At 37.7% G+C, this 138,058-nt stretch overlaps 7 protein-coding genes across 22 annotated transcripts in view; 3 read left to right on the top strand and 4 right to left on the bottom strand.

The window, feature by feature from the left end:
- The window catches only part of LOC112458584 (rhophilin-2), a 28,666-nt gene extending 18,686 nt beyond the window's left edge, over nucleotides 1-9,980 (top strand). For 2 of the 3 annotated variants that reach the window (XM_025022293.1, XM_025022294.1), the window contains exons 2-12: nucleotides 2,935-3,050; nucleotides 3,402-3,533; nucleotides 3,617-3,692; nucleotides 6,285-6,362; nucleotides 6,627-7,010; nucleotides 7,162-7,260; nucleotides 7,352-7,622; nucleotides 7,782-7,976; nucleotides 8,098-8,327; nucleotides 8,459-8,611; nucleotides 8,885-9,979. In XM_025022293.1, the coding sequence (XP_024878061.1) occupies nucleotides 2,935-3,050; nucleotides 3,402-3,533; nucleotides 3,617-3,692; nucleotides 6,285-6,362; nucleotides 6,627-7,010; nucleotides 7,162-7,260; nucleotides 7,352-7,622; nucleotides 7,782-7,976; nucleotides 8,098-8,327; nucleotides 8,459-8,611; nucleotides 8,885-9,088 (1,938 nt within the window). In that variant the 3' untranslated portion in view covers nucleotides 9,089-9,979. Of the gene's footprint in view, nucleotides 1-1,780; nucleotides 2,068-2,934; nucleotides 3,051-3,401; nucleotides 3,534-3,616; nucleotides 3,693-6,284; nucleotides 6,363-6,626; nucleotides 7,011-7,161; nucleotides 7,261-7,351; nucleotides 7,623-7,781; nucleotides 7,977-8,097; nucleotides 8,328-8,458; nucleotides 8,612-8,884 lie in introns of those variants that run through there. The other variant, XM_025022292.1, reaches the window with a different exon arrangement.
- Nucleotides 3,705-6,271, bottom strand: LOC112458586 (protein tilB). The gene is made up of 4 exons (XM_025022295.1): nucleotides 5,729-6,271; nucleotides 5,175-5,442; nucleotides 4,437-4,759; nucleotides 3,705-4,177 (listed from the first exon to the last, which is right to left on the bottom strand). Exons 1-4 carry the CDS (start codon nucleotides 6,055-6,057, stop codon nucleotides 3,760-3,762), a joined length of 1,338 nt encoding a protein of 445 aa, XP_024878063.1. The 5' UTR covers nucleotides 6,058-6,271; the 3' UTR covers nucleotides 3,705-3,759.
- A 5,735-nt stretch (nucleotides 9,981-15,715) lies between the features above and the next one.
- LOC112458591 (clavesin-1) lies at nucleotides 15,716-21,619 on the top strand. Of its 3 annotated transcripts, none has more exons than XM_025022306.1 (5): nucleotides 15,716-16,025; nucleotides 18,659-19,058; nucleotides 19,427-19,737; nucleotides 19,829-19,922; nucleotides 20,000-21,619. In XM_025022306.1, exons 2-5 carry the CDS (start codon nucleotides 18,662-18,664, stop codon nucleotides 20,146-20,148), a joined length of 951 nt encoding a protein of 316 aa, XP_024878074.1. In that variant the 5' UTR covers nucleotides 15,716-16,025; nucleotides 18,659-18,661; the 3' UTR covers nucleotides 20,149-21,619. The 3 variants fall into 3 exon arrangements, with proteins under 3 accessions (XP_024878074.1, XP_024878075.1, XP_024878073.1); XM_025022307.1 differs by lacking the exon at nucleotides 15,716-16,025 and adding an exon at nucleotides 16,039-17,059; XM_025022305.1 differs by lacking the exon at nucleotides 15,716-16,025 and having other exon boundaries at nucleotides 18,362-19,058.
- A 99-nt stretch (nucleotides 21,620-21,718) lies between these two features.
- LOC112458593 (methylmalonic aciduria and homocystinuria type D homolog, mitochondrial-like) lies at nucleotides 21,719-24,007 on the bottom strand. Of its 3 annotated transcripts, none has more exons than XM_025022310.1 (5): nucleotides 23,989-24,007; nucleotides 23,600-23,738; nucleotides 22,588-22,997; nucleotides 22,250-22,466; nucleotides 21,719-22,107 (listed from the first exon to the last, which is right to left on the bottom strand). In XM_025022310.1, the coding sequence occupies exons 2-5, from the start codon at nucleotides 23,736-23,738 to the stop codon at nucleotides 22,031-22,033; spliced, it is 843 nt and encodes a 280-aa protein (XP_024878078.1). In that variant the 5' UTR covers nucleotides 23,989-24,007; the 3' UTR covers nucleotides 21,719-22,030. The 3 variants fall into 3 exon arrangements, with proteins under 3 accessions (XP_024878078.1, XP_024878076.1, XP_024878077.1); XM_025022308.1 differs by lacking the exon at nucleotides 23,989-24,007 and adding an exon at nucleotides 23,853-23,971; XM_025022309.1 differs by lacking the exon at nucleotides 23,989-24,007 and adding an exon at nucleotides 23,824-23,971.
- Nucleotides 24,008-33,520: 9,513 nt separating this feature from the next.
- LOC112458607 lies at nucleotides 33,521-66,137 on the bottom strand. Of its 4 annotated transcripts, XM_025022342.1 has the most exons (11): nucleotides 66,034-66,137; nucleotides 64,984-65,283; nucleotides 62,816-63,339; nucleotides 61,805-62,130; nucleotides 60,720-60,785; nucleotides 57,038-57,239; nucleotides 55,384-55,635; nucleotides 51,629-51,852; nucleotides 50,540-50,631; nucleotides 44,453-44,645; nucleotides 33,521-41,596 (listed from the first exon to the last, which is right to left on the bottom strand). In XM_025022342.1, the coding sequence occupies exons 2-11, from the start codon at nucleotides 65,053-65,055 to the stop codon at nucleotides 41,271-41,273; spliced, it is 2,277 nt and encodes a 758-aa protein (XP_024878110.1). In that variant the 5' UTR covers nucleotides 65,056-65,283; nucleotides 66,034-66,137; the 3' UTR covers nucleotides 33,521-41,270. The 4 variants fall into 4 exon arrangements, with proteins under 4 accessions (XP_024878110.1, XP_024878111.1, XP_024878108.1 ...); XM_025022343.1 differs by lacking the exon at nucleotides 60,720-60,785 and having other exon boundaries at nucleotides 51,629-51,831; XM_025022340.1 differs by lacking the exon at nucleotides 66,034-66,137 and having other exon boundaries at nucleotides 51,629-51,831; nucleotides 64,984-65,152.
- Nucleotides 66,138-87,663: 21,526 nt separating this feature from the next.
- On the bottom strand, nucleotides 87,664-106,984 carry LOC112458581. 2 transcript variants are annotated; one of them, XM_025022288.1, is made up of 13 exons: nucleotides 106,422-106,984; nucleotides 99,298-99,398; nucleotides 95,194-95,323; nucleotides 95,012-95,085; nucleotides 94,645-94,902; nucleotides 93,733-93,835; nucleotides 93,178-93,308; nucleotides 92,851-93,094; nucleotides 92,701-92,768; nucleotides 92,526-92,600; nucleotides 92,138-92,392; nucleotides 91,803-92,042; nucleotides 87,664-91,417 (listed from the first exon to the last, which is right to left on the bottom strand). In XM_025022288.1, exons 2-13 carry the CDS (start codon nucleotides 99,395-99,397, stop codon nucleotides 91,290-91,292), a joined length of 1,806 nt encoding a protein of 601 aa, XP_024878056.1. In that variant the 5' UTR covers nucleotide 99,398; nucleotides 106,422-106,984; the 3' UTR covers nucleotides 87,664-91,289. The 2 variants fall into 2 exon arrangements, with proteins under 2 accessions (XP_024878056.1, XP_024878057.1); XM_025022289.1 differs by lacking the exon at nucleotides 106,422-106,984 and adding an exon at nucleotides 101,454-101,909.
- Nucleotides 106,985-109,664: 2,680 nt separating this feature from the next.
- On the top strand, nucleotides 109,665-120,063 carry LOC112458595 (phospholipase D3-like). 6 transcript variants are annotated; one of them, XM_025022314.1, is made up of 12 exons: nucleotides 109,665-110,064; nucleotides 114,240-114,539; nucleotides 115,916-116,152; nucleotides 116,749-116,870; nucleotides 117,286-117,628; nucleotides 117,698-117,832; nucleotides 118,052-118,243; nucleotides 118,351-118,479; nucleotides 118,568-118,707; nucleotides 118,871-119,036; nucleotides 119,115-119,256; nucleotides 119,446-120,063. In XM_025022314.1, the coding sequence occupies exons 2-12, from the start codon at nucleotides 114,411-114,413 to the stop codon at nucleotides 119,640-119,642; spliced, it is 1,932 nt and encodes a 643-aa protein (XP_024878082.1). In that variant the 5' UTR covers nucleotides 109,665-110,064; nucleotides 114,240-114,410; the 3' UTR covers nucleotides 119,643-120,063. The 6 variants fall into 6 exon arrangements, with proteins under 6 accessions (XP_024878082.1, XP_024878084.1, XP_024878086.1 ...); XM_025022313.1 differs by lacking the exon at nucleotides 109,665-110,064 and adding an exon at nucleotides 111,242-111,976; XM_025022315.1 differs by lacking the exon at nucleotides 109,665-110,064 and adding an exon at nucleotides 111,243-111,976 and having other exon boundaries at nucleotides 115,982-116,152.
- Nucleotides 120,064-138,058: the final 17,995 nt, after the last annotated feature.

The raw sequence follows: 138,058 nt of genomic DNA on the forward strand, positions 1-138,058 counted from the left end.
TCTTTGAGAACGGCAGAAATAATTTTTTCACAGCATGGATTGATACGTCCTTACGTATACACGCATTACGTAAGGAAGAACTCGCGTAACCGCGAGAATTCTAGTATATACGTTCGGTGACGCGCGATGTTATAATGACGTTACGATTCCGGTTGTACAAAATTCATCGTAACAGGAAACTGTAGCAGAGGCGAGCGGCGGAATGCGTAGGGGGACGCGCCTTTCGAATTTTATATTGCTCGGTTTGCACGAACGACAGCTACGGATAACCCATCGTTACCTACGAGTCGCGCTTATCGCATTAATGAGACGGTTTATTAAGTAGAGTGGAACGGAATTACGGTAACGTGAACACCTAGTCCGCCGTTACGTCTAAAATAAAGGCTAACCGCATAAACCCCATAAGACTGCTTTTTATCTCTTTCTTCATTTCTTTTTTTTCGTGGTTTATTTAATTATCAATATTTTTTTAGCAGTCATCTTCTTCGTAATCGAGGATGTGGCTGCGAGAAAGAAATCCATTTTTCTCTTTTAATTGATAACCATTTGGTTTGTTTTGGGTGACAAACGAGACCATAAGTTTTTGTCGAAAATTTGAAATCACATCTTGAAATTACATCCTACGTTCTCGATAAAATGACCTTCGTTAATGTAAAAGCTCCTTTCTTTTTTTAGAAGATAAAAAGGGAATGCGCGTCTCGCAATCTCGTTACATTGTACATTTCCTTAGAAGCCGGTTTGTGAGACGATAAGACACGACTAGATCTCGTTGAACATCATCGGCCGTGCTGTATCGCTCGGCAACGCGCATCGGCTTTCGCGTTTATTGAAATTATCGCGACGCGATAGCCTTCCAACATTTGCGGTAAGCCGCAATAACAGCATTTTTGCGGTGAAAGCAAATATTATGCGTCCATTTTACTTAAATAAGAATTAAAGGAATAACAAGCAAATCTGCATATTTTTTAAAGTTAAATTGATTTACGTAACATGAATATAAACGATATAACGCACAAAACGTGAACCTAATCGTTGCCTTATTAATATCTCATAAAGTTTGTAAATAGGTGTGTCTGGGCATTCTTAAGTCGCTTGTAAATCATTAAGACTTTTACGACTAATCTTTTACGCAATGATTAAGTTCTGCAAGATGATAAGTGCAGGCTAGATTGCGAGGATTTTGAAAAAATTGTGTTTATCTGACATTCTTGGATATATAGCGTGCCTTTCTCTCTCTTTTTTCATTAATTGAGTATTGTTCTTCCGTTTCTTTAATGAAAAATAACTGAATTGTTGTTCCTTTATTTTAATTCTCTTTCAGCATTAAAGAAATATATGTTAATAAAACTAAAGCTTCCGGTAAAAAAAATTATGTTAGAATAACAACTTGACATCAATCCGGAAATCGCATTTTGTTGTTACATCAGTGCAGGTTCCATGAATTATTTAATTACTATATACTTAATTCTTTGTTGGCAATAATGCCGTGCTTTAAATCTGCAGGGAAAAGATCAGTTTTGAATTTGCGAAAAGAGACTATTTTAGGGTATACATAGATAATTGATAATAAACGTTATATGAAACATTCCGCACAATAAAGCATTGGATTCTATCTACGCGCTAATTCAAAGTTTTTAATCGCAGCTTCTATAATTTACAAGTCATTACTACATTAGAGATTTTTTTTTTTATATCACATTCTTCATATCCTATTCTTACGTAAAAATAAAGAAAGGAAAAGAGAGAGAGAGAGAGAGAAGGATGATCGGCCGTTAGAAAATCGTAATCCGCGCGGAGAACAGTCTCAGTTCCGATGGTACGATCGAGATCGTTGCCCATGCATTCGCGATCATGCTAAAGTGGGTGCATTACTGCCCGTTGCCGAGGGATCGCGCGATCGCTCCCTCGGACGCGAGGATGATCGTTTCGAGCGAGACTACGAGGGAGGAGGAGGAGGACAGAAGGGCGTTCGACAGAAGAAAAGACGGCGTTGACACGGTGCGAAGTGCGCGAAACGCGAAAACCGCCACGCCGGACGCTATCATGAGGAGATGCTTCCGGTTTGGGGTAAGGAGCAAAGGAAGTCCGAACTTGACAGTCGGCTGCACGGTCGGCGATCGCGAGGTCGTCGCGGCTTCTTCCGATGTGTAGTAATTCGCGCGCGATAACCGCGACCGTGTCTTCTTTTTGCTTCTTTTCTTGTACTTTGATACTTCTTAGCGTATAATTACATCTATCAGCGTTTTTTCCCGATTCATCACGTTTCATTTTTTACATTGTTTCACAATCAGTTAGAACATAGCAAAAAACTACCTATAAACTTTTGCGTGCACTAATTTTAAAATAAAATGTAATAACTTGCGCATTAGCGATGCGCAATAATAATCAGCTTTATGGTAATACTATTTAATTAGTACGATATATTTACTTTGCTTCGAATTACCTTGATATCAAAAAGATATTAAATGTTACCTTAATTATTATCGCAGTGTTGTATAACCATAGAGGTAATTAACTTTAATAAATATACCTTAATATCATTGTATCCGATAATATTGGATACTTTCTTCTTAAGACGTAAAATATTAAAACATATTAATTAGAATTATTTATACGTAAGAAAGTATCAATTCTCTCAACAGTCATCATCGAAAAGAAAATCTTTCGAGAAGATTGGGTGGAATTTGCATTGCAATTTGAGAAAGGGACATATATAAGAAACATGTATAAGAAAATCGTTTTATCGCCTTGTTTCCACTCATATTATCCGCTATGATCCGAAAAGACGATAGATAATCGCCGGCCAGAGTTAGTTGATCAACATGGCTAGCGGAACTGGTCTTTATCTTTGCGGCAATCCTTGCGGATTATATGATTACGAGCCATACATGATACGTCGGAGGCATCGCTAACTATGCGTTTCATGGTTCGCAGGGTTCGGATCCGAGGGTAGCGACCTGCAGAGGAAAGCTGCAGAACAAGCGAAGTAAGCTCAACCAGGAGATCAACAAGGAGCTGCGGCTACGAGCGGGCGCTGAGAATCTCTTTAAGTAAGCGTTCACACGCCACGGCGCACTTACACATCAATATATAATAAATAATATTTAAATATAATTATTAAGCTGATTACAGCTAGTTATTTTTATAAATTACCATGAAATTCGTGTAGAATTTTGTATCTTTTCTGGTATAATTGCTTTAAGATCGTTTAAAACGATAATTTTTTTATTCTGCGATCTATATAATTATTTACAAACACTACTGCAAAACTGAAAGTCCTAAGTGATCATGGTCTATGATCGAAAATAAATGTAATATACAAAAAAATTTTGTACAATTAATAATACATTTTATAAGTAATATATTTGCATTTGTCTTAATTCTTATTAATTATGTTACAGGGCGACGACCAACAGAAAATTAAAGGAGACCGTCGCCTTGGAGCTAAGCTTCGTCAACTCGAACTTACAGCTGCTGAAGGAACAGCTCGCCGAGTTGAATAGCTCGGTGGAGCTGTATCAGAATGTCGATGGGTAAATTCGGCGAGAATTATTAAATTTTACTGATATAAGTGGCAAAAACGTACGGTATTGCATCGAACGGTATTTTCTTTCAGTGATGAGCCCGTTATGCCGATGATACCATTGGGACTCAAGGAGACCAAAGATATTGACTTTCGGGATCCGTTCAAGGTAAGTCCCGAATCAACATAATGATCAATTTATGAGATCATCATCAGGTTTCGTAATTAGTTTGAGTTTATTCGAGAGGCGGTACGTCCGAATTGTTCTCGAAATTATCAAGATCCTTCTTTTCTTTCTTCTGGGTTTGTTTCGCGGAATTCTTAGTTATCTTCAGAAAATCGTGAATATCTGTGGCCGGGCCGATCTCGAGGAGGACTCGTTGGGAGGTCATCGGTGCCCGAACTGTAATTACCTTTGTTTCGCTTTCGTTGAATTTCTTCTTTCTCGTCGATTCGTTCTTTTTCACGATTGTTGTGCACGGAGTCAAACGGGCCATAGCGATCACTAAACTTCCGGTAGTCGTATTCCGTCGAACATTGCTTCTCTCAACCGATACCTCGCAGGGCAGGGTTAACTGCAGGATCTTTCCTTTTATAGTGACTCGCACGTAAGTCGGATTTACGTCGACGTCGATATAAGAAGTGTCCAAGTGTCTACGAATACGAAAAATAAGCGCAATAATGTGGGATATACTTTTAATAAATTTTGATAAATCTTCAAAATTTGCGATAGACAAAAATAACCGGTGTCGTTAAACAATGGATATATTAAAAATTGATTGTTTATTCTTGAAAAGTGTTTATAAGTTTTTTAAAATAAGTTCTTACAATGTGCCTTTTTACTCTTATAATTATTTACTGCTCGGATACAGTGTATGCTGCTATTTAGCACCACGTATTAATTAGTAATTACCTGTAAACGGATACTTCAAGAACAACAAAATCGGGATCATCTTCATCGTTTAATCTGAATGGTACCTTCGCTCGATTTATATTATATGCTCTTCCATCTGGAGCGAATAATTTCAGCGCACGTTTTGGATGAGTGGTCTTATCCGAAGTGCGATTCTTCATCTCTTGTTTCTTCATGAATCGCTCAGCAATGGCGACTCTGTCTTCCGGCGTATGATAACTAGGCTGTTTCCAGAAATGTTCGTCCTCTGACTCGTCATCCTGCTCTGTGCTTGTATTCTCGCTTCGCTCGTTCTTTGTATGTTTCACCTTTTCCTCAGTACTCTGAAAAAGATGTTAAACGTTCTTATTTGCATTTTTCATGCATAAATGATGTTCTGCTACGTAACTGTTTACGCGCTTAGCAAACTACGGACGATTTGAAAAACATTCACGCAGATACATGTATAGTTTATTTAATTAAGAAAAATATGTCAACATTATTTGTACATTTTGATTTTAAAAGCCTTTTGTAATTCAAATCAAATAGTTCTGAAAAATCTCACGTACAATTTAACATAAAATATGTTAATTTATGATCTTGTGGATTAAACGTTAATGGCATATTTCAATATAGTATTTAGATAATTATTGCCTTATTAAATAATTAATATTTAACGCGCTTTGCAATTTGCATACTAGCTCAGACATTGCATTACCGATATACTATCACTTATGTACATCGTCAAGAAAAATATACCATCTGCTTGAGTGTTTCTGTGGTTTCATGTGCATTGCGACGAACGCGTTGAGCTATCCTAGTCTTCTCATAATGCTTGTAGCTCTCGATAACGTCGTCTCGCGCTCGCGAATAGATCTGCAATGCCTTGATACGTTCCGATCTTTCAATCTCTTTCATATCGAGCTCTTGCAATTGCGGCAAAGTAGCCACAACGTATTGCCTGTAGTACTCGTAATCCGTGCACGGATTTCCCATTAGAATCAGATGCTCCAAATGTTCGTTGCACCTATGTGAAACATGCAATTGAGAGAGAATCAAAAGTGATTTATAATTCTATTGAAATTGTATAATAACGAAATGATGTCATATTGACGCACAATTGATCGAAGTTTGACGCTGATTGATTTTGATAGTTGAATCTTGACCAATTGACTTCATAAATTATATTTAACGTATTTTTTTGATATATTTTTTAACATGATGTAATTTTATTATAAAATAAAATAATTAGAAATTATGTATATAGTTTATATATAATATAATAATAATAATAAAATTATGAAGAAAAATACCTGAGATTTTTTACACTTTGTAAATTTCCGATAAAATTGATGGTGAGGTCTAACTTCTTTAAGCTCTCTAAGCCTTCCAGGTTTTCGATAACCTCGATATTATTGAGGGCCAGATTCAGATATTCCAGCCTCTTCAGCATACTCAGATTCTCTATCTTCGATATTAGATTGTGCTGCAACAGGAGGATCCTGAGATTCCTGCAGTGTCTGTCTATCAGCTGGATTTTATCAATATTTTCCTGGTGCAAAGCTATCTCTTCCAACGTTGATATTTCGCCCTCATTATGCTCCGAACGTTTCCGTATTAATTCGAGGGTGATTTTCACCATTTTTATCTTGCGTCAGCTTCTAACTTTAGCGAGAATTACGAGAGAAAAATCGCAAGTGTTGTGAGAAGAGATGCCAGCATGCATTAACCAAGAAAGCTTCGTAGTTCGTAGTTGCTATGAAGATATCGATTTAACATTGTTCGTCACGTATTGTGATTCCACGTGCTACGTGCACGTGTTACGAATTATTGATCGCCCTGCTTGAACGATCTTTTATTTACTTGTAGGACTTCATCTTGGAACACTATAGCGAGGATGGGGAAAACTACGAAGAAGCTATAGCTGACCTGATGGAAACCAGGCAGGTAAGCAAATAACGCGTATCTCTTTTCATAATAATTTCCATCAAATTAAAAAAGAAAACTGAGTCTATCTTTCTTATTTGTAATTTAGAAACTTTCTATTGAAGAACTTTGTGCAAATTGTCTGAACGTAATTTCTGGAATAAATTGAATCGTGTCATATAATTGTCAATAATTTGAATATTACTTCAAAATATAGAATTTAAGTTAGTGAATATAAAGGAAATAAATGTTATAAATAAATATTTTACTATTTTAAATCCGCAGGCTACGAGGACACCGACCAGAGATTCGGCGGGCATCGCGTTACTCCTGCGTTATTACAATCAGCTCTATTTCATAGAGAGGCGTTTCTTTCCGCCCGACAGAAGCCTTGGCATTTATTTCGAATGGTTCGATTCGTTGACAGGAGTACCGAGTTGCCAGCGAACGGTCGCCTTCGAGAAGGCGTCTATTCTCTTCAATGCTGGCGCACTTTATACGCAGTTGGCTGCCAAACAGGATCGTTTGACCGCTCGAGGACTCGACCAAGCGGTCGACGCTTTTCTCAGAGCGGCTGGCACCTTCCGATATATCCACGAGAACTTTACAAACGCACCAAGTATGGATCTGGGACCGGATATGCTTGAAATGCTGGTGCAATTAATGCTCGTAAGTTCTCGCTCTCGTCGCTCTTAATTTGGTATTTATCGTAGATGTTCAAATAAAGGACTATTCTATCTCGCAATTAATAATTCTTCAATATCATGTATCGCATATTTACTATTAACAATTAAATTTATTTCGCATTTCTATATGTTAGGCTCAGGCAAGGGAGTGCCTCTTCGAAAAGCTGGAGCTACAATCGAAGGATGGCAGAAACGTCGATGTTTGCTTAGATCTTGCTCAAGAGGCAGCACAGGTAAAAAAAATCTTTGTCACGATTCTTCTGCTGTCTTGCGATTATTAGTGTGATAAGTACAAGTGAATCATGAAGATAATTATTAATCCAGGTTGCGGCGATATACAATGATGTCCATGGATTGATATCGCGCGAGCCGGTTCGTGACTACGTCCCAGAGACGTGGATCTCGTTGATACTGGTGAAGCGCGAACACCATCTTGCCCTCGCTCACAAGCACCTCGCGGTCGGTCTGCTGGACAGACCGATCGCTGAGTTTCGTGTGGAAACGAGGCTCACATTGGAGCACATCCAAAAGAGCGACGGGAAAACTCAGTTGGACGCGACCGTTCCCAGAGATGACAATGAAAGGAAATTATTGGGTACGTTCACCCGCAAAACTTATTGTTTCATATAAGAGTTACTCTTACTTAATATATTAAATGTTATTTTTACATTTCTATATAACTTTTTTATTATTTATTTCTTTTTATTTATCTTGATCTATAAGAATGTATATGAATAGAATTTTTTTATTACAGGCAAGGCACATCTCAGAGAAGCTCTCGTTTTACACGACGAGAGTCAACGACTTCAGAGAATGTGCCGTGATCTGAAGGGTAAAAAAGCGCTAGCGAGGGTCCTGAAGAAAGCGCAAGAAGCGACGCTCGATAGCTACAATAGATTCGGTAGCGAGGATGATTTTCGAGAACTTTTGGATCCACCGGATATTATCGGTATGACATTTCGTCAAAAAGCATAAATTGAAACATGTCATAATTTTTGTCTCCTATATTTTGGTGCATATATAAATCATGATATTTTTTATTTTATTTTATTTTCTGTTTGCAAATGTAGCCTCCACGAAATTTCAACTTAGCATTACTCATCCGGATTTCGGGCAGCACGGGGTGGATGATCTTTTCAAGTCGTTGGGACCCGTAGCGATATTTTCCGCCAAACGACACTGGACCGCGCCGCGATTGGTGCAGCTTCAAAGAGGTCCTGACGGCGAAGGTTTCGGATTTAGCGTACGCGGCGACGCTCCGGTAATAATAGCCGCCGTCGATCACAATTCGCTAGCTGATGTAAGATAATCTAATGATCTCCGTCATCTGATGTATTCACAATTGTCTTTAATCTTCTTTTTTTATAATTATGTAACGTATTTACGCAATTATGACAACGAATAAAAACAGAGAACTATCTTTTATTCCAGGTGGGCGGGATGAAGGAAGGAGACTTTATAGTCGGTATCGGCGACAAGGACGTCAAGTGGGCGTCCCACGAGCAAGTCGTGCGGATGATAAAGCAATGCGGTGACTTTATAAATTTGAAGTTAGTCACCCCAATGGATAGGAATTATCTAAAGGTGAACGATAAAGTCTATAATAACTGATATCATTTCTAAAAAGCATATAACGCAATACGTCAATTAATAAGATAAGAAAAATACTTTGAAAAATATTTGTAGCAATACCATTGAGATTAAATAATTGAGATAAATTGGTTTTTAATAACGTTTTTCTGTTTGTTTATTTTCATATTCTCTTTTTTTTAAAGACGACAATTATAATTAAAATATTTTTTTGACGAATAATTTAAGCCAATGCGACGGTACGACGGTAAAAACTAATTCTTTTAGAAACCAGGGAAACCCAACAATCACCACGATAAAGGCAGTGTCTCGGCGAGCAGCTCTTCTGGAGTTTCTTCCGGCCAGCCAAGCCCGGCGGGATCCGTCACTACGGCGCACGTAGTCAGAAGGCTTCCATGGAATCCATTTAAAAAATCCGGCGTTCAACGCGAGAACCGAGATCTAACTTTCGATAACGTTATTCTTAGATGATTGCCGGATTAGAAATGGTCCAACTATCGTACGTTGTCGTACGAGCTTAGAATGTGCCGCGATGAGTTGCTCGACTCATGAAATAAAACTTGTAAAAATTGATTATTGATTGCCAAAATTGAATGTTATTTGGCAGAAATAACAATTCGCCATTTGAAAATTTTATACTAATATCGTTAAACACGATGAATATATTTTTGTAAATATATGACATGATCTTTGCAGTTAATTCGTTGCGCGAACAACGATCGAAAGTTTTTGTATACCGCTAAATATCGGACGCGTTTAGACTTTTTCTATTTATTTGCTAACAAAGTTCTGTTTTGGTAACTCATTATTATTATTGCTAAACAAATTATACCCCGATCTTCAATGAGTTTGTAATTACTTCAACATAGTTTTGATAAAATGAAAATTTATTACCGATATTTTTACGAATAGCAGTGCCAACGCAGGCGTACTTATAGTATAAGTTTAAGAAGATCGCCCATTATCGCGTATTTCGGTGGGCACACGATTTACGACTGATTTAAGCTATGTACGATTACACACTTTTTGTCATACCGTTTATACGAATTCGTTTACAACGGTGAACTGAATCGACGAAGGGATAAACGTATTGACAAATAGTCGTATAGCGACACGAGACGTAACGAGCTCCGCGATTGTCGCGCTTTGTACTTAAGCTTTCTTGTTAAATCGTTAAGCGAATTAATATAAATCGGATTTTTACGCGAGCGTACTCGCGCTCGTGTGCATCTGTACATTTATACATAGATATAGCATCGGTAGAGGCGTGTACACAGCTTTTTATTTTATATATATATATATAAATATATGTATATCCGTAAGAAATTATATCGCATTCCATCCAGAAACGATTTTTATTTTTACTTTCCCAAATGTCCGAGTTTCTGTTAATATCGCGTACAATTACAATTAAATACTTTTTATTAATATGGATTGTTGTAAGTCACGCGCAAGAACCTTCGTGAAAGCAAGATGTTAGATAAAGTAATTTATTAGTGGAGTTTTATAGCAATCAAGGGACACGCAAAGACACTATCAGTAAAACGTTTGGCGATTTTGCCTATCCTGAATGCTCGAACTAAACTTTGGACTATATTATTTTTACGATTTGCAAAGCTTAATCTTTTGAAATCAAAATATAGTTTTTTAAGGGTTTATCGCTATTCCTATCATTGTGTAAATAGTAATATGGATATATGGTAATATTAAATCATCGATCGACATTATTCCGAATATATTTCATCAATATATGTACAAAACTGTTTTACTGAGGTCGTTGTACTTTCGTTTCAATGAACGTCGTTGAAGCTTTTAGGGTCGCCGGAGAAAGTGCAGCGACTGAAACGTTCCTTGGAACGTGTTCTTAGTCGCTCAGACGACACGAAACTTTCAACGAATCTGTACGACGGCCACGTGTTCAATGATAATCGTACCAAAGCGCTCAAAATTCCTATTCGAGAATGTTTTACATCCTCATACATGTGTATGCCGTATGTAGATTCGCCATGTCGACAACCTTTTCGAGAGCATTTTTGCCGAGAAAAAAAAGACGTTATCGAAGTGACAGGGTGTTAAGCTGTTTCTCCTAATTTTGTTGAAGCTATATATATAATGTATAATCGTTCCATATTTTCAGCCGTTAATTATATTGCAGATGAAAAATTTCACCTTTGTCGACGTATGCCTAAAAATACGTATTGCGTGCCATGAATCTTTTCTCTTTACCCTATTTCTCGCACGATAGACACAATAAATTGTATATCCCGCGCCACTGAATTGATGAGCGCGCATTGACTTAAGAATCTACACATAATTGGCCTCGAAGTTTTTTATTAGTTACGGTCATGAAACAACCCCGCTGGGATTTCTACTTTCCCAGATTTTCGCCGACATTTATACCTCGAATGTTTAGTCAACTTTAAGAATTAAAAAGTCTTTTTTAAATCAGCACGCACAAGTCTCTCCAATTCTCTCGAAATAAGAAGTAAGTAATTTATTGGATTATGAAAAAGTTTAAGAATTAAAAACATTTTTTAACTCGAGATACAAAAGTCCAATAATTCCAAGTAGAACAATTATTTTTTTTTTTTGGAGCGCAAATAATATTGTCAGTAAAGAACACAATTTTTGCTGGTAGTAAAAGTTGTGGGATTTGTTAAGACACGAAATTGGATGATTCATGCTGCAGCGCTGAGTGCAGTTTTAATGACATTAATAACATATTAATCGCTACCGCACAATTTTCTCAGCGTACACATCGGTGACTGCGCAAAGCGGAGCGGACACCGAGGAAGATCGGCTTATCGAGGGCCCTAACATCGCAAAAATGCGGAGAGGAATAGAAAGGCGTATTCCTCGATATACATAAGCGCGCGCCGTGACTTTCACCGACGCGACGACGTCAAGAAACGTTCTTGTGCCAGCGATCGATTGCGCAATAATTTACGTAGCCGCGATAGCAAAGAAAGCATGCGGCAGATCCGGTTTTAACACATTCGCGGATTAATTTCGCGGAATGAAAGACGGAATGAAACGTCCGATTGTTCAATTTGGCTAACAAGTGAAACGCTCATCGCTTTCTGGACATCCCGTGTTTCCTTATGTACGTGCATATAGTAAAAAAAGAACTTTTATAGCCAGTGTCGCGGCTAAAATTCGTCTTTATGCAAAGGTTTAGTCATTGTTTTCATTTTTATTAACATCAGTATGTCAATCCCACACTTTTGTATGCCGGAATTGATAAGACAGCGTTTACTAAGCTTTTCATGTAACAAAATGTTTGATGACGTGTTTATTACATAAAAAAATTATGTGCTTCTGAAATATATTCTACAGTCGTAAAAACCATATAAATTGGTTGCAGAGAATAAAATTCAGCATTTTTTTTACCGAAATCTACAAACAATAATTTCGCAAAAAATAAAATAAGAAAAAATGTCGCATATAAAAGTAATTTATCGTGCTTGTAATCGAATGCAAGAGTAAAATAAGATTTCTTTTATTGCTTTAAAGAACTGGTTTAAAGTATCGAACGAAAAAATCATTATTTTTTGATGGTTAAAATTATATATAGGGAAACATTCCATTTTTCAAGGACAACATGTTATATAATATGTAAAACAACTAGATCCTGTGTCTAAAGATTAAAATACAATATTAAAATTTGTGTTTATTTTTGGAACATGTATCAGTTTTTTCAGTATAGATAAGTAGATCTCTTATGCTTAAAGTTCCGAGAAATCGTTAAATATTATAATAAGAATCTCACCCAGCATGTTCTTCTGCATTCTTTGTGATTTTATCCCGTTAAATGTTAAATGATTCGCTTGTCGCGCAAGCATGATCAATTTCGATGGCATCGCTGAACGTTGTTGCGAACGAAAAATGACCGTGATACCCATCGGAGCGCTCGGTGAACCTCATTCGAAAGAGCGGTGAAAGCAAAATGAAAGATTACGAGAAGAAAGTGAATCTCCCAACAGCGACGTGGTTGCGAAGGCGTTCGAGAACGGGCGAGCTTCTACGGTGCTTTTATGTCGAAGAAAGTAACATCGTTGCGATATTCTAATTCGTACCTTCGCAATTCGAGTTGACCGACGAAAATCTGTAAACAATAAATACGTTCGTAAAATTCCAGCAAAAGCTTCACTCTGCCTAACAATTAATTATTATGCGTAAATTAACATTTAAACTTTTTTCTTTTTAATGACCTAATTCTCTTTAAATTTTTACAGTATAAGAATATAAATAAAAATAAGATCTTCACACAATTTTACGTAATTTTAGTCTATTCATACTAATACTAATTATTTTGAAAATAACGTTCCCAAGGAGCGCCAATGCGCGTACAATTGCGCATTGGCTTCAAAACCACATTAATTGTGTGTTCAAAATGCGCGCATTCAAATGCGTAATTAATGCAAATTGAGCATTCAATTTATAAAAAACAGGTTTTATGAAATGAGTAGCTTCTGACTCTCCATTATGAAACATTTTATTTAAGTTTTTGAATTTTATATAAATTGAATTTTAAATAAATGACATTCTTTTCTTCTGTGATAGCTGGTACTGGAATATGCTCACAGCAATGCATAAAAGCTGGGCACGAAGAAAAATTCCAATATAGTACAGAGTTCACTAGTTGTTCGATTGGGCTCCTCGATCAATAAGCGTAGGTACACTTCTTGGTATGCGCTTCCATAATATGCATTAAATGCACATATAATGCGGGACAAATATCCGCATTTAATGGAAAGTTTAATGTACATTCAAAGCGCATTATACGCGCATTGGCGCTCCTTGGGTTGTGTACTATACACATGTGTAACTTTGGAAGAAAAGACGAAATATTTCAACTGTGGTCAGATGGACTCGAACCCGAGTCCTTGCATATCATGAGTAGTCTTGAAACCTTTGCCCCTAGACCCTAGACCACACTGCCTCCTCCCCCCCTCCCATCGGGCATCGTGCATCACTCATGTGTATTATGATATAAATTATTTTTAGAGACTAAAGTGTTCTCTGTGACTTTGATGAGCTTTGGTAGTTTAGATCCAAATAAAAGATATTTTTAATAATTTTTTAATGCACATTTTTTATGCAGAGGGATTTTCTTTGAAAAAGTTGATTTTTATGTTTTTCACCTAATGGTGAAAAACATAAATTATTTCTTATTATTTTGATAATTTAAAATAATAAAAAATATGCAAAAAGGTTTGAACCTTTAAACGCATTTTTATGTATACAAATTAAAAAAAAATGTTATATTTTTTTAAATATTACTACTTGTTTTTAAGAATTTTGAACTGTTTTTATAACTAAATTAAAACTAATTTAAAGATAAATTCAATTATATATAATAAAATTATTTTCTGAAAATGCGATTTTGAGAAATAAGCTATAAAGATTCTTATATGCATGCCATCCGTAGCTGTTTTATACACTCGCTATTTGACAACTTCTTCCTTTTCCTTCTCGCGAAATGAAGTATTTTAATATGTATATGTACTATAATGTTACGAACTTTATTTGAGTTCCTTACTAAATCACGATTATAAATGTAAATGATAATAAATATCAAATTGATTTTCATCTGTTATGTCTGACATTTCATGAATAATTTCAGACAAGTTGCTTAGCAAAAACGCGATAAAAACAGTTTTAAAATTATACTTGCGTTTAATAATAATTGCTATTTGATATGTCATAAGGAAAACATTGTTATAAAAGCCACGCGTATATATCATTTGCAACACAATAGTTTAGTGCCAAAGTTCAGTCTGTCCATAGTTGTTATTCACTGTGTCATAAGAAAATGCAGGCATCTTAAAAATTTGTATTGTTCTATTACTACTTATACTTTCGTAAAAAAGCATTTTGATCTTTTATAAAATTTGGCAAATATTTATATGACATTTTAATATTTTATAATATTTGTATATCAAATGGAATATTATTCTTCTTTATTCAAACAAAAGAAGCTACTGTCAAATTCAATTATTTTTATTAGTTAAAATCAAATATTATTATATATAAGAATTACTACAAATCTTTGATATATGTTTTATTTAGTAATAAAATATTATTTTTTAAACTATCATTATGTGTTTAAAAAATATACATATATAATATGTGCAATGTGCATATATAAATAAAGCTTCGTAAAAGAAACTTGTGTCCGCTTCCTCGAATTAAATATTTTTGGGAGAGCATAATCGTATTTGCAAACTATTTTATATTAGTTTACACTCATATAAATCTATACGTAAAAAAAATTGTTAAACGAGCATTCATATTATTTATTGCAATGCTCAACTCTATAAATACTGGTTATTAAAATTTTGATATTTAACCGACGTTTTGTATTCGATGAAGAAGTTTTGCATTATAATTACCTCACCATTATATAATTACCTCAGCATTATATGAGCGTTATAAAATATTGAAACTTTAATAGTTGACAGAGCTTATATTTAACAATGAACAACACTTGACTCAGCTTCAAAATATTATGTGGTAAATCACGGATACTTTTTGAGAAATGATAGTAATGACTGTTCTAAACAAGTTCCATAAACTTTTTCGAAAAAATTATTTTTATTCTATTTTTTTATTAGCAAGATAATAAATAAATTTTGAAATTTGGAGATAGCTTTTATCAATTACAACTTTACATTAATTGAAAAAAATATTAAGGAAGGCAATGTGTGGTGAAATACATTTCTAAATTCTAATCGTGATTTTAACATTTTATTTTTGTAAAAATATATTAATGAGTATAGCAAAGAAAAGTCGATTTCAATTTTGTTAGGCAATCATATAAATGGTTAATTATCGTTTTTTAATAAAATCAGAAATGCAGATCTTTCAGAGTTTTTAGTAACTGTCACACATATTATGTATTTTAGATATTTTGAAATTATTCACCTGTACTCGCGGCGGTACAAAATGCGAACATACTTCCCGATACTATCTCTCGCTCCTGAGAGACGGAGAGCGCCTACAAGATGTAGGTGAAGGTCCTGAGTGTCCGTCCACGTCGAGAGTTAGCACCACCACGACGATCCCTACTTAAATTGACCAGCCGGCCGAGCAACCGGGTTACTTTGGCGTGCACCGTCTAACAGTCGACATCTTACTCATTTCGGACCTGGTGACCGTGCGTTAAAATTTGCCGTCACATCTTCAACGTTCGCGAATAAATCCATTTTCCAAACCGGCTCACCAAGTGGAATCAAAATAGTGCGACGCCCACCGGCTATAAAAGTCTCAATCGGCTAGATGACTTCGACTTGAAAGAACTCAATTAAGCAACAATTGAAGCTCCCTGCAAGAAAGGCGAAGAAAGAAGAGGAACAGAGCGATCATCGCGGAAGGAGGAAACTGGAAACAGCAAATTGAATATCAAGTATTAATTATTAGTTTGCTAATAAGTGGACAGTTACTAATTAGAAAAACTTTTCGTAACATAAATTATGTGCAACTCTGAACGAACGCGATGACGAAATTAAAGGAAACAGGTTTTCAGAATTATGGAAATAATTAAATGAAAATGCAAAGACATGTTGGAACAAGTTTGTCTTCTGTAATAAATTAATCGAGAAGAAATAGTATTATTTAAGTGCGGATTGAACTTCGTACGGGGTGGAAAGGAAAACATCTGAAGGGAGAGAAAGCGTACATTTGAAAGCAAAAGACCGGATCTATGAAGTTGATGGTTTAATCGAAAGATCGAATTACGGCTTGTGTTAAAGCGCAATTTAGAGCTTCTTCTCGCGGATGGAGAATTAACTCTCGTTATATTCGTTGCAGAGAAGTGTTCGGCGAGCGCGAGTGGTAAAAGTGGATCAATGTAACCCGTCCATCAAGTTCGCGAGATAATATTCTCACGATAGGGCTGTCTCTCCCATCGGCAGTAAAAGAGACGCAGTAACGTTAGACAGAGTAACTCGTTAAACAATAATAACGCTTTAAATGACGTACAACCGTGTAACGCAAAATTGACGCAAAAACTGAAAATTTTCAAGGGAATTGGCAATTAAATCTGCATTGAAAATAACTCAGCAAACTATGCAAATTGCGCATATAATTACTTACTGTAAAAAAAAATCTCGTCAATGCCACGGGATCGCAAGACCGTTCTCTCATAGTGATGCTTTTGGATAGAAACGATATCGCGTTTATGCTATTGCGGCATTGCGCTTTAGGTGTCGTGATAGGATAGAAAGTCGGATTCGAGCGCTCGGTGAATATAGCACGTCGCGAAACGCGCGTGTTCTCGTTGTGTGCGCAGTGGAGGCCCCTTCGTTCACTTTACTTCCTCCCGATGTCTCACTTTCGTTTCGCGAATCGCTTTTAACCATCGCACACTCGCGGGGAATTATAATTGTCGCTGGCTAATAGCTTCCGGATGCGCTCAAGGACCCTTAAATTGTAAAAAAAGTAAAAGTCTTTATATTTTTTAAGAGGAATACTTCTGTTAGCATTCCTACATCGATTCAAAAGTTAACAAAGGTTCCTCTGTTTCTTTCTGCGAGATGTCTTATATAAGAAATTTAACTAACCGGAAGTTAGTTAAACATCTTATATAATATACAGCCTATATGCGCCATACAAGCTAAATAATAAAATAAGAAAATTTCTTCTCGGTGCAATTGATTTTAAAGTTGTGTGTGTGTATGTGTGTGTGTATTAAAATGATGTATTTGCTTCAAAATCACTTTGATTATGCAACAGTTGATATTATTGAAAGCTTATTTGTGTGGGTAACAATTTAAATTATTTTTCTTACTCGTTTCTACAATATAGAAAAATTGTTGAAGAATTTAAAATAAATCTTCTTTTGTTCATATTTTTTTGTACTGAAAGTTATACATGGCAAAATTTTCAGTAATAATTATACAGGGTGTATCCTAATAAATGGGACGCACTTCAAAAGTGGATAGAAAACAGTACTCAATATTTCCTGATGAATATTTCCCGACCTTGTCGATTTCACACATTCCATTGATTGACAACGTCACATTCCTTACTCACTTCAGTTTGTTCTCTTGTTAGAAGCACTTAATAATTCACTTAATAGAATGTATAAAATCAACAAAGTTGAGAAATATTCTGGAGATATTGAGCATTGTTTATAAACACAAACCACAAATATGACCATTTCGAGCACCTCCTATGAAGGTAAACAACTGTAAATTACTGGAGCACAAAACGGCTATAAATCGGAAACAACATCAAATAGGAATAAGAAAAACATATGTTTATATAAACTTTTTTCATTTTTTGTCTCCTATTGACTGCTGAAGTGCGCCCCACTTATTAGGATACACCCCTGTATTAAATATATTGTTTACGGGATTTAATTCATTCATGGCGTGTAAAACGTACATGTATTTTATCAGAATGTACTAAAGAGAAGAGAAAATATTATCATTTTAAATAAATCATGTTAATAAACGTAATGCTTTACATATCCTTGTTATGATGATTAACATAATTCTTTGTCTGACTACACGTCGTAATATCTGGATGCGCTACGCGACGCTTTCTCTTCATGCTCCATATCATATAAGCTGCTAGCGACCCGGAATAATTTTACCATGATTCCTATTTTGGTTTTCTCATCTTTTATTCATTATTTTTTTATCGTTTACATAACAAACGTTATTTTTTGTTGTATATTAATTCAATATGTAAAAATACAAATTATGTAGAAATATTTAATATTTATAAAAAATCGGTATACTAATTTCGCAAAAAAAAAAAAGCAAATTTTAAGTTATGATAATACGTGTGTGTTCGTATGTGATGCTCTTTTTTTATTTGATATTCGATTAAATATTCTAATATCAACTAGATCTAGAGCTTTAGATCTTCGATTTAATCAACTAGCTCGATCGATTTATTATACATATTCGTGAATTAAAATATATACATGCTACTTTTCGAGATGTAGAGAGTGCCGGGATAATGTTATTCAGTCGAGACGTGAGAGCCATCCAGTTGGGTTATCAAGTTCTAATTCCAATTATTTTTCAGACGATGGTGACAGAAGGACAGCAGAAGAAATATGACGAGTATAAGACTACTCTGGATGCAAACGCGTTGGAAACGGCCAGGCTGGAGTTACGCGAGGATGACAACACGAGGGAACAGGCGCTGGAGCAATTTCGCCATTGGATCGAGAAACATCCCGCGATCAAGAGGTGCAGGACCGACTCGTTGTTCCTGCTGAGATTTCTCAGGACGAAGAAGTTCAGCCTGCCGCTGGCGCAAGAGATGCTGGAACGTTATCTCACCATTAGGCAACTCTATTCTCACTGGTTCCAGAAGCTCGACATCGATGACCCAGAAATCGCGGCTATCATCGATGATGGCTATTTGGTACCAATGCTGAAGCGAGATCAGCACGGTCGAAAAGTGTTAATGTCGTGTGCAGGTATAACAATCCCAAGAGTATAAAAAATGAAGATTAATTTAAGACGTGATTAAAAACGACGTTCGATTAAACTGTCTCTCGTACACGCTAAACAGAGATAATCATTCTTTTCTACATTTAGCAAAGTCTTTAGGTAGCATTTGTCTACGATATTCATCGTTGATGTGAACACAGTAGTTTATTTTCACGTTTCCAATCGCTAGTATTTAATTCATTGTATTGTAAACCACTCGGCTCTGCCACAAAATTCTTAATTATTGGTGCTCGATATTATTATGGCCCACTATTTCTGCTCCTTAGTTTCAAGTAATTAGTCTCCATGCATATTATATGTATATTCACTCTACTTTATCTCTTCCGGTTTTAAGGGCGTTTCGACCCTAGCAAATACACATCGGCGCACATGGCCCGGGTCCACAGCATATTGGTAGAGGCCTTGATGGACGATGAGAAAAGTCAGGTCTACGGCTACACGTATCTCAATGATGAGGCGGGATTGACCATGAACCATTTCAGCACGTGGTCCTTCACGGACATTCGCAATGTGGTGAGGTGCATACAGAACAGCATGCCAGCACGTCACAAGGAGACGCATCTCATCAATATTCCCAGCAGCGTGGCGAAGATCCTCGAATTCGGGGTCTCTCTACTGAACGACAAACTTAGGTCCCGCGTCTTGGTAAATATATCGCCACGTGGCAAATTTCGTTATGATAAATACGGCTGCATGTAAATTTGCATGTCCGACAAATCGTTCGTGATGTTGGTAGATACACCGAAATATAGAGGAACTACATGCAGTGGTGGATCCGAAGATACTGCCAAAGGAATACGGCGGGGAAGTTCCGCTCTCGGAAATGATCGGTACGAGGATCTTCCTTTCACGTTCTCGAGTAGGTTTAAATTGTTTCGTTCCTTTAACGCGTTATCTCTCTTTTCAGACGAATTTAAAAAAGAGCTGAAAAAGAAGAAAGATGAGCTCAAGGCCCTCGACGACATGTACATTGAAATATCACCGAAAGAATATCAGGAAGCTAATGAAGAATTTGGCGGAATATCCGGTTCGTTCCGAAAGTTAGAGGTCGACTAAGAGCAATCTATCTCTACTATGATCTTACAATCTTACACTGCTAGCACCTCAATTAAACAGTTATTTCTGTATTATGTAATTACACGTCGTATTAACAATTGTTTTACCAAAAAGAAATATATTATTGTAACATAAAAATCGTGAGCACGTTAAACGCAATGTGTGAGCGATTTATAAACGCATAAACAATCTTAGTTAATTGATTTTGACTAGTTATTCCTAGCTGTTTCTCTCTAGATTCTGTTTGTAGTATAAACCATTGAAAAAAATCAATTCAATTAATTAAGGATAACATTAAGTAATGTTGTGGTACAATCAGGCCGGTATACGAAACAAAAGAATTTACTTTGATATTGATATATAATAATACCTCGAAGTGTGTGAATAGTACTCGTTATTTTGTACATAAGTTTTCTCTGTAAAGTTAGGATTCTGATGTAACGCATACGAGTTGATGCTCGTTCCGCCGGTGGTATCAAGTTACCTATGATCTATATGTCATTACCTTGAATACTTTAAGATAAATTGTGGCTTGACACGCTTTTAAGCATACTTTAAACGATCTATAATTTACGTCAGATTCAAAATGGAAATTTAACGCGTTTGCATGTAAAATTGCTTATCCTGCATAGGTGTGTTCTGATTCTTCAGGTTTTCTCAATTTTAATAACAGGATTGTAGAGATCGTCTAAAGTGAACTTTTTAGCGTTGCTTGCCTTTGCGATAAGACGTGTTACGAAATACGCATTCGCGAACCCGTCGTTATAATGAACAAGTTTTATATATTCGAAGTAGAAGACAAAGTTGTTAGGAAAATATATAAAGAGTTGAATGTGAAATTAGTAACTCATAAATGTTTGTTACATAACATTTGTTACGTGTGTTATACTATAGGTATCCCCCGCTTCTTGAAAGTTTGCTTTACGCAACTTCGTTTTTACGAAAGACCTACATCAGTATCCGTTTTCGCCAACCAAAAGAAATCCAAAGAGAACTTTCTTTTACAAAAAAAGTTTACCTTATAAATTAACGACAATTATTTTTTATGCCATTTCAGCTTACAAAAGATTTCATAGGAACGCTCTATTTTCGAATTGCGGGGAAAATCTGTATTGTCATGTTCAGTGAATGACGGAACTCTGCAGCTTTATAAAAGATTTTCCCGTGAATTCATAAAGCGTAATTACATATAATAATTATCTAGATATGTTTAGTTTATATAATAATAATTTACTTTATATAACGATAATCGTGTTGTGAATTGCTGCTTGAATCGCTTTTGCGTAATCTCGCGTGTTTAACATGCAAAATGTGACTATGTAATTTTGATTTTTTTTTCTAACATGTAGATTGATGATGTTTGCGGAAGATAGATCACACTTGTGCCGAATTTGTGATGAATACGCAAGCTTGAATATATTTTTTATGTTTGATGTTTATTAACTTGAAGGGAGAATAACGATATGTGATAAGAATAACAGTTTTATAAGCATTTTTGTCTTTTTATACCAATATTGCCTAAATAAAAAAATATTTTATCTATGACTGTCAAGAAAGGGTATTCTCCAGATAAGAGGTCTGAAATCTATAATTTATTTAATAACAACGTAATGTATATTGACTTTTCTTCACTAGATAAACATTTGTTAGTTTATGAGACTTAGAAGACATAAAGCGCACTCCGTCGGCATTTTATTGAGGATGTATCAATATATAGTCATCGTAATACGAAGTCAAATTTGGCGAGTCACGTTCGCCTTATAATCAAACACCTCAATTGGTCACAAATGCGACCAGAGACTTTTTAAAACTTCAATAATAGAAAACTGTTTATAATTGTCATATAAGTGAACTACACACTCTTCCTTGTATATACACATATTTATTGATCCTCGTTATCAACGTTTATTATTTGTTTTAAAAACTCTGTGCTTGCTGGCGCTGTAGTGTAAAGACTTCCTGAAATTGAGAAGAAACGCCGCAATGTATAAATCAGATATTATAAATGTCTTCGTATAAACAGATATTCGTATCTTGATTGTCGTAGATTGTTATCAATCGCGTACACATTACGTATGGTCATGCACAGTCGTATACGCACCAATAAAATTTTGTAGACTATTATCAGACACAATAATTCTGCAATTATTTCTCTGTTGTACTTTAAATCCTACGCAGCGAAATCGTTCGTCGGTCTCATATAGATTGGCGCCCTTCCGTGGACTTAAGTAGGGTTGTCCACTAAAGGGATTAATAAAGTCTGCCCAGTAACCGATCATTTTGAGCTTTGTACATATGTCGGAGGCTGCTAGAACAAACTAATGATCTAATAATGTAAAAATGTTAAAATATGTTTCCTCCGAGTATATATATTTAGATTTATGATACATATTTACTATACGTTTAGGGTTGCAAACAAGTCATGTTACAATAACTTACATATTTGGCAAGTTTCTCTGTTTCCGCTTCTTTACGCCATTTCATCGACTTGATATTTGCCTTCTGACTAATAGTTATAATAGTGAGGTGTGACATAGTCACGTCTAAGCATCCCGGGAATAGTTCCTCTATGCTTTTTCGCAGAAGAATAGGACATTCCTGTGCCACGCAGTCCAACGTCGGCCGTATGGCTCTCCAATTTTCTACATCATTTTGATACCTATCTTTATTGTTCAACGGTTCCATAAACTCCTCATCGTCGTACAACTTGACGATTTGAGTCTTAACTTGGGCAGTGGTTGTGGAATCTAACCAAGCGGGTCCTACGCTCCCAGGAAGATAGAATCTAAAGCCTCTTGGCGTTAACAACTCCCAGTTGGAGTTGACCCCCAAAACGCTGTTGTCAATATCTGCTTTTTTACAACATATTCAATAAATAATAAACGTAACTTAAGAAACGTACTTTCGATGGCTTGTATAAAATTAAAAATTTAATCAAAGCGCTTTTAAAGGTTTTGCAGTAGGTGTAAGACCTATTTATAAGCCTGTCTTTTGCAGCTACTGTTACACTTTTTACATTTCAAAAGAAATAGGCGTATAATTAGAGATGTTGGGCAGAAAAAAGAGTAAAGATGAAAAGAACAGAGTTAACCTACGAAGAACAAACTCTACAACAACAAGTAATGACAGCGAGAGGTTATGATCCAATAAATTAAGCTAGATATTTATTGCATCGCTTGACAATTGTCACGTACAAATAAACCCAGTGTTTTTTAATTTTCTTTCCTAAAATGCATATCTAATCATAATTAAAATCAACTTTACAGAATTGGTACAAGAATTGATACAGCTTTTCTAGTTTGAGACAATTATGAGTTAAAATCGATTCGATTGACGCAGGCGATTTTTAAGGATAAATCGAACAAAAGTACAGAATTCCCGTAGAGCTCGCGGCTCCGTGATGTCGCGCTTTTTCACCGATAACACGACGAAGGTCGGCGAGGTTACTCACCGTCCAGGGTGTCGCCATTGGACTTGGCGATCTTGTAGGAACTCGTGCTCCTGTCGCTGCGACGCGAATAGAGAGCCCTCGGGATGAGATTGAACAGCAACGAGACGCCGTGCCTCCTGCTGTGTTTTACGCAGAGCATCTGGAAGTTAGCGTTTCGCAGGTTAACATTCGCGAATCGATCGGGGGAAGCGCGGAGCGCGAACCGCCACCACCACCACCACCACCTTCCGCTCGGGCGAGCAGCATTCGTTACCGTTACGAGCAGCAGTACATCGTTTGGGGAATAAAACGCGATTTACATGAGGGGGAGAGATTTGGATTCCACGCGCAACGAAGAACGGCGTGTGCTCGCACGCTCGGTCACGAGAAGGAAAATTTATGTGTATCACCTATATATCTGTATTCTTTATTTGTAACATATCGCTTGTTGACGCGTTGCCCGTCACGCGGCAGATGCTGCCACCTGCCGACCGTCTGCAACGAAACCTTCGATTACTTGCGATTCATCGGAGCAAAAATTCTCGGCGCGCTCTGTGCTCCTTTTCACGAATTAAAAAATCAGAGATAAAAGTGCGTAAAATAAACACGTCGTTCGCATCGATTGAAAATCGAACCTGCCGTCTCTGCCCGTCGTTTCCCGTATTATCTTGTATTGTCGTCCCGCGTGGTTCCGAACGCTCGATCTATCAACGCGGGCGAATATATTCAGGATCGGGATAAAGTAACCGCGATATTATGTCGATAGTTTAAAGGCTGCGGTCCACTTGATGCTACAAATGCTTTGGAGCGTTCTTCTTCTCCTTCTTTCTTCATTGAAAGGAAAGAGAAGAGGAATGCTTCGAAGCATTTGTAGCGCGGCGTCAAGTGAACCGCAGCCTTAATTTAATGGATATTATCTTTAATGAGAGAACCGATTTAAAAAAAAAAATGGATAATCGCGACCGATCGATCGCTACATCGACTATTCCCAATATTCATAAAGACATAAAAAATTTTATACTCTTTTCATAATTCACTACTTGTCAGCGCTTGTTGCTTCCGCCATTTTGACGCTTCGAGGCCTTCGAGAATCGCGTCGACGCGGGTTCGATAGATTTTTGAACCGCGGACACCGCGGTGTCCGCGGTCATAGTCGCGAGACAAATGGCGGAGTGGTGGCAGCCGAGCCGTTGGCCGGCGCGTTTTTCTCGCGATTTTTCTCGCATAAAAGCGAGTCCCGCGCGCGACAAGTCGTTCGTCGTAAAACGCGAGTGCAATTGCCATTGCACGTCCGATATCGCGATTTCCATTCCGGCTCGGGAAATCGTCCTCGCGAGAGGATCGTGTCTTGAAATTCCCGAGTCGTCCTGCCGGCACGAAATGGCACGCGATCGCTGTTAGGTACGTATATATACGGCATCGTTTCATAATTCCCTCTGCGTTGCTATGTTATTTGCCTGCTACCGAAAGTACAACATTTCCGAATCGACGTTGATGAGGTTTACTTGATTAATAATAGAGAGTTTTTGCAATATACCGTCTCAGTATTGCGAATATGGTAAATGTATATATCTGAATTATATATAGATACGTTCACCGTCTAAATTCACATTAGGGATTTCGTTATGGTAATCATGGCGTCGACGGTAATCGCAAAAGAGCCAAAGCATATATAATATTTGCGTAGCGATATACGACAGTCGAATCGTAGTCGTGGACGTAAGTAACGCACAAGCTTTGGCGTATTCTGACAGTCAGAATACACGCCAAAGCTTGTGCGTTACCGTCGTATATCGCTAGTCGCTATACGCAATGTTATGTGCCTTGGCCCTAAACCTTGTTCTTTCAAAAATAACGTCGGACGTTATCCGAATAGCGTTACGGTGAACGATGTGCATGCGCAGTTTCGCCCTTCGACCGATAATGTGAATTTAGACGGTGAACGTATCTTCTATAATATAATTCAAATACGTTTACCGTATCTGAAAGACGGTATTGCAAAAACCCTAATAACAAGCGGTATCAAAATGAAATGATGAGAAAAATTAATCCCATTAAATCCTTACGTGAGTAATTCTCTTGCTTATCTTCACATCTGGAAGCACGAATCTCAATATATATTTTCCTTTTTTCTCATATTACGTCAATTAAATGATATTTCTTGTAATTATTATAATTGGAATCATATAAAAAATTTGTTTTTTTTTTCGTATATGACTGAACCTGAGTTGATGCGCACAGAAAAAAAGACGTATCAAATTAAAACTTGAACATGCAACAATCTATAATCTTCTTATAAGAATTTCGATTTTTTATTTCAACTCTTTTTCTTGATTAAACTATATACAATGACTTAAATTTATTCAAGCAAACTTTTCTTTATATGTTGCGTTTAACGCAATGTAATCTCATTTTAAGAATAGGAATAATAAGATATTTTCAAATTAAGAATATTTTTTTCTGTACATTAAATCTGACCTGTTAGATCGATGTTACTTCTGGTTCTTAACCCTCGTAGAAAAACTTTTCATCACTTTGATTTTGTAATAAAATATTTAAAAGAATCGTATTACCTTTCACTGAGAATGAACGTAAAATTTATCCGCACCGTTTGAGCATATACATATTTCAAAAGATTTCCCTATATAGAGTAAGATTAATAAGAATAGGAATAATAATTGATCCCCATAAATTATTCTACGTGGTCTAATTAAGTTCTGCTATAATCTGTTCTATAGTTTAATGTTGAAAAGAAATCAATAAAAACGAAATGCACTTCTTGTAAGCGCTTTTGCTGTAAGGAAAGTTAAGGTGTCGGAGATAGGCTATCGAGGAGCCGGAAAAAGATCGATATACTGTAACCAGCACCGCGGGTGCACGGAACGCTCTCGGATTATTAGGCAAAAATTCTTTATTGATTATACTTTACAGTTACATTCTTTACTGGGTCGTGATAATCTGAAAAAGTTTGGTATCTCGTGAAATAAAACGCCATGCGCGGGAACTAGATGTATATATATATATAATATATATTATGCGGCATTATAATAATTTGGGTTTTCTCTTCCTCTTTAATTATACGGCAAATACATTCGTTCTTAGTAAAATGACAAAATTCACATAAATACGTCACGTTACACGCTATACGGGAGACGTAGCTCGTGTATGTACTTTGCGTTTCTGTGTGTGTATGTGTGTGTGTATATATATATGTATGTGTATATGTCTATATATGTATATATAAAGATCTAATACACGGGATAAAAACATCGTAAGAAACTAACACGTCGAATTATTATTCCTCGCCAATGGAATCACGTGGACGTTCTCCACTTGGTGTCCAAAAATTGAACTTTTTTTTTCGCATTTTCCTCTCAAATATTCGCAATAGCGGAGCACCCGTCGGAATCATTTTCTCGTCCCCATTTTTTTTTCTCTCTGTTTCTGTCGTCGAACGAACAATCGTCCCTTTATGCAGTTTTCTAAGCACGTGCGTTCTTTGCAGGTTTCAAATTCGATCCGTCGTTTCGACGTCAGTGACGGAAAAAGGACGACTGGTCGCAACGGAGCTTCCGGATGCGTCGACGATTCGTGGACATTTCGACCGGATACATACGAGATGAAATTACGGTAAGTTGTATAGAAACGTTTATACCTAAAACGCACGTGGCGTACGCATGGCAAAACAGAAGGTTTGTAAAAAAAAAAAAAAAACGGAAATTTTAACGCAAGAGGAATAATTGCTGTAAATTCCAACAGCTAAAAGGTTTCTTATGTTAATAGAAATTTTAACGAGAATGATAAATGTAGCTTTTAACACGTACATAAAATTTCTCTTAGTTGGGAGAAGCACTTTTTTGTAAGTAAAGCTTAGAATTGGTTTGATAAAAAATATATTATAAGTATCAGCTTTCCGTGAAGAAGAGAAAAAAACAGATTAAAGTGTTTTAACGTAATATATGGGAGTATATAATATTTTTGGATATAACAATATTTCTTGTAAAATTTGATAACTTTAACAAAACTGTCCTTCTTTATATTTATCACGTGTGTGTGTTACTTACTACTTTTGATTTTCTCCATGAAAATTTCTTTTATATAATTACATATATTAATTATACACTGCGTGTTAAACGTTGAACATTAAACGGGGTATTTCGTGTTGCTTGAACATCTATTAATTCGCGCTCGCAATTTCCCACGACGTTTATTCGCACGATATCATATAACTTGGTCGGGAGGTTCGGCGTTCTTATAATTCGCTTTATATCGCTCGAAATGTTTTCTCACGCACTTATCATTAATTACGACAAGGCAATATGTCCACGAATCGTTCCCAAAAGTGAATCACGAGAAGGACGGGACGGCACGTCGATGGTACTTTATCGATCCCGAAAACTTTCTGGAACGGAATATAGTCCCTTGTATAAGTCGCACGCCTAAGAGCCGTCTTAAGACAGCGTTTTCCAAAGCCCGGCATTTCGCTATACCGTGCCGGCAAAAGCCAGGTAATTCTCGAGCAACGATCGCCATGTTTGGTCGAATGGAATAAGTACTATGGCAAATATTTGCATAAATTATTTTACGAAAAGAGGGAATGGAATTCCTTCTTGTGGAAAAATTCATGGAAAATCCGTTAGAAAATTCACGAACGTTTTTCTTTGCGTGATGTGTATGTGTGTATATATGTGTAATAAGGAATGGCGCTGGAGCTTTGAAAACCGTTGCCTTAAGAGAAAAATAACGGAATACGTCGTATTCCCATTTGATCGGTGTATTACATTAGTTAATCGCTATATTTAAATCACTATGTGGTGTCGGGACAATTGGTACAAGTACGATTACATTACATGGAAAGAGACAAGAAAATTTTCGGCCGTACCCCGGCGGCCGATGTCGCGTTACTCTTTTTTTTCATCTTTTTTTCCTTTTCTTTTTTATACCTCTTACACGGTACAGGTACAGATATATAACATCGATTTGTGAAATCGCCTAATCGCTAGGCTATGGTCCGCAATATATTCGTCAGTGCGCCGCGCGCCGGTACGCGCGAATACCGCCTCATTCTGTCGTGTCCTGTATTAGCATACGGCGTACCTGGCAATCAGCGTTTCCTAAACCTAAATCTATGTTATAGATAATTCGTGCGCACGCGCGCGAGACCCTTGCGTCTTCAATCGTTCTCTGCCGGCTGCGATTTTATCTCGGACTCTGGCGGAAACGCGATCGCGCAAATTTCTATATCGACGAAAATTCTTGCCGATTATATATGTATGTCACGCGAGAACGAAAGCGACGTTAATTATACGTTGCTTACCGGCAATTGCAAATAATTGTACATGTACGATTAAAACATCTATTGATATTTTCATTCATTACGGATAATTACAGTTATTTATCCTAATACGATTATGCACACACAACGGGTAGTTCTTTATTATCATCCAGATTAATGAGAGTTTACATGGCGTACCGCAAAATACGGTTCGTGGCTGAAAATTTTGCGATTGATATTAATTGATGAAGCGCAAAATGTACATAAACACGGAAAAGTATTCGGCTGTACATACCAAAATTTCAAATGTACCAAAATATATCAATCAATAATTAATGCAATCGCAGATCAGTGCATTGCGATCTATTTAATTTTTCAAATTACCGCAATCTTAATGTCTTTTATAAAATTTAAATCATGAAATAATTTAAATAACAAAAGTAAAAATAACTATGAGATATTATAAAATATATAATAGAGTTGCAGTCTATATAAGTCAAATCATCTTATTATATATTGAAGAGAACTTTTTATATTCTGGAATTTTTTACTGCATTAAAATTATCGAGTGGTTATTATATTTCCTTCAAAGGTACTTATTTGACAATATCATTCGTGGTATGTATTATTAAGTCACACAATAAAACACTCGACAGTTTTTGCAAGGATTAGAAGAGTTATTTTAGATTTACATAATTAAATAATTCATTTTCTGCAAAATCACAAAGAAAATCAGAAAAGGAGACCGGAGGGATATTTGCGCTCGATCGATAAAATATCATTATCTCTAACAATAAGTTAAGTAATTATTGTCCGAAATAAAAAAGCGCCCGGAATGACGTCGAGATGCAAGGGCCATCGTATGGCAATTGTGTGTGTTTTTTTTTATCGTCGTACCTCTCGATGCGCGGCACTTTGCCGGGATATCCTCTGGTGGGAGTCGATAAAAGGGATGTATCGACTGTATCGAGCATACACGATGCTCGTGCACAATTTCGCTGGAACGTGATCGTCCGCGTTGCGATCGTCCTCGTTAAAATCGTGCGCTAGATGGACGGAAAATCGTCATTTGCAATTACCTCGTCAGGTCTGCCTCGTTTCCCAAACGCATCGTTATCTCCTAAACGTCTATTGCCAATACTGAAATTATTTCACACATGCGCTCACCCATTAATTGCAATGACATTAGCAATATTGATTATCTTGACATCATGTCTTTCACGCTTAATTAGAATAAAAAACCTTTCTCCTTTTATTTATAGTATGCAAATATATAAAATCTTTTGTAATCTCTTAACGTTGTTTTTGATGACATATTTTAAATTCAAGTAATTTCAACAAAATCTGTAATTTAAAAATGGAATAACAAATAGAGGAACAAACCGTGACATTTTATAATAGAATTCTCGCAAACTTCCGAATTTTTATTTTTATTTCTTATCTTGTTTGTTGTATTTTAGTTGGAAATATATATAGTACAGAATATCAATTCTTTTAGCTATTTTATCGATTGCTTCAGCATTGCTCTTACCTTAAAGCTGATCTATTCACTAAAATTCTCTCTCTTATTGTGTTTATGTGTAAAATAAATTTACAAAAATTATAGATTTTATATTTAAATTATATAGAATTATATAGACGAATTTATAAAAATTAGATATTATGGAACTCTTGAAACAAGGAAACTTTAATGAGAAAATTTTAATGATTTTGCTACATGTTGGCTTCAAAAAAGTGATATTAGGAACAAAAAGGGTTAAAACACATAAGTGGCGTCATTATTTATGACTGGAGGATAACGAGCGGTGAAGAAACGAGGGTTGGTGGCGATGAAACCACCCGATATTTGTATCCCCTACGGGCGAGCGTTCTTTACGAGCTTAAGTGCTGTTTCTTATTTATAATTCACAAGGCAATCGCATCTCTTATAAAATTTCCATTACGCTCCCTGGTGATTAAATCTCCATTTGAATTTGCAGAATACTGATTGAAAATTACTTTTCGAGATGGCACATTTTGATACGTACATTCTACATGTCCATTGTTCAACGTTGTTGTTCAACGTATTCAATTGAAACGGTACGGGTACTGAATCGATACGGGTTTCCAAAGACGGACTCCGATTTAGACGAAAGAAAATACACGGGTTTGGGTCCCGTGAACTTTGCGGCCATTTTCGTCTCTGCGCTAATACAAAATATACAAAGGGAAAAGTATAGAATAATTAAATAATTTTGTATAATTAAATATATACATCTATAAATCTAAACAGATAAAAAATGTTATTTTACGAAGAATCCATATTTTGTTCTCATTAAATCCAATGACTTTATGTTTAATAAAATAATGTAGTAAAAAGAGCTGATAATAACATGGCAAAAAAAGCTATTTGCTTCGTTATATTTCATATTTAACTTTTGAATTCTATCGGAGTTGAATGTAGATTCAGTAATTTTATATTTATCTAGTTTGCAAACTCTCGTATACGTACTCGCTGTTTTTCCACTTTTTTTTTTTAAGCCCGTTGATTGTTTTCTCGGAGTGATTCAGGCCGGTTTTTCATCATGAAAATACCGTTAGTGCTATTTCCTCGACATATTTTATCGTGCATCTCGCGCGATAGTGATAAAACAAAGATTGACGTTACACGCATGCGGGCATGTTGACACGACGAATATCGCGATGATGCATCACTGATTTCGAAATTATTATACATAACGATTATTACCGGTCATTTAACGACAACGATCATGCGGGGAAACGTTTTTTTTTTAGCAATTACGGCGGTGAAGTCGACCATCTTAAATCCCAGCGAGTGCCCAAGGTAGACGCTTAACAATCAGTCGTAATCATTTTGGACATGTTAATCGATTAATCGCTTAATTTGTTTAGTACGTGCTCTATTTATGCATGTACTTATAAAGCCCCGCGCAAAAATCGGCGCATAAAGCTCTCACAATTGCGCATTTTCTCACAAAAGTGATATTATTTTCTTCGGCGGTTTTTTTAAACAGAGGATTGTTCCATCTCCTTTAATCCAAAAGTATCGGAAAAAAACATGTGTTCAAGGACTCCTTAGCACCTATTTTAATATAAGGTGTTCTTCAATGCGCACAAGTCGGAAATTATTTTAGAAAATTCTTAACTCCTCGCTCTCGCTGTGCGAATACACATATGTTTAGCTTATCGTAAACTAATTAAAAAACAAAATTTGCATCATTTAAAAATTTTTTCTCACATAGTCGTATTGAGAAGGATTAACTGTCGAAATCACATATTCAGTAATACGCAGGTATACGCAATCCACGTTTCATTCCGAAGCACTCATACTTAATATCACGATAGATTAATCGCCATTGATAGAGTCAGAGTCAAGCGATACGCATTCACCGAATTTTACTTGTTAAATCGTTTCGGCACTTCTCTCATATATGCTCTTTAATTATCTCCTTTATCACCCCGATCCCTTTTTCCTTTTTCCCCGTTTAATCAACGAAACACCGTCCCGCAAATTCGAACGTTATATTATTATTGCTTCACATATTCTCTGCAACAACGCGAACATTAACAAACGTTGAATAGCCACAAGATTGCCTTTGACAATTTCCAAGTACCCCGTCATTCGTGTCTCGTTTAAACAACATATGCTTTTAGTATAAATGTATGAGTTCGGCGGCAAAAACGGTCGTCATTCGAAGCTACCTTAAGTAATGCCGACACTAATTAGTAATCTAGTATGACATTAATTGCGACTGGCATTTCTGATCGCAAGTTGTCGATAGTTTCGTCTGGCGGGACAACACGTACCGATGCTTTGATCCCCATGTGCAATCGCGGATGCTATGCGAAATACCGCAAATCCGTGCTTTGAAATCTATTCCGACAAGTCTTCCCCAACGCTTTTCGAGTTATCTCGCTCCACATTGATTGACTTCGTAGCCATAGAAATTCCGTTATATCGTATTGCGACGATTTAAGAATGTTGAAATTGATTTATCCGTTGATCGTTCTAAGCGTCAAAGAATTCAAATTCTTATCGCGTTATTCCTTTCGTGGACATATGTGTATCGTAAAGGCCATTGCACGTAACAAAGTTTTAGTCATAACCGTAAGGCCGTAAGAAAATAGACCACGCACAGTCGATTATTCTCCTTGAGCTCGAAGAATAAATCGAGTGTGGTTGGTCTATTTTCTTATGGCCTTACGATTATGACTAAAACTTTGTTACGTGCAATGGCCTTAACGAATCACGAATCCTCGCTGCATTTGCCTCGCAGTTATCACATAAACAAGCTACGCAGAAAGAAGATAAATAAAAATAGAAATTCATGCAAGTCGCGAACAAAACGCTTTGCGTATAATCGCATGTACTTCCAACTTGATCGAGTAATTTTAAATGCAAATAGCGGCGAACGCGAGCTATTCTCAAGCCGAGGAAAACTTTCTTTCGTACTTTCGTACTTTCGTTTTCTCAGGCTGGAGATCGCTATTTATCGTTCGTCTGTCATGAAAAAGCACGATAAATCGCGAGTTACGCGCATAGACTCGGCTATGCGAATGGAATATAAAGCAACTGACGTAAATAAACGCGAACAGACATCAAGATAACGCGACGTAGCGTATGAAGAAAGTGTGTATGTGTGTATGTATGTATGTATATATATATATATATATATGTATGTATGTATGTATGTATACGTATATAGCATTATAAAAATAAATATCGCGTGCGCCTTTCCTGAGCGCGGGGCTTCGAATTAATAAGGTATACATGCTACTTGATCCACTCACCGTCTCCTAATACAAAGCGACAATATCCCAATAGCAAACGGCAATCAATAGTTACGGGCAATGTGCCGCGGTTCTTCTCTCTTCGCTGCTCTGAGAGAGGGAGAGTGAGAAAGCTAGAGATATGGAGAGATAGATAGATAGATAGATAGATAGATAGATAGATAGATAGATAGATAGAGAGAGAGAGAAAGAGAGAGAGAGAGAGAGGGGGGAGAGAGAGAAGTGTATACGTATGCCCTAAATCTAAATCGACAATCGGAGTTTGCTAACGAGCTATCGTGTATCAATCGTAATTTGTACGCACGCTACACGTAAGCATATAAATACGTCGCGGAAATTGAAACCGGTGTTACTTCGACGGGTAGTTTAGTTTCGCCGTGCTGCACACCCGTGGCAAAATGTATCTCGCATCGCGTTTGTCGGCACTTTCGTCGTCGCGTAAACGTAGAGGTCATTCGGCTACAAATTGAAATTTATCGAGACGTTAAATCAAGAATCGCCGCTGGTACGTTGACGCTTGATTCTGTGGAGATCGAGAAACGCGAGATTTCATCCGTAATCGAAAGGAATTAAAAAGAAATCGTGCCAGATGCGAAATAAAGCGCTATCGCGAATTTTTCGCGCGTGCATAACTTGCGACTTGCATATCAATCTTGCAAGGGCATACGTTTGAATTAGCTGTAAGTCCTTCGGTCAATTAGAATTCTATCGGAATACACCACGGAAAGAAATGAATTAATGTCAGTTTTGTATCGCTTCTTATAACGCTCCAATTCAAAACCAGCATTCGTAAGAGGTTCTTGTCATTTCATTCCTGTTATGGTATGGCTAACAAGCGTTTTATTCGTCGTTCACTTCTATACGTCTCGGCGAAAGGATACTGACGTTAAGGGATTAAGGTCAGCGTGCGATTGAACAAGCAACGTGCAACGTCGGTCGGAGTGTGAAATCCTCGTATTTGCATTTTTTAAACGAGGGAGGCAAGAGGAATATGAAGCGTAAAATGCGAACGAGCAAAGTTTAAAAGATTTACCCCGTACAGTCTTTTATAGCCATAATAATATACAAAACACATTTCGCGCATACTCAGAGCAATGTAATATTTCAAGTGCGTGCATTTGACATAAATACATATTTGGCTTCCAAAATACAAAATAATATTCCTTTATTTCCGCATCAAATTGCTCAATTTGTATTTTGGTCCATATTTTTAACGGCCTCCTGCGTTTGAAATATATTTTTACAGGATATTTTTACTTGTTCTACTAACACTCGCGATAAATATTTTTTCAATGGCGTTATTTGCGTTTTTTTGTTGCCAACAAAAAATGTATTATCGGAGAAAGAAAATAGGCATCAAACGACGTTGCACAACGCAACAGTAAACGCTCACTAATGATTCCGTCGGAATGAGCCTCCAAGAAATTGCGATAACGATTACACGCAATTTATAGCATACAATTACGATAACGATTACAAGCTAAAAAGATTCCATTATCGAAACAAAGCTGACCTCCGTGACTAACTAGACGAAAGACGATATGGGAAACCGACGTATTTCGTGCGCCTGATGATGATACGAAGCCATCGATCGCCACTCGAATTCGCTTCGGTGTCGCGAACAATGGGCCGTCGCGTCGATAGAAAACGAATATAAGCGTGCTATCGATTCCTTCGCTACTACGACGATTCTCGAGGAGGACCCGAGTGCGATATTACGAGCAGCAATATATTACGCTATTATGAACTGTGAGCGAGTCACGCGAGATAACGCGCTCGTATTAAATTATTAACCCGCCTTGGTGTACAGCATTACCGTGGCCGTTAAATTGCCGAGAAGCCGGGGCGCGATAGTGCGCTATCACGCCCCATCGCCGAAAGTTCGCGAACACCTTTTAACAAGAGGGCAATCCTTTTAACCGCGTCATTGGCTACAACTTTTATCATTATCCGACTAGTTTCTTCCGATATTATCGCCGTATAACTGTTTGCGTTTCTGCACTACGGCGTAGCATGTTCGTCAGTACATTTTGACTGATAATCGATGGAAGACATGTCTATAAAAACCACATACTTTTACAATATTCTCAAACGGGTGGTGTCAAGAGAAGCGTTGCCATTTATTAACATACGCACCGAATTATATATAAATTCCGTTCTCTTCCGTTTTAGATTAGTGATACTTGGACCATTTTATTTTTCCCGCGAACCTGTCTCCCAATATTGACTCCTTAATATGCGTCGGAGAAACACGCGCTTTGTATTCGGTTCACAATAACGCCGCAGAAGTTATGTATACACATAACACCACGAGCAAGAAAGTTATTCGCGAGTTTCGCGTGTCAAAAGTTACAAACGACCGTCTGCCATTCGGTGAGAGAACAAAGACGATCGACAAATTGGCCCCGAATTCCCCGTTGTCGCTGCAACGGCGACGTGAACAATGATTTTCTTTTCGGCCGTCGATCGAGCGCGACCGACTTTTACGCGTTCGCTCGGATACGGTCAAATACAATCGTTTCCGTAAAAATTGCTTCCGTAATAATACATTTCGAATACAAGAAACGTCTAAGTTTCGTGCTGGACGCGACAACAATGAAACGTCACGTTATCTTAAATATACATTATCAATCATTGACTTGACGCAATTTTATCGTTTATATCGCATCGGAAGTCTTTTGTGAGAAGTCCTTTACTTTCCAAAGCGACAGCTTCGCGACGGCTCGAACAAAAGTTCAAAACGTCTGAATTTCTCGCAACTGTTTCCCGCAAACGCACCTTCGATTCGCTTTTCCACGAATAAATACTTATATTTATTGATAATAATGATAATAAGCTTTCGATTTGATGAGATGCTGAAGGTAACTAAAAACTCCGTATTTTTATTTTTACTTCAGACGGAGCGAGGGAAGAAGGGAGGAGAGAAGAAGGAACAGGAGAGAGAAAGAGAGAGAATTTAAACATTTTTTAAAGAAATCAATTTTTCAGAATTAAAAACTGTGTACGGGACTAAATATCCGAAGTATAATAAGTACATTAGCTAGCAAATACTGCAAATTAAATAAAAAATAAATTATATTATAATATCAATAACAAATTCAATAATACATTAAAATAAATGATATTTATTTGGAAAAAAAATGGCAAAGAAAGAAAAAAATTAATCGATAATAATGCTTATATCATGAATGTGTTTATAATTTGTTTTTGTTTTTTTTATTAAAACGAAACAATATTAGAGTCTTCTATTTAAAACGCTAAATCACTGGTTTACACAATTACACAATTTACTTTGTCATACGTTTCCAGTTACATTAATTAGTAGTTTGTTGCTCCTGAACTCCGCGACACGGAAATGCATATAATAATTTTCAGCGGTCGTACCTGTATTTAGTTACCGCAAAAGAAATGTCACCATTAGCGATATTAAACAGTATTATATTACGTCGCTGGAGAACAGCGACGTAATTAATTTAAAAGTTCTAGTATAGAGAGAGAAATATATTGAAAGAATGTGTTCCGTATTATATTGCTTTATATTTGTAACGTAAAAAAGAAACTTCGTAGAAGATAATTAAGTACGGACAGTTGTAACACGTTTATTCAATTAAAGATACTATAGAAATCCGCTGTTCCGTATCGTTTGTAATAACAATTCGAGTTATGTCTTACGGACAATCAAAATGGAAACTATATTTCTTTTTTATTTATTTTTACTTAGTACGGTTTATCGTTCGATTTATCTTCCAATAAATTTGAGAGATGAAGCAAATCCACAATAACAATGACATCTTTCTATTTTTCCACAATTGTTTGCTTTTCACGGATTATTTTAGGCAGAATTCTCGAGTTTTTTTTTTATTGTGCACGAATGTAGATGCGTACGCTTGTACGGAATCGAGAATTTCAAAAAGAAAGCAAAGAGAAAAACACAGGTGGAAGTAAAGAGTTAAAGTAACGTATTGTAAATGAAAGAACCAAATACGGACGGACATATACACGTATGCACAGTGTGCAGTCGCGAGATTATCAAATGTTGCGGAATGAATAATACAGTTGTGAACAGTTGCGAAAAAATTCCAACGCGAAAAAAATATTGCATGTCGCAGCGAACTATATGTGTAACGCATGCAGCTCGATGCTTTGTAGGGCGCACCTTAGGGCATCTACGTATAATTTAGCTAATTGAAGTGGGCAACGAGACAGGCAGGCACGACGCCCGCGTCAGAGGATTTATACGCGGAATGCGGAAAGAATTAATACCTATATTATCTAGCAGAGTGTCTCGCGTATCTCGCATACGCGTCACATATATTCGCCCGTAAATGTAGAAAAGTCAAGTTGAAAAAACGAACGGCATTCCGTTTTATTCGCGCTGGAACATTAGTATTATTGTGATGATGTGATATAATATCAAAATCTTTTTTTTTTTTTATTACGCCTACAACCGTAACAGCTGTAACAGCAGTCACGGAATCTAATTCCTGATTAATGAATTTAATATGAGATTACGTTATCTAAATTTCACTTTGCATCTTGTTTATCGAGACGCGCAAAAGACTGCAAGAGCTAAAACGTTGCACGTGACATAAATTGGAAATACAAGCATGGATATTCAGAAAAGAACAATTCCAAATTCACCAAAATATCCGTAGCCTGAAAAAATGTGCAACTTTAGACATAATCTGTGTATTATATCAGTGATTCAAAATTCAACGTCATTCATGCAAATTGTCATTTGTACATACTCGGCGCGAGAATGGAACTCGTATTCGCGAGGCAAGTCCTCCGTCGGAGAGATTTTTCTCTTTTTTTTTATCTTTTTCGTTTACGAACGCGAATTCAGCGTAGGTCGATTCTTTTCCGGTGTTAACGTTCCGCGCTGCGAGAGTTTGCGACGTCAACCGATCGCCGGTATCGAGATCGTTAGGAAATTAATTGCTTGTCGTATGGGACGACCTTTCGCAGCGACGATTCGATTCGCCTGCTGGCGTCGTGTTATGTTGCGTTTCGCCGCTGGTATCAGAGCCCTTTAATTCAGGGAACGGGTAAAATCGCGGTGGCCGGGGGGGGGAGGGAGGGGAGACGACCCACTTATCTTTCACGACCTCGCGTATTTCACGACGCATATGTTACCTCGTTTAACTCTCCGACAGTTGCGCATTTTCGGATTTCGCGGCTGATCGTGTAACGAACCGAGAGACGATATACGATTTAACTTCTTATCTAATGAGAATATAATGCTCAATTATACAAAGTAAATGTTTTCAGATGATGGAAATTGCTCGCGTTTGTTATTAATGTAAACACAAGGCATTCCCGTTCATCGTTAACCGGATACCTGCTTCGTAAAGATACGCGACTGTCGGAAATTAAGGCTAAAAAGTTCTCGGATCATCGACTTATGCTATTCGTTGCATTTGATCTCATCCCTTGGATCGCTTTAATAACGATTTATTACGATCCCTTTAAATCATTCCGGATCTGCTTTTCTGCTTAGAATCGCGTTTGTTCTACTTTACGCATGCTCGTTACTTTGACCCAAATATGACAATCATAGATATGTTCAATTTTCCTTTAATGGCTGTCGGCTGTTAACCGCGATAAAGAAAACTTGAAGGTGCTTCGGCTTTTTAAATTAAATAAAATTGCTTGTAATAAATACAATGTAGGATTATACTAAAATAAATGGTAACAGGATGATTATTAAGATTATGTTTTTAACAGACTTGAATAGAACGGAAATTTCGATATACTACCATGATACTAATTATCCTACCATATTGCTTTAATATAGTGATTATTAAAACCATAAATTTATGTTAATGGTTCTTATGCCATAAATTCTTAAATATCTCAACGCTCAAAGATAATTTAGAAATAATTTTGCGTAATAGAGGTGGCAAGAATAAGATGTCTATTATATTTTCAACTCTAATATGCTACTAAATAGATTTAATTCGTATAATTAAATGTCTACGACCAAAAGGCTAAGAAATTTTACATGTATTTCATACAAACATGAATTATACATATATATATATATATATATATGTATATAAATAGATTATCATAACGAATTAACATATATTATCGTATAGTCAGTCCAAAGAGTGTCTACTTTTCTAGAAATGAATTAAAATTACATCCGAGGTCTCAAACTTCCATTCTATCTCTTGTCTCTATCTTTTTCCCTGGTTTGCTTAATGCAAATTTTATTTTTTCATCCAACATGTATATATTGAATTATTCGTCGAACGTTGAATTGTAATTTCTCGCGTAAAATTTATCAATGAAGGTATTATCATTGAAAAAGATTTGAGAGTCACTGCTTTAACGGATACTAGAAGAACCGCAACGGAAAGCTATCTCTCTGCCTGTATTGCTATATCTATCGCGGAATCCGGTATATACGAGATTTTAGTCCAAATTGCTGAGCGCAAAAGGGTCAACAAGCCATCCACTTGCTGAAGCACAGTTGAAGATCGTGCTTCGGTGCCTGCTTCTCGATTCGATGGAATTCGTACAAAATTGAAATGTAAAACATCGGTGTAAATGTAATCGCGCGCGCGCGCGTTTTGTCACTATGAGAAAACTGCAGAGAAATATGACGTACATAATACGTATAGGCGCGTATATTTACGCTCCTCTACAACTATTCGTCGTTAGAACAGAGACCTTTCCTTCTCACGGAGCGTCTTTTTGTCGCTCGCATTTAGGCTGCGACAATGAAACTTTGGTCGAGCGGACGTGATGAAGATCGATGCGATTTTCCTTTCTCCTAACGGTCTTGGTTATGTACGATAACGAGTTCGGCTGTAGTAATCTACGCTGATTGCTGCCCTCGGTGTCGCGTTTCACTTTACTTCACAGGCATTTTATTTTACGACCTCCTCGGGCTCACGAACGTATTCTTCGCGTTAACGACGCCTACGCTCTTCGTAAGATACGGCGCTAAGCCAATCCTCTGTGGCCTATATTTACGTTTTACGGTAATCACAAAAATTGTACACTCACCTCGGGATTAAAAACATTTTATCACTTACGGCCGGAGTTTATAGAAGCTATGAAAAGTCTCACCAACGATCAATCTCTCTAAAACATTTGATTAGGTCGTAAAAGAAATTAACTGATCCAGTTTTCACAGCGCATAAATTAGGAGGTAATTAAAATATCAGTATATAGAATAGGAAATAATAAGCTAAGATTTAGCTTACCCCTAATCGGGACGTACTGTTAAAATTGTCAAAGTTGCGTGAGCGAAATAAAAAAAAATGATTTACGTAGTATTGATTAATCGGGCGCTGTGCGTGCTTCGTCGGAAATGTAAAAAAATAACCTCGTCCACAGAGAGCTAACAACGCACGACGTCGAGAAACGCGGCCGGAAAGGTCGCTACTTCATTACAAAGCGATACGCACGTGCCTCCTCTTCTTGAGAGTGTAGAGCGGTCGATACTCGGCCTCTTCTCCGACGAGAGTGTCGCCTCATTGACCCCCTCGGTATTTGAAGACGGCTCCCCGTATTTGAAGCGTAAGACGTTTCAATGGAAGCTGCGACTCCGCTGCTCCAGATCATTCTGAATCGAGATGATCGGTATCGATCGTCTCACGCGGTCCTCGGATTTTACAGAACGTGCAGATTCTCGCAGCTCTTCGACTTGCTGTCGCGCGCCCAGACCTTGTCGAGCAAATTGCGCACCTTCAGGCTGGTGCTGGTCCGACTGCCGCGATACTTCTTAGGCGAGTTGTTCTCCGAGCACGAGCCCAGCGGCGACTTGCTGCGGTTCTTCCGCGACCTTTTCCGGAACATTTCTCTAGTCCTCTCGGGATTCTCCAGCTTCAGGCGGATCTGCGTGAGAAGGCCGACCAGCAACTCGTCGACGTTGTGATTAATTCCGACGGATGTCTCGATGAATTTGCAATCGTAAGACGTCGCCATGGATTTACCCTCTATAACGATAAAATCGATTAAACCTGAGATGGTGTCGCGCCCCCCAAAAATCTTTCGTGAATGGACACGCGATATACCGCGTAATTAGAAAATGCGGGATAGAATGTACGTCTAATACGACCGAATAATTTATCTGAATTTTAAATTACATAAAACGATTCGGAGTCATTTTTCGACTCTTTTTCAATTTTTGAATAAATAAAAAATAAATGATTTGAATATCAATGATAAATTAAATAGTAAATTTTATGTTAAATTTTTTTCAGTACAGAATATTTTATTTATTATCTTCCGCAAATTATTTTTAACAATTTACTAAATATAAAATATTCATATATCATCGCGTCATTATCTCTGAACGATGACATATGACATAATCGCGATAAGTACCAAAACGTGATTATTCTCTAACTAAACGATTCTCGGGTGAATAGAGATTGCACCTGATTCTCATCTTTCATCTATGCGATTAAGCACCTAATTCTCGTGAATAGCATTTCGTAAGTGTGTTGAGATGATAACTACTCATCGACGACATTTCGCGCGGTTTATTAATTTCGAGCAGGATTTGTGATGATAGCAAATGAGAATTATTGTTTCGCGATATTCATGTGAGATAATTTTTTATTTAAAACGCCCTTTATTAGAGATATATTCGAATATATCTCGTAACGCCCTTTGAATTTTTCATCAATTTAAACGTAATTCTCTTGTCGAATTGAGAGAGTGTGGAATAATATACGAGTCGCCGGAAAGAGCGAGATTCGAGGTAACAGAAAATATAAGCGATACGTATATCGATCGTTTATTAACAATTGACTTGAAATGGAAGAAACGTAATATACACTGCCTATTTATTTTACAATGCTATTAAATATTTCCCGATGGCGACGAATTGACTGACACACGGCGCAATTTTTATATGGAGCGTATTATTGTTTATACACGAGGTCGCTCTGTTATTGTTTGCAGGTGTGCGGTGAAAAGGTAACGGCATTATCTCTCGAGACACGATCGTGATGAGTATCAGATGAAAACGCTCTCATTCCGAGTACGCAAGCATTTAATTAATTTTCCCGTTTAATGATTCGTAAACAATATGTCAAAGCGAAGAAGGATATCTCGCGTTCGAAGTATCACGTTATAATATTTACACGTGTAATAATTATTTTTTAATTACCTCGACTCGAACATATCTCGCATAACGGAATTTTTCGCCGATTTTCCGACGAAATATTTTCATAATTTTCGGGTTAAAAGCGCCGAGTAATAATCGTTAATTGTTCATGAAGAGAATAAGCTCGTTTCCTCGAATTGCGAATCGTCAAATTCAAGTAAACAGCGAGCCATATGGGATATTCATTGTTTATTAATAATATATTTATTTCGTGTGATTTATACGTTCGAACCGGATTACACATCACGGAAAACTGAATGATTATGTATTTCCATTGCGTCTTAATTAGCCATTAATTCGACTTTATCAATTGTAACCTATTGCACGGTGTCAGAATGACGTTACCAATATTTCCGAATTTCGGTTATTAACGAAACCTTGCGAGTGCAGAACGGCGGCGGTATCGCGCGCGACACGTTTAATTAGCAAGCACTGTGGCAATTAACCACGCATTTCGTCAATCGTGTAATATAAATTTGGCAATTATACATTAGCGATTTATTGAAATCCTCTGTCCACACATTCCACACAGGCTCGTCCATTTCATTAATTTAATATCAGAAATATCGCGGATCCTGGCTAAATAGCGATCTACTTTTGTTCTTTTAACGCAAAGTAGTAAAAGTAGTGAAGCAGTAAAATGTGCGTCGTATGCGATTGACATCGAGAATGTCGTGTACGAGTGTCGTACGACCGTTTATTCTGCTTTGACGAGATTACTAGATTAGTGCGCGCATGACCGTAATTAATTGCTTCCAGGAACGAGGGTTGTTTGAGTGCTATGAAGGAGCAACAACGAGAAAACAAAAGAAGAGGAGAGGAGGCCTGGGAGGCATCGGGTGCCGGCGGAGCAACCAAAGGGTGAGTAACTTGCTATTATTATTCGTTACTTGCCGAATTTATCGTTTACAATTATTTTACGCGCGTAACATTTATATTTTGAAATATCGATTATCTTAGGCGATGCTATAATTTGGTCATGTTTGTATTTTACAGGTCAACGTGGTTTGTGTTAATTATAACTCCGCTGCTGCGCGTCGCATTGTGGTGAGTGACAAATAAAATTTTATTTTAATTCGAGGTAGTGGATTCACAAAAATTCATAGATATAGGTACATATAGACGCATACATCAAAAATAAGAATTAATAAAAATATTACAAATAAATAATTCATTGCTATCTCGACACTATCAGAATTTGTAATTCTAATTATCTGCAAACTGCAGATAATTAAAATATTATACGATATATTGTGGGATATCCTATATAGACAAATGCGGTATTATAGAAAAAAATGAGTAATTGTGAAAAAGACGCTATTAATCTAATCACGTTTACGGTACAGAGAAAGCGTATTCTGTGCATCGATGCGTTCGCTGGGGGGTTTAAATGGCTTTTTCCCGCTCTACTGCCCTCGGAGAATTTGCATCGGAGCAAAGTGAGATGCTACGTCAGTACATTTACGTATGTTGCGTTATCTACGATCGCCCTATATCAGCATTTCGCGCTAAATGTCACCTCAATGATAGATAGGCTCCTCGTTTCCTGAGCACGTTCCTAACGCGTAGCAATTTCCATTTTCGCGTGTCTCCGCGAATTGTCCGATTTGGGTAAGTAACTTTGGGGGAAGAGAGGGAAATACCCCGATTGTCGGAGCTAGTCTGACAAAAAAATTACCTTCGGTTGATACCAATCGGCTGCGAACGAGGTCGACCTTGTTCCCCACGAGGATGACCGCCCTCGCGGATACGTGATCGCTCCGCCATAAGGATTGGAGAACCTCCTCAGCGGTGCGCACCGAAGCCCGATCGGTCGTAGAATAAACGACGCAGTACGCGTGCGGCTCGTACGTCGAGATACAATTTTCCGGCTGTAAGCATTAATCATGACGGAGACAGATTAACACTAATGACCACGATCGAGCTTATCTGTCTCCATTTCCTATTTATGAAGTATATTAATTGATCGTCATATACGAAACAACCGTTCCGCATCGACATCTTCGTATAATTTTCAGACAAATTAATTACGCACACGCAATTAAAATCACATTTTAAATAAAATCATTAATTGGTTTTTTGCTACAAGATTATAATGCAACTAAAATGTGATTTTAATTGCATTATAATCTTGTAGCAAAAAGCCAGTTTAATAATTTTACTTTTATTTAAAGATTTATTCGTTGCGATAATCTTAAAATACGTAAAAAAAAACATATGTGCGGATATTGTGGTAGAACATAATCTATTTTTTGTTTCAAAGCTTCAAACACGCAATGCAATTTTCCGGGTAGATATTAATCATAGTGGATATTAATATTAATGGTCATAATGGAGCTTGACAGTCTCTATTTCCAATTTATGATACACTATTGCATGAAACAACCGCGCGTATTTCATATATCAACAAAGTTCGCATAATTTCCACAGAGAAGTTAATTAATATAATTATTATCTCATTTTAGTTATATTAATTTTAATATTATAATGTAAAAATTCTATTCCTTCATCATTTCAAACATATTCCATTAATCCAATAAAATCTACATGTGTTCGTATTTTCACATTAATCTTTCCGTCCTACAAATAGTGAAATAAATATTTTTTATTTCCTTTTTCAACCCAACGAAGCCAAGGTTTTCTTAGATGTATTATAAAGAAGCGCGCTCTTTTGTATGGGTATTATAAAAGAGAACTTCTGTAGAACAAGGCATTATAGGAGCAAGCTTTAGAAGTTTGCTATTACGCTTTAGACATAACTTATATATAAGAGGAATATGTCTATAGAGATTCCTTGGGGCGCATAATTATGGTGATGGCAGGGAATAAAATCAGATAGAAAAGTTGAAATAAAATTTACTATGTAATATAGAACTGTATAATTAATGGTGCCTGAACATTATTAAAGTATCGTGGTTTTTTTATCGTTAATGCCGAGGGGCCGAAAGAGAAAAATGTTCTAGTGTCACAATGGATGACATAAATTCGCAAAAGATCATACGTGTTGTTTCCGATTGAAATCGGTAGACCGGAAAAAGTTAAAGAGAAGGAATCGAAAAAGAGAATAATGTTATCTATTATGATAGGTATTTGACATTTTGAAGCTTAGCATGTTGGATTTTCATAATTAATGCGTAAATGATGTTAATTCTTTGGTCCTTGCATTTTTCGTTCATTGTTATTTGTTCTCTTTCTCTCTGTCTGGAAATATTATTTTTCATACTTGTCAATTTTTACTGAAGAGTCGACGTAGTCGACTAATTTTCAATTAACGGCGGAAATATTTAAAAATAAAAAACATTCCACGTTATACCCGATAAAGCGGTAAACTTTGACAAGATCTTATTTGATTTATCATTTTAATTAAATTCGAGATTGTTAATACTATTGTAGTCGGTTGATATTATTGTGTTATTTGCCATGGTCGAATCGAAAAATTAAAAAATCAGTGCATTTATCTTTTTACTTAAAAAGACCTATCTTTCTCTTTACAAAGCGCAATCAAGTTTCGCTGTTCATTATTGTCCACTCGAATGACGTAAAAGTTCCTGGAATAATTGCAATCGCAACGTTACGAGTACTTATTGCAACACCCGCTCAGAAAATGCTAGGCAATAAATAGTGATCTCCGGGCGATCTTTTTCACTGTATTTCGTAATGGGTGCTCGTAACAAAGTCCAATCGAAAGGACGTTTAGTTCCGAAACGGAAGGGATATCGGCTTAAAATCACTGTAAGGGTCTAAATTATATTTCGGTGGAGTTTTGGAAAAGACGGAGTATAATATCCAGACTAAGTTGGGACGATTCCCCCCGGCTCTATCTGGCTTAGTGATTTGCCGTAATATTTCTGACCTAAATGTCTGTTTAATATAAACATAGATGTACAAAACTGATTTATTCAGACCTTCTTTTTATAAAAGCAAGCGTAATATTCGCCGAAACAATTACTTAAAATATTCATAAGTATACTTTCACAATAATACACAAGGAGAGATATTAAAATATTTCGAATCGTATTAAATGTAAGTAAATCCAATTTTTGTATTTTTTATTGACAAAAATAAAAGTCCAGTTCGTCCGGCTAAGGGGGGGAGGGATTAGCGTTAAATCACGTTAGCGCAGTCAGTCGTTAAAGGTTAAGATCGCAACGAGAACGGGTTCTGTGATTTTGCGAACGATTATACGAAAGAATTACCTTGAACCGTATCAAAGGCGCGCTATGCCTCGTGATATCGAATATATCTAGGGATCGACCACTTAACGGTCGAACGAGCGGCATGGCTCGATGCTCGTCAATGACTCGCGGCACGCCTGGTTGAACGGAGGCAGGAGAGAACGAAGAACGCTTCGTTACTCCCTCAGGTCCTTTTTCTTATAGCCCCTCTAAGCTCGCGCGCGGGAGCTTACGGTTAGCTCGTCACGCCGTAGCTCTTACTTGGTCGGTTACACAAAAACCGCAAATCGGACTGTGTCGCGCCGCATTCGGATGCCGGACGGGCCACAGGTCTGGATAGGATTGCTCCATTTGGGAGTTTTCTCGCCGCGTGTACCCGCACCGTTGCGTTGATGCAAAAAGTAACCACGTTAATTACGTCTAGTATGAAAAGGATATCTCGGGATCTATTAACCGAATTTTCGCATATATGCAATTACATTTTGATATCTTAATGTATTTTATAATTATTATAAAAATAAGTTAAAAATATAATTACTGGAAAATTATTAGGATTTCTAGCTATTTTCTCAGGAAATATATGGATGTGTTAAAAGTAAAAATCACGATTTATTTTAACTTTATCTCGTAAATACTTCTTTCGCAAAGTGTATACGAAATGATTTAATTTACTAACTACGTTTTCTTACATTTAATGCAATAATAGAAGAGAACTGTATTAATAGCATACGGAAAATCAATAATTGAATTTTTATCTCGTTCCTTTCGCAAGTTCCTACACATGCGAGAGATAGGAGTACAATTACACAATGATTTGAGAAAATTAATTGAATAATTTTGAGAAATAATTAGAAACAAAAGCTAATAAAACACTCTCGGATACACACATCACGCATTATACATATATTTACGTATTTACATTGATTAAATAAAATGTGTTTGACTCTGAAATCACAACATAAGATCAAGGGCTGCCTCATTTGCGCTTAACTTTGTTGGTAAACTCTGTTAATGAATTCGCGTAAATGCGAAATAAATATGAGACTGCTCTCTAAATTCTCTCCTCTCTCTCTCTCTCTCTCTCTCCTTCTATCTCTCATCTTACTTTTTCAAATTTATAGAGGATGTTTCCTTAACTAAGATTTGATTTCGCCAAAGATTTTTTCTTAACTTTTCGTCTCTCAGTTTGAAGCATTAAATGTGAATGTGCTGCGAGATGATAAATGAGTTGTATCTATGTAAGATATCCACTGACTATTGCCACTCATTTGCGTATTATTTAATCAATCTACTTTAATGAGATTTTTATTAGATTCTATCATTCCTGCGATTCCATTTTCAACATTAATCACTTTGGTAACTAAATTGCGAGTTAAAACGTCGTTAAGATAAAATCCACTTAAAATTGTACAACTCAATTAAAAAAAATGTTTAACTTAGCTCTGTCGTAACTATAACGTATTGCACACAATGTAATATTATTTCGAGGTATTAACGAAGTAACCGTATGCATTTAATAGCAGCTATATGGTTAATAGTTAATATGAATATGTTTAACGTTATGAATAATGGATGCATATTATAACCGCAAACCGCTGATAAATTAGTGTTTATACACAATGTTGTTTCACTATAATATATCTATTTTTCAGTAATCTATCTTCATAAATATATTAGTACAATTTTATTTACGTGACACATCTGACAAAGCGACAACAGTGCAATTTCTAATTCAGTTTTTAATAAAAATGATGTAGATACTTTTAAACTCGTTACTCTGTTCACTTACAAGTTTTTTTGATCAATACGAAGTTAAGGTTTTTTAACAAAAATTTTAAGAAGTCGTTTTTTCTCAAAAATTTTAAATTTTGTCTACCCTATTCATTTACCTTAAATAATTATGTTCGATAAATTATGATCTTATTTTAAAGTTCACTTGAAATTAAACTGCAATATTAGTTTCTGTTGTTCTTATTTCGTAGCTCAAACATTCACGATCACATCATTTCTAATTGCCCATCTAACAAGGACTATCGATTTCTTGACATTCTTGTCGAGGTAAAAGGTATCTCGAATTGATTGAAGGATACATTGATGAAAATTGACTCGTTAGATCTAGGACATGTCAGATATGCCGTAGCAACCTGAGCTCGAAATATCGATTTCTTTTATATATAAAAATATCGTTCTAGATATATTTCTAAGAAATCATAAAGAAGAAGATGAATAAAATGTAATTCGTTTTTTAATTAAGGAGACAATTTCCTCCATTATCGACAATTGGAGAGATGCCATCTTAATTTTTTTTATCCTATCTGTGTTAAGAAATTGCTACCCTATAAGTTTATCTGCGTAATAAATACGCATTAACTCGGTAGAGGCCGACCTAATCGAATTCCGGGACTATCAGCGAAAATCAGGATCGCGGCCTCGCGGCCTAACGTGATTAGAGGCCAGCCTTGACTTTCGCGGTACCAAGAATAACGGCGGCGCGCATCAGGCCGTCCCGCGCGGGTACGGCCTTCGGTCGCCGGAATTCCGCGGGAATTCAGGAAGTTCGGAACTCGAGAGTTCGACCGCCATTAACGTGGCGCAATCGTTCGCCGTTTTCGTCGGCACACGCGAAGATCGGCCGCATGCGCGCGAGCGCGTATCGGCGAAGCGGTCGACCGCGCGTGATATACGAGTTGCGTTGTACGCGAACGGCTGCGAACGTACGTTTTAATTAAAGGGTAAATTCGATTGAAATTGTCTGGCGAAGCGTGGCGGCGCGGCTCTATCCCCGCGTTCCCGCCCCCCTCCCTCCCGTCCCACAGTCAACCAACCCCCTTCCGACGTAGGCCACTGTGTATATATATCACGGCATGCAGTAGGGTTCCACATTTACGGCGCGGTACGCGAGTATCGTCGCGCCAACGCGTCAGCTCGCCCACCGTGGAAAATGGATTTTAATTTAATTCCCGCGGTACAAAAGCACACACCGCGTGCGCCCCTCCCGGACCGTCCTTTCAACCTGTCCGCCCCCCCGTGTTAACTCGATTACGACGTCTCCGTCGTCGTGAGAGCACTTCACCGGAGGTTCAGGCGCGGTCCCCTCATCCGTTTGTTCGACGAAAACGAGAGGAGACTGGCTGGCTAGCTGGTTGGAGATCGAGCTTGCGGCGAAAATGATTAGTTCAGGGGTACGGAAAATTAGCGACATTAATGATACGTGCGCATCAATGAGCGATTGACTATGAAATTTCTGAGACTTGTTGTTAAATTCATTGTCAGTCACATCGACTGTCTTCACCATTCTGCTCTTCTCTTGATAAAAATATGACTATATTTTATATTTCTAGTCCATTATATGTTATATAAGATAATTTAATGAAATTTTTGCCGAGCGGAATTTTATTTTACACATTTTTTTAAAATAATTTTGTTGAAATAAAATATCTAAAATGGATTTCTGCTTGGTAAACATTTAATTAAAATTTATTACTCGATACTAATTCTGATAACATTTTGTTTTTCAATTTCACAAATGTCAACATTAGCAAAATTCGCGATACGATGATATGTACAGATAAACTGTATAATAAACTTACCGTCATTTCGGCACAAGAGTGATCGATAAAAGTCAATTCCGATTCCTCGCCAGCCAAGAGCACGCTGACGGTCTTTTCGCCGGACTCGTCATCTGCAACGTGAACGAGAATACAGTTAGATTTTTAAATTTTAAGTTAGTTGAATTCAGGGCACGTATTATGGAACTTTTCGGAATGGAATCCGATCGGAATTATTCCGTTTTCCCTAGAAAGCAAAATCGAAATCCAGGAAATAACTAAACAATTCCGATCGAAATCCATTCCGAAAAGTTCCATAATACTCGGAGATGGTATCACGAGCGAGTGAAATGTATATTAAATAGCTTATTAAGTAATTAACAAATAAAGCCAGAACAGTTAACCTGATTTTATGGGGAAACAAACGTCTGAGACTAAGTTAAGTGTCACTTCAGAAGCGTCCTTCATTCTAAATGCAATTCAGACTAGGAATATGCCGGTACTTGTAAAGTGCAAATCAGGCCGAATTCAAACTTCCTCATCGGTTTTCGAATAAGTTTGATAATTCGGCAAGATCCTCGTGAAACTGACGCAGCACTACTCGCAACAGCTTTACTTTAATTGTATAAATAAAGATTCATATTTTGTGGAGAGTGGGAATTTATTTCGTACGGGGTGAAGTCTTTGGTACAGAGACTTCCGAGTAACTCGAAATAATATAGTGTCAGCATTTAAATCGGATTTGTTTCGGTTCACGCACACACAGCAGATCAAACAGTGGGGATCCGAAAACATCGTGTTGCCCCTATTCCGGGCCATTCCACGCCGCTTTGTATCGCGCATGCATGTGATGCATGGATTTTTCCGTGACCGCTCGAACAAAACAATTACATCACACTCCAAACTCGAATGGAGAGCGCCCTGCTTGTTTTCGTTCCGGTTCATTCCCAGTCTATCCGGCTCATTATATATGTTCTGTGATCCGGCTGGCTTTCGGGGATTCTTACGGGGGGGTCGCGTGCCGACTGCCGCGTTCGATCGATCGGCCGTAGTCGGACGAGGACGACGGGGTACGGTAGGCCGTAGATTTTGCGGTCGCGATGACTGCAACTTGTGTGTATGTCGACTCACCGATCGAAGTGTCGTAGGCGTGCAGGTACTCGGAAGTCATAAATTGAGACACCAACGAGCTCTTGCCAACGGCGGGGGCGCCCAGCATAAGGACGCGATACGGCGCCGGACCTTGAGACGCGCTGCTCTCCCTCGAACTCGCCAACGAGCCCGCCGCCGAGTTCCGCGCCGTTCCTGGGTACGAGGCAGTCAGGTGTTCCGTGCTGCGTCGAATAGAAGAAAGACTAGGCGCGTGTTGAGATTAGCACAGGATAAAGCTACATCGTCGATTTATATCAAAATCAAAACTTATTTCGTTAAAAAATTCAAGAAAATAAGGAAAGATATACTATGCTGCACTTAAATTTTTTGATCGACGATTTGGGGGGGGTGGGGGGGGGATTTTTTGCTTAGACACAAAAATGAACGAATGTCACGGACGTTCAGTTTTTTAGAACGTAATTTTTTTAGATTCGTAATAATACTACAGCTGAGTAAAAAGCATCATACATATCTTATTGGAAAATTGAAAAATGTATTTTTATTTCTCTATTATTATTATACCATATAAATATATATTTAATTTTATATATTTTAGCCATTCAGGAATTTATAATAAAAATATAATAAACTATAATACTATAACTATATATAATAACTATAAAATACTTTCAATCAAGTTTTCATCCGCTGAATTATTTCAGGGATAAAACGATCATCATTCTCAAACAGATCTGGAGGTTTACAATTAGATAGATTGTTCGATTTAAATAAATTCTAAAAAAAAGTTCTGAAAAGAATTGAGTTGCATTATAATCTCTCAAAGGAGTTCTTAGGCATAATGAGAAATCATAAATGCTTATGGAAGATACTTAGCTTTACATGACACAAGTAATCCGGATCAGATGAAAAGAAAAATTGCTTTCTTAAGGCGGAAGTATCCCATGAAAAATTCTTGCATCTCGCGCATTATTTCATCAAAATATATCTTTAAATTAAAAAAACTTAAAAAAAAAAAATAATCAAAATATATTTATACAAAAATTAAACTACAGTAACTGTTTTCTCTTTAGAAAATATAATATCTACTTTAGATTCCAAATTTATTTGTTTCTATATTATTACTGCTATATTAACTGTAAGTAATAAAATACAATTATGTCTCATACATGTATGTTGGCATTACATAAATCAAGAGACACGAAGTGTCTTGCGCCAAGTGTACGTGTGGTATAATTTACCTTTCTTTCGAGGTATCTTAAATAGGTAATAAATCTAAATGTCGCGCGCAACGCGTGTTGCTGCAGAAGTCATCTCGTGAGATTCGAATGAAATTTTGAGAACCTCTTCTGCGAAGAGATATAAACTGATTTTATCTCGATGAAAATTTCATCGGTCGTATGCTCCCCTCGTATTTTCCCTAACTTCCAAATTTTCAACGTCAAATATTTTGAGTAACTAAGCTTCAAATTAAAATCTCATTAAAGTCTACGGGCAATTAATTAACTGTAAGACACAGAATATCTCTCTTACACGTTAAGCCTTGAAGGGTTTATTTTCTGAAGTATTTTAGCCCCTCATCTCTGTTAAGCACACTCGAAATTACACCTCGTTTTAAATTTTCACAGAGGAAAGGTCAACTACGATTTTGTCGCAGAACACGCTCCTGCAATTCGATATTCCTGCGACAAACTTTAGAAAATATTCTGCATATTGTACATTGGAAATTTGTTCCATGCGATATTCACTCTTCGTTTTATATATCGATATCAAACACGGTAGTCGCGTCTAGAAAGGGAAAAAGTATCGTAACAGGTTTATTCAATCGCGCGTGAATATTCAACGTTCACACTTCGGTCGGCAGAATCTGAGTAATAAGATTAGCGCTTACAATGACACGACTCGTTACTTGAGTCATTGATACTTTGCGCTTCGTTAATTTGCTTAGTTCGATATTAAGCACTGCTACATATAAATATTTTATAATATATTATATACAAATATTCTTTCCGGGGGGAAATCAAACTCTCTTATATAGTCCGTGTTTGCCAATAGTTTACATGCATTTAATATATTCTCAACATTTCCTTTTAATATATGGTACCTACATAACTATGGCTGGATAATACAATTATTTTAATCTTCTGTCACAGAGTTTAGATGAAGTTATCAGAATCTTCTGCTGTATGTGAATTCAGACATCTTTTCATTTTTCTGCATAATGCGGATTTCTCGAATGACATTTAGATTCCACTTGTCCTACCTTTTCATGAAAGATACTTTTAATTTTCTCAAAAATAAAAACATACAAATGTATGACATTCTTATAAATAGACAATAATACAAATAAATTCAAACATATATAAATTTAATACAATTTAATTTTATCGAAAATATTACTGTTATTATTAAATTTTAGTAATTTTACATTAAATATTACTATATTATTATTCATATTTTTCATATCTCATTTTAAAGAGACGTAATAATGTCTCGTGTTAAGTATATTTATATACATATAGAAATATATCTCCGTAAAAAAAACGTTATAGCGTCTGTCTTTATATTCTTTATTAAATATGCTCTGTTATATATTCTGAAATACTAGCGTCATACACAGAAATTAAAAAATATCAGATAACATTTTTCTATTCAAACAAAAGAGTATGCAGAAAATGTAATTTGTAACTATTATATATAACAAAAGTTGAATTTATTAATTTCTAATTAATTGCATTTTTCAATTTATTGACTAAATCAACTTTGTGTTTACTGTAACAAGCATAACAGATCTCTGAAGGTGTTAGTGAAATTAATTATGTGAAATCAAATTGTCTTAATTCTGTCTTTATTCTCTCTTTCTCTCTAATATATTACGCGAGATTATATAAATATACTATAAAAAAGTACAAATACAAAATACAAATTGAAGTATATTTTGCGGAAGATATTTTATGTAGAAAATGCAATATATTATTTCGAAATGCGAAAATGTGGAACATTTTCCGAAAAAGGCAAATACAGAATAATAATATTTCATATCTCTTGAGGTTTCTTTATGCCAACTGCGTAATACCCGGTCCCAGCTTCGGTATATTATATTTGTATGATGTCTGAAGACCACGCTCTAAGGTCCAACGCGCGTGTCTACGTAACTTCAACGCCACACGTAAACTCACGCGTTCGATCTAGAGCGACAGTCCAACTTGCCGCTGCGACGACGAACCGGAAGACGAACCGGAGATAGAGGCCGGAAATATTCTACGGTACTCTCCTTCCAGAGCTGAGAGTAGACGAGGTGGTACAATCGCAAATATCACCGCTCGACCGTAGAGTAATAAGTGCAACTGTCGATCGTGTCGATATCGCTACTACTATCGACACCGCATTAACAAAAATACATTCTTATCAATTTTGCAGTAAATTTCCTGTATACGCTGCGGGATACTATAGAAGATACATCGCGAGAATATTCCGTAGAGATCGTTATTTTTTGGTAGCAATCTCGGTAAGAGACTCAGAAATATAGAGCTGTGAATCTATTTTGCTAGTAATCATGAATTTATAACGCGTTAAATATTTAAAAATATCGCGATTTCCACATTTTACTTAAACAAGGAAGTTATGAGATTTGGCGAATATAACTCTGCGTCAATGTTGGAGATTACCAACATTCGAACGTTTTAGAATTGGAACACATAGCACTTACCTGCTCATATCACAAGATTGTTTGTCAAATTATAACATTTGCCCCCATTAACTATGCTTGAACTTACCTAGAGTTGCTGGACGCGACGCTATTGTTAGAGCGCGATCTGCGGCTCTTTAGGGAGTCGCCCCGGTTTACCACCCCCTTGCCCGTGATGCTGAAGTGCCGTAGTCTGTAGTACTCCTCCTCCACGCCGGTGTTGGGCATACTCGCCACTCGCGATCTTTGTTGCGGAAGACACAGATAATTCGGCCGACCGGAAGAGCGACTGCCAGGAGCCTTCACTGACTGTGATCGACTATGATGAGGGCTTCCATATCTGCGGGTTATTTGATCGTCACTATCTGATAATATCGACGCAGATCCAGAAGAAAAAATCATACTTCAGAGCTAGGAAATAAAATCATTGAAATTGTTTAAAATTCAAAACAGTTTCATAAAATTTGATAATATAATGTAATAATATCTTTGTATATTACTAAAGAAATATAAAAATAATCTTTCTTAAAGTAATATATTTCTAAATAATTTTAAAGAAATTTTTTGAAACACTACTTTCAACTAATTTCGTGAGTTGTTGTAATAGTATCATGAAAAATTATGAAGCTTACATATGCTATAAAATTATGAAGAATATTTGGATTGAAAACGAACTTTCTCGGAACTTGTCGTACACTGTCGTAGTGTCAAATTATACTCAATCTTCCTATAGATCGACATTGTTCTTACGCAAAACATGTCGTTAATTTAACTAAAACAATGTTAATTTAACTAGACCAATGGACTTAAAATAATACTGTTTTGAGTTTGATAAAATATAAAATAACAAATTTCGACACACATGGTAGTTCAAAATAACAAAATGTTATTTAATTTGAGGTATTGGTTTAAATTTTATCCTTTAATAGTTTTATATTTAAAAAATACCAAAAAATTATTATTATTAAACATGTTGAAATCTGAAAAATATTGGAGATGTTCTTTTCTTAATATTCGTATTAATAAAATATATAGATATCTCTTTATACATATACATATATATTTTTTTAATTTAAACCAATATAGTTCTGAAACATATGTGAAACTGGACACCTGTTTATAAATCTTTCTATCTACAGTGCTTGATGCTCTTTCGAAGTATGGATTTTTCCTTCTGAGATATTCTGTATATAAATCCATAAATATTGAATATCTCTGGCTAGAACTTCCGAAAAAATTTCCGGGCAAACTTCCTTTTATCGCGACCGCGAGCATACTAAATGACTTGAAATACATGAGAGAAAAATTTTTATTGAGCTCACTGCGCAGAGCGGTTTAATATTTTTTTAATATCTTGATATCTTGTTGACCATGTTATCTAAAATGTGTTTTATTAAAAGTACTGTCGGAGATAGAGAAATGCGCCGAAATATTTAAAATAATGATATCATATTGCTAAAAATTGATAACGATGTCGGTTAAATTCCGGTCAGAGAAAACTGTCTCTCTTTGAAACAAATTTATTTATATTTATATGTAATCGTATTATAAGAGAAAAGAGAGAGAGAGAGAGAGGGGAGAGGAGAGAATTTTAAAAGACAGCGAATATTTTATCAAATATTACCCGTTGATTACGTCTTCCTGAATTTTTATCGTCTATATCACCGATATCGATCGCGCATCGTTTTCTGTGTCATAAAACCGCAAGTGCCGCAGCAACGGTCGATATCTGCTCTGCTCACCTCATCTCGAAGTCGTGTATCTCCTGTAGGGTGAGGGTATTGGCAACGTCTAGCAGCTGCCGCATGTTTTCTTCGCGTCGCCTCGCGTCGGCGTCCGGGTGCAGCAGAATCGTCGCCGCGGGCGCGTCCAGCGACAAGGACGGCTGTTGCACCACGATCGTCGCCTGGGTCGATCGCTTGCTGCCGCCACCGGCACTTCCGCCTTTCGGATATGAAAAATTTACGTCCATTATCCCGTTCTCGGGCTCGTTGATCTTGCGGGTCACGAATCGGCGGGAGAGAAAGAGATGTGTCCCCTCGTCCCCGCGTCCTCGTTCCCGTATCTCCTCTCATTCCGCTTTCGCGGAATGCGGTTCTGGAATCTTTTTAGGCCACCCTTCTTCGTTCCCCTCTTCGGCAAAATTGCCGAGAGGGTACGCTTACGCGTGAAGCGTGCCTGACGACGCATCCGCGGTTGTCCCGACGAAACCGCCGTCACCCGTAAACCATTTTGATGATGATACTTCGCGACGATCCTTTCGACACGGGGGTAAAATCTCGATAGCGCTGACATTGTGAAAAGTTCAAGTGTATTTATCCGTTGAGTGTACAGGCTGGGTTAAGGGTCGCTACTCCAAAAAATTTTCTGCGGTTTTAGATAAAAAGCAAAGAGAGATAGTGTCACGATTAGATAGCCTCGATGATTAAATAAAGAAATTACACGCCGTTCTATTTGCCATTTGTTTCCTTAGCTTTATTTTATTCACAAACAGTTATAAAGCATAGAGAAAGTCAAATTGATTATTATTTCTATATTTATATAGTTCCTATGGAATATTTAGAATCAATATATCATTTCAAAAAGGAAAATTCCAAGAATAGTTGCTCAACTGTTTACGACTAAAAACGAGAAGATTGAAAATAAAGTGAAAAGTGAAAGCGAAGCTTATTGTTTCGAAATTAATTTCGATATTTACTTTAACAAGAGATATTAATTCTGCTTGATAAGAAAATTTGATATCGAAACTTTTGGTAATCCTAGAAACGTTGAATATTAATGTATTATATTTCTGCAGTATGTTAATCGCGTCGTGACATATGAAACTTTTGTTCGAATTCGAAGTTAAAGTTCAGAGTTGATTGCAGAGCTTTATGCCCCGTTGTTCAATATAATAGTATTCAATTTTTGTTAGGAAATCTTGCCTTCAGAATCGATCGCGCAATTCTCTCTCGGATGTGCAAAGGTAAAAAGCGTAAAAATGCGTGGAAGATAAAAATTTCCATGCATATTATAGTATATTAAAGTGATTGCTTTTTTTTTTTAATAAAATGTAGACATTGTGTTAGCATTTCGATTAAACGAGATGCATATGACCTTTAAAACGGTGAAAAAAAATGAAACGCGAAGAAATTCATTGGCAATCACGGTTGACCCATAAATTTATAGACGACCATCTACTGGGTTTGCACTTGAAGTGAATTTTATAAATTCCTTTTCGAAGCAAATAGGATTCGAAATCAGTGTCAACAATAATAATTGATCGTCTCAGAAATCCTTTTACGTAAATGATAGTTGTTCTTTCGTAAACTTTTCTCGTTCAAGCTTTTTCTTGGTGTAGTAATTTTCAGCCCAGCCTGTGCAGAGATCAACGGGCATCTTTAAGACGCGGAAACCCCTCTCGTTTAAACAAAAGTTCTGCAATCTGCGAGAGCTCGAGTCTCGCGCAATTGCAATTACCGAGATTCCATCCGACACTGTCGACGTGACGGACGGAATAATAACGCGGGGGATTGCGGATAGCGAGGACGGCGATCCCGCAGGCTTCGCGGCGTGTAGTGTAGTGTACTAGTGAATAGAAGCAAACAGGTAAACGACAAAGCGTGATTCGATAGCAGGAGTCGCAAGCGGCATTCCCGAGTCTTCTCTTTCGCGCTGCTAAACGGCACGGCGTAGCCGAAGCGAGCGATCGCGTTGCAGATATCGCGCACGAATTAAAACTGGCATAATATTTTAACGAGTTTCCAGATTTCGACGCTACAAATATGCGAAAATAAATCTAGTCATGCGTGATCGTGTGTAATTTTGCGTGTCCACTCTTGGTCAAGATAAAATTAGATGTTATTTTTTTTAAACTCTTACTCTTTTTGAAATGTCTGCTTGTATCCGAATAAATATTTGTAAGAATAATATTAATTAAAATTTGAAAAAAGAGAGAAATTATAATGAAATATATAAACTATACTCTCATCGTAGTGAAAAATGCATATAATACAAACTTTCTATTTTTTTAATACAGCTACATATAAAATGTTTAACGATAACTTTTTCACATGAAATACATTTTGAATTGGATTCAAACTCATTCAAACTTAGTTTTAATTATTTAGTTATTAGGAATAAAAATACTTATTGTAGCAAATGCATTTTTTCATATTTGCAGCATTTAAAATATGAGCTCAATGAAATTATACTGATTTTAATTTTTTTTCGTGGTATTCATTGATGAATCTACGTCTATCTATTCATCTATCTATAACGACAAAATTCACATTTTGTAATACATACAGTACTAAGAGAAAGCAGAAATATGGAAGAGGTAGAAATTAATAATGACGAAATATATAATTTTTTTTTTCAGAAAGTATACAATGTTTTTTATTGTAATAAACAGTACGATATAATTTCATTTTGTATTTCTGAAAATGCATAAAATTCAAAATACGAATATAACAAACGGGATTTATAAAATTACATTTAATCTTACAGATTGATAGCGTAATGAGTTTTCCATGTTTCTACCTCCTCCTTTATCAATCGTTCCCATAAGCATTGAATTAAATTAATGGAGGTTTAATTGAGCCCCTATCAGTTTAGATCTGTTTTTACAAAAAAGATGTCCTTTTTTTTTTAATCCTCCGTGCATTTTAACTAGTGTTTATGCGAACGGTTTTACGACGGCGACAGAAATCACACTAAGCCGGTCGGTGTATTTTGCATACTCAAAACGGATTTTTAATTAATGATCAAAGCACCGGTGATGATATTTCCCTCGGCTACGGTGCCGATTATCATCGCAGACTTCGCAGCAACAAGACAACGCGACTACGACATTAAGAACGTCGCGTCTCATAAAGACCGTTTCGCGAGAATGACTTTTCGTCAAGAATATTTTCGTCCAGAACGTAATATTCATTATCGTGCTTCTTTCTTACTCTCTCCCATAGGGTCGATAAATGTCGTCGCTGTCGTCGTCGCACGTTGCCGTTGCTGGTTATCTGAGATTCGCGCGAAAGAGGCGCAAGCAGTTGATTGACAACGCAAGAAGAGCGAGAGGACAGATAAACGCAGCGAAAACAAGAGATGGAGAACAAAGGAGAAGAAGCCCAAGCGCATTCGCATAGTCGCATTTGTGTTACCGTATTGTATCCACGCAATACCATTAAAAAGGGCGGCCGCCGAATGACAGAAAGCTTTTATCAAGTCGCGTTCCACTCATTCACACATATTATCATTAATGCGTCATCATCATTGTCATCGTCATCGTTGTCATCGTCATCGTTGTCATCGTCATCACTGTCATCGTCATCACTGTCATCGTCATTGTTGTCAACGTCATTGCATAAGGTCTCATGCGCTTTCGACGGTCGCTCCGGTGTGGATACGTGAACGACTATATCGTCTATTCGCCGGACTATGTAATACCTATTGCGCAAAACGGGAAAAAGAGCCTGACCCATGAATGAATGGCTGAAACGAGTGGATGAGATTCTGAAAGAAAAGAACATCAATTCATTTCCTTAGAGCTACCGTCATTTTTCTCGTCTCCTCTCGTTTCCTCTACTTCACGCGCGCGTTATTCCACGCACACATATATCTACAAACGCATGGGATCGATTCACATCGATGTCAATTAGCGCTAATTTGCCTGATTAGGCATATTTTACCTCCTCTATTCGGGCAAATGTCGTTAAAATTAACGCGAAGACGTGAGGTAAAAGCAGAATAATTTACGGTTTCGGATAAAGGAGACAATGGAGTGATATTCTAACAATAAAATTAGTAGTATGGTATCTTAATTTAATTAATTTTTACAGCTTTCAACTAATTTTAATAAGAACAATAAAATATTCCGTGTTTGATCAGACCTTTCCACGGTCTCTATGTATTATAGACAAGATTATAAGTATCATATAGTGTATAGCTGCCCCGCAATCTAGAGATAGCGAATCCCTAACTGGAATTACTTAAACAACTCGACTGCAGAATCGATCGATAGTCTTAACTGGTTAGAGCGATCGACAGCCCCGGTTAAGTAACGTATACGCAGCTAGAGAGTAAAATCGGTGGCTCACGATCAATGCTTAACCGAGGTTGCTGGTTTTCTGCCCTTCAATTCGTAATGATAACCACGAACGCGCGATCGATCGCCATTAGTAGGATCCTGTATCATAAGCTCATCAACTAAATTACTGTGAATATGAATTCGGCAACCAGATCAAAATGAAAGAGGGGTAGAGGGGAAGAGAGGCAGACAGTGAGAGAATGAGAGAAATATATTCGCGCCTAGAAATTCAAGAGAGCGACGTTGGTGGGGCGAATAGAACGAGCGAGAGAATTCTTTTCTTTCTTCCTTTTATCTCCGACGAGGGTCACGACGTATAGTCTATTGTCATCGTCGCGATTTCAACGCGAATTTTTGACATCGCATTTAAGAAACTACCTAGAAACGTGGTACCGAGGGGTTTACTATTTCGCAGAAAACAAGAAGAGACTCTCAAGAGACTCACCCGCTGATCGTCGCGATTTCGTGCTCGCGCTACTCTGAATGTTACAGCCCTGGGTATTGCACGGCTGGGTCGCGCTTAAGAGCGATATATCGAGCGGATTGGTCGTCACGTTGATGTTGGGCCTCTTCTGGCTTCGCCTGTGTTCGGTCGTGCCCTTCTCAAGCGTGTTCGCCTGAATCGAGTTGACTTTCCCGCTGGCCGTGTAATCGATCTGATATCCCGCCCTGGTGTTCTGCTTCTCCTGGGCGGCCACCAGATTTCGAATCGAGGAACGCGTATCGGCCGAATTGGGCTGACCCGCGTCCACCGAGCCTCTCACGGGGGTGCTAAATACAAACCGGATTATATACGGTTTCGTCGCGATAACGCGAGTGGCAGCTGACTGACGAATTCACAGCCGAACCAAAGATGTCCCCTAAATCTTCCCCAAACTTAGAATAAAATTTAGCCCAGGCGGTCAGTTCAGAAAATTTGTAGTTCGTAGCTTGGCCGTAAACTTTGTAACTCCAAGGGGAAAAGATAACAGAAGTAAAAGAGACATTTGATTCCCTTAGGAAATCTCAGTCTTGCCCGAAGCAGAGCAGAGATAGAAATCTTTAATCTGGAAATTATTGCACAACATAGCGATTTAAAATCGAAAAAAGAGAAATATAACTAACGGATTATGTAGTTCACTAGGCAATATATGTTATATATGTAATTTAGACAAAAAATTCGTTCATTTATAAATTTTCTTAAAATTCTTTAATTTCAAGATAGGGGAGTCTTCCGGACATTTCACATAGCACTTTTTAGACATCTCAACGTTTTTGATTTTCTAAATTTCAATTAAATTACGTTGCATTGTAACATTGATATTTCTCATTCAAAATATAGGCCAGCTGAAGTTTTTCATAAAATTCATCTTATTGTTAGCGTAAAATCTACTTTCCACAGTGATGTCACTCGCTGCCACTCATTTAACCGCGTTTCACTGGGGTCGTCATTCACCGAACAGTCAGTTAAACTTACCTAAAGAAATCCGCGGCTCTGAGATCCGGAAGAGGCGGGGTCCTGCCGCTACCGCCGAAGGTAAACCTGGTCTCCTGATGCGTGGGGACCATGGGCGTGGGCGGCGGATGAGTCGTCGTGCCCTCGGCGCCGTTATTTGAGTTGTGTCCCTGATTGATAGAGGAACCGGTGGTCGTCTTATTGTTACCGTCAGGTTGACCCGAATCGAGTCTCGAGCGCATACAGCGACCCGAGGGCCCGGCGACCTCGGTCCCATCGAAGGTGCAAAGCGGGGTCGTGGGCGTCGACGGAAGTGGTAACGGCGGGGTGGTTTGATTCGCCGGCGCCGCGACGGAGATCGGTGATGTAGGTGATGCCGGCGACGAGGTATGGCTGCTCCCGATAGTGTCATCGGGATGCCCCCGATGACCAGCGGGATGGATGGATGATTGTTGAGACGGGGCCGTAGCGGGAGGTGACATTTCGGCCGGTACGTCGATTAGATCGAAGCTGTCGTCTGGCTGCTCCCCGTCTGTCGTCGTTACCTATGAACGGAAAACAGAAATCGTCCCAACATTTACAGTTACACAGTTGCTGATATTTTTAATTTCATGTAGAATATATAGGTGTATATATAAGCATATGAAATAATGTAATATATAAATATACGTGTAAAGTTGCTGCGATTGACAGCGATGACATTTCGCGTTCGAGACCCCGAAATAATTTCTCCTTACCGAAAATATATATCGAGGCGTGAATAGCTCTTGAAGTATGAATGATGAAATAAGTGAATAAATAAACCTTCAGAGATGTTAATAGATAAATAATAATGTTTTAATAGATTAATATTCAGTAGATTTTAACACATTTTTAATTTAAAATTTAATAAAAATATAGAATATTATAAAAATTAGGAAAAATTGCAAAAATTTTCTCGATAGTTTTGTTTAAAAAATCGATTTTAAACTCATCAGAAAATCTCTCTTATTAAATTCAACGCTGTACGAAATCTCACAAACTAAACTAATTTTCTCCTTCTTTTTTCCCTTCTATTTTCTATATCAGGATATGTCAGATTTTCTGTATTTATTAAATTACTACCTCGCGTGCAACGTTTAAGGTTTTCGCGTGGAATCAGATTATTTCCTTAAAGCACTTATCACTCGAGAAATTGATTGATGTATCCGAGTTTGTGGAAAGTAACGAAAGAATATCTCGTCGAAACAGTTGGTAATCTAAAAGGATTGTTTGATATCTCAAATTGCTTAATTCGGAAATGATCGCGTTCGTTCGTTACTCCATGAATCCAGAGCATTAATCACTCCCTTCAGGTGTGCCCTACGAGGAAAAAACCCGGTTCTTGTAATTGTTCATTTAACTCGGGCATATTTGTTAATTCATTTAAAATTAATTTAAAGTACCATGTGCCCCGAGCGAAAAAGTGTATATGACGAGGCTCGCACGTTGGCTTCACGCTTAACCGCAGACTAAAATATGAATACTAAGCACGCAAAGGTACCCATTAAATCCCAACGCGAAGAACATATACTTTCCTCCGTACGGATTCGTTAAACAGCAAACATGGAAGCGCGTTTCATCGATGTGTCGGTGCATAATTTACTAACTTTCTTCGGCACTGCGATGCAATATCGCGGGGCACGTGCGCTTCATCAATTAATATATCTAATTACTATTTAATATCGCACGTAATAATATTTAATGCTTATGAGACTCGTAACCGAAGCATGTATTTAACTTTAACACTGCTTCGTAAAAGCATGCAATGTAGTTCACTGCTACAACGTCAATATTAATAATATAATGATCAGCGTTCCTACGTACATTCAAGTCTAATAGAGTTGCGTAATAACGATATTAATAAAATACATTTCGTAAATATAGATTGGTCAACTTAAGTCAAACTCAATTTCGCGACGATGCGCACGAATTTAACTTTAATCTCGAATTTAATTTTGATTTTAATTTTGACTTTAATTTAGTTTTTAATAACGTTTATTGAAGTAATATTCACCGTATATAATACTTTCGGCGTGTGTACAAATCTTGCATTCTGTAGTATTTATACTGGCCACCCACGTCTCATCAAATTTGCACGTCTAGTCAAATTTGCACCGCCAACGCCGTTTGATAAAACGCGTCTAATTCACGCTTGTCATCCTACCTACCATGGTGAGCATGGTGTTGGCGCTGTCGGTGCTCGTGTTGATCGTGGTCTCGGACGCCGTGCTGGAGCCCATGACCACGACTTTCGGCACTGTGCGGCAGCTACGGCTGCCGCCGGCCGACTTGAAGTTAAACCGTCGGATCGCGGACGACAGAAGATCGCTGTCCCGCCCGCCGCCGCCGCCGCCGTCGGCTCCATGCTGTCCCCGCAATGGCTGCGACTGCGATGTATCCCCCGTGTCACCCGCGTTACTTCCCAAACTGCCACATCTGGCTGCCGACTCACGACTCCTCGAACACCCCTGCAACAGTTCGGATTTACGGATTCGCGCGCGTAGGATGTCCCTCGTAGCTTGTCATCCGTCACGCGAAAATCAATTGGAGCGATTTGTTGGAATTCGCCGATATGAGAAAAAAGAATTTGAAGAGGAATCCTCTATTTCTTTCCATCACGATTCGCTTTGTTGGAGTTTATTTCAGTTAGTTTAAGGATGTTCTATAGATACCGTCCCAACCAAAAGTATGCAGGAAATATTAAAAACTGATATTAATTCTCCAGGAATCCAAAGACAAAAAAATGTATATAAATAGTTACGGAACATCTATGAAACGTAGATTTAGTGACTGTAAATAACTGTTACTACTCTATTTTTTTCAAAAAAAATTGTAAATCGTTTCAAATTTTGTTGCTATATTTTTGTTTGTTGATGATCTGCTTGTGTGTAAAATATTAATATATTAGTAACATTTTTTAATGTTTACATTTTTCTCTGTAAAACCCTTTGTAAAACGGATATTCAAGAATTAATAACTTTTTATCTAAATTGTGAATCGATTTGAAATTTAGCCCCGAACTTTAAAAGAGAATACACAATATATATGATATTAAATTTTCGTCAACTTCGTTACATTTTAACTAACTCTTTAGAACACCCTTAAATGACTTTGATTATTGGAGAATCAACGATCGTGAGCAGAACATATAAAATATAGAATAGATAAAGAAAATGAAGCTTAATCGAAGAATTGTTGCATTTTTCATGTGCGCTTACTTGGGACTTGTGTTCCGGGGTGGACGGTGGATTCGGTGTGCTCGGCAGCGAGCCCCCCGCAGGGGTACAGTGCCGCAGTCGCGCCAGGGCCGTGCGAAGCCCCTCCGTCACGAGGACCTTTTATTGCTCCCGATTTTTCGCCGCTACTCCTCGCGCCGCCTCCTTGTTCCTTCTCCTCACGTTCTCTTTACGATCCCTCAGCAGGGTACTCGAAATCCACCCTCCGTCACTGGCCACGGGGATGATCGTCCGCGGGGAAGTCGAGAGATTCGTCAATCCGCTATCTCGTACCGCTGATTGTGTCCCGCGCCACTTATCAAACACCACATTCACCATTGCACACTTCCTCCGCCCTTACAACCCTCCGATTCTCTTTACCCCGTTTATCTTCTTTCCCTTACCTAAGACACAGAGTTGAGCAAAGTGTAATAAAATCAATCCGCGAGTATTGATTGCCGAGTCGTTTAATTAATAATTATGATCATTGAACAATAAGGAGTCATAATTAATGGAAACGATTAAAGTTAAGATAATAATAGTAGATCACAATTAAGTCATTAGCCATTAATCAGAAAAAGGATAGGTTTATTGTTGATGTATTATAAATTAATAGAATATTTTTTAAAGATTGACTATTTTTAAATAAAATTTATATTTATTAGTTATAAATAACAAGTTTTTTAGTTGTATGTAGATAAAAGAGAGAACACATTAAAATTATTCTCAATATATGTAAACCTCATTTTAAATTTATATAAATAGTTTACGTTGTTTTGATGAGTTTTTGTCATAACTGCATATAAGAATAGTTTTTTGATGATGGCAATTATTACGCAGGAAAAAATTTTTTATCGCGAAGTATCAATGTACAATAAATAAGTCAATAATCTTTTATTTTGTAATTATCGAATAATTTATGATTATATATACATAGTTTTGATTAATAAAGTGATTATTTTAATTGACAATTTACTGATGTATGATTATTTTAATCATAGATACACCCCCCATTAACACCTGTTTTAGCCGATTTTAGATAATTGTTTCCATTAAAATATTCATTAACTACGTGTCTTCTACCGTTTACGTTTTATTTATCGACGATGTGATAGAAGTACAGCGGGAAGTCGTTTGTTGTTTTATTCATCCATGGGATATTAAGTGGCATTAATCAACTACTCTAATCATCATAAAAATAATTACTTTTCAATACGGCCAGGAAAACTCCTCGATCGTGCCGTAGATAACGATCCCTCTCTGTGATTTAATGGCAGGCCTTGAACGAGAATTCGCGACGCATGGGACGAGCGAATATTAAAGCCTACACACCGAACGAAACACAAGAGTTCTTGCAATACCGTATCTGTAGTACGGTAAACACACGGTCCCATATTCGATGCGAGACAACGGCGAGCTGTCGTGGCAATTTTCATTTTAGATTCACATCAGTTACTTACCGTACACGCGACTCGACGCGACGTTAGTATTTATCATAGCGAAAGCAGCAGCTGCAAAAAGTTTCTATTAACGAGCTCTCGCAATGACGTGCCTTGAATAAAGTAAACACCGAAGTCGCGTGCATGGTGAATAGTAATTTAAATTCGATCCGTGATTCTCTGAGATTTTTTACGTGAAACTTCGTCGTCTAAAATTACTTCGAATTAATATACTTTGCCATGTAGCTTTCGATGATGTTTCCGGTAATTTTTTTTTATAGGATTTATTAAAATGGTACTTTTAGTATGATTTTAATTAATACTTGTGTACAATAATCAATGCCGAGTATAAAAAATGATGGCAATTAAAAGTCGATATAAATATTAATACATAAATTACTAAGTGTAAAAGCAAAATTGTCCCATTCGACGATTCATATATTTTTTCACATTTTTTTTTACCTTTTATAATATCTTCAAAGCAAAAGCTATACAGAACTTTATATAATTTTTAATAGCTTTCAAATATATTTGTCAAAATAGTATTGCTATTTATTGATTGACATTAAAGAGGATCTTGTTATTTTCAAATATATATTTCAACTTTGTTTATCTCAGTAATAATTTTTATCTGTACAGAATTCTAACTAAACAAACGACCCATAGAACGCGATGAGATTTTATCGTTCTATATAAAAATATGGACGTTATACGATTACGTTTAACAAGTGAAGAGATCGTAAAGTTAGTGTTTTGCACCGAACTCGGGACGCTGTCATTTACCGTGCAGTAAGCTGTCCCGTGAACTTCCTCTCTATTACCTTATATATCACCCGTCAATCTCTCGGTCGTACACGTAGCCCTGTTACTCTGTTGCAAAATATTCTTGTGCTCCCGAAGCATCGTCACTCTCTCTCTCTCTCTCTCTCTCTCTCTCCCTTTTCGTAAAATTCCGAACGTCTGTAAAAGGAGCACAAAGGGGCCAGGTGAGGCGAGGCGAGAGACGAGGGGACGAACAGAAGGATACAAAGGGCAGGGCGTTTGTACTTTACGTACGTATGCTTTACGTAAGTCTCGCTTCGATGAGTTCGAATTTTAGTTTAATTTCGATTCAGTCCCACTTATATATACCCACGTTTGACGATCGAAAATCTCGAGGGGATGTGAACTTTCGAGCGCGCGCGTGCGATGACGCGTGCCTCGGGGGAAAAAAAATTGGGCTCGTAAATCAGGCGTGGTAGAACGTATTACGCTCATAAATTGGGCGGGAAAGACATATCTGTTAACCCTCTATTGAGAATGGAGAGACTAAGGTATCCGCAAATTTGTGCTCGAAGTGAAGGAGTATCGATTCTGCACCCAATTTTCGAAATCGCGGTTGGATTTATTGCTATTACGTCTCTTCGTTAAAGCATCTCTCTGGCATCTCTTCATATTTGCATCGGAACAAGACTTAACAAGGAAGCGGCACGTATGTAAATGCAACTATATATAAGTTTAATCCCCCCCGGCCTCCTCCAAATAGTAGATAGTTTTGACAGGGTAATTTGCAACGGTTTAATATTTTTGCAAACCCGCGAAACACGACATGTATACAAAAATAAACATATAATTTTACAAAGCTTTGTACAAGACTGCACGCAGATTGGTTATTACGTTGGGCAATGTTTGGCCGTGGCAGCGTCGAAGGAAAAACAAAACACTCACTATTTCATTGTAACAATATGGAAACCACTTTGACATGAAGTTTCGAAAATGTATAGCCGAGATTTACGACTGGCTATTGTTTTGTAAAAGCTTTTTTTTTTTTAACTGTCGACAGAATCCCGGATCGTTTATTGTTTATTGTATCAAAATCCAGCGGGAAAAAAAGATGCGCTATGCGAACGCGCGGCTTCAATCCGCCGCGCCGTGCAATCCTATTTTCGGTCCAATCGTCGAAATTATTTCGCGCCACAACGAATTAACCCCCGTGTTAACTATTTTATAGAGCTAACGGGCCGCGCTATATTTTCTCGTCGATGTTCGGCTTTGTATTCGCCGGAGTCTAAATCGGATACGCGTTAAATACACCTAACGTGAAAAGCGCGGAAATATTTTCAGCACCATTTGTCATATAAACGGTGAATTAGCTTTTCCGGATATTACGGCCGCATGGAGTGCGATGCCGTGTACACGGGCACACGTATACCCGCACTACCCACACAGTCGCACGTCCTTCCCCACGTCCCACGTCCGAGTAAACGCATCGATTAATTATAATACGGCCACGTTTCTCTGAAAACGCTTCTCCGACGATGACGGATTTCTCATCGGCTAAGCCTGATTTCGCGTCGCGTAACGCGACGAACACATGGCCCGAAATGAAGTCGTTGGTTGAACGGGACGGAAAGAGGGGAAGTGCAATATATATAAACATATTGTATAATATAATGCAAATGATATATGATATGTCGGGAACATATATCGGTTAATTATATAGAATCGACCGCCAATTGGTAAAGGAACTCGTAAATGAAAAGTAACCTGAAACTCCGAGCTATAAATATTGTAAATCCCCATATTGTAATTTTGCTAATATTGAAATAGCGTACGGGATTATATTCGCATTTCATTAACATATATAATTATTCGAATCTACGTAAAAGCGACTATGCAATATTGTCCTCCAATGATTTTAAATTATCGCAGATAGGTTTCATTTCGAATAATGACGGGAATATAGAACAGTTTTTAATTGAATTTCATAATATTTTTTAATAATGCGCGGATCCATTTTATTGTTCTTCCTTTATAAGGCTTCTTTACGCCGCGTCAACAGTCTATATATCACAATTACCGTGACAGCATATATATTCATTACATGGCAATATTTTCCAATAATAAAATTTATCATTGTTTTTATAATTTTAAAAGCGTGACTATAACTCTTCGTCGTAATTTAAAAATAAATATTAATCGATCTTTTAGGCTGTAATTCTGCATTGTAATTAGCTTTTAAATTACTGCGAGTTTGGAAAAATATTATGAAATTGTATGTTATTCCAATTGAACTCGTTATTGTTGAAAGTAGATTTCATGGAAGAGGGGGGCAAATATAACGTTAACCATTACACGTGAGTAGATTCGGTACTCGTAGATATCTGATTGTATTTTCGAGCTTGTTGATCGAACGGGTTTCGATGTGCCAGCATAGTCGCCAGAAGCGACTCGGTTCATTTTTCAAATGTGAAACTTTCCTCGCTCGAGCGCTCTCGTGATATGATGGTTCGATTTCGCCGGATGGCGGCCTACACGAGAGCACGTCGAACGTGACAAATCTGGATAGCAATTAACTTCCGTATAGGTGGCGACGATTAATCGGTGGATTAATATCGGAACTGATCGTTTGTGCGACGAAAATTACATCGCGATAGAATATCTCTCGGAGCTGCGAGTGATGGAAGTCGAGTGATTAGGTCGTCGGGTGGTAAGGGCGAATTTAGGAGGCTTAGGGGGTTCCAAGAGACGTAACACGCTCGGATTGACGTGGGAATTTCGATTAACTTTGCGAAAATCTAACTGGACACCGCATATGCACCGGTACGACGTAATGTAAACGAAACTATTCCTTTATTTAATTAACTGCAATGGTAATTCCATGCAACTCTCTAAATAGTTTGATTGTATTTCACATCTACTTCAATGTGATAAATCAGTATTGCAGCATTGGTCACACCGCTGCACGCTGACCGCAACAGCATCCAATTTGAAGGCGTATAATATGTAATTGACGTGACCTTTTCAAATTGTAGAAGATTTTTCCAAGCTGTTATATTAAACAGTGTGTAGGCAGTATTAATTGTTTTTTTTAGCAGAATTGCCTTAAAAGTTAACTTTTAGTTCTTTCACTCTTAATTGTGATTAATTAAGATAATGTCAAGCAAGTTCTAAATTTCTAGAAAATAACTTTTAACAAAATCTGTGTAAGAAATTAAAATAAATATCTATGACTATGGATTGATATATTACTATAAATATGGAAATTAATACACAAACATAAAACAGTAAATATAAATGTGAATATAAGTAATCCTAAAAGATGAATATAAAGCTTCTTCCAGATATTAAGACAAAACAACAAAATATTTGAATACAAATTTGATAAAAGCTTATTGAATTGATTTAAAAAATAGAAACACGTTTAATGGTTAAATTTAAGTGATTAAATATCAATAGGAAATTAATTTTCATAAATTTTTAATATTATGCGATATCGGTTTTTGTGAGTTTATATACAATAAATATTATACATAAACTAGTTGCAGATATATATATAAATAATAAAATGTATTACATTATAATGTTAATATAATAATAATAATACTAATGATTATAATAAATTAATAAAACACCTATTAATTACTACAGTGAATTAGTACAACAATTTGTATAGCACGGTCGGAACCTAAACTAGCGTTTATATTGCATATCGATAAATCTGCCACTAGTTAGGGGGCAATAACGGGGATAAGAGTGTGCAAGAGAAGTTACGACGACGAATAGGGGGGTAGGTCGAGATGATGCAAGATATGGTACGAGGGAACGTAGGCCGATCGACCTGGTTAACCTACATAAAGAGAGGGAGAGAGAAGGAGGAGGAGGATAGGGTGCCTCTTTCCCTTCGTGCCCCCCCTCCCCTCGTTCCCAACTGTTCGACGTTCTCACGTCACAAAGAAGAAACTTTATCCGATTCTCTCTCTCTCTCTCCCTTCCCTTCTCTGGATAATCTCTATCTCTTTCCATCGGCCAGAGAGACCAGGTGGAAAACTCGGTGCACGCGGTTGGTGCCGACGACTTGGACGATCAAGTGTTTTCGCTACGTTGAACCGAGGTAACGCGAGGCGATTCTTCTCACGAGAAGAAGCGTGATGCTCCAGCGCGATGATTGGCACCCAGGAAAAGTGAAGATTTGTCGTTGACACGGTGTGTTACGGATCGAGAATTGAAATTGATACAATCGCGCTTCAGATCGTGTTGTTGGAAACACGAAAATGATCTCTACGTTTGTTCGTATGTATAATAGGATCGTGACGACGTAGGCGTGATATTCATTTTTTCTTTGTTTTTATAACACGAAATGTTAATTTATTGAAATTAAATCGGTTTTAATTCATTTCTCATATGCTAGACAGTAATATGTCATGTTAAATACATACATGACAATGTAAATTTAAAGTTGTAATGTCAACGTGAATTAAGCTTCAGTAATTTGCTGTAACTTTTCAAATTGTATATAGCGTAGAGTTATTTGTAATGTAAACAGAAGAGAAAAAATTTACTTAACCGAGTCTAATTGTAAAGAATATTACTATAGCCACCATTATAGACGGCGGCGTTTTGATACACGTTGGTTAAAATTAAGCGAAGAATTCACAGCGTAAGTAGAATAAGAGTCAACAATATGTAGGGCTCATTTTGTATGCGCGAGTCCATATTTAAAACAAAACATTGCAATGATAGACTTAGCTCATTCTTCTTCGGCGAGCCTCTCAAACTTTTCAATTTATCTCTTTTCCATCCCTGGCTCTGTTGTCTCTAGAACTTTAAAACTCCCAGTTAATTTTAACTAACTTGAATTTATCGAAAGGGTGCTAAAGGTTAAAAATTGCCACGATAAGTCACAGTTTCTTCGCACTGAATGTTCGAACATTCTCATTTGACGTAATACATGTGGATTGTGGCATACGGTATATATAAAATACTGCGGTGCAAAAGAACTATCTCGTTAATTGGCCACCTGGCAAAACGCAGTAGCCACGCATACCTCCGCGAATCGGTGATTCGTTATCATCGAAACGGGTCACGGTTTCGATGTTCTTTCACACGCTTCGATTCTCGCGCGCTCGACAGATGAGTCGTTTGCCACGACCTCCACGTTCCCGTTTGCCTATCATCGAAACGTAAATACGGCGCAACCCCCAATAATCCGAATTCATCGGTAGTCGGAATTCTTTCCCGAATATAGAGCTTGTTTTACGCCCACACGGAGGGCTAGGTATGTATGTACGTGCCTAGATTCCATAATTTCGGGGTAGATGAGAATGGAGATTAGTAAAACCATCTTGTTTCTAATGCTAAATATAACACATCATTTCTTTATCTTAATCTGAAATTCATACCAGGGCAGATCCCAGATGACATTTGAATTGCTCAAATATTCCCAAGATAGGTTCTGCATAATAACTCGAGAAAATCTATCGCGACCCAAGTTGAATAGTTGAATGGTTTTGACCCACATCATGCATGCGTCAACCGATACATAATTTGCGGGACGTTTTCTGAAAATTTTGTTTACGGCGAGTGCGAAAAGTATTTCTCTAATATCCGTCGAACAAATGAAAATGTTTAAATTAAAGTTTCAATTTACGATGTATATAGTGTGAATGGTGAAAGGTGCATGGAGGTACGAGGTACAATTGTAAATATTTCGTGACAGTTCTCATATGTCTAACTGACAGAGAATTTATAGCGAGATTAAAAAGACATGTAGACGGACTAACACCGTGATAAGTTGTATACAAATGAAAGTCAATTCTTGATATTTGACTCGCGTGACATTTACTTGCAGGCAGCTTGCATGTAACTTTAAAAGTGACAGAGAGATTACATAAGTTTGCAGTATTCACAATGAAAAATGCACGCTATATTTCACAGATGCTACGATGTCACAGTTCTCTCTCTCTCTCTCTCTCTCTCTCTCTCTCTCTCTCTCTCTTGCGCGCGCGCACACGTTTTTTCTCTTTGGGAACATATTATAAAAATATTACAGATACTAAAAATCGTAAAATATATCGGATATTTTTCTTCCTTTTTAAATATTGACATTTTCGCTCATTATAAGTATTACTTCGCTTAATAATATATTTTTTGCATATTTTTGCTCGTACATTTAAGTATCGGAATTCAGCAATTCAAATGCCTTGAATATCACGAATATACGCTCGCTGCTAATTAATTCAGGTTATAGAGGTTGTACAGTGTGCTACGTTGGACGGTTGCGCTATGGTTTGAAGTTCAAATGCATTTAATCGCATTGCGACGGGAGAGAATGAGAGTAAGAGACAAGCTTAGTAGAGAAGAATATCTATTAGAGGGAAGAGAGTCAAGAGAGCAAGGAAGAGAAATGTATATTAGAGAATGAGCGGGAATTAAGGGAGATATTTATCGGACAGGAAACAGAGGCGACGGAGATATTATTATGTTCTGCGAGGAGAGTCCTTTTCGAGCGTCAAACAGAAATGCATTGCATATAAATTGGACGTCAAATGCGTTTGCATTAAAGCAAGTATAATTGAAAGCAAATAGTAAAGCGAAAGAGAGAAATATAGAAAAGGGGAAAGAGAGAATATGAAGTGAAGAAAAGATACGCGTCAGATTTAATTAATCGAATTAATCAAATGGATTGTTTTAAAAGTACGTTAAAACGAAACTCATACATTCTGACACATACATCTCCTCTCTTTTTCATTATTTTCCTATCGTTATTTTTCTAATAAGGTTAAAATTTATAACGACAATGTTGATCGATCGATCAAAATTGACCTTTCTTTGTGTTCAAATTTCTATTCAAATATCTAAAACGCTCATTCAAACGGTATGCATAATTTATGAATGAACATTGTAAACATAAATTTATAGCAAAATCATTAAAAAATAAGTTTTTTTTCTTCTTCTAATCTTCGGGAAATAGATTTTTGGTATATATCTTAAGAATTATTTCAATTATTTGTGAAAATTAAAATATATTTATTAAGTATTTATATATTTATATGCATTTATTAGGACGTTAAAAAGTGACATTTTTAACAATGCTTTCAAAGTCGATAAGAACAGGGTTAATTCGAGAATAATTGTAACATTGGGGAGTAAAACATCGCATCGTTTTCCAATAACTGTTTCTTTCGCGATTATTTATTGCTATATAGTATAGCTCTGAAATGCATTGAATTCTCATTATTGAAAAATATTCCCATGTCGCATTTATAAAATATGATTTTGATTTAGCGCGCCTTTGCCAGGCGAGCGATTCCATTTCATACATTACGAAGTTTTCGTTCGGCTTTGACGTTTCTGAAAGTCGCCCAATTCAATCGGGAGCGGACGAGAATTGCGCGCATTGCCGATCCATCCGTCTAAATGCGTACCTATATAAGTTCGCAAAGATTATTCGACTGTCGGGCGAAAGGTTATCGGATTCCTTCGACACGCCGAACACGTACGGATGCGTCTATACGGGCGGGATTCTCACTTCGAGTTTGAAAGAAATTGGACGTCCGGTCTGAGTTTCCGGCTAGAGAAAGGGGGCGATCGTGTCGAAGCTGAAATTCGGCTTCGGCCGAGAGACTCGGCCCAGGCACGTCTCGCATCATCGTCCCGACCTACATTCGATCGGCCACCGCGTTCGACAACAAGCTGCTCACGCGGTTAGTAACCGGGAATTGAAACCGATGTAACCGCGGCGAGAGGTCAATTTTCGTAAACTGCGGGAATTTAGCTTTAGGATTTCGTTCCTCGCGGTCCAATTGTCATGAATGAGCATTAGGATGGGTTTTTTTATGCGTTTATCTTCGGAAATCCCCCATTATCCGGATCCCCTTCCGCCCGAGACAATGGGAAAAAAGGTAGAAATATGAGATTCCTATATAACGTAGCGTTGACCCAATTTATCGGTACTAATTAAAACGGGTGATCTATATAATTTATGTCACTTAGCAGTACCATAAATACAATTTACATTTTTATCCAGACATCTCTTCAACAGAGTGCACTGCAAATCCAAGTGTTTTATTTTTACACGCATAAACGTCTAAAAATGACATATTTGACTCAAGTTCTTTTTACATGTTTCTTTCATGTTAAATTACGTCATTTAATCGTTTAATCGTATTAAAAATTATATCGTGTTAAATGACGTGATTTAAAATGGCAAAAGAAACGTATAAGAAGTCCTGCTTTGACTACAATAACACTCTTGGATCTGCAACAATATATAGACGTAAGTTATATTGGTCATCACACATGCGTGGAGATTTTCCGGAAAGGATTAAAATGTCCTACGAGACATCACGGTGCGGCAGCTTTTCTTTTCTCCTCGTTCATCTTGTATTCCTACCTTTTCTACCAGTTTTCAATCCAGTTCTTAACAAACGCGTCGATCCGTCGCGACGGCCGAGAGACGTCATTCGCGGCATGTTGCGATGCATCTCCTCGATGCATACGTCGGACGGTGGCACCGACCGGTTCGCGACACCGTCGCCAGCGACGAGGGGAATGCGCCGACCCGTTCTCGCCTTCACGACGTCACAGAGGAAACATCGCTCACCGGAAACAACAACCCTCACCCTTGTCGCGGTGCCTCCGGGAGGCGGACCGCGTGTTTCTCTTTCGACACCTTCGCGGCCGCGCGTCGCTCCGCGTCGAATGTCAAATCGCGCGCGATTCACGCGATCGCGCGTCTTTCCCTCGTCCGCGCGGCGCGGCGGGCACGAGAAATTGAAATTTCACCCTGAAGCTCTTCCGTCGAATCTCGACGGAGTCTCGAGTCTCCCTCGGAGGGCTGGAGAACGCGAGCGAGGTTTGTCCGCGATGAACCGCGCGCGGAGCGTTGGTCGCAGACGCGGTAACGAGCGTTCACACGGGACGCGCGCGCGCGAGCGCGCGTACGTGTATACACGTGTACACGGGGATTTATGCCCGTGCACATGCACATGCACGAGCGCGAGGGTGTCTGGCTAAACGCTCGTGCGGCTATTAGAAAGGGGGGGTGCGACACGCGAAACGATCGTCGGATCCGTGACGCGCGGGCTTGCACGCAATACCTAAAAGCTTTCCTCAGAAAAAACGATACTGAGAGACTTGAGAGAGGGAGAGTGGAACACCTCCCGCTCTCGCGCTTCACGTATGACTGTCGCATCGCGGTATACAGCAGCAACGGTAACGATGCGCAGGAGCGTGCGAACGCCTGCGCTTCGCAACCCTCCACCACCTTCCGTCTCTTCCTCCTCGCGGGTTAAAGTTAAACCCCTCGCTGTTGTTGTTGCTGCCTCCGCCCCGTTGCCTCCGTCTCACTCTCTCCCTCGTTCTCGCGCGTACCCCCTTCGGTCGATTCGCTGTTTCGATTTTGCGTCCTAATATCTCGCCGTGAGATAAGGGGTAATCGCAATCGGGAGGAAAGGGGTACGCGTGGACGATAAAACGCTGACCGTTCCACGTCCCACATTAACGTGCCCTCTCTTAACGATGAGCGGAGAGACAGTGGTTGATCCCGGCACTATCCGCTTTAATTCTTAAACGGGAGAAGACACAATGACCGATTTCGATAGGTATACTTATGCAATTTCAATCTTATACAATTAATTCTTCGATCAATTCCCGGTATGTAATAGCGTCAAAAGCGGCCAGTTTCACCGGCGATTTATAGAAAAAATAAGTTTCTAAATCAAGGAGTGGGTTAATTAATAAAAGATACTTCCAATTTGACTTTCAAAGTATTCCCGATTAAATCTCATAAATGACAACAAAAAAAAAGATTGAAGTAGATATTCCGATTCGTTACTAAATCTGAATCGTGTCAGAATATCCAACGACACGAGCATAAATTAAACAACATTTTGTTGGCGTCACATAAGTGCAAATAAGCAATAAGCAAACGTGACAGGTGCTGGAAAAGTGAAAAACAAGTGCATTTCCAATGAAGTATCTCTAAAAAAAAAACCGTTTGGAGATACAATTCGCACACGAACAGTTATTGCTAGTAGAGATTTATTTTTAATGTAACGAGTACTCTCTTTTAGCGTTTTTTATTTTAGGCGCAACGAGTTTTGAGACGAAAAGCTCGCGAACATCGCATTCAGAGGCAGGTTTAGCTGTACCGATTTCGTACTATCATCTATCGACAGCGAAGCTGTATTTGGGGTAAAGGTGACTGACCGAAGTTTAGAACAACCTCCGTCTTTAGCCAGACGCAGCGTGGAAATGTGGGACGTAGATCACATAAAACGAAATGCGTATTTTGTTATTTGGTGTGTGTATCCATACGGATACGCGCCAGTGCCTACTGTGTGTGGGTAGGAAAAATCAACACGAAAGACGTGAATATTTCACGAGTTTGTTTGTGGGTCAGCGATAAATTGGCGTAATTACGCGAAGGGGGGGAGGGGAAAGCCGAAAAATGTAAAGTGGCAGTTAAAGTTCCGCGACGTTTTACTAACCAGCGTCTAACAAAATATTCACGAGTTAATATATCTTGAAACAAATGAAAAACGTATCGCATCAAGTAGAATCATTTTCGCATTCCTTCGTGTGGAAAAAAGTATATGAAAGCTTATTTCACGGACCTGCCAGAGAACGTGTTTTGTTCCCTTTATGCTTTTATGAAAACCTTCGCGAAAGCCGTCCAAACACCTGTACGTTTTACGCGCGATATTTTCTTCTTTCAATATTTTCTGCGTATAAGCCGGGGGATGACATTCAGTAGCGGATTTTACAATAGCTGTACACCACGTGCGCGCGCGTCAAACAATTGACTAAATAAAACAATTTATTTAGCAAAGCACTGTGTATGAAAGATATCATTTAACAACAATTATATCTGTATAATTGTTATTTTTTTCTGTAACACAATATAGTCTATATTCTTCTCTTCAGATATAATCTACCGATTGTGCACAAGAGCATATAATTTACTCGTTATAATAATTAAAGATAAAATGTTAAAGACGAGACCGTCTGTCTTCGGTTTAATTTTCATATAATACGAATTCTTTTGCCCAACGATTTCTCGCACCCGGCAAATGCTCGACATTCCTTAAATCCGCCATTGATGCACGGCACTATAGTGCCGTGCTGTAGCGTAATGTTCAGGATATTAGGTATTATAATGTCTCTGAGGGATTCTTAACATCGACCGCGTATAATTACCCGCTCGGTCGATAGACCACCGATATTCCTCCTTTCGTTGCGCGCGACCCCTTACTTATATTTTTTTTCCGCGTCTACCGTGTCGATCATGCGTGCGTCGCGTATGGCAAAATATACGATCGACCGGCTAATTAGCCAGCTGAGATACCACGGGGCGGTGTTCTGCGAGCGCAATCGCCGCTCTTTTCATCGAGAATTACACCCTATATAAGCTTAATATACATCCTCGATAGTCGCAGAAAGCTCTCCCGCAAGTCTTCTCGTCGCCTTACGTCGATCGTCTCGATACCGTGTTTACAACAGCATTTTCCGACGGAATACACAATTATCTCGGACTTAGCTCACTCAGATCGAGTACAGCGATCGCGCGCTGGTTTATCTCTGGATCGTTTCTCGTAGAAATTATTTCAGCCTGTTACGCTCCCGACTCCCGACTTACGATCAAAGAGCAAGGAAAATCGACTTCGGAAGTGTTTGTACGAACCGCAATCGATGAGACGAACTCGGAGTCTTCCCGAGGCCGATTATAATCCTCGATATATATATGGATTTAATGGAATAGATTAAATGGATCGGAGAAAGAGAGAGAATGTGTGTGTGTGTGAGAGAGAGTGAGTTTGCAGCTTTTAAAGTTAATAGACGATCGTTATCTATAAGATTACGAGTCAGTACACTACTGTGTATGTGTAGAGTAAAACATTGTGAATCATGAGTTCTTTCAAGGCACTTAGCATAAAAAAGCAAATACATAAAGAAGAAAGATAAATAACAGAAGAGATAGCAGATAAAAAGAGAGAAAAATTCTAGCAATTATTAAAAGACAAGCCTTAAAGGTAATCATTATTACAGATGATGTTATCGGAGTGTGCAAATAAAAATTATGTGTAAATAAAGCATTGCAACAGAATTAGTGTTCGTCAGTCAACATATGGTATATCACAATTAATTACATTGACGTGAATTATTAGGGCTAACAATAACGTAAGGGGGAGAGAGACAATCTAGAGATACATAGGTTGCACCGCTGATGTATTAATATAGCATCGGGTGTGTTAACACATGTAAGTTTCCCCGCTCGAAGGTTAATCGACTTTGTTGCTTGAGCGACGACTTAATGGCCGCGATCGGCTCGTCTTACGATCCCGATCGGTTCGGCACCCGCTCGAAGGGAGGCGAAGTTTCGCTGCGTTAGCAGCAAATTATTGAGCTTCGCCGGCAAACACTCGCGACGTTTGCGCAGATGCGCGATGTTCTTACCAAGCGCGAGGGAGAGCTTGTGCCGTTCACCCCGTGACGGTTCTGCCCTACATCGGCCGCGCTGTTTTGATCCGCCGCTCGATGCGTCGAAAAGTATACGCGTCGACTCGCGAAATGTGCGCGCGACCCACATTCAATTCGCGAGATTGAAAAAGTCCTTAATTAAATACCACGTGAGGATTTCCCGGTGCATTTCCTTGTTATCCTTCGTAATATGATATGAAACTACTTTTAATTGATTCACAGCCCACGCGGTGTGCGCATTGATTACGATTAAATATATATTTATTGCACAATTGAGAGCAGGATTGTAAATTACCGCTAAATCTGCAAGGTGGATATTTCTGGAAAATGAATATCGCCAAATCATCCTCCACCGAATATAGTCTTATAATTAGTATCACAAAACGATTGAGGTATGTTAAACCGTTAAAGGTCGGCGTCGACTATATCGATCATCGTGCCAATATCTATGATTCGTTAAATTTCTCTATTAATTTTCTTAATGTCAATTAACGTAGTAGAAGGTTAATTTGGATCGTATATTTGGTTTAATAATTTTAAATGGCAAAAGAGTTCGTGTTAACTTATATCGGTGTAAATTACTAAAAAAAAGAACAAAATTTCAAAGAGACGAATGTTATTTATACGGTTTAAGGATTAGCTTCGTATTCCGAAGGATACTTTATTTCAACGAAAATAAGATTATGATAATAATAAATTAATAAAAAGTTAAAATAAAAAGAATCAAGGCTATGATCTTTCTATTACAAAGAAATCATTCTTAAGAAGAAAGAAATGTTCAAGTTTCTCTCAAAATTGAAATTATTTGAACCATATGGTATTAATTAAGGATTGGCTTAATAATTATTTATACGATTTATGTAGTTTATCACGACATATCGTAATTTAAGAAACAATGAAGAGGTAATTAAATAAAATATACATATCGCATACTTACAAAAGTAAAGTATTATCGTCTTCCAATATTAATACATCAATATGCGTGTGAATAATAAACGAATCGTTGGTTTGGAAATCGTGAACCAGGAACCTTATTGCATTTTGAAATCGAAAAAAATCGTTTGACGTTTGATTTTTGTGGCTCTCGGTACGTAATGTTTGTTGTAACCTATGAATTACCTTCTTAGTTATATTACAGATAGATCAATATTGCTAATTAGCTCCATGTCTTTTTCGAGACCACTGATTCAATTGCGTAACAAAGTTAATGCACACGTGCGTGCAATATTCCCGTTACCTTGACCGTTAGTTAAAGTTCAAACTCGAGCAGTAAATCGTTATAAATGTGAAACGCTTCTCGTTTCTTCGCAAAACTGCACGGTTACCTTGCTGCAAGATGGCTTTAGGAGACTGCAGTCTTTTCTTCTAACTGCGTCGTCGTGCATCGACGTAATACAATCCTACCTGTCGGAATTGTTCGGAGCGAGTCGAATCGTGTTACTCACTTTTCAGTTTACTCCATTCGTTACTGTTGCTACGCCCGTAATTCAAATCTGAAGAAAGTGCTGCATTTACTACGAAGCACTCTCGGCTTAATTAACGAGATAACAGCGACAGTACGTTTTTTATACGATCGCCACGTGAATGTTTTCGTATTAAAAAGCTTCTGCTGCAAACACGGTCGGTTTTATAACCGCGGTTTTATTAACCGCGGCTGTTACAATTGCAATTAGCTGTGTACCAAATTGCAACAGTTAGACGATCGTTCGAAACATCGTGACGGTCATGTATTCCCGGCTCGCGATAAGCGTGCCACCCGATTGCTCGAAACAAGGAAAGTGTCACCGTGCTATCCGAGTAATTATGGGCCGGCAACAGTGACAGCTTAGCTTAATTAACCGCGGTAATTCCCTTTCTAATGCGAACTGCAATATAGACTGCAGCTAATAATATGCATAACGTCTCATCTCCACTTTAATGAGAATCTTTAATGAAATGAATGTTGGGGTAACATTTTCGAGGAAAAAAAATCTTGTTTTATAAAGATACCTTTTAACGCTGCAAAATAAAAATCCTCACCTCGGTCCAATTTCTTCAAGTTGCTCTTACTTCGAAAGACTACTCTTCTTTTCAACACGATATAGATTGTAGCTGATAATACACATAGCGTTACATTTTTACATTTTTAATGAGAATCTTTAATGAATGTAATATCGGTGGTGATAAAGAATGTGAAGGAAAGTCTCGATTTATTTTTTATTACGAAGATAACGCTGCAAAATAAAAATCCTCACCGATCAAATTTCTTCAAAAAACCCCCCTCCCGAAGGGGGAAATTTCACGTTAAGCTGAGATATTCAACATTGATGACAACGATGATTGCAGTTATGCTAAATCTTTAAATTATAGCAAGGGAAAAGGTCGGTCCCACGTTCACGTTCAAAACGGCTGGGATTTTGCGTGACACACGTGTGAGTCTAACGAACCGTAAATTCGAATAACTGGCGCGGAGGAGGGTGACACAAAAAAAAAGAAACAAAAAATATGAGGAAGATATATATCGGACGGAATGGAATAGCGAACGCGCGCGCGGTGTTCTCGGTTCTCCGGAAGATGGAACTTACGGGGTAGCCGATGCGATGGACGTGCGGGATGGACGGTACACACACACACATGTCCGGGACATCATTTCGAACGGGCGGACGATTGGGGCGATGACCGCGTTTTCTTCGACAGGTCGCACCTTATACGTTCGAAGCGTCGAAGCGCATCACACATCCGGCCGGCCCCGAACCGCGCGAGGGTTGATTGACCGCCGGTGGCACAGAGAGCGCAGTGCACTATCGATTATACGTCTGGTAGCGGCAGCACGTGGTGCCTGCCTTCGACTAGGCCAGTGTGCGCGCGGCCCTACGCCCTATCGCGCGGGGGGCACCAGCCGTTCGCTCGGCGCATGTTTATCGGTGCTTTTACGGGGCCGATAAGGATCCCGCCGCCGCACCGCGCCGCGCCGCCAGGCGTTCGCGTTCCAGGAACAACCGCGTCCCGACGAGACGCTGCACTGCCGCGGCTGTCAGCCGCACATCCCGGGGGGCATGTCCCGCAGAATTCCGTATTTTCCGCCGGCGGCGAAATATCGCCGCCGCGTTGTGCTTTAAATCGTGGAAAATTATCACCGTTGATAATCGTGGAGTCAAGGGATGGAATTTCTTTATATAGCCCATCTTTTCTTTTCTCTCTTTCTTATATCGTTATTTACATTTTGTGTATAATCCTTCTTTTTTTAATAAATAAGACAAATATCGTTAATGTTATAGAAATATGCTGTTGGGCGAAATTTACTCGGTACGTCGATCACGTTTATCGTGGTGGGATTTAACTTCCAAAGATAAAAAAGAATTATGTGTTCTGAATCTGTCGTTCTAGCGACGCGGTGACGTTCAATCGCGAATGTATTGTATCTTTTTTTTATGTAAAATATATTATTTTTTAAGTACTTTTAACTACTTCTTAACTCATAAAATATTGAAAATTTTTATAAAAGTTATGCTTTTCATAAATACATATTGAATGGATTAAACGATTAAAGATCTAATAAGATTGAAAATCTTGCTTACAAGTTAATTTATTTCATCGCTCATTATAAACGTTATTATCCAAGTCACTATGCAGATAGATAAAAAAATATAGTCAATCACGGGGGATTAGAACACGTGTGAGATGAAGAAGTCAGAACAATCGTGATACTCTCGACTCGCAAGATTAATCAACGAAAAATTTAAAAACGCGAAGTTGCTTTTTCCCCAACGGTTGTAAATCAGTCAATTATGGAAACATATCGTTCGCTTAACGGAACTTATCTTAAAGAAAGTTTATAATTTATCGGGGTTAACACTAACCGACGTTGTTACAGTCGCTAAACCGGCGGCGACTTTAAATCATCCGGAATCTTGCATGCGCGAAGAAAATGAATTCGCTGCAGTCACGCGAATCGCCGTTACATGCCGAGATCAGCCGAATGAGTTACTATTTCTTTCGCGGAATAAATCAGCCTGTGCAAAAATTAGCCACCATTAAAATGAGCAAGATACAAATATATATTTCTTTTTATATGTACGTTCGCGATTATAATTATAATTCCGTTATACTTGCGCGCTCCACGCCCTTCCGATGTAAATTGCCTGCAATTATACCAGCAGGTTTTATTCAGATCCCTATTTCTTGCAAGTTATTCACGTCATTCGTATTACAGAAAAAAAAGAAGTGTCAAATCAACACTCCATATGCTTGTATATACGCAAGAATATATAATCTTGAAATAAGATTATATTGCGTTGGTTCAACTATATATAATTCTTCGTTTAATACTAATTTTCTTCGTTTAACGCAATATAATCTTATTTCAAGATTATATATTCTTGCGTATATACAAGCATATCGAGTGTTGATTTGACACTTCTTTTTTTTTCATACGCAGACGCGTATGAATGACGTTTGTTCCTTTGAAGTCTCGGTTTCTCGGTTACTCACATCGATGTAATGGGCAATGGCTCTACAATAGCCGTAAAAGTACGCAGTAAGACGTGAGCAGTAAACTATTGACCAACCACAATCGATTATTCTTGAATGGTAAAAATCCCATTAGTCAACAGCTTACTGTTTACCTCTTACTGCATACTGTTGCGGCTATTGTAGACGAGCCATAAAGACTGCATGAACACACTCTTCCGTCGTTCACTAAATAAAATAAATTCAAATTAATCTTATACATTCGAAAGAAAAAGAAACACAATAGAAGAATCTAACAAACGAAGAATCAGACATTGACACGACCGATATAATCGATGCCGATCTTTAATGGTTTAATATATTTCGAGCGTTTTGTGATACTAATTATAAGGCTATTCGATGAGAAATGATAGCGATTATATATGACGTGTAACGCTTATCGATTCGCGCAGTTAAAGTTAGAAGCATCGAAGAAGTAAAGGCAATAAAGTTGAGGCTTCGTCGAACAACACAGGTGTTGGCAATAATCTTTTTATTTATTAAGAAAAGTCTCCCTGTTATATTAGCGTCGTTGAGTAAGTACCGTGTCAGTTTCGCGCGAGGATAAACATATCTCGGCGTAGTTTGTGTTCTCGCATAATTCCGCACGCGCGTAGCAAAATAAATCGGATATCTTCTTTCTCTCTTTCTTCATTTTTTTTCTTCTGTACGAAATTGTCGTTGCGGCGAGTCGCCTTCTGGACGAGTCGTTTATCCAAGGCGCTTTACAAGGATGCCGTCATGTAAATATCGTACAATTAAATACATCGAGGATAAATAGGTCGTCGTTCCATATCCGTACGGGGGTATTTTTTTTTTTTTTTTTTAAGAGGCTTACATCCGAACGGGGAGCGTGACTAATGTTTGCAATTATATTAGAATGGCAAGAAAAGCCGCATTCACAAACCGCCTTACACGCTAATATTTATAATATAATTCATCACAGCAATAAACAAAATATACGTGTGCGCATGTGGATGTACAAAACTCGTGAGTTATCATCTCATGTCGACTCATATCTTTCTCCCTTTTTCTCTCTCTCTCTCTCGCTCTTTTCTCGCGCATCCGTCTTTCACGCGAGTGTTTCTCGACCACCGCGCAGTTGCTCGTTTCCACGCCTTACAAGTTACAGCTTACTTTAGAAGTATTAAAGTTACATCGTGTAATATCTGTTTCCGGAATTCAATACAGCCGCATCGACTACATGAAGAGGGGAATATCATCGCGTTGTTCACGCTGTCGTGACGTTGAGGTGACAATTTAAATTCGTTAATATACGCACGCACGGTGTGTAGCAGTCGAATTTTGCCAAAGGAAATCGTGCACGAAGACGCTCTGGGATGGAAAGTAACCGACCGTTCATATACTTTTGTGATTCGCATAAGGCATTAGAAATTGTATATTTAAGACAGGAATACGCAACTCTGGCGGCCCGCGGGCCGGATCCGGCTTTCAATCCGGCCTGCGACGTCCAAGCTTGATCCGCAAAAAAATAAAAAATAAACTAAATTATTAGCGCATAGCGTCAAACTGTTTTATGTAACACGTGCATGGAAAGTGGCCCATTATGCACGCTACGCGTGCGTGATAGACCACTTTCCACGCACTTGCAACATAAAATAGGGTGTGCAAGCCGTGCGTAAAGATGAAAATTTCCGGGTGCGGTGACCGCACTCGCCTTCGGCTCGTGCGTCAACTCCGCACCCGTGAATTTTCATCTTACAGCACTTATTACACAAATAACTATTTTTACATTTATCAATGATGCGATATTGCGACTGGAGTCCTGAGGTTTCGAGAACGCACATAACTTCTCATCAACCGCACTTGTTCGCGAATAAGTTATCAAAATCTCGATCTCAGTGATATTAATAAAAAAAAAACATAAAAGAAAACGAAAAAAAGTAAAAAAGTTAAAAAAGGATTCGACTTTGCCTTACCTCCACGTGGTGATTTCTGGGTAATGCAAAGAAGGCAAAAAATATAAGTTCTAAATTTAGCTGCTGCGGCCCGCGGTATAACTACAAATTTCACATTTGGCCCGCCAAAAAATCTAGTTGCGTTTCCCTGATTTAAGGCATCGGTTGTCGTTTCTGTTTTCGCATTCAAACGCGCGTAAAGTAACAAGGCCTGTACTATATCGCAACTATCAGATCTCGCCTCAAATTAACGTATAAAAACGATATACGTATAATATAATAGAGCACTAACGCTGATAATATCGGTAATGACGCTAAAAATAATGGCGATGAACTAGGCGTCTAAAATCGAGAAATTGCTTCCTGCTTTCGAAGATGACGCTAACGATAACGCTACCTATAATGCGGTAGTTACAAAACCTACGTAAAATATATTCGTACGTATATGACTAACGTTTTCGCTTAGCGTGTGAGAGTTTCCGTGTGTGCGGGGGGGTAGGATATCGCGACAGGTCGTCCTATCTGTACAAAAATAAGAATCTGTCTTCGTTATTTAAATGCTCAAATATTTAATAATTCGAATCCATACACTTTCGCTCGTCAACAAATCTCCTGAATTCCGGAACAGTCCATTATTTAGAAAATATATATGATATATACAATAAAAAAATGCCTTTAGAGCTCAGTTTCGTTCGTTTTTCTTTTTTTCTCTCTCTCTCTTTTGGCTGTCATCATTTGCGCCTAGATGTGATGGATATCACAGAGTTAATGGATGTAGATCCGACTAAAATGTAGTAATAGAATGTGTGTCCGCGTAGATATATGTTCCTCTACTCGCTGCCCTTTTTTTATATCGTTCCCCTTAATTACGCGAGCACGTGGCATAATGTATGCAAGTACGTGTCCGTGTGTGTACATATGTATGACATACACACACATGTATGATCAATAAAACTTTGTATATGTACATCTTTCGGTGTGTGTCGTTTGAGAAAAATATAAAACCATTGAGGTTCGCGTGATGGACCGTATTCTCGTTTCCCCTTCCCCGTTCGTGATATCGTTTAGGCTTATTACGCTATTATCTCTACTTGATACTCGAATCGGTACAAATTTCGTGGACGTACGCGTCTCAGGATGCGTTCTAGTTGATGCTCCCGAATGCTTCTGCCATCTACGCTTCCGCGAAGCTGGGCCGTTTAGCCCTAACGTTGCCAAACGTTACGCGAATCAGACTAGCATCTTTAAATCTTAATGTTTTAGTCGCATTATTTCTCCAATCGAAGTGTTGGGAACAAAAGTCCATGGCATTTTAATAACGTTTAACTGCTACTAAAATGAGTATTCCGAAACATCAAATAAATCGCATCCTCGCGATGAAGTTCTTGCACCACCCGAGTCTGTATATTGAAGTACATTATACGGAATGTAGAGACACGATGATACACAAATAACGTTACTCAGGAGTCAATCGGCGGACCGTAAGTATCTTCATTAGTCGTTACGCTATCTTAATTCATGAAAATGTAGAAGAAAAAAAGCATGCGAAGTACACAAGTCCCAATCGCCAGTATTTGTACAGCGCGCACAGATCTCGCGCTAGAGATCACGCGCGTATCAGGCTGCCGAAAAAAATGTATCACCCGGTGTCCAGAGGAAATCCCCTCATCGTGACATACATATTCAGCGTGCATAAATCGAAACGTGCTAATACCGCGCATCCGAATTCGATACACACATCGAATTGTGTATATCATCGATGATGATAATGAGATGCGTGATCAATATCTATTCCGACATCCACTAACTCTATGCTAGAGATGCAAAAGCACTATTCACGCGCAACTAGTACAAGTCTTAATGCGTCCGCAGATGTACCACACTCGCTCGTTAAGCCCATCGAAAAGCTTTGTTATACCGCTTGATAACATTGATTAATGACATCGACCGATGTACAGTGTTATACGATAACTTTATAAACGTAACAGTAATTTTTGTCTTTAATTTTCCTAAAAGCATATTCAAATTATTAATCTTCAAAAGCTACTAATTTTTAGAGCCGAGAGTAATTTTTAGTAATTTTTGAAGAAAAAGGAATTATGGGAAACTTATCTCTTCCCTGTTCTATGTAACTTTAAAAAATTGGCATATTTTAATAAAATAATTCCATGTATCTCTTAACAAAGCTGAAAGTTTAAAACTTAAATTTTCCATGTAGTGCCATCTCCGGTAAATTTCATATTCATAATTCATATAAATTAAAAAAAATTATAAGATATTTTTGATCAATCCGAGGATATATGGGTCAGTATGCTGCTGCTGGGCCGCGTTATGCGAATCGTTACTCAAGATCGGAAAAATCATGTTGCCATCCAGGCGCAACTGATGCGACAGCAATTGTAATTGCCCCCGTAATTGCTGTGCGGAAATACTGACGAATGGCACTGACCGCTGTACGACCGTCACAGCGTCCTGTAGACTCACACCGTTTGATGAGGACGCCGATTAAATGGCGGCCGTAAACGGGGTGGGATGTATCTGGCTCTCTCATCCTCTGGCGTGATACCAACGAGCTGACGTGCCTACTTCTCTCCGACGGAATCCCGCGTACGTAGTGACCGCCGTTGTACTGCTCGACAATGAAATGTTCCGGGAAACTTTGAAGAAATTCCACTATATTGGAATAACCGAATCGACGATACGGTATACGGGTCTTCTCCTCATTATAATAGTCTCTCTCTAGAAGCTGTGGCGCCTTTCCGGGAGACCAATAACGCCAGGATAAGCTGGCGGATCTCGTCAAGTTTCTGGTTGTTCATCTTTGAAATCTCTGGCAACGTATCTCTTCATGAAAATGAACAATTTCACGTGTCGAGTCTTCGCCCTGCCGCGGTTGCCGGTCGCGCAATCACCGTATATCCTCGGATCTCGATCTCAATCTGCTGATCTTTATCTTTGAATTTATTTTGGCTTACGAACTTATATGTATATAGCAATAACACGTAGCACGAGTGTCGTACTCTCGCGGATCTTCTACTGCGAGGCCGGTCTCGAGAATATACTTGAAAACGCACGCATTCCCAGTGACAAAATGCAATATCGTGAGCGGTATACTTGTTATACTCTTTTAGAAACAGTCTTTATACAATATCTCAATTATATTATGTACAATTGTATATATACTAGCTAAAAGAGATAAAACTATAATGTGCTATATATTACGTTAGATCTGAGTACGAATTCAACCTGTCGAACTGTTAATTACATAGCAATATCCCAATCTTTACTCGAAAATAATCCAATTGAAATCTCGATTACTTATACCCTGGTCGTATTTACAGTAGCGCGATGGTACTTAATAATGTACATGAGTCTTCGAGTTTAAATACTCAGAAGTGGTCGTGATTCGAGGCTGTCGCGTTAATTACATTATACACCTTCGTAATTTCAAAAGTATTATATTGGGACTAGGTAGTATTTCAAATACACGTATGTGGCGCGAATATTTAAGATACGAAATACTATTTCGTTATCTTACAGCCTGAAGCAGATTTTTTCAAGAATATCATTTGTATTTTTTTTAACCACATTTTTCAACAGTATTTTATATTTGAAATATATAGTTTTTATAGAATATTTTTGTATTTGAAATACATATCTATGGAGTCTTTGCCTAGTCCTGAATATATCTCGACTCTCTTTTGCATAAAAAATTAAATAAAAAACAATATAAACAATAAAAAATTATCCACGATTGTATTAATCGACAATTCAGACAGTACGTATATAGCTAATAAACGTTATATCGGAAATGCTAGTAATCTAGAGTTTGGTCACTCGTTTAGAATACTAGTCTGCGGTAAATTACAATAAGTATTGTATGTATAAAAAAATAATTTGCGAACGTGTATAAATCGTTCCATTTTCAATTGGGAACTATCGTAATCACTGATTTACGTAATTAGGCTTTCAACGAAATGGAAATTAATATTGTCGGTAATAGTTATTTAGCTGCACATTTCCCACCTCTTACTTACGTATTGACAGCTCATCGATCGGTCACAATAGCTATCAAACTGTTTGAGCTATATACACTTCCAGAAACACGCAATACCTGAGAATTCGTGCTGGAAATTACAGTACTTTGACAGTCTTACATAATAGCTGCAGATCATCTCGAAAGTAATACGCGTAGCGTATTAATAGCGGCATAAGCTGCTATGTGTAAGATAAACAGAAGCTGCGACAACGATGGGGCAGATGCTGCGCTTGAAGCCTTCATTAAGTCCTCACACACTCCTGTAACAGAATGCAAATGTTGAATATTTATACCGTGCTTACTTAGCATGTATTTAAACCTAACATAGTGTAATACATCCTGAAACTAGGGCGAACTATAACAAAGTAATTATCTCGTTATGTCAACGATTATATGTTATTCTAATAAGATACTGTCCGCGATTATTTTAAATATTATTATTCGTCATCTAATTAGTTTTTGCAATATTAAACATCTTTTTCTATTTGTGATAATATTTTCGTTGAATCACACCCAACATTATTACAAATGTATAAATTCTTATAACGAGCTTTTTCCTTTCCAATTTTCTTTATGCGAAATTATTTGTAATTTTTCGATTATTTTTAATTGCAAGAAAAGTGATATTTTCATCTACGTAATTACCTTGATTTGACAGTCTATACGTCCATTCATCCTTAGCTTCTCTTTGACAAGTACGCGATGGCCTCGATAGCCATAACTCTTTTTCCTGTGGCTTCTGCCTACCGCCTCTATCTCTAACGCCTTCGAGAAGCATGGAAAAACAGAACGTTTGTCCCGAACTGCCTGGAATTTCGGGATTCCGTTGCGACGCTATCGTATACCACATTCCTTTCTCTTCCCAGCTGCCGTGACAAAAATAGGCTGCCAAAATATATCGTGTTTTTAATTGCTTTTGATCTTTATATACGTCTTTTCTTATAAATTCTAAAAAGTAACAAATGTTTATTCGTACTTACCAATCTTCTCATGTTCGCACGTGTTGCCGATTATTATTTCGGCTTGATCGGACGAAGTGCAGCCTACTTGAATATCCGTATTTCTGCATTCCACGTCCTCGATGTTGTCCTGCCAAGTCCGCCTCTTGGTCGTCCTCGACAGCTCGCTACGTTGCTGCCGTCTCGGTACAGCGGCTGACAACGCATGCGACTGAGCAAAATCCAGAATCTCGTATCGTCCTGAATTAGGACATCTTCTCTGATGCAAGTACGTGGCTGTAGAACGAAAATAAACATGATTTGCATACGTTTTTGCTGCTCGCCCACTAACCCGCGATACCATAACGAAGCGCACAGGTGTCCTATATCAATATTTATGAGCGACGACGCAACATGGATTAGCACTTACTTATTAAGGTCGTATACGGCATCGTGGAGGGATCCGAGATTGAGCACGCCTCCTCCGGCATAATCGCTTTTTGATCTGCAATAAGAGAAGAAGAAAAACCGTTTCATATGTATTGCGTAAACGAAAATCTGCTGTTTACGTCGGTTTTTAATGCCGCGCACCAAAGTGTACTCACCTGACTGCTGTATCTCGATGATATGACTGTCTCTTTTGTGAAATATCATGCAAACATAACCAATGTCGCTGCAATCATAAGTAAGAATAGATTCCAACAACTGTGATGTACATACACTATAAATCACAAGAGACTTGAGAAATCACTCACCAGCCACTGGTGACATGAGCAACCAGTTTCACTTTGTTATCGTTCGGGTATACCTTCTCCAAATTGTGACAAACGATTTTTTCCTCGTGGATGGTTTCGCCGTCAGTATTCTGCGCTTGCATCTTTACTCTCAGTGTGGCGTTCTTGTTTGTAAAGTGATAGCTTTTCGTGCCATTGAGAGAGTGCCAGTCATGGTGTTGAGTTACCCAGGCCGGATATTTGCATCTACTGTGCTCTTTGTCGACTGTTAACAAAAAGAATAATGCGTAAATACAAAAGATGCCATATCATTTTTGATCTTGAAAGACATTTTGTTCGAACAATTACCTTTAATAAGTTTTATGGTAGGTGAACCTTCAGAAACTGTGGTTAGGCCGTTGCAAGTCGGGTCGCCGGACTGTGCAAGTAAATAAATCATCTTCCCCTGATGATGAGACTTTTCTTCGTATAGGAAACACCTATCGAACGGAAAACATTATTCGACAATGCTCTTGAATTTTTCAACAATTTTTCTTATTTTTTTCGTTTGTTAGTTGTCGCGTTTCCATCAACGTACATATATCTATATACATATACGCTTCATGGAGAGGACAGGAAGCTATAATAATGATAATGACGGTTATGTGAAAGATGACAAATGAGCGGTTAACCATCTTTTCACCTTACCAAGTCCCCGACTAGTCTTTTTACGCCATATAAACACCACGATACGAAATGTGACATGCCGAAACCGCAATGCACGAACATCTGGTGTACAGGTGCAATGGACATAAATAACCAACTTGATGCGCGCATTATAAGCATACCGCAACAAAATCGCAACAAAAGCCGTTGCCGTCACGGACTTTGAATAATACGTTATATTGAAATAACATGTTTCACCTGTAAGTTTTTCCGTCACCCAATGCGCTCCTCTCTTTCAAGGTTCCCACAAGATATTTATTTCGACCATCGTTCCAAATGGCAAGGCATTGTAACTCCTCGGCTGCAAATAATCAAATATACAAAAACTTTATATGTATATTTTATTTAAAAAACTAAAATAATTTTAAGATAGTATAAAATACATATTTTAAATACATATATCTTCGAATATTTAATTATATACAGATTTTAATTATTTTAGTAGAGAACATAATAAAAATGTTATTGTTCGTATCGCGTAAAACTAAAACATGTATATAAAATCTATAACAGAGTCAAATTAATATAAATTAAATCAAGTATTGTTTTACGGACGTTACTTTTACAATAATACACATTTATCAAAATTAAGAAAAACGCTCTCAATATAAACAATCACTTAATAATAAGGCAAATACGAAAATTAGACCTAAACATCTAATTTTTAGACCTCATTCTTTATTTGTATTTATTCGAGTTTATTACGTCATGGTCGCTACATATGCGTTTCTCACAACTTGTTCCAAAATCTTAAATTTATTTATGTATCACACTGACGAGGGTCTAAAAGTTAGAGTCTGTATTTTGTATGTTCGTATTAAAGATTTAATTTTTATATTGTATATATATATACTCACTTTAATACCAGCGTTTCGTTCTTATTTGCCTTATTATTAATTAATACACATTCATATTTTTACTCGTGATTCTATTAAACTCTAGATAACTGCAACATTAATTGTGAATGTTACTCGCAATCGAAAGGAGTGAAGTTGAAACAGTAAGTTGAAGTATTTCATACACGTGCTGTAGAAGTACGACAGTGATACATTAAGCATGGCAAACTAAGTCGATTCAACGCGGACAATATTTTTACGACGGTCAACTTACTGTTGCTCTCGGTCCCCGTAACGTCGGGACAGGCCTGGTACTTGAGGAGGAGCTTGCTCTCGTCGGTGCACTTCTCCGCGAGACTTATAGGCATAGCACACTCGCCGTAACCCCGATTGTACGTGAATGTGAACGACGCTCCGCTGAATGGGCAAGATATCGGTTTCGAGTTCACACGGAACATCGAATAGAGCGGATCGTCCGAGGAAATCATCGTGCACATCTCTTCCAAACTCTTTCGCTCCAGGCTGCACCAACCTGAGAAAATAATTGTCGGGTCAGCTTCTAACGAAGTCCCTTCTTGAATCGCGCTTAAAATTTTATACTCAATCCTCAACATTGGTGAATTCAGATATAACGAACGTACCTTCGCGATACTGAATAACATTCTCATGGCGTCCGTTGATGATCATACAATGAAAACAATTTTCGCCACTGAAACTATAAGTAATAAAATTTTCATTATCAATCGCAAATCGAGTAGTTTGTCGTGGGATGTGGATCACGATGATTTAACATCCCTTTCGATTTAGACGAGCAGATACTTACTAAACGACGTATTTGTCGTCTGTCCTTTCGATGCATGCTCGCTCCCCGAGAACGGTCGTGTTTATAAAGACTGAAGGCTTTCCATACTGATACCATTCTCCCGACCAACTCGATGGAAACTCGCAAGATCCTGAAACGTAAGGAACCTCTTAATACACTTTGCAAGGACGAGTATCCTAATTTGAAAAAAAATGAGTTCTAATGTATCCTAGTTAATAATTCTCACGCAGTTACAAATCAAACCATCGATAGGATGCAGATTGCGCTCAACTTTGATGATGGATTTTTTTTTATTAATTGAAAATTTGTAATCAAAATCGTATTCTTCTCAGCGAAAGAAGATTTCAGATCTAAACATATGATTTTTCTAAAATAAGTGCGCTTTACATGTTAAAATTCTACTAAACTAAAAGAATTAATTTTTATATTGTAGCACATATCATCTTTCTATATTATTTATTATTTATCAAAATATTGTACATTTTATTATAATGTAAATCTCGTGAGTTTGAAGTGTATCGCTGGATCACTGTCTATATAAGAGATGTCTGTTAAAAAGTCAGTGAATCACTGTCTATAAGATAAAAGATAAAGGTCTCGCTGCCGAGTTTTATTATATTTTGTTCTATTTTCGTCACAAGATATATTATAAATTGTAAAAACAGCCCGATCGTCGGCTCATTCGTTAAAAGGATTCTTATTCGACAAAAGGAGATCAGTTCCTCTTTTAATCAAGGTCTAAATTCATTCAGGTGAAGAATCCGAAAGCGAAAGCTCGCCTGATTGGGAGAATTAAGAGGCTCCACGTGGTCGGGGGCTTTCATTAAGTGGCGCGGACGATTAGAAAATTGCTATCGGACCCAATACAACACGATTACTGCGGTCGGGGCGTGAGAGCCAGGATGAAGAAAGGGGACGGCGCGGCGCGTCGCGTTGCGTGTGCGTGGCGAAGCCGACGAGCAATGCTCGGAACGCGCGAGTTGGAGAAAAAAAAAAGAAAAAAAAAGTTAACGACACGCGGGCCGCGTTACCCGTCATTTTCCCAGCCTTCGTCGCCTGTTTATCTTAGTCACCGGCCGCCAAGCGACGCTATTTAGCGAGTTCTAATGAAAAGTTGCCAGACAGGACGAGAATGCTCTAGCGGAAAGTTTTCAGACGTACGTGGCAGAAATGGAGCAGACTCGCGGTGTGGATGATCGAATGTCTTCGTTCCGTGGGTTATAAATGAAAGGCAAAAGAATATCACATTAAACTTTTCAAATTTAATCCGTTGAGACAATTTCGTCTCGATAAAGCCAATCTTTATTTTCCAGAATATCTTGGCAAAATAAACGACACGTGATAAAACGACTCGCATGATGATGATAAATTATAGAGATCAATCAATCATATCTAGCTTCAAAAACGCGGAATATAAATATAAAGTAAACGTCAATATCAACGTGACTTTCGCGAATGAATAATTTTGTAAAATGGAATTTATTAAGTTGTTCGTATAGGGGAGGATCCTTATAAAATATTCTTATGAACCGTGGTCCCCCGAGGTTGAGCGATAAAACGTTCTTGGACGAAGGGTTAAGGTCCGAATGAGTTCTCTCGACAGTGCGTATATATTTACGCGGTTCGCGATGTTTAGTGCGTTCGATCGAACCGTGCGTACATTTCGGGGTGGTTGCTTGCTCGGCGGCGCGAGCGATGGCGAACGTCAGAAATAGCCGGGAAGAGAGGGCGGAGGAACGGAGAGGGTGCGCGAAGGGAAATGGGATACACACGCGACAGCGTCTACGGGGTGTCCCAGAACCGATCCATGCCTTTAATATTAATGACGGGCACGTCGACGAAAATGGAGTCGGTGTTTCCCGAGGGGGATGTTTCGTAGGAGGCCGTTACCCGTAACAATCGACATAAGTCATCTCTAATTAGAGTTCTAAAGTGTGTTCAGACGCCAAGAGAGCAACGGTTGCCCGAACCGCTCCAAATAAACATTCAACTATTGCCGATTGCTCGGCTCCTCAGTTCGCGGGAAGAAGAGAGCAGGCCTTCGGTAGATCGCTCGCAACTATAGATCGTTTGTAACTCGGAAGTTATCACCCCTTACGCGATTTAACTCTGTTAACTCGACGGGGGGGTTCTCGGACACCTTGTATGCTAAACGGTACGCGCACGTGCACCGCGCGCGAACCGAGCAGCCAGCAACGTGGAAGTCGTGGAACGCTGGCACAAGCGAAAAAGAGGAAAGGCGAGGAAGACCGTCGACCGTTTTAGACACGCATCTTTCGTCGAAGGAACATCATTTATCTCGACGTGGTCGGGAGAGAGGGAAGAGAGGGTGGTGTCTTGTCTCTTTCTTCTCGTTTCTCTCCTTCTTTCTCTCTCACTGTCGCGATCGTCTTCGGCGACGAGAAGAAGCGGCGACAGATATCGCAGGCGCGCGGACAGCCGCTCGACAGGCGGCGGCGGCGGTTTTGTGCGTCTCTGCTCTTTAACAGCTCTTTTTGAGAGAGGGCCCGCGGGCAAGGCGCGAGAAGCCGTAGGAAAGCAGGGGAAGACCACTCGTTAACGAGCTAACGAGCGCGCGAGTACGTCCGCGCGACGCGAACGAGAGTCGCGCGGAGTCTCTTGCGCGCTAAGAGCCCGAGACTCGAATGGAGACGCCTGAGACACACGGAGGAAACCCAAGAAGACGACTTAACCCGGGGAAACATGACGAATGGGCTTCCTCGTAGCGGAAATGGAGTGTCCAAGTCCGCATTTAAATATATTCCTTTTATACAATGTGTTAAATGCACTTCTCGTGCACGTGTGGGCAACGGTTTCTTTGTGAGACCGAGATGACTACCCCTTAACGAGAGTGTCGAGACGCGTTCCCGAACTGCGACACGTTATTAAGGAAAAGAGGGGGTTTTTTTGCGCGTCGCTTTTCTCGAGGACAAATAACGCAAACCTATTTTTCGATTAGTTTTGACTCGGGAACGGGCGCCTAGGGTGATTTTTATACCCCAGTATCGAAAAAATAAAGTTCACGTCACAGTTATTTTAATGTACTTCTTTCGTTTAAATTTTTTTGTTTTTCCTTATTTTTTCAGAAAATGTTGAATAAATCTATGTACATATTGTTCTCAGATACTAATAAATTACAGAACAATGAAAAATATGCAATATGTACCTAATTAATAACTGACTTTTAATACATTGGGGTGTAAAAATCACCAAGTGACCATTTATGAAAAAAAAATCAGCCCGTTCCCGGGTTAATATAACTTTACCTTGATAAATTCTTAAAACGTAATTATAATAGATATCATTTAATCTCGAAATTTTACAAGTTGATGAAATAACAAAAGACCGTCTGTCCGTTGAAACGCCGAATTAAATTCTGGCAGAAAATAAATCATTTCGCTCTTAAACGAAAAAATACTTCCCCATTCATCAAATGCGTTTATTTCTGAATATCGCGAAATTTCTCATGACATTTTTACGCAGGCAAAATTAATAAAAACATTCCAATGATTAATATTTCATACATATTTTTTAAATCATATCAGAAAGGCAATAGAAATATAAGCAATAAAGCGTGCGAATTCCGAGTTAATATGAATTTATTTCGGAGCGCAGCTCCGTAATTGTCCAAATAACTTTCGTGAATTTCACGAGGTTTCAGAATTTATCTTTGATCGAGTTTTTGACACAGCACTGAAAGAGAACTAAAGTAGCAAAGTGGATGTTATTCTAATCGTGGTCCTTAGAGTAACGTTATCAATAGGTGCTACATGTCATCGCGCTGACTTGATGACTTCACTCGATAATACCGCACTTAACGTCGTTGCAACAGATCTTTACGAGCACAGAAGCCTTTAACATTCTTTAAAGTGACAGTAAACATCACGATACATCGGTGTGCGAGGTGAAGACGATAAAGTGACGTCGTCCAAGGGCGCTCATATGAACGAATAGACGTAATTATTTGCTGTTCTCTCATTGTTCGCGCATTATCAAAGACGGTGAGCGCGTATACGCGCCGTACACCCGCTCGCTCGACAATCGCGCGCCTTATATATGTATTTGCACGCAGACAAACTCCCAACTCGTTCGTAGGTGACTCACCGTTTGCAGAGGGTAAATCGACCAATGGTAGTATCAACAGCACCAACACCGACACTGGGGCGAATATCCCTTTTCGGCGCGGGAATGCCAGTTCCTGCATCCTGGAAAATATATACGCACATTTTCATTATACATTGACGTTAAATTATGCACGGCGGTTTGTACGCGAATTTCTGACGCGGGCGGGCGTGTTGCCGAGACGTCTTATTTTTCCTATTTAAAAAAGAGGGAGCTGTGAGTTATTGAGTATAATTGTAAATGACAGTCTAATATCTTTTACTTATTTGAGACGTCAGATGTTTAACCTCAAACCCATTGTTATACTGCATTACTGTATAACATCGTAAAATTATTAAATGTAATGTTATGTTGCAATTGATTCAATCAATCACTTTCCTTATTCGCCATGAAAAATAATTCGTTCGCGAAAAAGTGTTTGATTTAAACGGATTGTGTGAATGCTATTGTGTGTTAAATAATCCTGAAACACGAGGGGAAAACATGAATTGTAATTTCCTTTCTGCTTAATATTTGTCTGCATTTGATCAAACAACGATATGTTAGAATTTTTTTCAATTATTTGTTTTACGAGTTGTTATGACATAGAACTTATGTGCAATACAATGCGATACAGATATCCCCCGCTTTTCGAAAGATTGCTTTACGCCACTTCGCTTTTACGAAAGACTTACATTAGTATGATTAGTATCTATTTTCGTGAAATCCAAAGAAGGAAAAAAATTATTACCATGATAATTGCTTCGTCGCTTTACGTCATTTCGGTCTAAAAAAAGTCTCATAGAAACGCTCTATTTTCGGATATAGCGGGACAAACGACAAACCTATGTTATTTAAATGATATTTAAGAAGTGGAAGATAATCCGACGTGGTAATAACTGCGAGTGACATCGCGCGAGTATTAAAAGTAGATCGGTATACGTAAGTAGCACGAACCACGTGTCTTCGTGACGATAAAGCACGAAGCGCGAACAGTGGGGATGGAAAAAGGTGATAGATAACCCGGAGTGTGGAACAGATAAGATAAGATAAGTAGATTAGGTTTATTTACCTCTAAGCAAATGCCTTTTAGAAAAGAAAGAGAAACTAAAAGTAACACGTAGACAGTGTACGTCGGAACAGTTATTGATCGAACAGTGAGATAATAACAAAAAATAAATTTAAATATATAATAAAAATAATAGAATACATATAAAATAATAAATAGAAAATATACAATGAAAATAAAATAAATAGAATATATGAGAAAACAAAAATCGTGAAAATAAACATAAATCTAGAAGAATAAATATCCCGAATTGACAAACGAATAGATAAAGAGAAAAATCAAAGTTTTAGTAAGGTAAAGTTTTATTATTCGAAACGAGTGCTCTCTAAAGGGATAATTAAGTTTCCGCGTGCGCGATTAATGAACTCAGTGTTTGATATATTGATTTCATAGCGCAGCTCTTCTGGATTATTCCGCGCGCGCATCATATTTCATTCATTTCATTAAATTTGCTGAGATACGATTTGCCTGGTTTAATCAATTTCTTTGGAATAAGGTCAAAATCCCCTATACGCGCTTTATACCTAAATCTATATTTCAAATTCGCGGAATAACGTCGATTATTTCGGCGTTAAAAAATTAACGACATGACGACGCGACGCGCGGAAAGTGTCGCTGCGCAACGTGCTACATCACTGCTACATCGTAAATGAATCATGTGCTCGATAAAATCAATATGTCGAAAACGGAACGACCACTACCAGTCGCTTTCCGTGAATTAAAGAGACATGTGTCGTGCGGCGTGCATACATTTCCTCTCGTGTAATTGTTTTCGTTCCACGGTTTGGGAAATCTCCCTTACGTCCCGTCGCCGGGGAAAGCTATGGCTACGTCACGCTATACTCATGGGTATATCGAAACTTAATCAATTGTCGGGCAAGATCGATACGTTGAAACGAGAACAACTAATCCCGTTCTGTGACTTGCAGATTAAAGTTCCTATTGCTGAACAGAAACATTCTCGGAATTAAAAAAAAAAGCTGCAATTGTAGATCTAAGAAACTCAAAGATTTCTTCATACAATAAACTTGTAATCTCGCAAAGATATACGCACGAGAAAAATAAACACGTTAATTGCCTTGAAAATCACCTGCGAGCGTGCTCGATTTTTAATTTCCGTCGCCCCAAGATGCGTAATCGATGATATAACGTAAAAACCACCAATTAGTCACCCTCTCACTGTAACATATGTACATCCACATACACGCACTACACTCCGAGATCCAGCGAAACACGATAGGGCAACGACTGTCCCGTAAAAAAGCCGAACATATCGTTATATCCGTATATTTCCTCTCTGCGTTCCGATGGTCCACGAGGGGTCGGAGATTCACCTCACGGTTCGCCAGCGAGGAAGGTCGGCTGTAGCCGCGCTATCTCGTATGGATAATCGAGAAGAGGGCAACCGAAACGCTCGCGCGCGCGAAGGTATCCCTTACCCACGTTCGCGGGTCCGGAAGCGAAAATCCGGAGCGGAAAAAAAGGAGCGACGCGACGAAAACGCGAGATACACTACCCCGCACTACCGTCGATCGCGCCGGAATGGAAACGACGACGAGTCGCGGCGGGTCGCTGTCGGCGATCCGTCGGCTATAGGTATACGATCAACAACATCCCGGCGCTAGAGCTCCGAGGCGCGACGCCGCGCCGAGCGTCCACGTACGTATCGCCACGTGAATGGAAAGAACGGCGGTTGCATTATTTAACAAGGTACACGTGTACCGCTCTGCTTTGTTACGCCGCGGCAGCGATGTGACACGACTCTTCCTCCCGCTTATCCCGCGCCGCGTTCGAGATGTCATCGTGAGGCGTCATCGTAGCCCATATTTGCACGCGTGCGTTTTTTCTTTTTTTTTTTTTTTTTTACGCGCTATTGTTCACGCAGTATCGATCTATTCCGTGACATTCCACGTAGGGGAGTGTCGAGCGAGCGATTTCGCAACCTCGCACCTTTCCATCTCGCGCTTCCCAACGCGCAAGTAACTCTTCTCCGTTCTTCAAACCGAACCCGAAAGAAGTCGATTCGAGAGCATTATTTACCGCGACAATTTAAATTTAACTTGTTCCTCATGATACAATAAAGAAATTATTTTTATTCTGGAGAGAAGGAAAATATTGGATTTTTAAACGCTTTCAGAAATAAGATCGGTCAAATACTTTTGCAAAAACGGGTCACAAAGAAAGTTAATTTTCGTTAAGATGACATTTAACGTCTATCGGCGCGAACGACGTATTCTACTTTCCGTTATCTCAAAAGTTCCATTCGCGAAACTCTTTTAAATTACAATACTGTCCTTTCGGTATTGAATTATTCCGTAACTACCGGTGTCTCAACATCGAAGCGATCGCCATTATTCTTGAGCCCTAAAGCGACCGCGGCTAAAACGACATTCGATAGCGGTGGGAGAACCTGTATTACAGGTAGGACTATAATTCTGAAAGGGACAACGAATCGCTAACCATAGTTATTTCAACTTGAGCTATCAGCATGATTGAGCACTTGTATTAACAACGTGCGGGAGACTTATTTACAAACGGACAAATAATTCACTTTCTTCCTCAAATGTTATCGCGTGCTACAGATACGTGGGTCGTCGTGTTGTAATCAGATTTTTCGAAATAGAGCTATTTCCGTCAATTGGAAGAGTCGTCAATATAATGATCCACGATAAACCCGCATATATCTTTGCGCATAAAACGAATCGACAAAACTGTAAGTTGGAGAATTATATCAGTTTACTGTTAAATTCAAAAGCGTTGCGACCGATATACATATATATATGTATATTTGAGGCAGTAATTATAAGTATTTAATATTTAAGTATTTTAGCATGATTTTATAACTGCAAGTGTCTCGAGAGTTAGAATTAATGCGTATCGTCGCGAATGGATATTGCATAATATATGATAATGTTAGATCTCTCGCGAGACGCGCGTTTCGCTTCGCGATGCGCGCGAGCATACCTAAGTATACGTGAATCGTTTTCTTCTGTCGGCGAGGAGACACTCACACGTTGAACTATTATATTTATCTTAAATGCGATCCGATTATTGATCTGTAAGGTTGCCGCGGCTAAGCGCTGAATAAATAAAGAGTAAAGTAAATAAATGCCAGACGAGCTACTCCAGTTTCTTTACTGACGTAATACTCATGATTATCTCAGGTATAGAATATCATCCGTTCCCCCTTTATCACGCTGATTCACGGCCGTGGCTCGCATCGGCGTGACGGTGGAGTTCAGCGAGTCTTGTGCGTCCAGGATGACGAACGAGGCGGTTTGGCTCGCGTTGTCCGAAAAAGCAAACGTTACTTCTTCGTTAAAATGATTCTGCCGCGGTCGCTGCCGATTAATGCACGCCTTTATTGCTCGATTTATGCTACGAATCGTGCTTTTGAATATTCTAGGAATAACAGCGATGAGAGATCATTTATCATATATCAATTTGTGGCCCCCCCCTAGTCACGGTCGCATTAGATTCCAATTAGGGTACGATCGATGATGATCTTTGACATTCAAAATTTTATGTAACGTTGCTATTCGCGTTGGTGCATTTTGCAAAATGCCATCTCAAAGTACATACTAGATTATTGATAGAAATAATAATTACACGATACAATTTAACTAATTGGATAATTCAAACATTGATGATAGAAATTATAATATAAATAAATTAATTAAATTGAACAATAATCGCAATAATAAATTATAGTTATAACAATAGCATGTAATAACGAGCTTGCGAGACAACGGAATGCGTTTTTAGGAAAATATTTAATGAAATACATTTATAAAAAATTTTTTTTTGCTGCTGTGTAACGATTAATTTCGCTACTTCGCAGACATATAATTATAATGGTGTTGATTATAAATTTCGTGGAAAGTCACGCCGACTGTATCTTACACCGAATATTAAATCCGAAGACTTGCATACAGAGTGATAAAACACGCCCGCATCAGAATTAGTCATAATACATCTCGGCAGACATAATAAAAAAAAGAAAACAAGATATTGCAGGACGAGGCTGCTCGATCTCAGGTACCTCCAGGCACCCTGAGAATGACTCAGGAACAGGTCGGGAAGGGAAAACTGTCGACTACTACTCGAAACGGGACAAAAGGCAACCGCGAAGTCGAGCCGGTTGCACCAACGTCGGTTAGCCTTTAATCTCTCCTCTGTATCTTTATTATAGTTTGCGATTGTGTACGATGAGAAGGATTTGTGTGTAATAGGGGGAAAGAGGATATCGTTGGCCGATTGAATAGCCAATCAAAGCGATCGATACAGCCGATCAACCCCATGGGACGCTTGTACTTTACGACATTAAATCTGCTCCTCTTAGTTACAATTTAGCACCTTCCTTGTTCTTTCGCTTAAGGTACGAATGTATATGTCTGTTCTAGAGAAAAAGTTGAGGAAAAAAGGTGCTGATAAAAAAACCAAGTCTATTAATCAATAAGATTAATAAATAATTAATAGTCTCCGATCAATTCGGAGTAGATATTTTCTTATGAGAATGTCAAGGTACGAATAATAATTTTGTGTTTGAGATGATTGAAAAATCTAAGGAACTGATTAATTCGAATTGATTTATAAAAGTGAATGATAAAATCTTATTTCTCTTTGTTTCAACGATGTTATGAGGTTTTGTTGCAAAGATATTTAGCAGATATGAAATGTTTTATTTATCTAGTCTAGAATCTATAAGATATATGCGTTCTTTACACGTACTTATAATTTTTTCTTCCCAATTATTGCCTTTTTTATACTCATAAATTTTATGAACTTCTCTACTCTTTCGGTGCAAATTTAATTAGATTATTTTTCTAGCAACACATTTCATATTTGTTAAATATCTTTGCGACGAAACTCCATAATGCAACATTGTAGAAGTAAAAAAAAGTAAAATTTCATCTATTCTTATAAATTAATTCGCATTAATTAGTTTCTTAGATTTTTCAATCATCTCAAGCTCGAAATTATTATTCAAAACTTGACTTGGGAAAATATCAACTCCGAATCAGATCCGAGACTGTAAAACAACCTATGGAAAATCCAAGAGACGCACTTGCTTCACTTACAATGGCGGAAAATGTAAATGCAACTAAAGGACTTATTGTTATTAGAGTTACTAACTAAGAGTTATTAACTCTAACATGTACAGCAACGAGATTTAATTATTACACGTTTCTTATTGTAAAAGTACTAATTGTGCCAAAGTTCTAGCTTAGTACGACTCGAAGTCGTATTCGAAGACATTACACTAACGATAAATTATTTCTCAGCGGCTGTTTAGGAATAGTCCCATTGTGTTTTCACAACAATAATACTAAAGTGTTAAATTTATAAAGCTCTTACATAGAAACCTGCATTCCCAGAATCACTGCGCGGTGCGCCTCTCGAACAAAGATTGAATTCAATCCACCACACACACTCTCTCTAAGGCGTCCAAGGGTTATCCCTCAGCAGTCTGACCGAACTTTCTTTCATTGTCCACATTTATAGGTAGGACTGTAACGACGATCGCAAATTCGCTAAGTCAGCAGGGTTGACCGTCGGCTTTGAATTCTCTCATTTTTTTTTTGGCCCTTTCTCGAGGCTATAGCTAAAGCTTCCCACGCAGAGAAGGCCCAGGGATCCGACTAAAAAAACATTCCCCAAAATATAATCTTTCTAACCGGATTTTCTTTCTAACGGGCCTTTCTAACGGATTTCCGTTCTTTCGTGCCCTTTACAAAAACGTAAAATATAGCATCCTCGTTTCAGCGTTGTAGCACGCAAAACGCAGGAAGGCGCAAGCTAATTAAAACGGAACCATCAAAAGGGATAACGATCGAGGAGAGGGCGGGCGGACGTCGTCGCGAGCAGAGGCCTCGAGGGCTATACGAGGGGCCGATCGACGCGATCGTCGCCGACCTTGACTCGGCTCGATCTCGCGATACTCCCACGGCGGGGAGTAAACTCATTGTCAGTAAAACCGGGAGGCGTGGAGACGAGAAGACTCCGCGCGCGCTCCGGTTTACCGAGAAGGAAACAAAATCCACAATTGTCGACTAACCTTCACGCTGGCTAATATCCGTCACCGTGGCGAAGACAGCACCCCGTGGAAGCAATCACATGATGCACTAACAACGGACGCGCAACACGGCCGCACCGCCACCGGGTTGAATCCGTCGACGGGGCATCGGTCGGGAGTACGCCGCCGCGCGATCCGTATCGGTCTCGGCACGAAAGTGACAGCAGCAGAAGGGAACGTCGTGCAGGACGATCCTTCGCGAGCGGCCAGGGCGCTTCTGTCTCCCTCTCTCCCTTTCTCTCTCTCTTTCTCTCTCGCTCCTTTCGTCTCGCTCCCGCCCTTCCGACAAGGTGTCCCGACGGCGTCGAGGTGCACGGGACCGTAACGAGGCGATCTCGCGAATGCGGCGAACGCGAACACGGCGAACGCGAAACGCGACACACCAGGCACACGCGGGCGCGAGGGGAAAGAAGGGGGCGGGGAAGGGGAACGCCTGTCGCGATCCCGCGACGGCCTGCGTCTCGGCGATCTCGAGAGCGCGAGCGGACGAGCGGGTTCGGTGACACCACCACGGTAGTAGTACGCCCGTGCGTCGCTGCGTCGTCGTCGTCGTCGTCGACGTCGTCTCCGGCGGCGTCGGCGGCGGCGGAGCGGAGTGGCGGCGGCACACAGCGCGAGGCAGGCCAACAATGGCGGCGTATGACGTGCGCGGACTGCGCGGAGTGCGCGCGGACGTGAGGGCGGGAGGGGACGAGCGGCGCCGCTAGATGTCGCGACTAGGCGACGAGATTGGTCCGGTAACAATGGTAACTGGTAACTCGTAAACGCTGCGCTTCTTTCTCGGAGGAGCACACGAATGAGTTATTACGGCGTGCCCTTCGTCCTTTCTGCCTATTCGGAGCCAATCAAACGGAGGAATAGGGCCTGCGCGCCTCCCGAGATTCCTGGGCAAATTTTTCGCCAATGGCGAATATCCTGAAAGAGACCGCCTCCTCTGTCTTTTTAGCAAATTTGCGAAACGTCCCCCCCCCCCCTTTTTGCGGAACCGTTTTGTCTCCCTAGGAATCTGCGGCTTCTTTTGCTTTCCTTTATCTCCAGTACTTTACGACTCCTGTTTCGGAAAATAGGAACCTTTTTTTAGAACTCCGAAACGAGCGTCGTTTGTTAATTGCATCGCGGTCTCACGTCCGTCGCCTCGTTTAAATCACGAATTCGAACGGCAAAACGGGACGTTCTTTATTGGAGCGATAAATTAAAGGGAGGCGCGCGTTTTTGGAGTACCGACGCGTCCGGACACCTCGCTTCGGAGCCGTTCCGTGCGCGTCGAGAGGGCGGCAGCAGAAAAGGCAAACCTCGAATCCGAACTCCGAAGACACTTGATATACTCGTATTACACTTGCGTATCAACCCGAGACTCGCATATAGATGCGCTCTGTTATCTACTTCATATTATTGTGAAACACGAGACAATATTATCAATAATGCGTCAATAAATGATCAAAATTTATATAATATTATTGTCTTTTATAATATATTTACGTTATATCCTTACAGTCAATAGTTCATAATCAATTTAAAGCTTTAATGGATATAAAAAATGGTAGTTTAAGTCATCTGCTTCTTGTTATTATTAAACAGAGATAATGTTATGCGTCAATATAAATGATCAAAATTTATATAATATTGTCTTTTATTATATATTTACGTTATATCCTTACAGTCAATAGTTCATAATCGATTTAAAGCTTTAATGGATATAAAATGCTAGTTTAAGTCATCTGCTTCATGTTATTATTAAACAGAGATAATGTTATGCGTCAATAATGATAAAGAATTTATATTACATGTATCTTGTATTGTACACAGAAAAAGAAGAATATTCTTGATTTGAAAATATATATTTTTAGTTTCAACGTGGAGATCTTGAAATGAGATTATATTGCGTTAAACGAAGAAAACTTGCTTGAATGATTTTATATATAATTCAACCAAGAAAAGAAGTTGAAGTGAAAAGCTGAAATTTTTATAAGAAAAGTATAGATTGTTGCACACGAGTATACGTTTAGTTTCGATTTGACACTTCTTTTTCCTGTGTATTTATATTATATCCTTACAGTCTGTAAAGTTCATAATAGATTTAAGGCTCTAATGGATTTACAGTGTTTGTTTACGGCAGTTTACAAACACTTATAAGTTTCTTTATTTCTTTGTATTTCGATAATAGTCGCTATTATAGATTCCGAAGTTATAAAAGACGCAGTATCGCAGTTTGCGCGTAAACTTAGCGTTTTAATCCAAACGCCTTTTTTGTAATATGTCATTAAATATTAAAAAAAGGAATAAGTCCCGACCGTCTCGCCAGATTCGGACGCCTCGTAAATATTTGACGAGAAACGGTGACCTCGCGTTTCGCGATATATCAATCCAGTAGAGAGCAAGAACAATGACAATGGTAATTATAATTAAACGATAGGTTGACCTCAAATCCGAAATCCAAAAGAAGATCTAATTAATAAGTCAAAACGATTGACAAGACGCGGACTGATGAATAAAGGGGCTCAAAACTGTAACAGAGGATGTTCGTGCCGAAATATATTACATTAAAATGGTGTTTTTCTTTCTAATTGATTGTATCATGATCCTGTTTTTCTTATTATTATTGATTATGTTAAAAATTAAAATTTACAACCGTCTCGGCCTGTCATTAGACAAGATCTAACTCAGGAACGGGCACCTGGGGTGATTTTTACATCGCAGTATAAAAAAATGAAGCTCACGTCACAGTAATTTTAACGTGCTTCTTTCGTTTTTTAAATATTTTTTTATTTCTCCTTACTTCTTTCAGAAAATGTTAAGTAAATCTATGTAAATAAAGATATGTAATATATAATGTAATTAATAATAATGGCTTTTAATTGAGGTATAATAATAACTCCATTAAGTAATCATAAAAAAAAAATTAGGCGCTTGTTCTCAGGTTAATCTCAATAAAATTTGATTTTAAGTTTCTGAATTATAAGATAATTCTTGCGCGTCGTATCGGTCGACGGCTCTCGCACGCTCATTCGTCATGCAATCCGACTATTCCGTGTCAGCTACTTTATTATTAGAAAACTCGGTAGACGGGATTTGCACTCGCTTAGACGTTCTACGAGTGTTAAGTTTCATTCTTTGCGCTGTTCGCGCGAAATTGAATGCGCGCGGTCGATACGCGCGGCGACGCTGCTGATGGACGCCGATCAGCGTTCGCGCCAGATATACCGGTTCCGCACGGTAACGCCATCGTGATTCGTGATCGCGCGTGACCACGCGTCGCTCTGCTTTCCGTGCGTGACTTTGTATATACGTGCGATCGAACTCCGGCGTAAGCACCGGACGGCGTGTTTGATAAACAATCGCGTCGGTGGCCGTTGCTTATCGCGCGAGTGCGTACGGCTGGGTGTCGAGTGTCACGAGGCGCGTTGCAAGTCGTGGAACGAGCCACGCGCTCCAACGCGGACGGTACACGTTACGCTTACGCACCGTGCACACGCCTCGCGCACGAGGTTTGACGCGCGGACGCGTCCGACTCGTGGAACGAGGAACCCGAGGAACGACGACGCGACACGGAGGAACACGACGACGAGTGGCGCGCTGACGCGACTCCAAAATCGACATGAAAATTGGAACGGGAATGTCGAAAAATGTAATGGGAAAGTAACAAAGAGTCTGTAACTGATTGGGAAATGACGAGGGAGAGTAATAAGATAAACGGAGCTTTTGACTCCGATTTTTATAATGTAAATTAAAACGTGTCGATGAAAATCCAGCGGAGAATTCAATGAAATTGGGACGGTCCGATCGTGGGGCGATTCCTGGCTCGATTTAAGATTAAAGTCTTGAATTCGATCTCGAGAAGCTGTACGGTTATATCATTGGCTGGATGGAATCTCAAGATGGTCTGAAACCAGACTTGAATGCGTCGCGTAGCAGCCGAAGGGCACGTGGCGCATCCTCCATCTTTGCGACGCGCGAAAGATTTAAAGATGAGGTTTAAAGGGAGATCGCGGAACTCGCGAATTGAAAGTTAGGGAGGGTCTAGAAAATTGATTTTATCACGCGCGAAGGGTGCCCTGGCGAAGACAGGAGACGGAATATCGATATATACGCTTTTGGCTCTTCCGGCGCGCGCGTTTATCGGAACCGAACAAAGGGAAAGAGAGATAAAGCCCCCCCGCCTAGTAAAAAGATCGTAAAAAAGTCTAAAGGAGAAAAAGAAACTCGAGCACGTATACCCGCGCGTAATTGTTTCAACTCGTAAAATACACTTCTCCCCGCATGCTCTAGTATTTTCGCAAACTTTTCGCCCCAGTCGTGAAATCCGGTTTGTTTAGCCCGCTTTCACATTCATTATTCGGAATCAGGCGACCCAGACGTATTATGCGTACGAAGAATGAGAAGGAAAAAAAATGGTAAAAAAAAATAGGGCGAGAAAAGCTATACGGACTGCACTATAGCTCATCCCGTATACATGGCGATCCTATTGTTTCGCTCGACGCAGGCTGACGATGCACGAAGTGCGTCTATCAGCTATGGCAATTTAAAAAAAAAAATTCTCGTCGAAACTGGGGTAAAAAGTTGGAGGACATCGGGAGCGGGAAGGAAGAGAGAAAAAGCGGAACTCCCGAGGATTTCCGGGACAGACTCGATTCACGGAATCGAGGACACGTGCGAGATCGGTATACCTACTCCGACATGCCTTGTTCTCGCGAACCGAAAAGCGACGTGAAAAATTGAAAAGGAAAAATGCAAGGAAAAATATCGACGGAGAACACGCGTTTAAATAGCTTCTGACATTTTTACAACATGGAATGAATTAACAAACATCGACGTTTTCGGTCACCGGGCGGGACCTCGTGATGTCACAATAACTTCCCAGACAGCACAATGTCCAAAATCGAGACGTAAGACGTCTTAAAATTGTGTCGTCTGGGTCTCGTGAATTTTCTACATTCCTTTGCGCCCCGATGGAAAACTAATGGAAGATCCCGTCGTAAATCGAGGGGGTAGAGAATAGCCGGGGGGCTAACGGCGCCGCCGTCGGCACGTGCTCCAATTCTTACGACCGAAGGAAGATTAGTTATCAGCGAGGATCTCGGGCACGAGGACACCACGTGCGCGAGGGTGTACTGACGGCGGGAACGGTGTACCTTCTCGGAGACGGGGATCGATAACCGGGGCGACGGGAGGCGGGAACTGCGGGAAGGAGAGTCGCGTATATATCGACGAAGCATTTCGTTCCCTTTCGCTGGGTATTGCCGCCGACCTGGCCGAAGGATGCTTCGCGCGCATGCACGCCGCGGAGCGTTTTCCTTCGACGATGACAGATCGAACGAGCAGTCGCCACCGAAAGTGTTTCGCGGAGCGCGCGCGCGAAACCGATCTCCGCTTCTCTCTCGCCGCTCCGCTCGGCCGATTCGTGGGGCCGCGCGTCTCTCTCGTCCCGTGTAATTGTCTCCTCTTGGCGTGTCCGTCCCGTCGTCGTCTTCACGCTCGTTTCCACGCTCGCGCCACGCTTGGATCCCCCGTGTGGCCGCCTCGATCGGTCGATGCGCTCGGTAATAAGCGTCTCGCTGCGATATGTACGCGCGAGCCCGCATAGCGACTATATTCCGTTACCGCACGTTAAAACGGCACGTGCATCGGCGCTTCGCTTGTTGAGAAAACTTGTCCCGAACGGAGACAGTCGCGAGACGGCAAATTAAATGCGAGATGCCGCAGCCTCCGAGCGTCTCCGAAGCATATGGGATCGCGTTGTGGATCCGCTTGTCCGCGAGCGAGATTTTTGCGATTTGAAATGCCGATGAACGCGTCGCTGATATGAGATATATGGCCTGCAGAGTACATTGCTTGTAATTTTATTATTATGCACACGTGATTACCGAAGATACCGAGTTATATTGAAGTCTTTCTCTTGTACTTTACACTTGTTATCAGATTATCATCAATTGAGCAGCACCAGTATTTATTTATCGCTTTAATTATCACGTATTACTTTTAAGTAACGTGAAGATTGGACAGAGTGTGCATCAATCATATCGTTATTTTCTATAATTTTCTCTTCTTATTTGTGTAAATGCACAATGCAAGTTATTATTATGAAAAGATCTTTTATATATAAACATACACTTAGATCTCTTTTAACGTACACTTACCTACCACATTTTTCTAGCACATGTAATTTTTGTAATTAATTTTAATATGATGGATATAATTAATTTGTTTTATCTATGTAAACACACAATGCGAATCATTTAATACATTTAATACATTTCTAGCACATATAATTTTTATAATCAAAATATATAATAGATAATTAATTTATTCCATTAAACATCCATTATGTATAATTTATCCATTTATTATCCAATAATATATTAACGAATAATAATATAATTAATAAGACTTTATATAATTTTATAATATGTTAATTGTGTGTTAATATAATTATAAGAGCATTTCTTCAAGAATTAAATAATTTTACTTTTCTTTTCTAATTTCCATTGTGCGCACTTAAAAAGATGTAAGAGCTACGCAAATATTTCTCCTGGCGTTAAAAATTTACAAATTGGAAATGGGTTAATCGCGTCGTTTCATCAATCGGGAGTGTTATCGAGGCCACGAGGACGTCCTCTGCGCAGGTGCTCGCCGCGACATGCGACCTTTCGATCGTTCTTTCGCGGCTGGGAAAGGTGTTTGTCATCCCTTGCACCCTGATGTGGATCGCCGTCGTCGTCCAGGCGACGGAGACCGCGATCGGATCGATCACCATAAAATAGAAAGAGACAACATAGAAAAACAATGCGTCCGCGGGTCTCGACGCGGGAGGTCGCGAATTAAACGTCGTCGTCGAGCCATATCGCGAATGAGACAAAGAGACGCTAATCGTTTTGTTATCGATCACGTTCGTTCGCGATATACGTTATATAGCGTCGCGACGTAAGCTTCTCCGTTTCTTCGGCCGACGATTTGATATCCGACTGATTGTGAGAGAAAGATTAGGACCGGGATCGCGGCTAATTGAATCAAGCACACGACGTGTTACAATCGGGGGATTGTTCCATTTGTCGAGATTAACCGGCGGGAAACCGTTCTCAGCCACTGCCCGACGACGGGAATAAAAACCAGCGGCGGGAAACGCGCGAGTTTCTTTCACGTTAAGCCTCGCAAGAGTCGCTATAATCCGATAATAAAGGAAATCTTCTGTACGAGTTCCAAAGATCTTTTCCGGAGAAAAATTATTTCGTTATTTTTGTCCTTTTTATTCCTCTCTGAGGTCTAAAAATATAATTCAAGAATTCGGTGACAGAAAAAGAGTTTTTTTAGGCTGATGTTTTAAAGATCGAAAAAAAAAAGAAAACAGTGTCTTGCAAGACACGGATATATTATTATTATACTAGCTATGTTGCAAAATCGTTTCCTGTTCTTTCTCGAAAGATATTTTTGGGAATATATTATTTTTTTCAATTGGAGAGACGTTGATGCTATTCGATATATTAATTATTTGTTATTCTAAACAGTTATGCAGGAAAACTTTCTTCTGCGTATTTACCGCCGTTCTAAATCGGTTCTAGCTTGACAAGGTAGCGAGTAATAAAAATAGCGCGTCGTATGCTAACGTCTTATTGCCGGTATATAAGAACATTATGGATGAGCGTTTGATTAAAGGCTGTGGGCTGATCTCTCGACCGTCGCGCGCCGCGCGTTAAATTTTAAACGCGCGGCCGGAATCAATGCCGCAACAAACGCACACACACGCGCGCCGCGCATAATACGGACGTAGGATACGGATGACATTTCTCTTGTCTTGTCTGCCGACAGATATCGATGTGGATGTCGAACATGGTGCAAAAGTCGGACAGCGGAAACGACGCCGCCGGCGAGGCCGGTCGCCGCGTGCACGCGAGTTCGATCGACGACGAGTCGTTCGCCACGACCTTGACGCATTAAAGGAATTGCCACATTGCGAATGTGCGTCGAAACGCGATCGAAATGTCGTTTTTTGGACGGAAAATGGGCGGTGGCGGAGGCGGGGGCGGCGGGGGTTCCGAGCATACCGGTCATAACTTGCAGGACGGCCTATTTCAAATTGCATCGCAGGCCTGTCACATCCTCGTGCAAGTGAGTGCGATCTCCGCGTATGGAGACGTTTGCGATTGTCAAGTATTTGATAAGGCACTATCCGACGCAGAATCGAATGAGATAACATTTTAAATGGACATTGAAAACAATGTCTAAGACGAATGACGTAAGACATAAGATTTACGACTTCTTTTCGCAATAAATTCTTCACGGCGATTTAATAAGGATGCTTATTAGCGTTAAAATGCAAATGAATTATCGATTTAAGTATATGCTGTGTTTTAAAGTTCGACAAAAAATCGGCGCGGAATTTACCGAGCTTGGAAAATATAAAATTAGTATACAAAAAAGTATACAATATTTATTATTAGACTACCAAGATCCAGCCTGGAAATGGAATTTTTCTCTCTAATTGATTGTATATTATATCGATCCTGTTTCACTTATTATTATTGAGTATTATGTAAAATATTGTCGGAGACAATATCGAAAATAGTACTGGAGATAATATCAAAAACAATACCGCAATCGTTATCGTGTGTAGTATTAACAAGAATGTTTAAGTTTTACATTTTGCTGGTAAAACTGGAATACGCTTCATATTAATTTAATTTGTCCTCGATTAAATCACGCAATCTATTGTATTGTATAACGTGCAAAAAAAAAATGAAATATAATTTACAACATTTTGTATATTTAAATTCCGAAAACCGCAGTAAAACCGCATGGCACGCATTATCTTTTTCATGTTTGATTCATATTGTTCATGAATCATGAAACGTATGTAATATGTAACGTTTGAGTCAATAAGTTGATGCGGCGTGTGTTGTAATCTTAATCGACTCAAATGTACATCTCATTATTCACGCACACTTTGTTCTTCGAGAGGATATTTTCCTTTTACATTTCTACTTTGTTCTTCAAGAGGAATTTTTCCTCTTACGTTTCCACGTTTTTTCCAACAGAAGAACTTCATTAATTATACTCGCATGACATAGCGGAAGACATCGGGATGTGTCTCGCGCCTCTTCGTGAGATTCGCGAGATTGCAAATTCAAAATGAATTTATTTACAGTAAAAATTTAAACTTTTTATCTTTTTCTCCCGACTCTGCTGCCAACCTTCGGTTGGCAAAGACGAGGGAGTATATAAGCGTTTCACCGGGGCCGAACCTTTGTTAACATTTGATTTTAAAGATTTGCGCAAAAGATTTTACTAAGCCTTAAATTAAAATGATATAAACGTAAAGCGTATGTGAAGTTAATCGAAGAATAGAATTTTGCTTTGTAAATAACGTATCGCTTTCAATTTTCTCCTTTAATGTCCGGACAATCGATCAGAAACTAAAGACTACAGGTTGGAGCGGTAAAAATAAATATCGTTTTCTTTCTCTCTCTCTCTCTTTCTCCGTCAAGGTGAATAATACGCACAACGTTTCTTACGGAGGTAGCAATAATGTGAATAACATCGCGTATTCGAAGTACTCGACGGCTGGCGACTCCACCGCTCCGACGACATCGTCATCGACGAAAGGGGCGACCGCAGCCAAACCGTATCCGAAGTACGCGGAGCCTCGGGACAAGGACCAGGACGTGGTGGTGTTGTTGCCGCATCGCAAGAACAGAGCACCGCGACTCAAGCACAAATTATCGGTAAGTATCCTCTCGTATCACTCTGGCGATACATATAAAATTTTATGCCGCCGTCACGTCGCGTGCATTTATGCGCCGATCAAAACAGAAATGCATTCAACTTACGTAATTTACAAAGCCCGACAATTTCATTAGCAGTTTTAATAACGAGTCATTAATTTTATCCTTGAAGCGGATCGTTTGCTTGTAATCTGCTCCATAATCTCTCAGCAGAGGAAAACGCGATGTGTACGTCTTACAATAAAAATTTTTTCTCGATACTTCCTCGATCGTTCTTCGTTAGAAAAAATCCCCGATTAATCTTCGAATAATTCGTTTATTTCCCTAATGAATCACGAGCGGATTGATTTTCTCGTCACGGATCTGTTCGGATGAATGGCAAAGTCCGCGCACTCCTTATCATATTAATGAGATAAAGTCCACGTGGTCTGTTTTTAATCAAACACTTGACAGAAAAATGGTGGTAAGGACCGGTGAAGCATATTTTCTTTTTATATTGAATCTCCCGGGCAGATTTTTGTAACAATATTACAACGATATTGCGCAACATATTTGTAACATGAAAAAAATAGCATACGTGATATACTCTGTTGTAGACCGTTTCCGAAAACGCACGGCTGGATGTGAACTCCCCAGGAGGTGACGACGATTTAGAGTTATGGGATCAGACCGGATTTATGTTGAGAACCAACGTGGACTATCCTCTCACGAATTCAAAGTACGTATCTAATAGTCCAATTTAAAAAAAATTGAGAGAAAGATTTATGACAATGGTTTTCGGGAAATAATGTAAACGCATATATTTTTCATTATTTCGTCAATTACGTGAAAATAATATACTTAATAAATTTAATGAAAGACTCTCTATTCTACAAATAAGTATATTCTCGGTTGACGAATAAATTATTATTTCAAGTATATAGAGAGAAAGCTTATTATTTTTCTTGGTTTTTTTTTAATGTAGTTACTTTTTACGAATTAAAATGCGCAATAAAGAAGCTACTTAAGGTTTAAAGATTTTTGACGCAAGAAAATTGTGACTCTATTGTTATAATTGTTATAATGACTCTATTGTTATTATGAGATCTCATAATAAACGCAATATAATTTAATAATATAATTTTCTGTCAAAGGTGGGGCGCACAGGGTTGGTGCAGACCCAGTTGCATACCGATAACGATCATACTGATTCTGATCGTCCTGGTGGTGCTTTTGCCACTGTTGGACCATGCGGCGGACAAATATCTAAATTCCACCGCGTTGGATTCGGAATCGACGTGCATGGATTATTGTAACATATCTCTAGTGGAAAGTATACCTATCGGCTTGAATTATAACAATAATACGCCGCAGCATGAAACGACCTACGATTCTTGGATGGATCTTATCGGAATGGCGCAGGACACCATCGAAATCGCGTCCCTTTATTGGACAATGAAAAGAGAAGATGTGTTTCCCGATGACAGTGCTAAGATGGTAAATAGTGCGTAATGTATCATACACACTCAACCGTTGACTTCGTCCGTTTAACAAATTGTCTTACAGGGAGAACAGGTGTTCCAGTCGCTGTTAGAAGCCGGAAGAGATAGACAGATCAAGCTAAAAATTGCGCAGAATCTTCCTTCTCGCTTGTCTCCGAACGTCGATACGCAAATTTTGGCCAAAAAGGCTAAAGCACAGGTGATATTATAGTGTCCATTTTGACAATGGTGTATTATCTTTAAATTTCATATAATTTTTTAGTAAATTTTTTCTATCTAGTCAGTTTAATGATAAAATATTTGCCTATATGAATAGTCATTACCCAGCTTTACTAATTTTTTATTAGCATTTATTTATTTATTAAAATTTGCCGTGAATATAATTTTTTGAAGGCAACGTATTTTTGTTTGAATTCAGGTGAGAAACTTGAATTTTGCTGGATTGTTGGGCGGCGGGGTACTTCACACGAAACTCTGGCTCATCGACCGTACTCATCTGTACGTCGGCTCGGCAAATATGGATTGGAGATCTCTTTCGCAAGTGAAGGAACTCGGTTTGATAGCTTTGAACTGTTCCTGCTTAGCAAACGATTACGCCAAAATATTCGATGTAAGCAGTGAAATAAAATGAAAATGTGTAGTACGCTTCAGCTATGTTTACTATCTTTGAATTGAAAATTCATACAATTATCACGGATCTTCTTTTTTATTTTACAGGTATACTGGAAGTTAGGCGAGGACGGTAAAGTGCCTTCCACATGGCCAGATTCTCTTAGCACAAAGATAAATATAGATAATCCTATGAATTTTACATACATGGATAATAAGTACAAATTATTTATCGCAGTTAGTATCATCTTAATTTAAACGTGTTATATTGTGGCAATTATTCTTTTCAAGTTGTAGAAAATATATATATATTAAAATGTTACAGAGCTCACCTCCGCCATTTTCGCCGAAAGGTAGAAGTAGCGATCTAGACGCGATTGTGCACTGTATTACTAAAGCGGAAAAGTTTATTTATATCTCTGTGATGGATTATTTCCCGTTAACGATATATACTCCACAAATAAAGTACGTATAAAATATAAATATATTGAATATAAAATGTAGTGAAATAGTGAAACAAACATATATATATAATAATATAAACTATTATATAATACAGCAGTATCTTTTTCTTTTATATTGTTTCTTCTATTAACGTACCAGTTGTTTTATGTCTTTGTGTTTCCAGGTATTGGCCTACAATAGATAACGCTCTAAGGGCGGCGGCAATCGAACGTAAAGTAAAAGTGCGTCTTTTGATCTCTTGGTGGAAACACTCTAGACCGTCGGAGTCCTATTTTCTTAAATCACTGCAAGACTTAACGTACAGTTATCCCAATGTCAAAGTCGAAGTGGTGAGTATTCCATTCAGATATTTAAATGCTTACGTATTTTTCTGATGACAAATTCGAATTGCCAAATTTTTAATATAGAGAAGGTTTATCGTACCCACCAACTCGTCTTTGGATAAAATACCATACGGGAGAGTGAACCACAATAAATACATGGTCACCGATATAGCAGCTTATATCGGAACGAGCAATTGGTCGGGCGATTACTTTATTGACACGGCTGGTGAGTCATTCAAATATCGAGTTTCATGAAAATAAAATAAGATAAATTATAGTATAAGTAGTAAAACTTGCATACGTTATTATTGTAAATGAATTTGAAATATACATCATCTATATATATAAGTACTGTTCTTACAAAAGTGCATTTTAATGCTTGGTTTAAATTTTTAACGCAAATATTTTATTTCAGGTATCGGCACCGTGTTTGAAAGCGTTGGACATCAGAGCAACGACAACATAAGACAACAGCTGGAAAATATCTTCCACCGTGATTGGTATTCCAACTATTCTTTTCCGTTAAATATAAGCGAGACTCGTCCTGAAAACTCATGGGACTTATCGAGAAATTCATTTCAACAATCATATGAACCTTATATACATGTATAATTATGCCACGCATAATCGCGCATACACAGCGGTCATTTTTAATCATGAAACATTTATCGTGTTGATTTGATCGAGAAGAGTTTATTCTAAACGGGACAACTAAAATTATTTTATGTATGTATTTCTTTATTATATTCTAACCGTATTATGCTCTTTTTGATTTTAAATATTTTTGTAAATATTTTTTAAAATTTTCATAAATCTTAGACTCTACGCAAACAGTGGATCATTGTAATATTGGAATTTATCGTTACATATATATGTTGCTGTTTACTTGTGTGTTTATATATATTATACATGTAGCATAATATGAAGCTATTTAGTGATAAGAAAGTAAATTACGATATTTTGTAGCGCTAAAACTATTACAGCGCTAAGTTTGCTATACCTAGTGACATATAAATCAATATTTTGTCTTTTATATGAATATTTTTTAATAATTATTATACGTCAATGAATCATTAACTAATTAAGAATTCAGTTTACAAAAGCAAATGAATTTGATCAAGCTCATATATATTTTTCATTTAATGCATAATATTTTTACATATTTTCTAGTAATCAAGTATTTTTCTCAAATTCTGTCCTAAAAATTTGCCTTCTAATCTCTCTGAAATCTTCACAAATTCCATCAGTTAAAACAATGGGCGATATCAGTTCTTCCTTTCTGCTGATCTTTCTTTATCTCACGACCTTCGTTATTCATATCGCGTTACGTTTACGAAAGTATCGGATATTGTTTAACGAAAAAAGCACATTGTTTAATGAAAAGGGTAAAACGTGCCTTACAGAAAAATATGTCTTTGCGATAAGCACGGCGATATTAATCTACAGAAATGCATCGACTCTGCGTTCTTCCACGAAACTTGTGACTTTTCTATAGAATTTATCCGTTTGTGTTGTCGCCTTTCTACTAGTATATGCAAAAAATGGGACCTGATTTATTAATGTCTTGATAAGTATAAAAAAGAAAAAATTAAATAATTAAGTAGATGGTTTGTTCCCCGATAAAATGGCTACTACAATGTCGCTTGTGCGATGTTGATTGATTGAGTATAATCCATCTGTGGTATAATCTTCGAGCACTGCAGTTATTAATATCGTCAATTCAATTCTCCCGTCACAGAAAAAATAAAATAAGACAGAAAAAGACTAATAATATCTATTTTGTCAAAGCTCTGATAAACTTTCATTATATCTTAAGCACTTCAATATGCGGTACTTATATGTATAATAATATTTAAATGTAAAATGCATGTTTAATTAAATGTAAGGAGAGTAACAAACGTTAAGTGATACTGAAAGTTTCTATTATTGATGGACATTAGTATTGTGACAATCTGCAAGTTACCTTCCATTATCTGCGAAATTTATGTAAAGATATAGATTTAAAATGAATTAAGTATATACACGATTTTTATGCCTTCGAAATAAAAAATTATATCAAATCACAATAATTAATCGATTTTCACTGGAAGGTGTATCCAAATCATTGTTTAATTTCTAATAATAAAGGGCATTACATATATTCTATAGTATTACACATAAGTCCGTTGCGTATTATCAATTGTAAACGACGATAAACAATGAATTGCTTTATGAAATATTGCTGTGATTGCGCGCGCAAACAATGAAGAATATATAAATTATACATAAAGATCTTTCTCTGCTATATTCGTGGCTTGCTTCAAATAAGTGCTCTTTTAATCGTATAAAAATGACGACGAAGTATTTTAATGACTTTACCTCAATTTTGCAAGTAGTATGAGAGAGAAGAAAACAATTTCCATGCGAATTCACAGATCCTTTCTTCTCTCCTCTTCATGTACATGCACATACATTTTATCAGCTTTATGTCACGATATAAAGCGATTCAATTCGTGAGCGATCTTATATTCAATATTGTTTTAGGTCTGATCTTATTAGATGATCTCTTAACCATCCGTCACCCCTCTGGGTCTTTTTCGAGACAAGCGAAATTTTGAGCTTATCAAATATCTCCGAAATAAAGAGAGGGCAAGGTCTGGCTTCTTTCTCTAAAAAAAGTTGTTAGTAGTGAGAACTCACTCGCCAAGAGACGCCAGAATTCGGCAGGTTGGACAAAATGGACCCAAGGGAACATCGAAAACGGTAAAAATAATGGTGTTCACGGAGGGTTAAGATTCATCCAGCTATTGAAATGACTATATAATATTTCGAGATTTTCTTTAAGACAATTAAAAAAAATAGACTATGACAACTGTTCCTATATAGAAACAATGTATGTTATATGTGCTATATGTACATACATATATGCGTTTAAAGATTCTTTTGTACGTATTGTATATGAAAATTCTGAAACATTTGTTTACTTATGTGCTCATACGCTTATGCGTTCATAAAAATGACGATTCTGACATAATACAAATTCTATCCGAGAAGAAAGGAGTACGAGAATACCTAAGCGTCCACAAATTCTGGCTTTATTTAAATAAACTTTTAGCTAGAGATACAATGATAAATTACCATTACCTTTAATGGCACCCAAGAGGAAATACGTTAATATATATTGTAAGTTAAATTTCAATAAATCTTAATAAGATCAACTGTGTGTATTGCAATGAGAGAAAGTATATACAGGCGGTCTCCATAGAAATGCCAATTCTGAAATTACCGAATAATTAAAGCTGTAGAATGCAAAGATATTAATATCTTTGGAATATTTTTTAATATATTCTATTTGCTTATAATATCTCGTCTCTCTTGCTTCAGTCAATTTTTTGCAAAAACTTTGAATATATAATTTTTAATGCTTAATAATTCGTTTAAGTCCATATTGATTTCTTACTAAAATAAATTTACAATTGTAATACTTAAATTCTTTCTTTTTCTCTCTCTCTCTCTCTCTCTCTCTCTCTCTCTCTCTGTCTCCACGTGTATCGACTCTTGATATAAGACATTTGTATATATTAACTCATTTTTCAGAATGAGCAATATAACAGACGGCATATATGAAATGACGTACATAACGTTGTAAAAAGACCGTAAAAAAAAACAGTAAAAATTATCGATGATATATGTGCAACGTAAAATGCTAATCAGTTTAATAAACTAAGTATAGGTTCTCTTAAATAAATTAAATAAAAAATAGTGAGAGAGGCAATCGAAGCCATGCGCGGTAATTATTACGCAATCAATATATAGTCAATAAGATACTTTAGACGTTTCGACACTTCTTTTGCGTCGGTTATTTGTTTTTTCAAAGTATCAAATATCATTATGGACCTCACGCGGTCAAATCGTTCAAGCTTTGGATCAAATATATAATAAAGTCCTTATCAGATGCAATCTTAAAATTGAATTTTTACGCAAATGTATCAGATACGACATTGCATTTTTCTGTTCTGTAATGCTCCAAAGGACAATCGAATTTGAATCTCTCCTTTCTTCCTGGTTTTCCAACCTGGGAGTTAAGCGTCGAAGATGTGATCGATTCGGAGCAATTGCATACTGGCATATCTATGGCCTGATAGACTAAGTACCGAACGTTCGTATGGTTTTTATTATTTTATTGATTTGATTGCGCTTGTCGACCGATCGACTAATTCTTCCTTCTTCATCTACATACGAAGTTTTAAACAAATTATGTTCTTCATTTTTCAGTATTGTTTTAAAATCCATTTGCCAAATGTATAAACGTAAATTATTTGTCGTGTTGTGTATTATACAAACTCTGAGGACGAGCGTGGCCTATTAGACAGCGCATTGGTCTATTGAGCCAAAGGTCCCGGGTTCGATTCCCGGTAGAGCTAGAAAAATTATTAAAAAAAAAAAAAATTATATTCGCTCGTTCTCCTCTCGGAAGGCAATGGCAAACCACCGAGAGTATGTCTTGCCAAGAGAACTTCTCTAAAAAATATAGCCGTTCGAAATCGGTGTTAAACTGTAAACCCCATATACAATGTGTATAATCTACGTGCGCAACATATCTATACACGGAGAAAATTTTATAGTAAATATTACTATGGTGTCGCACTAGCTGCGGACCATCGAGGAATTTTAAGTTAAATTACTATGTTTATGGTAAAAATTACGTTATTTAATCGTTTTTAAAACAATAATTATAGTATTTTAACTTAAAATTCCTCGATAGTCCGCAGCTAGTGCGACACCATAGTAATAGTTACTATAAAATTTTCTCCGTGTATGAAGAGAAGTCACCCAACGGAGTTATCAAAAGGGTTAGCAAAAGGTTATCATATATATTGCCCTTTTGATAACTCGTTAGAAAAATAGATGTCCACAAAATCACTTATCGAGTTGTGTACAAAACGCGTTGGTTTATAGGACTGTCGAGAATTTTCTTCAGAACAAGAGATTCTTTAGTCGCTTTTGACCGTTAATCTTATATTTTTTGTAATTTTCATGTATATTAATTTTGTTTACACGCTGAAGATGACACAAAGAAAGTGTCGAAACGTCTAGAAAATCCGAGAATATCTATTGACTAATAAGTATATTATATTTTATTGACCATATATTAATTGCGTAATAATTACCGCGCGTGGCTTCGATTGCCCCTCTCACTGTTCCCTATTTGATCTAATCAGTTTACTTTAGCAATATTAAGTATTCAGCGTTAAATATGAAATAAAATTATATTTCCCCATTTCGCCATTCTACATCTCTTCAGTATTTTCCCAAAAAACGGTACATGGCTCGGGTAATTCGGAGTCGCAGTTGGGTCACCCAGTTCTGGTTGAGACTTTTTGAATGTACGAAGATGTTTTTATGTGTCTGTGAACGGTTCAATCCCCTCCACGACGACTTGTCCGAGTAACCGTTATTAATCGGTCAAAATGTTTATGAAACCGGTACTGCGTTACCGGTAACGCAATTGTGTCTCTTCTTCGGAGAATTCATACGTTTATTTATTCATTAATTCTGGGAATACCCCAGTCAATTCTATCTTTTAAAGATAGAATTTCCCTTGTTCTTCAAACTTTTGTTACTGAAATTGATCAGCTATAATAGCGTCTTCCCATGTAACGTAAATACAATCGAAATATGGAAGCTTCTATTTTGTAAAGTAAGTTGTATTCCACCGTAGAACTTGTTTTTTAATCTAAGGCCGGTATTCATAGTCGGTTCTTATATTTAAGACCGTCTTAAGTACAATTTTAAGATGTCAATCAATCACAAAGCAGTATTAGCATCTTAAGACATATTATTTAAGACGGTCGTAAATATAAGAACTGACTACAAATACCGGCCTAAAATTTGATGGGATAATTTCGTATATACATTAGTCTTAGGTGCGGCCTTTTTTGATGGGCCATCAAATTATCAATCATTTTGGAATAACTGTGAAGAACCTATCATTATTTGCGTTCTGAACGAGTTATCCTTGGAATTCTTAATTAGAACTTTAATATCGATGGATTAAGTAAAATAGGTCTGAGTAAAATACAAATATTAAATTTGCCTTCTGCGAGGAAAACTTTACATTACAATAAAATTTAACTTCGAGGAATAGATGATATTTGAATAATTCATACCCCGGTATTTCTATGTCAATCTTTGACAGACAGTTCGCCATTTATTTTTTACTTAGAGACAAAATCGATGTTGAGAAGAGTACTTAGAAGCGTGCTGAATTTGTAAGTGTCATTTGCATCTTCGTGTTATTTCGCCAAAATTTTTTCGACCAGTATACAAAGTTATTCTTGTAGATTTTAGACATTACGAAAGTACAAATTAACATTGAAATACAATCTATCTTACAATGCGACGATAAAAGCTTCCGCATTCCAATTTTATTTCTGTCATTCCATCAGACGCTATTACAGCTAATTAATGCCTTAATAAACAGTCGACCTTTCCCGCATGTCTTCTCCGTCCACGCGCGTCCTCCACAAGGCACCGAGGTGGCCTTTATCCCGAGGGGGCAGCGTTCGCGTGGAATAAGATGAACCAAAGGATACGTATCTTCATCCTTTCCTTTATTCCACATTACGGACGCTGACGCAGGTGGTGGACGCGGAGGAGGAAGACGATATGAGAAGGTAGGATACGGTGCCGCTGAAGAAGGGGGTACAAAGGCGGAGGTGGGACCGCGCGTCAGCTCAGCGGGAGTGACAAAATGCGGGCTGTTTTACTCGTGAAAAGTCGTCGAGGCAGAAAAGAGGATCGATAGATCCACGCGCGCGAGGAGAAAGTTATTGCATACATATATATAACTACCGGTATTCACGTCCGCCTGATTGTCTGCCTATTTGCCTGAGCACCTGGCCCAGCGCATTTCGCTCGTCTTGACTACTTGCCTGCCCGCCTACCTGCCGCTGCGATCCGCACACGGATTCCTTTTTGTCGATCATCTCTCGCCATTCAATAAGGTCAGTGGAAGATTAACATCGCCGATCGATACGCTGGACACGTTCGCGCGAGCATCTGTCTTCTAGCGAATCCGCGACACGCGTTTTTTTCTCTAGTCATAGCTTCGTTTATCATGTCACCTTGGTCGAATCGTTCTCCAGTCGATTTCCTTACTTCCGTGAGAATACAAGGCGTATAAGTGGCTGACACGTTTCTCCCGATGGCAGTGTAAGTCGTTGAAAGAAACGCGCCCCTTTAACAGACACAAAACTAAGTCTTGTTTTCTCCCTCAAATCCGACAGATTCAGAATGTGAAAACTAAACCAAATCAGAAACTGTTACTTTGTCAGTAAATAATTAACAGTGAAGATTTTTTTTATTCGACCTGACTGGCTATTTTTATTAATTACGATAATAATAATTAAGCTCATGATTGAAATGATTATAATTGTGACGATGTAATCAATACATTGTTAAATTCATAGTGTCAAATTATACTCAATTTGGGTCATTGCTAGTCATTCCTATAGATCGCCACTGCTCCTACTCTCAACATGTCATTAATTTAATTAAAACAATGTTAATTTAACTAAATCAATGGAGTTAAAATAATACTGTTTTGAGTCTGATAAAATAAAAAATTTTGACACACAGTAGTTTAAAAAAATGTTATTTAACTTGAGGTATAGGTTTAAATTTCATATTTAACAGTGTAAAGATAACCCGTAAAGATAACCATCATTTGAAAAAAAAAAAAAATCTTTATCATGAAAAAAATATATAATCCTGCACCGCGTGAACATACATGTATTTTGCCCTTTTCTACTTAAATATCGTGATCTACATTTTGTGTGATAAATTTCATTTAAACTCATGTTTAATATGTTCTAACAATAAGAACTGTTGACATTAAATGCGAAGATTTGCGTAAAAGTGTAAAACGTCTTCGATAAAACTCGACAAAAATTCAACAGATCTGTTTCGATAAAAACTCATGAGTCGGGGAAAAAAAAGTATCGAACGGGAATTGGAACTGTTGCGCAGCATATTCCTCTGGTACCAATTGCAAAATATGCCGTTTCTCCTTTCCGAACATGGGAGTTAAAGTGTCTCCCATTAAATCGTACCATTCCATTTATTTGTCATAGTTTTTGTATTTGATTTCTCTCTTTCGTGAGCATTTACGTCCGGTATCCACTTTCTTTCCTCGTTGTCGTTCGTCCTTTTTTCCTCCATGTTATCTTATCTAATTATTTTTTACAATGTATTAAACGCAGACAGTACAATTGGCAAACATCACTTTAACAGAGTATATGAGTTTATTTAGAAACTTTGAACTGAGAAAAGAACGTGCATTATTTACTGGTAAACAATTTAATTGTTACCTGAACGATTCAGAAATCTCTTCAGTTTCGTAACTTCTATGAATTTACAAATATAATATGTCAACTTCGGCGAATGCAGCTTAGCACATTTAACGTTTCAATAACTATCCTCGCTCACACACAATTTTAATCGCAAATACGACGTACGGGAGTTTGTAATAACCGTATTTCATCATTGCGATATCGATAACGATCGTTCGTACAGAGTCACGCCCGGCGATTGGCGAGTTTCGGCATCTTCCGCAATTTTCTCGCTCACATCCCTGGAATGTTGCCTTACTGTTCAGTCATGTATTCCAGCTTCTTTGTTTTTCTCCGTGTGTGGGTAGCCTCTCTTTTTTTGGTGTGTCATTAATTCAACAACGGTTACTTTTCGCGTAACGGGCAACCACCTGTGGCGACCCCGGTACGCTCTAAATAGAGCGGCTTAATGCGAAAATTACGGGATGCTGAAACTGTAGGATAGCAAAGCGCAGCAAAGAAATAATTATAGATGTGATATCGCGCGCGGGGATTTTACACACACAATTTAATTTATTAAAATTTATTAATTTTTAATTTAATATTATATTTAATTTTACTATTTCAATTTGTCATTTCTTAATATCTCTGAAGCAATAGCTGGAAAAGTAGAATATATTAATCCAAAATATTCTTTCACTGTACTAAAAATAGATTAAAAGGGCCGATTAAATGTTTTAAAGCATATACTCGAAATTCAGGCTTTCTATTTGTGTGTAAGTCTTACTCACATAAAACAAAACAAAAAAATAGATATATGTACACATTTGTTTTGAAGATTTTTCTTATGCAAATTGGATCAATGTTCACGTCTACTTTCAGCCATTACTTCAGTATATCAGTTGGAAAATTTTATCTTATTAAGCAAATTGTATTTCAAGTAGCAATGTTTAAATATTATATACAGTTGTCAAAATCTAGAGAAATCTTTTAGAAAAGTAATGTAACGCGTGCCGTGTCCTCGCGTAACTTCGAGCGTTCATTCATTAGCTTCTAATTGCTCTCATCTAAAAACTATTTGGCCGCAATTTTGCTAGGGAAAAAAGTTGCTTCGACCGGTACGAAGAATCGTATAGTACATTCCGCGTGCTCATTTTGGATTTTGAAACATTCTGTAAATAGATAGTTACGGAATGAACTGTCTTTAAGACAAAACTAACGGGATAACTCCAGCAGAAGTAAAATTAAAATTATCTTATAAACAAAAGAGATTTATTACAAAAATTAATATTAACTGAGGTATAATTATTAATACAGCGATCGCTACATCAGTTATTATGGGCTTTAGATTTCTTATAGCCTTTTTCTTCTGCTTAAAATCAAATGAGAACATTATATTAGAAATAGAATGTTAAATAACATATGCAATTAATAGGTATGTATTAGTGTGTATAAGTAATAGTGTGTATCCGATCGAGAAAGTCTCCGGTTCTTTTGTTCACGTTTTAGCAAGTGCTCGAACATTTTTAAAAAATTCAAAACAGTAGAATAACAGTACGGTGACTTGTTTGTCAAAAGAAGTGTCAAAAGAATTCCAAGTTAATCCACTTGGAATTTGGAATGATCAAATTGAGCGTTTCAACGCTTTAGATAGGAGTGGGTAACGCGAGTTTCAAAGGTCGCTCAGTAATTTGCTAAGTAAATTTACATTATTAAAGATCATGCTATTTGCTGTAGATACATTTACTTTCTTCAGAAAAAAATTGTATCGCGGTTTTTTCTGTTATCGGCAAAGTAAGGTAAAGTGCATATTTCGGATAAGATCCTAATTCGGATCAGCAAATTTGAAATGCCTCTCTAGCCGACCGTATTTATCATATGTGGATTTTTTTCGCTATGATCTACAGCTATCCCTTATAGCTATAGACAATTAGTGAAAAAAGTCCAAATTAGGATCTGATCCAAAATATACACTTTACCCTATAGTGTTTTCTCGGTAACTTTTTTGCTAAAATATATTCCATTCTGTACACGCTCGCATTACAAAACTTGAATGTTATAAACATTACACATTTAATATTATTAACATATATTTTTTCTATTGTTTGTTAAGAAAACTGTAATTTTAAAATTACTTTTCAAACTCGGTCTCATATGACTTACCCATTTTTTTAATGAATGCTTCATAATTTTGATTTTACTTTTGTTACATTTTGCTTATCTTACTTTGTGTCATGTGTTGATACAGTAATTCTAATTCTATAACTATTAAATAATTTCATTTATCTACATGTTAAAGCAATTCTCTTGGCTTGGATTTTGTATTTAAGAAACCACATGCATTAAATATAAGGCATGCATACATGAAAAGACACGATTGCGTTGTTTCTAGCATTGTTTCTAGTAATGTGATCCACATTGTGCGCGCCTCTTGTATTATTTATAAGGTTCAATCAACTGAATTCATTATCTGTAAAATTCGTTCATCAATTTAAAAGCATGAAGCACGAGTCCATACAACTACAATGATAAAAATAAATAAACTTAAGCAATAGTATTAGAGAATTTTATATTTATATATAAGTAAGTAGATAGTAAATTCAAAAATATTAAAAATTTATAATTCGCAAGAAAGAATGGATTTTTTTGATAGTTAAAATTCTTGATGGGTAGCAGGATGACGTCGAAAGACGTCTTAATGGTGGTCTTTAAACGTCTTTAGACGTTATTAATATATTATTTGATGTCACTCTGCTACCTGGAGATTATATCAAAATAACGATTTTATTGAAATTAATAGCAAAACTTCTCTTGCATTCAAAAAACAGGAAAACAAACAATAATTAGTGAAAGAAGTATTAGTGATTACACCAGAAAAAGAAAGTATTGTATTAAATTAATACTGATATATATACTTGTATGTACGCAAAAATATATGTATAATCTTGAAATGGGATTATATTGCGTTAAACGAAGAAAACTTGCTTGAACGAAGTCATTTATATATTGAGATTTAATAATATCGAGTGCTCGCAATTCGTCGCGTTGCGTAAAAGAGTCACGGTGCTGTCTCGCTTCGCGTATACTTGGCGCGAGACACCACCGTGTCTCTTGATAGTTAAACAAAGTTTTATAATCAATCAAATTAGATTAATCCGCCATTTACGGTCCGAGCTTGGATCTTAGTAGCTTAATAAGTTTTATATGGTTTAATCAAGAAAAAAAGTTGAAATAAAAAGTTGAAATTTTTTAATAAGAAGATTATATATTCTTGCGTACATATGAGTATATCAGTGTTGATTTGATACTTCTTTCTTTTCTGTATAGGAAATAAATAGTACCTGTCTCGTCGGTTAGTAGTTTTTGCAAAAGATCGTCTCTACAGAAGAAATTATTTCGCATAAATTAAACGGGAGGCGACACGGGAATCTAATAATCCGGCGATATAGTGTCTACTTCAGGGGACACATTCGACATGCTTACGGTGTGCCTCTTTCTCTTCTTTCTTCGCGTCGGCCACGACGAGAAATCGGCCGGCTCCACGATTTACATAAGAGGATACTCAAGGCGGTTGCGTTGCTCCTAGTGTTGCTCCAAGTGATTGCTATTCATCGCCGTTATGCTAATTGCGCTATACAAAACGTTGCGCGTTCGATTTCTTCCAATCAACAATGCTGCAATAATCATTAATAACGAATTCTGTATCACGGTGGAAAGATTAAAATTGTCCACTATGCCTTGGCAAGGATTAATTAATACACTGTTTACAAAACTACGCACTACGCCCTTTACAAATATTCTCTTTAGAATAATTGATTATTCATATGTTATAAAAAACTCGTTTTATTATGTGCGAGACTTATATAGCATTATTAATTAAACATTTACGTCTTAAAAAAGAACGTGATTCCCATTCTGTTTCGACTAATTTTATAACGCACAATATCCGGACACGGAAATACCAAACAGGAAAAAAAATGTCACGATATTATGTAAATTGTTGTATTGATATTTTTCGCAATTTTCCCAACATTTATTAAAATCTGGACCTTCGAATACCAGATAAATTAAAAAAAAGCTATAATATAATAATAAAGAAATAATAAGGAATTTTGAAAAAGTTATATAAATAATTATAAAAAATAACAATAAAAATTTTAAGGGGAATGCAAATTATTAGTGGAATGTTGTTTTTTTTTTTTAATTTTGAATAGATAATTAAGTTAAAATACGAATCTACGGTAAACTATTATATATAATTCTTAAAATTATTTATATTAATATCTTTAATTTAATTTTAATTTTATTGCAATTAAAAGAAACAAATTGAAAACATGTTTGTGGAATTAATTAAAGTTCCTCGAATTATTAAAGTAGATTCTGCGCTCTAGAATCTGTTGTTATTCATTATTGATGAATAAGTGATAATTTAAACCTAAGCTATCGATTGGGTCTACTTAGAATTTGATCGGGCGATTATTGAGATCTAATAATATCGAGTGCTCGCAATTCGTCGCGTTGCGTAAAAGAGTCACGGTGCGGTCTCGCTTCGCGTATACTTGGCGCGAGACACTGCCGTGTCTCTTGATTATATTTCCAAGAGGTAAAATTTGATTACATATATGTATATTAAATACATTATAAACTATATTGTGTCTACTTATTTATAATAAAAGCCCTTAAAATTTTTATGAAACAATTACAAAATACAAAATTTTTTACTACAATTCATTTTTACCATGACGTGGGTGCGAATTTTAACTTGATTAATTACTTAAAATCTCTTACAAAACAACAAAAAATATTCGAAATAATTCACTGTATTCTCCTTCACTCGTCCGTTTTGCCAACTTTTTCACGTCAGCTCTTGGAATTCTCCATGAGTGATGCAAAAATAAACATACGATGTTTAAGCAGGCAACACGCAATAATTTTTCGCTCGGTTGCACTTTCACGTACTTTCTCGGCGTTCTAAATGCACATGGTTTTGTTCCATGCAAACGTCATTAAGCGAAGCCCAAATCGTTTCGTGCCGCTCGGCGAGACATAAACGAAATGTATCTATGGCAGTAGTACAAGAAGAAAAATAGGTCGCACCGTTAGGGGATCAACGAACATTCACAGCATCCGTACCGTTATGCCAGTGGCGCGGCCGACGAAACGCGTCGCGTCGGTTCGTGCGAGTAGACGGTTCTCACGGACAATTGAGGTATAACTTCTACGACATTCTTTCTCAGAAAGCAAGAAATTTGATTCTTTACTGCGTGAAATTTAATTTAATTCATTTTTTAGTCACTCTACCCTAATTTTCATTCATATCGTCCACTTAATAAGGAAATTAATTACTTTTAAATACGTTACATTCAGTTTCAAAGCACTTAAATACCGATTTTGATTTATACCGATTTCGATTACACATTAATAACTTGTTTTATATATATAAACTACCTCTTATGGAATTGTTTATGCAATTAAAATTAACGTAATGCATTATTCATAATGCATTACTTATTATTTTTGAATATTTATATTTATTTTGTATCAATTTATTAGCGAATGTCATTAAACGAGCATAGTTCAATGCAAGCTATTTAATAAATAAATTCACAAACTAGGGGTAAACAGTACCTACAGTTATTGGCCACTCTACAATAATTGGCCAACAAAAAATTAAAAAATTACAGATTATAAAGAAATACTATTAAAATGTTTTTAATTATAAAAAAATAATAATTATAATATTTTTGTATTTATAATTGAAAACATTTTAATATAGTATTTCTTTATAATCTTTAATTTTTTAAGATGTGGCCAATCATTGTACTGTTTTTAAGAGTGGCCAACAGCTGTATCCCTCTAATTTAAGAACGAAACAATGTTACAAAGTTGCAACTTATGCACGAATAATGTAGCACTGAATGCGGAACTGTTGATTTTTCTTGACAATCGTGTAGTCATTAATAAATCATTCAACATAATTGGCGAGACTAGCCCCCAAAGGATTTCAATATTCAATTACGATTACGTATTAACATTGTTGCTATTTATAGTTACAATGGTAAAGACACAATGGTTTAAAGCTCGTTAAATGATTATTAAAAATTTTTCCGTGAGGAATACTTATCCAAGATAAATGATAATCGCAAATAATAGCATAATTGTTGAACATAATTGAGACGCAAAGCTTGAAGGCAGAAATAATGTTATATACATATATACTTAATAACAACAAAGTTACAATTGTATCTAAGTGTCGATTATGATTTTTCTTTTTATGTTACGTCTAATTTTGAGATTATATGGAAATATCATTTATTACAGGTTTAGTTAATCTTTCCAAGATAAGTGTTCTTTGTTGCTTATTCATAGAACATTATATTTTTCATTATTCTTAATTATTCTTAGTGATTAATTTTAATCAATACAATTATATTTAACGATAATAATATAATAATTAATGGCGCTACGTATTTCCTTATTTTTAAGGCAAGAGAAGATACAGCGCAACTATTTTACTCTTTCATTATTTTACTTTGATTTTATTTGAGAGAAAATTCCAAAATTATTCTTCGTAATTTATAAGTTTACAGGATTATCTCTAATATATTAAAAAAAATCAAGCATCTTACGTTAAAGTTAAACAAATAATCGTGTGCAAAAGCGATGCTGCAAAAGCGACTCCAGTCTCAGCCAGCGGCTTATTCCTCCGCAGAACCTTGAAAGTATCATTCGGGACCGCCCGTGTGGCGCGTACCGGCTGTTCTCGTTCCGGAAGCGACTTCTGCAACGTCCCGGTGAGGACGCGGCCGCGAAATAAAGATTTGTGACTCCTTGAAAGAGCTGTTAAAAGCTATATGCATATGCATTGCCGTAAAGGTAACGGCCCGCTCGCGCGCGCGCGCGCGCGCGCTCGCTCGGACGTCTCGCGACGTATGCCGCGTATATAAAGTTACGTGAGCGTAATAACGCGCTTGCATGGTTGTGCAAGTGGAATCTTTCTCGTGCGTTTGCGTAATGTTGCGCCGCGCCGGTGTCGAGTCTTCCGCGTTGGCCTCGTAATGAGCTCGACGCCTAACTCGTATTGGAATAGTCGGCTCGACGCGGAAGTGTGCCCGGTCCAAGTGCGCCCGGCGTATATGTGCGACAGCCGATCAAATTTTCCGAAGAGAGAAAAAAATATAGTAAAATAAGCGAAGTCGAAGAAAATTTTCTTCTTCCTTGTCACTTGGGTTCGACGCACCGCCGAGGCGATTTATATACAAATATATATTCGGGGTTACTCTCGCGCGTGTGACCTCCTTCCTTACTTGGAAAGTGAGCTGTTCCAAACCGATCGACGAGAAGACGACGAGACTTCGTCATCGTTGCCGCGGCGAATCTCGGACGCGATAAATGGCACGCCGGATGAGATTCGTCCTCAAGATTAAAAAGCTAATATTTGTGATGGCTAATATATGCGACGTAATTCCCTCTTTCTCGAATAAGTTTGTATGTCACGATGAGCCCCAACAATCACTCCAGACATCTTGATTTAATTGCCGTCTCTTACATATATGTATTTGTAATTAATTTTTTAATTAAGCCTGCCATATACGCAGTAAATAAAATCGTTCTTTAAAGGAAATTTTATTTACAGTGATAGAATAAGAGAGAATAAATTTTATTCGTAACAATAGCAGATTAGATTGTTGAAAAATTATTATACATAATATTTATGTATTAAAGATATAAGTAGTCTATAAGTCTTATTAGAAACGTCAAATAAATTTCTTAGCTTTATCTTCATTATGCAAACAATAAATACAAATTTTTAATCGTTGCTCGAAATTTAAAGCGACCACCAAAGATGAGACAAAAGGGTGCGATAGAAGGTGATAGTAATTTTCAAAATGCGTTATGCATATTCGAGTTAACAATTCGTCACCACCTAAATTATTATACGTCAATATTCAAGTTGCGGTTATTAGCGCAATATTTGGTTAAGTGGGAAAACACGAAGCGTTTTCGCAACTAATTAACGCCGGTCCGTCTTTGAAGAAGAATTGCGCATCAGTGTCACGAAAACATGCATTAGCATGTTCGAAGCTGCTTACTTAGAACTGTCGCTATTACTGGAAATAAGAAATTTCTTGATTATTTATATTAAATTATGTACCATGCCAGTAGACATTTTATTGTACGCCGAAGCTTTTTCAATAATTTTATTTAATGTGAAATTTTAAAAATCTTATAAAAAGAATTCTTATTCAATAATAATTTTTCGCCAGGGATAAAAAAATATAAAACTAAAAATAGAAAATTCGTCGGCTTAACTGGCAATAAATTTATTCAAAACGACGTTTTGACCTCTACTTTGGGTTTTTATTAAGTTACAAATTATTTATTCTTATATGGAAGAATTTCTTATATATTGAAATAAAATCATTCTGGAGATTAAAATATCGTGAAGATTAAGCAATAAAAGTATTTTTAGTGGACTGTAAATGGGATGGGACGTGATTCTTACAATTTATAGTTCGACGTTTAAGGTGATCCTAAAGCCGTGATCCTAGCCGGTTTTTTTCGGTTTTTTCTTAGCACTAATCTTTTAATTGGCTTTATAGAAATGCAAAATTCTTGTCTAGAATTAAAGTACGCATCAAAATCTAGGTCATGGTGGTCGAATTTATATGTGGTGGTCGTCACGTATAATAAAAAATATTAATTTTTTTTCGTTTTCGATATAAATTCGACCACCATGACCTAGATTTTGATGCGTACTTTAATTCTAGACAAGAATTTTGCATTTCTATAAAGCCAATTAAAAGATTAGTGCTAAGAAAAAAACCGGCTAGAATCACGGCTTTAGGATCACCTTAACGTCTATAATTTTCTGTAGAAACGATAGTTCTGAAGCATTTTATAGTAATAAGATTTCGTATATGCAGGCTCTACATATTAATTCACTTACGTTATTTAACGCAAACTTATACATATGAGAATAGGTTAAATTTCCTCATCCGGATTCTCGGAGTCCGATGGCCGCTGTTAATCGGAGAAAGTAAGGAACTGCGTATATCCGTCGAAATTGTCCGCGCCCAAGATCTTTCCATTCCTGATGTAACATAACTGGTTACATGTTTAGATACATATCTTGAATATAATGAATATAAATTCTGCATATGTTACGAGAAGAGAGGGGAAAAAAATTAAAGTATAAACAGTCGATCATCTATTTATTATTCTATTTATTGTATGTAAAAATAATTAACGTAGTTAATTACACATTGTCTAGTGTATGAATATAAAACGGAAACATCGTTTATGAAGTTTTCTTCCATAATTTTATTTGACCGAGATCCACTTATTAAAATGAGCCTCTAAAAAATTTTGCTGACCTTCAATTTCGAAAATTGAAATAATTTAATTGATCGATATTGTGATACAGTTAAAATAATTCAAGGAAACTAACGATAGCTAATAACCTTTATAATCTTTGCGTTTTATTTTTCTCTCGACGTAAGCAAAGATTTTTGAAGGAAACTTTACATCTCAATTACACAATACAGTGAAAAGAAGATTTCTAATTTCCAGAGTCCCATCGTACGTCTCTGCGCATGTTCGCCTGTCGCTTGAGCTTTCTTTTCATTTCGTCATTATACCCATACAACTCGACACGTTAAAGACGGCCGTCCATTCAGACTTTTATTCCATAGGAAAGAAACGTCGAAGTTCACGATCGACTTTCACCCGGTTGCGTTTCTGATATGCGTTATACGCGCGATTCGCTCTCCATCTTCTCTCTCCATTGAATTTGCCTTTATTAAAATTTATTTGACAGAATTAATTAGCCGTTGCCTTGTTCAAGGTGCTCAAGAATCGATCGAAACTGCCACTATTCGATAATTTACATCTCCACGAATTTAAATAAACGCGGCCGGTTACATATATATGTATATTATGTTAATTAATTGTCGCGAAACAAAAGTGAAATAGGCTTAAGTAAAAGTAAGAAGTAAAAATAGAAGTAAAAGTAGAAGCAATTGTTTTGAAATGAATGTTTGAAGCGACATTTGAATAATTTTCTGCTTTTACTGTAGATTGTAGAAGGATCGGAGATTCACTAAAGCTAGTTGTCGCATTCAAATGTTCAGTTACAGCGTATGTGAAAATTACAAATACCTATTCAATTCGCGTATTTTATTGTTCACATTTTTCCACAACGTTTTTTATAATTTGTTAATTATGCAAGTATCTTAAGCATTGTGTAAATCTTAAGCGCAAATCTTCTTCTTTTTCTCAAATCTCAAGAAGCTTGATTTGATAAGTATCGTTGCAAAAAGCATGAATTAATTTAAATAAAGATTTTTCTGTACAAAGTCATTTGAAAGTCATGTTGTTATGTATATACCGTTAAATTTTTCTTAATGTGTTATTATTAAAGAGCAATAGCGTTGCAAATGTTGTTTCTAAACGCGCGCTTGTAATGTTCTAGTTTGATTAAAAGATGTAAATAAGTACTGTCTGCAACATTTGAACGCGTAATGTTTTCTGCCAAAAAATCTGATCTCATCGAAGTCACGTGAGTTTCAATAAGCTTAAAATTAAATTTGGTCTAAAATTAAAATTAAAATTTGTTTTGACATACGTTCTGGTGGTCTCCATTAAATCAATGAGATAAATGTGTGATAAAAGACGGAGCATTTTCAGAATTTATATAAAAAATATCAATAATCA

Source organism: Temnothorax curvispinosus, unplaced genomic scaffold, assembly GCF_003070985.1.
Source record: "Temnothorax curvispinosus isolate PA1 unplaced genomic scaffold, ASM307098v1 QBEX01009010.1, whole genome shotgun sequence".
Taxonomy (NCBI): domain Eukaryota; kingdom Metazoa; phylum Arthropoda; class Insecta; order Hymenoptera; family Formicidae; genus Temnothorax; species Temnothorax curvispinosus.

Coding starts and splice junctions, on each gene's coding strand:
- LOC112458581 (XM_025022288.1), bottom strand. CDS start 99,397: ATGCAGGAACTGGCATTCCCGCGCCGAAAAGGGATATTCGCCCCAGTG. Junction 93,095..93,177: donor TACCATAAAACTTATTAAAG/GTAATTGTTCGA, acceptor TTTTGTTAACAG/TCGACAAAGAGCACAGTAGA. Junction 92,769..92,850: donor GCTCATGTCACCAGTGGCTG/GTGAGTGATTTC, acceptor TTATGATTGCAG/CGACATTGGTTATGTTTGCA.
- LOC112458595 (XM_025022314.1), top strand. CDS start 114,411: ATGTCGTTTTTTGGACGGAAAATGGGCGGTGGCGGAGGCGGGGGCGGC. Junction 114,540..115,915: donor CCTGTCACATCCTCGTGCAA/GTGAGTGCGATC, acceptor TTCTCCGTCAAG/GTGAATAATACGCACAACGT. Junction 118,244..118,350: donor ATTACGCCAAAATATTCGAT/GTAAGCAGTGAA, acceptor TTTATTTTACAG/GTATACTGGAAGTTAGGCGA.
- LOC112458593 (XM_025022310.1), bottom strand. CDS start 23,738: ATGCTCTGCGTAAAACACAGCAGGAGGCACGGCGTCTCGTTGCTGTTC. Junction 22,998..23,599: donor CAATGGCGACACCCTGGACG/GTGAGTAACCTC, acceptor GTAAAAAAGCAG/ATATTGACAACAGCGTTTTG. Junction 22,467..22,587: donor CAGAGAAACTTGCCAAATAT/GTAAGTTATTGT, acceptor TTAGATCATTAG/TTTGTTCTAGCAGCCTCCGA.
- LOC112458607 (XM_025022342.1), bottom strand. CDS start 65,055: ATGGGCTCCAGCACGGCGTCCGAGACCACGATCAACACGAGCACCGAC. Junction 51,853..55,383: donor GTCGCGTCCAGCAACTCTAG/GTAAGTTCAAGC, acceptor ACACGCGCCTAG/TCTTTCTTCTATTCGACGCA. Junction 41,597..44,452: donor CCGATTGGTATCAACCGAAG/GTAATTTTTTTG, acceptor TTATCGTTATAG/AGGGTAAATCCATGGCGACG.
- LOC112458591 (XM_025022305.1), top strand. CDS start 18,590: ATGTTATTCAGTCGAGACGTGAGAGCCATCCAGTTGGGTTATCAAGTT. Junction 19,059..19,426: donor AGTGTTAATGTCGTGTGCAG/GTATAACAATCC, acceptor TCCGGTTTTAAG/GGCGTTTCGACCCTAGCAAA. Junction 19,923..19,999: donor TCCGCTCTCGGAAATGATCG/GTACGAGGATCT, acceptor CTCTCTTTTCAG/ACGAATTTAAAAAAGAGCTG.
- LOC112458586 (XM_025022295.1), bottom strand. CDS start 6,057: ATGGTGAAAATCACCCTCGAATTAATACGGAAACGTTCGGAGCATAAT. Junction 5,443..5,728: donor CAAAGTGTAAAAAATCTCAG/GTATTTTTCTTC, acceptor TGTTTCACATAG/GTGCAACGAACATTTGGAGC. Junction 4,178..4,436: donor CTTGAAGTATCCGTTTACAG/GTAATTACTAAT, acceptor TCGTATTCGTAG/ACACTTGGACACTTCTTATA.